At 42.7% G+C, this 143,397-nt stretch overlaps 7 protein-coding genes and 1 long non-coding RNA gene across 10 annotated transcripts in view; 6 read left to right on the forward strand and 2 right to left on the reverse strand.

The window, feature by feature from the left end:
* The first annotated feature begins 11,719 nt into the window (after nucleotides 1-11,719).
* Nucleotides 11,720-13,799, forward strand: LOC117416948 (forkhead box protein D3-like). The gene has a single exon (XM_034028457.3). It carries the CDS (start codon nucleotides 12,167-12,169, stop codon nucleotides 13,280-13,282), a length of 1,116 nt encoding a protein of 371 aa, XP_033884348.1. The 5' UTR covers nucleotides 11,720-12,166; the 3' UTR covers nucleotides 13,283-13,799.
* A 7,925-nt stretch (nucleotides 13,800-21,724) lies between these two features.
* On the forward strand, nucleotides 21,725-35,037 carry LOC117416704 (dolichyl pyrophosphate Man9GlcNAc2 alpha-1,3-glucosyltransferase). The gene is made up of 14 exons (XM_034028066.3): nucleotides 21,725-21,911; nucleotides 22,562-22,646; nucleotides 23,317-23,406; nucleotides 24,119-24,207; nucleotides 24,667-24,749; nucleotides 24,934-24,998; nucleotides 25,730-25,915; nucleotides 27,049-27,184; nucleotides 29,723-29,808; nucleotides 31,625-31,709; nucleotides 32,030-32,100; nucleotides 32,848-32,916; nucleotides 33,633-33,828; nucleotides 34,435-35,037. The coding sequence occupies exons 1-14, from the start codon at nucleotides 21,830-21,832 to the stop codon at nucleotides 34,630-34,632; spliced, it is 1,521 nt and encodes a 506-aa protein (XP_033883957.3). The 5' UTR covers nucleotides 21,725-21,829; the 3' UTR covers nucleotides 34,633-35,037.
* A 500-nt stretch (nucleotides 35,038-35,537) lies between these two features.
* LOC131740122 (uncharacterized) lies at nucleotides 35,538-42,887 on the reverse strand. Its single transcript, XR_009330773.1, has 3 exons — nucleotides 42,785-42,887; nucleotides 37,041-37,094; nucleotides 35,538-36,885 (listed from the first exon to the last, which is right to left on the reverse strand). It is a non-coding gene; the product is annotated as an uncharacterized LOC131740122 (long non-coding RNA).
* Nucleotides 42,888-45,070: 2,183 nt separating this feature from the next.
* On the forward strand, nucleotides 45,071-47,312 carry LOC117417403 (cytochrome c oxidase assembly factor 7-like). The gene is made up of 3 exons (XM_034029545.3): nucleotides 45,071-45,710; nucleotides 45,989-46,129; nucleotides 46,588-47,312. Exons 1-3 carry the CDS (start codon nucleotides 45,605-45,607, stop codon nucleotides 47,028-47,030), a joined length of 690 nt encoding a protein of 229 aa, XP_033885436.1. The 5' UTR covers nucleotides 45,071-45,604; the 3' UTR covers nucleotides 47,031-47,312.
* A 2,261-nt stretch (nucleotides 47,313-49,573) lies between these two features.
* LOC117417280 (ras-specific guanine nucleotide-releasing factor RalGPS2-like) lies at nucleotides 49,574-120,561 on the forward strand. 2 transcript variants are annotated; one of them, XM_059035210.1, is made up of 20 exons: nucleotides 49,575-49,833; nucleotides 73,866-74,001; nucleotides 74,287-74,394; nucleotides 74,582-74,632; nucleotides 81,975-82,058; nucleotides 83,972-84,061; nucleotides 84,362-84,454; nucleotides 85,733-85,859; nucleotides 105,242-105,379; nucleotides 106,529-106,619; nucleotides 107,504-107,571; nucleotides 108,025-108,169; nucleotides 108,515-108,666; nucleotides 109,199-109,253; nucleotides 109,949-110,026; nucleotides 111,364-111,469; nucleotides 112,374-112,466; nucleotides 116,084-116,189; nucleotides 116,618-116,709; nucleotides 116,835-120,561. In XM_059035210.1, exons 2-20 carry the CDS (start codon nucleotides 73,936-73,938, stop codon nucleotides 116,862-116,864), a joined length of 1,773 nt encoding a protein of 590 aa, XP_058891193.1. In that variant the 5' UTR covers nucleotides 49,575-49,833; nucleotides 73,866-73,935; the 3' UTR covers nucleotides 116,865-120,561. The 2 variants fall into 2 exon arrangements, with proteins under 2 accessions (XP_058891194.1, XP_058891193.1); XM_059035211.1 differs by lacking the exon at nucleotides 109,949-110,026 and having other exon boundaries at nucleotides 49,574-49,833.
* Nucleotides 88,732-103,721, reverse strand: LOC117417282 (angiopoietin-related protein 1-like). The gene is made up of 5 exons (XM_034029311.3): nucleotides 103,382-103,721; nucleotides 94,743-95,636; nucleotides 92,078-92,271; nucleotides 89,997-90,267; nucleotides 88,732-89,789 (listed from the first exon to the last, which is right to left on the reverse strand). Exons 2-5 carry the CDS (start codon nucleotides 95,563-95,565, stop codon nucleotides 89,602-89,604), a joined length of 1,476 nt encoding a protein of 491 aa, XP_033885202.1. The 5' UTR covers nucleotides 95,566-95,636; nucleotides 103,382-103,721; the 3' UTR covers nucleotides 88,732-89,601.
* Nucleotides 120,562-126,694: 6,133 nt separating the features above from the next.
* On the forward strand, nucleotides 126,695-136,950 carry LOC117416875 (glycosaminoglycan xylosylkinase). Of its 2 annotated transcripts, none has more exons than XM_034028326.3 (9): nucleotides 126,695-126,896; nucleotides 129,600-129,701; nucleotides 130,885-131,329; nucleotides 131,688-131,774; nucleotides 132,324-132,433; nucleotides 133,520-133,691; nucleotides 133,884-134,075; nucleotides 135,384-135,443; nucleotides 135,998-136,950. In XM_034028326.3, exons 3-9 carry the CDS (start codon nucleotides 130,953-130,955, stop codon nucleotides 136,227-136,229), a joined length of 1,230 nt encoding a protein of 409 aa, XP_033884217.2. In that variant the 5' UTR covers nucleotides 126,695-126,896; nucleotides 129,600-129,701; nucleotides 130,885-130,952; the 3' UTR covers nucleotides 136,230-136,950. The 2 variants fall into 2 exon arrangements, with proteins under 2 accessions (XP_033884217.2, XP_033884218.2); XM_034028327.3 differs by having other exon boundaries at nucleotides 129,603-129,701.
* A 1,660-nt stretch (nucleotides 136,951-138,610) lies between these two features.
* The window catches only part of LOC117416817 (transcriptional adapter 1-like), an 8,991-nt gene continuing 4,204 nt past the window's right edge, over nucleotides 138,611-143,397 (forward strand). The window contains exons 1-4 of the mRNA XM_034028216.3: nucleotides 138,611-138,793; nucleotides 140,077-140,168; nucleotides 140,930-140,995; nucleotides 143,045-143,142. Of these exons, the coding sequence (XP_033884107.3) occupies nucleotides 138,678-138,793; nucleotides 140,077-140,168; nucleotides 140,930-140,995; nucleotides 143,045-143,142 (372 nt within the window). The 5' untranslated portion in view covers nucleotides 138,611-138,677. The remainder of the gene's footprint in view (nucleotides 138,794-140,076; nucleotides 140,169-140,929; nucleotides 140,996-143,044; nucleotides 143,143-143,397) is intronic.

The following is a 143,397-nucleotide window of genomic DNA, read 5'->3' on the forward strand; positions in this document are numbered from 1 at the left end:
CGTCGATTGCACATACGCTTTATTAATTCGTTCAATTGATAACGAATATGTTTAAATGCAACCATTTTGGCCAATAATTCAGAGAGTGAAAAATGACTTTGCTCTGTTGTGTAGAGACGCACTGTGATCGGCGGGACAGCACAGGGAGGATCTTTAAAAACACACAGTTTATAACAGGTGCGAGGATCGTGCTATGTTGTTACATGGGGGGCGACACACACGTTATTTCAAATTGCTTCAAATTTCTCATCCCTGGAATATACAGTAGTGTGGCTCTTTCCTCATCTCTCATCCCTGGAATATGCAGTAGTGTAGGGCTTTCCTCATCTCTCATCCCTGGAATATACAGTAGTGTGGCGCTTTCCTCATCTCTCATCCCTGGAATATACAGTAGTGTGGCTCTTTCCTCATCTCTCATCCCTGGAATATACAGTAGTGTGGCTCTTTCCTCATCTCTCATCCCTGGAATATACAGTAGTGTGGCTCTTTCCTCATCTCTCATCCCTGGAATATACAGTAGTGTGGCGCTTTCCTCATCTCTCATCCCTGGAATATACAGTAGTGTGGCTCTTTCCTCATCTCTCATCCCTGGAATATACAGTAGTGTGGCTCTTTCCTCATCTCTCATCCCTGGAATATACAGTAGTGTGGCTCTTTCCTCATCTCTCATCCCTGGAATATACAGTAGTGTGGCTCTTTCCTCATCTCTCATCCCTGGAATATACAGTAGTGTGGCGCTTTCCTCATCTCTCATCCCTGGAATATACAGTAGCGTGGCTCTTTCCTCATCTCTCATCCCTGGAATATACAGTAGTGTGGCTCTTTCCTCATCTCTCATCCCTGGAATATACAGTAGTGTGGCTCTTTCCTCATCTCTCATCCCTGGAATATACAGTAGTGTGGCTCTTTCCTCATCTCTCATCCCTGGAATATACAGTAGTGTGGCGCTTTCCTCATCTCTCATCCCTGGAATATACAGTAGTGTGGCTCTTTCCTCATCTCTCATCCCTGGAATATACAGTAGTGTGGCGCTTTCCTCATCTCTCATCCCTGGAATATACAGTAGTGTGGCTCTTTCCTCATCTCTCATCCCTGGAATATACAGTAGTGTAGGGCTTTCCTCATCTCTCATCCCTGGAATATACAGTAGTGTGGCTCTTTCCTCATCTCTCATCCCTGGAATATACAGTAGTGTGGCTCTTTCCTCATCTCTCATCCCTGGAATATACAGTAGTGTGGCTCTTTCCTCATCTCTCATCCCTGGAATATACAGTAGTGTGGCTCTTTCCTCATCTCTCATCCCTGGAATATACAGTAGTGTGGCTCTTTCCTCATCTCTCATCCCTGGAATATACAGTAGTGTGGCTCTTTCCTCATCTCTCATCCCTGGAATATACAGTAGTGTGGCTCTTTCCTCATCTCTCATCCCTGGAATATACAGTAGTGTGGCTCTTTCCTCATCTCTCATCCCTGGAATATACAGTAGTGTGGCTCTTTCCTCATCTCTCATCCCTGGAATATACAGTAGTGTGGCGCTTTCCTCATCTCTCATCCCTGGAATATACAGTAGTGTGGCTCTTTCCTCATCTCTCATCCCTGGAATATACAGTAGTGTGGCTCTTTCCTCATCTCTCATCCCTGGAATATACAGTAGTGTAGGGCTTTCCTCATCTCTCATCCCTGGAATATACAGTAGTGTGGCTCTTTCCTCATCTCTCATCCCTGGAATATACAGTAGTGTGGCTCTTTCCTCATCTCTCATCCCTGGAATATACAGTAGTGTAGGGCTTTCCTCATCTCTCATCCCTGGAATATACAGTAGTGTGGCTCTTTCCTCATCTCTCATCCCTGGAATATACAGTAGTGTAGGGCTTTCCTCATCTCTCATCCCTGGAATATACAGTAGTGTGGCTCTTTCCTCATCTCTCATCCCTGGAATATACAGTAGTGTGGCTCTTTCCTCATCTCTCATCCCTGGAATATACAGTAGTGTGGCTCTTTCCTCATCTCTCATCCCTGGAATATACAGTAGTGTAGGGCTTTCCTCATCTCTCATCCCTGGAATATACAGTAGTGTGGCTCTTTCCTCATCTCTCATCCCTGGAATATACAGTAGTGTGGCTCTTTCCTCATCTCTCATCCCTGGAATATACAGTAGTGTAGGGCTTTCCTCATCTCTCATCCCTGGAATATACAGTAGTGTGGCGCTTTCCTCATCTCTCATCCCTGGAATATGCAGTAGTGTAGGGCTTTCCTCATCTCTCATCCCTGGAATATACAGTAGTGTGGCGCTTTCCTCATCTCTCATCCCTGGAATATACAGTAGTGTGGCTCTTTCCTCATCTCTCATCCCTGGAATATACAGTAGTGTGGCTCTTTCCTCATCTCTCATCCCTGGAATATACAGTAGTGTAGGGCTTTCCTCATCTCTCATCCCTGGAATATACAGTAGTGTGGCTCTTTCCTCATCTCTCATCCCTGGAATATACAGTAGTGTGGCTCTTTCCTCATCTCTCATCCCTGGAATATACAGTAGTGTGGCTCTTTCCTCATCTCTCATCCCTGGAATATACAGTAGTGTGGCTCTTTCCTCATCTCTCATCCCTGGAATATACAGTAGTGTGGCTCTTTCCTCATCTCTCATCCCTGGAATATACAGTAGTGTGGCTCTTTCCTCATCTCTCATCCCTGGAATATACAGTAGTGTGGCTCTTTCCTCATCTCTCATCCCTGGAATATACAGTAGTGTGGCTCTTTCCTCATCTCTCATCCCTGGAATATACAGTAGTGTGGCTCTTTCCTCATCTCTCATCCCTGGAATATACAGTAGTGTGGCTCTTTCCTCATCTCTCATCCCTGGAATATACAGTAGTGTGGCGCTTTCCTCATCTCTCATCCCTGGAATATACAGTAGTGTGGCTCTTTCCTCATCTCTCATCCCTGGAATATACAGTAGTGTGGCTCTTTCCTCATCTCTCATCCCTGGAATATACAGTAGTGTGGCTCTTTCCTCATCTCTCATCCCTGGAATATACAGTAGTGTGGCTCTTTCCTCATCTCTCATCCCTGGAATATACAGTAGTGTAGGGCTTTCCTCATCTCTCATCCCTGGAATATACAGTAGTGTGGCTCTTTCCTCATCTCTCATCCCTGGAATATACAGTAGTGTAGGGCTTTCCTCATCTCTCATCCCTGGAATATACAGTAGTGTGGCTCTTTCCTCATCTCTCATCCCTGGAATATACAGTAGTGTAGGGCTTTCCTCATCTCTCATCCCTGGAATATACAGTAGTGTGGCGCTTTCCTCATCTCTCATCCCTGGAATATGCAGTAGTGTGGCTCTTTCCTCATCTCTCATCCCTGGAATATACAGTAGTGTGGCTCTTTCCTCATCTCTCATCCCTGGAATATACAGTAGTGTGGCTCTTTCCTCATCTCTCATCCCTGGAATATACAGTAGTGTAGGGCTTTCCTCATCTCTCATCCCTGGAATATACAGTAGTGTGGCTCTTTCCTCATCTCTCATCCCTGGAATATACAGTAGTGTGGCTCTTTCCTCATCTCTCATCCCTGGAATATACAGTAGTGTAGGGCTTTCCTCATCTCTCATCCCTGGAATATACAGTAGTGTGGCTCTTTCCTCATCTCTCATCCCTGGAATATACAGTAGTGTAGGGCTTTCCTCATCTCTCATCCCTGGAATATACAGTAGTGTGGCGCTTTCCTCATCTCTCATCCCTGGAATATGCAGTAGTGTGGCTCTTTCCTCATCTCTCATCCCTGGAATATACAGTAGTGTGGCTCTTTCCTCATCTCTCATCCCTGGAATATACAGTAGTGTGGCTCTTTCCTCATCTCTCATCCCTGGAATATACAGTAGTGTGGCTCTTTCCTCATCTCTCATCCCTGGAATATACAGTAGTGTGGCTCTTTCCTCATCTCTCATCCCTGGAATATACAGTAGTGTGGCTCTTTCCTCATCTCTCATCCCTGGAATATACAGTAGTGTAGGGCTTTCCTCATCTCTCATCCCTGGAATATACAGTAGTGTGGCTCTTTCCTCATCTCTCATCCCTGGAATATACAGTAGTGTAGGGCTTTCCTCATCTCTCATCCCTGGAATATACAGTAGTGTGGCGCTTTCCTCATCTCTCATCCCTGGAATATGCAGTAGTGTGGCTCTTTCCTCATCTCTCATCCCTGGAATATACAGTAGTGTGGCTCTTTCCTCATCTCTCATCCCTGGAATATACAGTAGTGTGGCTCTTTCCTCATCTCTCATCCCTGGAATATACAGTAGTGTGGCTCTTTCCTCATCTCTCATCCCTGGAATATACAGTAGTGTGGCTCTTTCCTCATCTCTCATCCCTGGAATATACAGTAGTGTGGCTCTTTCCTCATCTCTCATCCCTGGAATATACAGTAGTGTGGCTCTTTCCTCATCTCTCATCCCTGGAATATACAGTAGTGTAGGGCTTTCCTCATCTCTCATCCCTGGAATATACAGTAGTGTGGCTCTTTCCTCATCTCTCATCCCTGGAATATACAGTAGTGTGGCTCTTTCCTCATCTCTCATCCCTGGAATATACAGTAGTGTAGGGCTTTCCTCATCTCTCATCCCTGGAATATACAGTAGTGTGGCTCTTTCCTCATCTCTCATCCCTGGAATATACAGTAGTGTGGCTCTTTCCTCATCTCTCATCCCTGGAATATACAGTAGTGTAGGGCTTTCCTCATCTCTCATCCCTGGAATATACAGTAGTGTAGGGCTTTCCTCATCTCTCATCCCTGGAATATGCAGTAGTGTGGCGCTTTCCTCATCTCTCATCCCTGGAATATACAGTAGTGTGGCGCTTTCCTACATGCATACCTGTTACTTACACATGCACACCTGACTAACTAAGATAGCTTTGTCCAGCGTGAGGATACATTCTTTACGTTTATTTTGGCAGAAGCGCTTTTATGTATACGAAGGTTACCATAAAATGTACCCATCTAGCATTCGTTTAGCGTGACAGGATTTGATTCACATCATAAATGTATATGGAATGAAAACCACACAGCATGCAGCCCGGCATCAGAACTCAGTGACCCGTCAACAGAACAGTGAGAGAGAAAGAATGGGAAAGGGTGAGCGCGAGACCTGCACTCAGTGATCACTGTGATACTGCAAAGCGCTGGAATAGTGCCTCGTCATCATCACCACCATCATCATCATTATTATGATTATTACCATCATCATCATCATTATTATTATGATTATTACCATCATCATCATTATTATTATTATTACCATTATCATCAAGTATTATTATTATTATTACCATCATCATCATCAATTATTATTATTATTATTATTATTATTATTATTATTATTATTATTATTATTATTATTATTATTATTATTATTATTATTATTATTATTATTACTACTACTACTATTATTATCACGATAATAATTTAAATTTGTATATTGCGCTGAAATGCAAGTCAATGCATCGCTTTGTTGAAATGTATGATATTGTTTTCTGAAATGCAAGTCAATGCATCGCTTTGTTGAAATGTATGATATTGTTTTCTGAAATGCAAGTCAATGCATCGCTTTGTTGAAATGTATGATATTGTTTTATGAAATGCAAGTCAATGCATCGCTTTGTTGAAATGTATGATATTGTTTTATGAAATGCAAGTCAATGCATCGCTTTGTTGAAATGTATGATATTGTTTTCTGAAATGCAAGTCAGTGCATCGCTTTGTTGAAATGTATGATATTGTTTTATGAAATGCAAGTCAATGCATCGCTTTGTTGAAATGTATGATATTGTTTTCTGAAATGCAACTCAATGCATCGCTTTGTTGAAATGTATGATATTGTTTTCTGAAATGCAAGTCAATGCATCGCTTTGTTGAAATGTATGATATTGTTTCTGAAATGTGAAGAATCATTAGCAGTCGATAGATTTTATCTTACCCATACTGCTGTTATTAGAATTATTATTATTACTACTTTTGTTAAATGTATTAATCCTATTACTACAACAGCATCAAATAATAATAATAATAATAATAATAATAATAATAATAATAATAATAATAATAATAATAATAATAACAACAACAGCTTATGAAGCTAACATGCGAAGCATAATTATGTTGTGGATTTGCAATAGCATCGAAAATGCTACATTTATTAAAATTGCTATAAGCTTGCCTAAAAATGCTAATTTTCGTGATCTTTTTTTTCTATTTTATTGTATTTTTTTTTTTTTTTTTAAGAAAAAATTCAATGCGTCAGATGGTTTATTTGCAGACACGGCGTCACAGCGTTATATACCCTAGGATTTATTCGCGTTCAATTCACACCCTGTTCTTATTAATTCATCTGGAGTACCGTATTAATGCCGCTTTAGTCACACCTGTTTTTCAGGTATAGGCAATAGGCTGTGTGTCATTCATTTCCGATTTTAAAACTCTGTCCAATGATGCTGTTATTGAAACATCCAGAATTGTGCGCGCGTGTCCCTCTCTGCTTAGCTCCTTGAGGATCTGGTGCTGCTGCGCCTCGATGCCGGCTTCTACCGGACGGGTAAAAACGAGCAGAGTCTTCCTGTTTGACAGAAAGCTGCGGGTGACAGAGTGGCTTCTTCAGGGGGTGAAAGAGGTGATTCCTAAAATAAAAAGAGCTGGAGCGGAGATCCTGCCTTCTGGAGATCAGATAGATAGCCTGAAGGGAACCGGCGGAGACAATATCATACAACATCGCATCAAACAGTGCTTTTTAAAACCCGGATACTGTATGACGAGGTGTTTTTCCATCAACGATGAAAAGAAGGACTTTCCAGAGAAAGGCGCGTTTTGATTAAATCTGACAGGCTGATAATTCCGCGCTGATGTAAAATAATTAACATAATAGCCGTAATTAAAAGCGCGCTAACAATGCCACTCATTTATCACACGGTTTTACTAGCTTCTGCCCCCAACTGCTCTCTCGTCGTTAATTAAATGAGCTGCCGATCATAAAGATGGTTGATCTCTCTAAACTATGCATGCTGTCCTCATCGTTATGATAGTGCCTCTAAAAATATTATTCTCTGCCCAGTGCCGAAAATACATCTCGATCAATAAAATGAGAATTGCATTGATTTGGACATTTCTAAACGAGTCTATAAATACCCAGATTCGTCTGGAAGTAAAATACAAGCAGTTTATTATAACCCGAGTATATCAGATGCATATTGAATACTGGAGAGAATGGGATGCCAGTTAACTGTCCCCGTGTATTAACACACGCGTTCTATATCTTATTAAAGTGATCGATCTACCTCCACACAGACAATAGAAAGGCCGATCATTAGAAAGAAGTTGATTTTAAAAACTGGCACCACAATTAAAACCAATTGACCACGGCTATACATTGCAAACACAATATAAACAAATGCTTTCTGTAACGGTAGAGGGTTATATACAAATTCTAAGTGAAACGAAGACGATGTGTTTGCCCCAGATTTCTTCTCATATCAGCTCCCCTAATCGATTCCAAGCAGCATCTCATACAGTCACTATAAATAAATACAGCAGAAAGTGATCCTGACGCAGCGCCGGCGATTCAAACAGCATTCTGCCTAATGACGAAGGGCTTTCCTAATCCAAGGCAGGTCACTTATTTACTGAAAGCAGGGAAGGGTTTAAAAAGATGAGACTGTCTGCCTCTGATTCCAGCTTTGCTCCTCTAAAGCGATTATATAAAAGCGTTTGTGGGTTTGCGGGTTCACATGCCCGGTAACACCGCGTCCCTGCTTTCTATAGAAATACAAACACACACAAACCCGTGCATGCTGCTGCATATGACAGTGTCCCCGTGTCTGCAGGTACCCTAGACCCGTCAGCTTGTTCCATCTCTACGTGCTTTATTGCATTACACCATCTCGCATGTCCTTATATCTGTATGTAGTTTATTTTTTTAGTTTACTAAAGCTTGACCCGTCGCCGTTTTGCTGCGCGCGTGCTATTCTTCCTGACCTCGCTCGCGGCCCTACAGGGTCCTCTCGTGCACCGCCGTCACCTGCTCCTGTATTAAAGGTTCAATCTGGAAAGAGTTATCTTATTATTCTAAAAGGTTCTGTCGGACTAAGCCGTGCATGTGTGCTTAAAAGTACATTTCATTACCAGCCCGCAGGCTATGAAACGCGATTATGTATGAAGCTTCCAAAGATCAATACGAGGACGGATTTTGTTTTCTTTTTGTAACCACGTGCCGATCGGATTGCAAACAGCTTTTAATTTCAAACAGAATTTAGCTCCTCAATTAATACAACACGCCGAGCAACAGCAACGAAAATGCAGCCTTTAGGATCTAATAATCCCGTGGCACTGTGTTAGTGTGCTACACATTTAAATAGTGCTGCATGCATGGGATTTGTGCTGTATATACAAAAACTGGAACAAACTAGATAGATAGATAGATAGATAGATAGATAGATAGATAGATAGATAGATAGATAGATAGATAGATAGATAGAGTATTGTAATACAACAACTAACTAAATAAGCAAGCGAAGTAAGTCTGTACCCATCTGCAGTGTAGCCGCTATTGATGTAAGGACAGGCTTGCAGATCAGATGGGGTTCTGCATGAGCACGAGATTAGCACAATACATACCTAATCGGGGGAAACGTTTCTTTTCACGCTAAGTACCATCATTAACGATATGATTGAATTAATTTGACTTTTATTGTGTCGCGGAAAAGGCGCATGAAAGCGGCCCGTGGCTTGCTTGCTTGCTCTCCCCCGCTCTCCTTAGAGAATGAAGTGATTCCTGAATAACAGAGGAGTGGGAGAGGAGGGGTGTCGTTCAGAGTGCTGTCAAAATATTATCTGAACCACGCTCTGTTATTCGTGTATAATACTACTACTAAAAATACTACCACTAAAATAATAATAATAATAATAATAATAATAATAATAATAATAATAATAATAATAATAATAATAATAATAATAATAATAATACTAAAAAAATAATACTACTAAAAAAATAATACTAAAATAATACTAATACTACTACTACTACTACTACTAATAATAATAATAATAATAATAATAATAATAATAATAATAATAATAATAATAATAATAAAATAATAATAAAATAATACTAAAATAATACTATAATAATAATAATAATAATAACACTACTAAAAAAATAATACTAAAATAATAATACTACTACTACTACTACTAATAATAATAATAATAATAATAATAATAATAATAATAAAATAATACTAAAATAATACTAAAATAATAATAATAATAATAACACTACTAAAAAAAATAATACTAAAATAATACTAATACTACTACTACTACTACTACTACTACTAATAATAATAATAATAATAATACTAAAATAATACTAATAATAATAATAATAATAACACTACTAAAAAAATAATACTCAAATAATACTAATAATAATAATACTAAAATACTACTACTACTACTAATAATAATAATAATAATAATAATAATAATAATAATAATAATAATAATAATAATAATAATAATAATAATAATAATAATATATTAAAGACTTTCTATTAGCATAAACACGGCCTTTTGCACAAACACACCTTCATACAATAATATGAAACCCTGAAACACAACGACAGGAATCCACACACGATATTAAAATATACAATCATTATTCCAGCAGTATCATTATCATAGGCCTAACCACCAGCATCCAGTCTGCAGGTTTGTTTCGCAGTGAAGCAGGAGATATTGAACGGGTACATTACAATGACACGTCGTTTATATTCATTGTGGATTACTGGCTGGTAATTAGGAGCTTCCTTTGTATATTAAAGTTATCGCATCCTTATTGCCTTGCGTTTACTTGCTGTGACACGCACTGAGTGGCTGAGTGTGGTGTTCATTATAAAATACACTCTTGCTTCGTAACCCACGTTTCTTTTTCTTTGCTTTTTGTTACAAATAAAATATTGCGTAATCCAGATGACATTTTTTTTGTAATCTGATCATTTCTGGGACATGTAGAGACGCTCCTGAAGTTCATTAGAAAGATGCGCGGAATAAACACGTCTCGGTGAACTGCAATCCGAGCTCCCGTGGTAAAGTCGTTCACACGTTTCTGTTAGTGCTAACAGAGGGGAGGAAAGAATAATTGATTCTGTTGTCAATTAAAGATATTTTCATTACCGCGGGAGAGGACTTGGCGCCCCGAATCAATAGGAAATTTACACTACTTGCATTACCAGTGGCACACACATAAAAACGAATTTAGCTATTCTTAATTTCGAAAGAAATTTTAAAAGAGTCTTTCTTTTCGTAATACAAATTGCATTTATGAGTGGTTGATACACCCACATAATTAGGCTACAGAAAAAAAGAAAGAAAGAAAGAAAGAAAGAAAGAAAGAAAAAGAAAGAAAAATCTATGCAATGTCTACGCAGCACTAAAAACACCGTCCCCGTTACACCGGTAATACCAACACAACGAGCAGAGCACGGTCTAATTCATTTAAAACCCGTTACCGATTACAAAACTACACGATATACCGGCCATATTAATATTATTATTGCGTGTCTAATCACTGGGTATATTAGCTCGTTTCTGTGCTCGGTATTATTATTATTATTATTATTATTATTATTATTATTATTATTATTATTATTGTTATTATTATTATTATTATTATTAGGCTATTATTAATATTACTATTGCGTATGTAATCACTGTGTATATTAGCTCGTTTCTGTGCTCGGTATTATTATTATTATTATTATTATTATTATTATTATTATTATATTGTTATTGCGTGTGTAATTACTGGGTAAATAGTTTTCTGTGCTCGGTATTATTATTATTATTATGAAAATGAAAAAGTGAAAGTACAGACCGTGTTTGTGTTGTGCTTTCTTGTTTGTCGTTTCTGTGGATACCTCGTACAGAAGGTGTTAGTCATTTTAAATGGAGTTCCCATACAGCGCGCAGGAAATGGGAAGCGCTCATACAGCTTTGACATCCTTTTCATGGAGCCGTCCTCGGACAGGACTTACCTTCAGTGCTGTGAATGGGTGCTTTGCATTCACCCACATGCTCGCATTTCCTACTTTTTCATATGCTAACGCGTGCAATCATTGGGTCGTTCACACCTCTGTAAATCCAGCGAGCACTTCTTATGCGCTGCCCCATGGTTTCTTCATCTCCAGTAAATCGAACACATTTATCAATAGCTGGGGTTCCCTGCGTGTAAAAGTTCCCATGCAACCGATTCAAGTATAATACTGGTTTCCAGTGTAGCAGTCACACGGCGCACCGTTTCAATATGTGTGCAGCACTAACCCATTCCAATAAGAAGTCATTGCCATAATTGCAGGACACGTTAAGCGTAAACATTACATCACCCTATAACTCTACCATTTTATTTACAGTTGTATTTTTTGAAAATATCATTGTTGGCATGGCACATTGCACATAATTGAATGCTATCGGTTTAATCAACTTAACTGTCGACGTTTTATTCGGCAGCTTTCATGGGTTTGTTTAAGCAAAGTTATATTAACGGATAAGACCCTGCTTTGTGTAATAATATTGACAGGATCGATTCTGCTAAAGCGAGCAGCCCGCTTGTCTGATTGCCCTGCGTTCACAGCGCTAGAGCTGGGACGGGTGAATAATGCCGAGTTACTGCTGTCCCTTTGTTGACAGATCCAGGAGACAAGTCCGCACTGTGCGTGGTTTAACAGCGGGGCGCCTGACGTCAGGTCCGCACGTGACGGTGCTGATAGTATATCTTTAACTGAAAAGTAATCTATCAGGCATTCTTTAACCCGGCTTTACAAAGCACTGTCATCTTTGCTCCCCGTTCCCAACTCAGTTTGTGACACTGGGAATTACACTTTTCAGGGGAGCTGCGTGAGAGAGAGAGGCAGACCGAAGCACACAGCGCGCACCCGGGCTCTTTCAACTTCAGACTCCCTGCAACTAACTACACCAGTGCGTGTATTATTTTCTGAAGTGTAAGTTTCACTGGCGGGCCGTTCTGACCTGCATTTAGAATTCGTTGTCATCTGATCTGTCGGATCCGAGCAGGACGGGCCACGCACTTACCTTTGGTTGTTCTTGAGTAAAGCAAGCTGGGATGACCCTATCTGGAAGCTGCACGGCCAACGCCATGTCTGGTCAGACGGTCCTCATAGCCGAAGATGTGGATATCGATGTGGTGGGAGAAGGTGATGACGGCATGGAAAGGGACAGCGACTGCGAGAGCCAGGGGCTCCACGACCGCGGGGAGGAGGTGGAGGAGATCGGCGTGAAAGAGATGACCGGGAACCCCTGTGAAAGCACCGCCGAGGCGCAGGACACCAAAGGGGACGGGCAGGATGGCGGGTCCGGCCCCATGCAAAACAAGCCCAAAAACAGCCTGGTGAAGCCCCCTTACTCTTACATCGCGCTCATAACCATGTCTATCCTCCAGAGCCCGCAGAAGAAGTTAACGCTCAGCGGCATCTGCGAGTTTATCAGCAACCGCTTCCCCTACTACAGAGAGAAATTCCCTGCCTGGCAGAACTCCATCCGCCACAACCTGTCCCTTAACGACTGCTTCGTGAAAATCCCGCGGGAGCCCGGGAACCCTGGCAAGGGCAACTACTGGACCCTGGACCCCCAGTCTGAAGACATGTTCGACAACGGCAGCTTCCTCCGGAGGAGAAAACGTTTCAAGAGGCACCAGAGCGAGATTCTGAGGGAGCAGACCGCGCTCATGATGCAAAGTTTTGGGGCGTACAGTCTCGGGGGTCCTTACGGCCGCCACTACGGAATTCACCCAGCCGCCTACACCCACCCGGCGGCTTTGCAGTACCCCTACATGCCCCCCATGGGTCCCATGCTTCCCCCGGCGGTCCCTCTCTTGCCCTCCACTGAACTCAACAGGAAAGCCTTCCACTCACAGCTCAGCCCCAGCCTTCAGCTGCAGCTGAGCAGCCTGAGCGCGGCGTCCATCATCAAATCGGAGCCGTCCAGCAGACCCTCGTTTAGCATAGAGAACATTATTGGGGTCTCCAGCACGTCATCCAGCACTCAGACTTTCCTGAGGCCCCCCGTCACCGTCCAGTCTGCCTTACTGAGCGCACAGCCGCTGTCCTTAACCCGCACCTCAGCTGCCGTAGCGCCCATATTCAGCGTTCCTACAAATTTAATTTCTGGACAATTCCTCCCCTCAGCGTCTGCAGCGGTATCCAAGTGGGCCGCACAGTGACACTGCCCGGGTTTGCTGTGTAAATAAACTGTATAGCCCACTGTTCGGTACGCAGCACTGGACTCTGACTGCATTAACTGTAGCCACGGTCATTAAAGCCTAAGAAGAAAAAAACACAAGGGATGCGGTTTGTACAGGTAAACATTTGTAAATATGTGTACAAAGAAACGGATCTACTTTTATGAAGTTTTGTTCATTTATTATTATTATTATTATTATTATTATTATTATTATTATTATTATTATTATTATTATTATTATTATTATTGTTTTGTTTTATTGTTTGAGCTGTATAGCAGTTCTTTCGTTATTTTCTGCTGTCGTTGCTGAAGATTCACTGATGGTAATAAATGAAATGATAAAGAATGTTTTTAACAACAGAAAGAAAGAAAACCCCTGTCAGTGTTCTGTTACGATTACAGCAGCGTGTTTATATGAATTGAAATCTGTGTATTCTATATGTATCTATATTGTGTTGTACACTGGATAACTTTGTTAATAAATCTGAAACATCGCTCGCCGTGTCTGTGTGTACTTCTATTTTCTAAGCAGGGGGCTCTTCTGGTGCAAAGGGTTAGTTACATTATTAAATACGTTGTTTATTTTTTTATTTACACAAACTGCAAAAAGAAATATGATTTTCCTCCATTGCAACGTGTATCTAGATATCTTATAATCATTGGTTTACTGTAAATATATGTATACAACGCAGCTCCAACGGAGAGTCATTTGTACAGAATAGGCCTTATACAACGATATTATTATTATTATTATTATTATTATTATTATTATTATTATTATTATTGTTATTATTACGTGCCAGGTTATTTTAATAAAATACCATTGATATGGTGTTGTGCCCTTTGCCGAATCCAGTCTCTGTTAAACCCTTTGTGAACGGGTAGTATTTGCTTTTCACGGGAGGCGCTTGATGCTCCGCAGTCTGGGTCCAACAGCCGTGTCAGAATAACAGCCAGGAAGGGTAACAGCTGCGCGCACCTGGACATGAAGAGATAGCCCATCTAATCAGAAACTCGAGAAACACACACCATGGGTTTCATGAGATTCCTATTAGGTCAATATTAACAAAACTAAACTAAATAAATACATCATTCTTGTAGTCGAGTTAAACATAAAATTATTCAGTTACCTACAGGCCTGTACCTAAATTCAAATAAGAGAAATATCAAAATTAAAATCTTTATTTCGCGTTTTAAAACGTATCAAGAATGTAAATATGAAGCGAAGAAAAAAATAAAATAAAACTTTTACATTCCGGTTTGATAAAAATGATTTAATTTCTTAAAATACTCTTTTCATGTTCCTTAAAAGCCCACCGATACAGATGAAAATACACTACAATACAATACAATACAATACAATACAATACAATACAATACAATACAATACACTACACTACAATACAATACAATACAATACAATACAATACAATACAATCATTATTTATATAGCTTATTTCATCAAAGAGCTGTGCAGAGAGCACAATAACCCGCAGTGTAGATAAATACACACGAACACAATACAAGCTTGGGTTAAATAAAAGCTCATTTATAATAATGAGTGTTTCATCTAGATTTAAATATACAATTAAAATACCCTACATGGAACAATGTCTTCTGCGATGTGAAATCCAATTTTCTAATTAATTAAAGACAATGTGAGAGACTATGAGCAGGGTGTAAGAATAAAATCCGCTTGTTTTCACAAATCATTTACCGCGTACTGGATTTATAAATGAGCATTTATAATAGAAATATATCACGCGAATAACGGAGCAATTATAAAGACTTCTTTCTGTTTCATCATTTCTGTTTTGTTCTCTAAAGTACACCGACTCTCCAGTTCTGAACGGTTTGTCCATTTGGATAATTGGGGTGACTTACATTACGCGTTGATATAATAAATAACTGTTCTTATTGCGCGGGTGTAATTAATTATCGCAGATTAATAGTAGCTATGCACGTTTCAATTCGCGGCTTGTATAACTTAATACTTTGGAATTCGTGCGTTATGTTATGCTTGTCCATATTCTGCAATGGACTGAAATGACTCGAGAGTGCGGTAAATATTATCATGTGTTGGGTAAACATTTATAATAAATAGCTTCAAATAAAATGCATGATGCTGGGGTGGGTGTCTATAATGATGATATTTAAGAAGATGAATTAACATAAAGTCAGAAGAACAACGGGCTTTCTTAACAAGGCATCTGAAAATGTTTATATAAAAGTAACACGTCGTTTCACAGTTGTGTCTGGCTAATCACTTTTACACAAACAGCAAATGGTAGATGAGGCTGCCCTCAGGGGTTAGTGGTATATTTAACCGATACTCATGGGAAAAGAGAAAGGGGCTCTTCTAGAATTCACTTGCAGGCTCAAGAAGCTGCTGAGCGCGGAGTTCTCAATGACACTGGATAACCCGGGCGAGTCTTTATCCCTTCACAAATTAGGCTTGTATTTCTATGTGCATTGCTGCAATGCCTGCTGTCACAATGTAGTTAGACTGCCTATACCACCAATGATTTACTACAGGCACGTGCCGCATTTCAATTTTTTTTTTTTACTTTAACAGGAAAAGTTTAACAAAGCAAAGCGTCTAAGGTTATTTAAAAATACCAACAACCGAACAGCAGTTAATGGGAGAGATTAGGCTGGTGTATCCTTGCAGCGTGAAGACTAGGTTTGTTTTTGTTTTTTTGTTTTACTCATACCGGTGTCTGTCTATCTATCTATCTATCTATCTATCTATCTATCTATCTATCTATCTATCTATCTATATGCGTGTGTGCGTGCGTGTGTGTGTGTGCGTGCGTGCGTATGTTAAGGCTATATCATAAAAAATACCAGGTTTACTGCGCTGTGTTTACTTTTGTTTCTACACAGCTGAAGAAGGGCTTTTCTCCAAAACGTCCTGAAATAAATATTTTTTAATCAGTTAAAACTTTTGTGTACATCCCAAAACACACACACACACACACACACACACACACACACACACACACACACACACACACACCTGCTTTTGATAGAAGCCTTCTCGAGACACTGCATCCAGAAACGGCGTCGCAGAGACATTAGGAACACGGGTTTGCAGGAATCTGTTTAAAGACATTTGCGTATTATATTTAAATCATGCAAGTATATCGACCCCTGTGTTACAAAATATTTGTAACGAAATTGCGATTATATTATTACATTTTATACTGTGGGATTTGTACACATGGCATACACAACTAAACACCGTGCAATATCAGGGCAGCAGTGTGGAGTAGTGGTTAGGGCTCTGGACTCTTGACCGGAGGGTTGTGGGTTCAATCCCCAGTGGGGGACACTGCTGTTGTACCCTTGAGCAAGGTACTTTACCTAGATTGCTCCAGTAAAAACCCAACTGTATAAATGGATAATTGTTTGTTAAAATATTGTGATATCTTGTAATAATTGTAAGTGTTCCTGGCAATAAATAATAATAATAATATAAAACACTACTTTAACTATATCTACCAGTCTATAGGTTGGTAGATATGTATCTATAGGTTAAAGCATGATCGTTACTTGTGAATGAAAGACACTGAAATCGGTTGCATATAACTTCCAGCTATGTGCTATATGTGGGCAATGCTTACCTCTTGAAGGATATAAGCAGTTTTGCAACAGCAGCTTCTGAAGACCGACACTAGATGGAGTTTGCTAACACACATCTTCCTGGTGAGCCACACTTCAAACAAGAAGACCCTTTAATAGCCTGCGACACCTGGTACATTGAGACGGGTTCGAGGGTATGGTATTGGGAACATATACAGGGCTTCCTGTGATGCCGCGTATTTATTTTGGAGAAGGGACACTGTGAAATTGTTTACATGCAAGTTGTTGTTTTTTCGTCTCTGCAGGGTCTATTTTAAGGTCGGGCGGTGGGAAAGAGTTGACTGAGCAAGTGACAAGGTTATAAGAGATCCCAGCTCTTTATATAACTGACGTCAAGTAACACCCCTCCACGGCTGGATGAGCAGTACAGCTGTAGAGGAGATCCTCCTGGGATAAGAGTCGGATATCAAGTACTGTGTCGGCACTCCAAGGTTACAGCACAGGAGGAAGGCGAAAGGGTTGCGATGACCGTGTGCCAAGGACTGTTTAAAAAAAAAAAAAAGAGGCTTCCGAAAATAATTTAGACAAGCCCATTCGAAACGAAATATTTTAGAATATGGAAATGCAGTACAGAAAGCAGTAATGCAACGTTTGAATGCAATAGCACCGTACTGCGTGTTATCATTATGGGTATTGGTAATATTTTACAGTTTATTGTACGAGTGTACAGTAGTAATGGGCTCTACACATTCCAGACTTTATTTGTAATCGTTTTTGAATATATTACACACAGATGCGTAAATACGGTGCGTTTGTATTGTAAGCAACGGTGTATATACATACCAAAGATTAGCCATTAGTCATGATTTAGCCAAACAAACATACACTCCTAGTGGCGGATACATATTGTTTTAACCGATATGAACAGGAATAAGGGAGCGGACAAAATATTTAATCAATGAAACATGGCCTTACATTACTGTACGAAGACAGCTGTATTAAACAGACTCAAATACAACATGTAAAAATGTATTATAGCAATTGATTTTGTACAATATAATGAACTAATTGATTTACTTCCTGTATAAACGTTTATTTTCAAAAACAATACAATATTGTATTCACAAAAAGTAAACAATATAGTAAGTTACATCTATTTGTTTATTTCCAAACCACAGAGAGCACTTCAGAACTGAGCAGCACTCAGAACTGAGCAGCACTCAGAACTGAGCAGCATTCAGAACTGAGCAGCATTCAGAACTGAGCAGCACTCAGAACTGAGCAGCATTCAGAACTGAGCAGCATTCAGAACTGAGCAGCATTCAGAACTGAGCAGCACTCAGAACTGAGCAGCATTCAGAACTGAGCAGCATTCAGAACTGGGCAGCACTCAGAACTGAGCAGCATTCAGAACTGAGCAGCATTCAGAAATGAGCAGCACTCAGAACTGAGCAGCACTCAGAACTGAGCAGCATTCAGAACTGAGCAGCACTCAGAACTGAGCAGCATTCAGAACTGGGCAGACAAATGGCAAATGACATTTAATAGAGAAAAGTGTAAGGTACTGAACGCAGGCAATAAAAATGTCCATTATAAATACCATATGTGAGATACTGAAATTGAAGAAGGATTCTAGAGTTTATGTAGACTCAGAAATGTCCTCTTCTAGACAATGTGGGGAAGCTATACAAAAGGCCAACAAGATGCTCAGATATATGGTGAAAAGTGTTGAATTTAAATAAAGGGAAGTAATGTTAAAACTTTACAATGCATTAGTAAGACCTCATCTAGAATATTGTGTTCCGTTCTGGTCACCTCATTACAAAAAGGATATTGCTGCTCTAGAAAGAGTGCAAAGAAGAGTGACCAGAATTATCCCGGGTTTAAAAGGCATGTCATATGCAGACAGGCTAAATGAATTGAATCTATTCAGTCCTGAACAAAGAAGACTACGCAGCGATCTGATTCAAGCATTACAAATTCTAAAAGGTATTGACAATGTCGACCCGGGGGACTTTTTTGAACTGAAAAAAGAAACAAGCACTAGGGGTCACAAGTGGAGATTAGATAAAGGGGCATTCAGAACAGAAAATAGAAGGACTTTTTTACACAGAGAATTGTGAGAGTCTGGAACCAACTCCCCAGTAATGTTGTTGAAGCTGACACCCTGGGATCCTTCAAGAAGCTGCTTGATGAGATTCTGGAATAAATAAGCTACTAACAACCAAACGAGCAAGATGGGCTGAATGGCCTCCTCTCGTTTGTAAACTTTCTTATGTTCTTATGTTCTAAATTATACAGGCCCGGAGCGCGCACTAACCCGAGTCTGTACAATGCGTCAGTATGTTGTTTTGTTTTTGTTTTTTGTTTTTTTACCATATAGCTACTGTTCTGTATTATTCAGCTGTTCTTGACCTCTTAATGCTTCCTCATCGTCATTAATAGCGTAGATAGACAGGGACTGGGCCAAACTGATATTAACATTTTTGTCATACTACAAAAAAAATTAAAAAAATTATATATATATATATATATATATATATATATATATATATATATATATATATATATATATATATATATATATATATATATATTCTTTTCAATCTCAGACCTAAAGGAAAATACAAATACCCCAAATAACCCCAAATGTACAATATCTTATACTAAGCTCAGGCGCATACATATCGCTTAGTATTTTTAAATGGCTCTGCTTAGATTCGCGGGATTCTGCTCATTCGGTTGTTAGGGTTAGAACAGGAATTCTCTTTTGCAGATCAGCTCTCGAAGACGTGGAACTGTTTCCATCACAGTATGAAGATGGAATTGGAAAACCTTTCTTTCTCTGCTTTTAAAGATTGTATTTGGGAATTGCTTCGAACCTCCTGCCAATGCTTCTCCTTCACTCCACATTAATAAGTAATATGCGTCTTATTTATACTGGTCTTAGATCTCTGCATGCTGCGGATTCAGTTTGAAAAACACGTTTTTATTGTGGTGTTCATACATTGCTATTGTCTTTTGTTATTGTTTTCCAGGACCCCCTTGTAAATGAAGCCTCAGTCTTAATGGGTAAATCTCCTAGTTAAATACATCAATACATTTTAAAATGTGCAAGGATGAGTCAGGGACAGTAAAGCAGATACCGCAGCAGCCAGCCACTGAATATTTAAAACCGGCAGAGATGTAGCAATAAAGTGACAAACTGAGGCTGGCACACTGTGCATTAATAACTAACGGGCACCTCTGGGTGACGAATAGGCTTCTTGTTATAATGAAAGTGTCACGGCAAATCAGCGGTTGTCCAAGGTTATTATTATTTATAAATATTAGATGTACTCACTACACAGATACACGTTTAATACCACAACTTTTATTCGACCTGTGAAAACTACTGAACTGAACAGGGTGGAGGAAACATCACGATGTTCTTGTAGTTTAGTGTGTTTGTTTTTCCTGTATGAAAGTTCCCAGACGTGCCAGTGAAGGTCTAATGCGTAACACGCTGCACGCTGCATTCCACAGGAGAAGAGAGGACGCAGAGCATCCTCAGCAGGTTTATGAATGCTAGACGTGCCAGTGAGTAACACGCTGCACGCTGCATTCCACAGGAGACGCGAGGACGCAGAGCATCCTCAGCAGGTTTATGAATGCTAGGCGTGCCAGTGAGTAACACGCTGCACGCTGCATTCCACAGGAGACGCGAGGACGCAGAGCATCCTCAGCAGGTTTATGAATGCTAGGCGTGCCAGTGAGTAACACGCTGCACGCTGCATTCCACAGGAGACGCGAGGACGCAGAGCATCCTCAGCAGGTTTATGAATGCTAGGCGTGCCAGTGAGTAACACGCTGCACGCTGCATTCCACAGGAGACGCGAGGACGCAGAGCATCCTCAGCGGGTTTATGAACGCCGCGATTGGAATGTGCTTCAGTTGAGTACACTTTGCTGTAATGACGGGATCGTTTTATTCATGTTTTTTTATTATTATTATTTAACATACAGGTAATATAGGGATGGGAATACGACTCCCATTGCAGAGCAGCTTGCTCCATTCCCGTTTTTACTAGGAGTTTAATAAGACACACCTGTGCTTGTTTTATACACTGGGGCTAAATTAAAACCCAAAATGGGTGAAACGGCTATGCAATAGGAGTCTTATTTCCATCCTGAAGAACCAACGTTATGTACTGAACCCCAGACATTCCAGTATAAAACAGCTCCCTTTGTTTTTATACACATTGTATGGGACCCTCCGCTGTCAAGCAAACGAGACGTGTTCTGCGCAGAACCTCAAGAGAACGCTGTGTGGGTTCTAGAACCAGCACAAATGAACCACGTGCTTTTACAAAGCAGCCAATGAAAGCATAGAGAATGAATAGAAATATTAAGTGAAATAGGGCCTGTTCTCACAACGCTCTCCTCTACAATTAGACATGAATGAATACATTAAGACACACAGCTTTGTGTAGAAAATCTGCACACGCACGCTGAGTTATTCATTTGGTGACGTCATTACCATGCAGCTTTGCAGATTGTAGGGCTCTTAATAAATAAAAGCGAGGCAGTTTGCTAACAATTTGAAATATATGGGGAGGGGATGAAGTTCAATTCCAGTCCAAAACTAGACAGTGGTTCTAATGTACAAAGCTCATTTTAAACCAATACCATATGTTTCGCATGCACACGTTGGATAACACACAAGCAGTGCAGTTATAGTTATGAGTTTGCTTGTAAAATAACCAAGGCTCTTCTATAGACCTGTTCAGGTAAAGCGAGGCTCTGGAAGTCTAGACGTCACAATGCAGCGCCGGAGGAGGAGGAGGCGGGATCTTCGGAGTCCCAGCGGTGACGTCAATGAACGAGGAAGTAGAATAATAACCTGCTAGGGGCATGCAGTGCAGCTCGACACGTCATTGATGAAATTATAAACTGTTTAAAACATGCGAGACTGGAGCCTCGTATCCTTATCCGTTTTGTTTGGGCTGACGGCGAGATGGGCAGTGTCATTGAATTCTTATTCAGGTCCGAATTTTCCAAATGTTCTTTGTAATAATAATAAAGAATACACGCGGGTCACGTTGGCATCATCAGTTTGTTTATATATATATATAGCTTGAAAAATGTTTTTGTCAATGCAAATTTCTGGTTTATATAAAACAAAAGACAGGCTCTCGTCTCTTTGTAGAGAAAGAGCCTGCATTACTATTTACGGCTGTGTGTATCTGACATATCGTACTGTGTCTTTCGTATCGTATAATTGCCAAACAGTGCATTCTGAATCAGAAAACAAACCTGCACTCCCCTTATCCGAGACATCCGCTGTTACTTATAGTGTCGTTATTTCCAATTCCAGACTGTGATCCCTTAACGCAGCTTTGAACTGAAAATGCAACCATTTAATAATTTTGTAATGCGATACTTTGTACTGTGATATTTTGTAACAATTGTAAGTCGCCCTGGATAAGGGCGACTGCAAAGAAATGCATAATAATAATAATTTAAATATATAAATGTTAAAAACAGAGAGCTTCAAATCAAAGCAGATGTGTTGTGTTTGCCGTTTGAAAGTGCGTCTCCAGTTGTCTGTATACTGTTTGTTTGCCCCTCCTCTCCGCCTCATTCTTCGGCAGGTATAACATTATTTCAATGCTCTCTTTCTTTCCCATTTTTAGGTGCTGGAAAAGCACCCATGTTTGGGGACTACGAAGCCCAGCGGCACTGGCAGGAGGTGACCTACAATTTACCGGTTGAAGAATGGTGCGTCATCTATCACTACAGGAGTCTGCTCTGAAATAACGCGCGTGTTTGTGATCTGTGGTGTGTGCGGCTCTGAAGCAGTGGAGGGGAGATTAAACCGTGTTTGTTAGTTAACTCGAATGTATAAATGATAGCTGTGAAGATGGTCCTCATTCCGTTTTGTATTGGTAGCTGCAAGGCGCGGAATGAATGACTCGCTGTGGAAATGGCCCCACGTGACGGCTTGAGGAGTTTTGGGGCTGTATTGATAACAGACCTAACAGATCAGCACAAGCCCTTAGGAGAGCGTTTCCTTCCTCGTTCTGCTAATTGTATTGTGATACATTGAAGCAGACGAGCTGCTGACACATCATACTGTGTTCAAGCAGATTACATATTTCACATAATCATTGGTGTTACAGACGTTAAAAAAAAATCCATATTTTGCAGTATTCTGCTGATTCTACTGGACTTTGACTGCTCTTATCTGTAATGTGATACTTTGTAATGTGATACTTTAACAACTGTTAGTAGCCCTGGATAAGGGCATCTGCTAATAAATAAATAGTAATTCAGTAATAATAATTAAGTCAGTGCTAGTGAACCGTAAATCATGTATTTCGATCTAATCACAAAGTATTGCGAATGGCTTGAATCTGCTTTTGAATGTATTTTCTCTATTTGTATTCAGGTATTTCAATACCAGTGACAACAATCTACTCTACTGGGGTCTTGATTATCCGCCCCTGACTGCCTATCATAGCCTCCTGTGTGCTCACATGTAAGACCGCCTCTCTCATTCTGTACTGGACGTTGTTTTACCTACAGTAGGATAGGTAGCTGGACTGTGGTTTTCATAAGTGATTGTACTTGTCCTTTCACTCTGTACTACAGGAGTTCAGTCTCTGTTAGGCTGGCGTGTTGACAGCACATTATAAGCCCTGTAGTTCACTATATTCACCCATTCCGTGCTCTCAGTGTTTCACGTCTCTGGTGTCTCAGTCAGGTAGTGAAGTAGAGAGGGAGCACTGTATTATTATTTGTGTTTTCTTGCTGGGAGAAAGAGGTATTATAGACTGGGTGATTAAGTCTTTGGGGGAGCATTATGCCTTATGTGGCTGAGCTGGTACAAGAACCCTGGATCTCATGGTTCCCATTCCTCAGCTCTAACCTCTAATAAATTTAAGATGAGTATTTGCATGTGGTGGATGATGTCACAGTATTCGCATGTGGTGGATGATGTCACAGTATTTGCATGTGGTGGATGATGTCACAGTATTCGCATGTGGTGGATGATGTCACAGTATTTGCATGTGGTGGATGATGTCACAGTATTTGCATGTGGTGGATGATGTCACAGTATTTGCATGTGGTGGATGATGTCACAGTATTTGCATGTGGTGGATGATGTCACAGTATTTGCATGTGGTGGATGATGTCACAGCTTGGTTTTGCTTGTTGCTGAATGATACTCTTATTATTTATCCCTGTAGAGCCCAGCTGATTAATCCAGACTGGATTTCACTCCACACCTCTCGGGGATATGAAAGCATCTCTCACAAACTGTACATGCGAGCCACAGGTAGGGTTCACTGCAGGGATGGGAATTAAGACTCCTATTGCACAGCAGTTTCACCCGTTCCAGGTTTTATTACAAGCTTGATCAGCCCCAGTGTATAGATAACAAGCTCAGGGGTGTCTTATTAAACTCCCAGTAAAACCAGGAATGGATCACACTGCTCTGCAATGGGAGTCTTATTCCCATCCCTGGATGGGTGGGACTGTGAAGCTGCTTTATTGTACTTTTATTTGCAGAATGGTTATCCAAGGCATTCATGATTTCCCCTGAAACAGCTAAATAAACCAAGTAATTTCTTTTAATGAAATACATTTACAAAGTCCACTCTTTCTTAAACTGCAGAGAAAAGCATTTCTAATTTGAGAGAACTCTAGAAGAAAGATTGTGCCTTCCCTTGTAAAGCATGCATACCCCTTAAACGTACGATTTGAAATCTATTTAGTAACGTTACGTTTCTTTCAGTCATGGCTGCAGATCTGATTGTGTACATCCCAGCGGTTCTTCTCTACAGCTTGTATTTCAGCGAGGGCTCTTCGAAGAAGAAGGTAAAGCATTTGGATTTCAATAAGATTAAAAGTACTTTAAATCTTACTCTTGACGTTCCTTTCTGTTTCTGTGAGGCAAGTGTTCTTAAGAACACCAAAGTAGAAGTTCGAGTCTCGTAGTTCGTTGAGTCTGAATAACTGTCCATTAAATACATGCTAACTGAATATTTTGTTTTTATCCAAGGTCTCAACAATGCTGTGCATGTTGCTGTATCCAGGACTCATTCTTATCGACTATGGTCATTTTCAGTATCCTTCACATTTCCTCACAATGCAGTAAAGTGACGCTGCTTTGCCAGCGTGTTGTTTCTGCTGCCTTCACTTGGTATCGTTTCATAATGAATGGCCGCTCCCCCTTGCATGCCCAGACGTGGTGCATGAGCCCCGTTCAGAGATACTGCTCTGATTCCAGTGCCTCAGCTCTGATAGGGTAATAGTCCTAACAAACACATTTTCATTATCAAATGAACTTCACGGTAAAGTCATTGGAATTTGATATGCATGTAAAATAAATGCCTGTCCGCAGCTACAGGGATACAATGGAGGCTTCTTTCTGTACAAACCTATATAAATATCTCTCTCAAATAACCATTCAATCCTATATAAATATCTATATCTCAAATAACCGTTCACACGAATTTGATGAAACTACATATGCTACATGTGTACAGCAGACAACACATTTTTGTTTTGATAGTCCCATTGCATATATTTCCACTGCACAGAGATGGCAATAAGACTGATTGCATAGCAGTTTGATCCATTCCTGGTTTGACAATTAGTTTAATAAGACACCCCTAAGCTTGTTCCCTATACACTGGGGCTAATCAAGGTTATATCAAAATCTGGTCTGGGTGAAACTGCTGTGCAATAGGAGTCTTATTTTAATCCGTGCCTATGTGTCATTAGGACACATGGAATTGTACTGTATATTGAAGTTTTGGATAATCGAGTGTTTGTTTTCCTCAACACTGGAACACATATAACTGTGTGAGTCTGGGTTTTGCTCTGTGGGGCGTGCTGGGGCTGGCTCTGGGGTGGGACCTCTGTGGCTCCCTGGCTTTCTGCCTGGCTCTGAACTACAAGCAGATGGAGCTGTACCACGCACTGCCCTTCTTCTGCTACCTCCTGGGGAAATGCACGAGGAAAGGGCTGACAGGCAAAGGGTAAGCTGCTAATCTCAGACTGTATTACACAGCGAGCCTCTGTGGTGCTTTCTGTTTCACAAAACAGTGAATAAACGAGACCGCTCCCCATCTCAGGACTGTATTATTACACAGCGAGCCTCTGCGGTGCTTTCTGTTAAACAAAACAGTGAATAAACGAGACCACTCCCCATCTGAGGACCGTATTATTACACAGTGAACCTCTGTGCTGCTTTCTGTTTCACAAAACAGTGAATAAACGAGACCGCCCCCCGTCTTGCATTTCAGGGCTGCTGTGACATCAGTAAATAATAACGTTTTTTTTTTTTTTTTTTTTGTTTTTTTTTTATAATTATTATTTTTTTATACAATACTTGTACACTGCGTGCTGGGTGCAATTTCTGCAAGGGCATTATTGGAAGCAGTAAAACATACGCTGTTATTAATGTCCTCACATTTGTTGATTTAGTAACGAAGTACCAAGGGCGTTTCGGTGGCAGATGTACTAGCGGATTAGATTGCTCTCTGCAGAAATGTGCAGATGACACATCAGCTATGCGCTGCTCCTTCAGCTAGTCCTGTTTGTGTGACTCTTTACTACGTGAGAACAGAACTTCACAGCCCCTTAGAACCAGGGAGCCCCCTCATTTCTGGACATTGTTATTTATCCGTCTCAATAAGGATGTGAACCCAACTGCACACCACAGCTGGTAACTTTCCCCTTGTACTCCCCATGAGACTTCAGCATTTGAGCGTTCAGGACAGTTGCTTCATACTCAATACATTGTTTTTCATATCTTTACTACTAATGACAATTTTTGGTGAGGGCGGGTTTTCACCAAGGGGGTGGTGACTGAAACAGAAAACAATACAAAGTAAATCTGAACTACAAGAAGAATAGGTTAGTTAAGATGCCACTTAATAAGATGCACTTTAAGGGGTTACAATGATGTCATTACATTATAAAAATATAATAATAATACTATCAAATGTAGTTTTACATTGTGTGCTTGGATTGTAAATAAAAGAAACGCATGGTGAATATTGAAAGAAAACTAAGCAGGACACTTTTAAGTGCCCCAAACAGCAGGATTAATAGGAGGACAGCAGTGCTGTAATGAACCTGTTCTTCTAACGATGTGTTTGTGCTCCAGGCTGACCCACCTCCTGAAGATCGCTGGGACGGTCGCAGCCTCCTTTGCGCTGTGCTGGCTGCCTTTCCTTGCAGACCCTGCGCAGGCCCTGCAGGTCCTCCGGAGGCTGTTCCCAGTTGACCGGGGTTTGTTTGAGGTGTGTTCAAGACGCCGACGAGAACTGACAGTGAGCGAATGGAAAGAATACCAGCAGTCTAGTCTGCGCTGGACAGGTTGTCTTTAAAATGCAGAATTGAAAAAAAGGACGGTGCAAATGTTTAACGTTACAAATTTAGCATTTTGATTCTTTTGCATTTGGATGTTTGAATCCATGTTTTTAGATTAACGGCTGTGATAAATCATTCAGAAGATGGGTTTCAAGTTAACTTCTTGGTACAGTGGATATAGATCTTCTTAATTTATGCTCAGACATTTCAGCACTTTGTTGGCAACTGTGGCGTTTGGTGACACAGTATGAGGGTCTGTTTAACATGGATTTAAAAACTTTGGCAGCAACACTTGTCCTTGAATAGCACTTTATATAGGTCACCAAATTAGAGGAAAAGAAAATGTAATGCTATACTTGCACAGTGTATATACAATCATTAAAAACAATGCTATACTTGCACAGTGTATACACAATCATTAAAAACAATGCTATACTTGCACAGTGTATATACAATCATTAAAAACAATGCTATACTTGCACAGTGTATATACAATCATTAAAAACAATGCTATACTTGCACAGTGTATATACAATCATTAAAAACAATGCTATACTTGCACAGTGTATATACAATCATTAAAAACAATGCTATACTTGCACAGTGTATATACAATCATTAAAAACAATGCTATACTTGCACAGTGTATATACAATCATTAAAAACAATGCTATACTTGCACAGTGTATATACACTCATTAAAAACAATGCTATACTTGCACAGTGTATATACAATCATTAAAAACAATGCTATACTTGCACAGTGTATATACAATCATTAAAAACAATGCTATACTTGCACAGTGTATACACAATCATTAAAAACAATGCTATACTTGCACAGTGTATATACAATCATTAAAAACAATGCTATACTTGCACAGTGTATATACAATCATTAAAAACAATGCTATACTTGCACAGTGTATATACACTCATTAAAAACAATGCTATACTTGCACAGTGTATATACAATCATTAAAAACAATGCTATACTTGCACAGTGTATATACAATCATTAAAAACAATGCTATACTTGCACAGTGTATATACAATCATTAAAAACAATGCTATACTTGCACAGTGTATATACAATCATTAAAAACAATGCTATACTTGCACAGTGTATATACAATCATTAAAAACAATGCTATACTTGCACAGTGTATATACAATCATTAAAAACAATGCTGTACTTGCACAGTGTATATACAATCATTAAAAACAATGCTATACTTGCACAGTGTATATACACTCATTTCAAAGCAGTTGGTGGCGATGACCTCAGTGCAAGTTGTCGGTGTCATTTTGCAATGCTACTTTGCACGATACGAAAAGGTCAGAGCGAAGCTGCTCTCCGGATTGATATGATTGAAAATGCCAAAACATTGCTGTACAGGACAGATCAAGAGTTTTAATAATCAAGGGAGGGACTAATGGCAAACTGCAGACCGAGGGTGATATTATGTGTCTGTCTGTCTTTATGAAAAGATCAAAATACTAAATGCAAAGGGCGCGAGTGACTTGTTTGGATGTCGGACTGAACTAATTGTGAAATTGCGCACGTAAGCAGGGCACAGTAAGTTTATCCTGGCACGCCTAACCCACATTCTCTGTCTCTGGTTCCCGTTTATGAAAATGGAAGCAAATGCTGATGGCTGTAGAATCCTGCGCTACAGTAGGTGGAGTGGCCAAATCCTGTCTTCATATGTTGCTCTCAGCAAATTGAAGGAGCATTCTTCATGTGTTTTTTTTTTTTTCTAGTTGGCTTGTAGAAAAGATGGCTGAGCTGCTGGTTAGTGTACAGTCTGCAGGCAGCAATGTCCACACAGCTGTGGTTTGAGCAGCTGTGTTTAAGATGAGTGTACGATGTCATGACCACCATGGCCAAGGCTGTCAGTTTAATATCAAATGTGATCCAAGCACAACTGCTGAAGTCTTGGAGCCTTTTATAAATCGCATTGAACCGCTCCATTCATCGCAACCAAAAAAGGGCTGAAATCATTTCTCGACGGGTAGGACTGGGAGGCTGCACAAAGTGACTGCCCTCCCTTTAATATTGTTTTGACAAGCGATTCGTTTCATCTGCATGTTTCCTGGGTGCTGAAATGTGGCTAATCAGATTAGTTTGGGTAACCCAGCGTCCTTTCTCGGTGCACCGACAAGTGCATACCTTGGCTGTCTTGCCAGGTTAAATAACTGCTACATGCAGCCCATGTAAAGGGTACTGATATTTTAGTTGGGTGGTTTCTCTGGAGATATATAATAATTAGTTTCCTTTTCTAAAAGAAACTGGCTTGTTTTACACTATATTATATCAGCTTATTGCTTTGTCGAAGCAGAATTGAAGGTTTCAAGGAAATCTTTTTTTGTGTTGCTTTTCTCCACGTTAAATAAAACAGCAGCATTGATTGTCATATCCTGTATGCATGTGCAAATAATCAACTGATTTGTTTTTTGTTCTGTAGGATAAAGTCGCCAACACCTGGTGCAGTTTGAGTGTTCTGGTGAAAGTAAAGAACTTGCTGCTCCCTCAGACCCAGCTCAGACTCAGGTGAGCCTCCCTGTTACTGCTGCTCCCTCAGACCCAGCTCAGACTCAGGGGAGCCTCTGTGTTACTGCTGCTCCCTCAGACCCAGCTCAGACTCAGGTGAGCCTCCCTGTTACTGCTGCTCCCTCAGACCCAGCTCAGACTCAGGTGAGCCTCTCTGTTACTGCTGCTCCCTCAGACCCAGTTCAGACTCAGGGGAGCCTCTCTGTTACTGCTGCTCCTTCAGACCCAGCTCAGACTCAGGGGAGCCTCTCTGTTACTGCTGCTCCTTCAGACCCAGCTCAGACTCAGGGGAGCCTCTCTGTTACTGCTGCTCCCTCAGACCCAGCTCAGACTCAGGGGAGCCTCCCTGTTACTGCTGCTCCCTCAGACCCAGCTCAGACTCAGGGGAGCCTCCCTGTTACTGCTGCTCCCTCAGACCCAGCTCAGACTCAGGGGAGCCTCTCTGTTACTGCTGCTCCCTCAGACCCAGCTCAGACTCAGGGGAGCCTCTCTGTTACTGCTGCTCCCTCAGACCCAGCTCAGACTCAGGGGAGCCTCCCTGTTACTGCTGCTCCCTCAGACCCAGCTCAGACTCAGGGGAGCCTCTGTGTTACTGCTGCTCCCTCAGACCCAGCTCAGACTCAGGGGAGCCTCTCTGTTAGTGCTGCTCCCTCAGACCCAGCTCAGACTCAGGGGAGCCTCTCTGTTAGTGCTGCTCCCTCAGTCACAGCTGATCAGGACTCCTGGTTCCAGACCACCAGCTGTTCTTGTTAACTTCAGTACAGGGCCTGCTTGTTTCCCAGTGTTTCACATATATGTACGTGTGCGCTGAGGCTGGAACGACCTGTGATCTGGGGGCGGAGCTGTGGCAGTTTCAAGCCTGTTTTAAGCTGTCAGCTTTCTGTGGGGCTGAAGCTTGAGGGGCTAAAACTGAACGATTACCGCCTGGGCTTCTTGCTTCATGTTTTTAAATAGACCAGCGATCTAAATTTAGACATCCTCTGGGTCTATAATGGAGCTGTTTGCTAAGTCCAGTAATGCTCAGGATTTATAGGGCTCAGTATACTTGTGCATATTAAAACTAGACATAGATATAACATTTCGCTTTTTCTCAGTAGGGATACAAGGGTAATTTGGGTAAGGTGTCATATCAAACAGTTTCATTTTAAATGATTAAAATCACAGACTGCCCGCTGCGGCTGTTTGAAGTTACTGCTGTGTGTTTGAAAGCTCTGGGCAGCTTAATTGCTTGAAGTCCAGCCTGGTTAAGAGAGAGGACTAGTCTGCAGTGCATCCCCACACTGTATGCTGTGTCTGCAGTGCATCCCCACACTGTATGCTGTGTCTGCAGTGCATCCCCACACTGTATGTTGTGTCTGCAGTGCATCCCTACACTATCTGTGTGCGGTGTCTGCAGTGCATCCCCACACTGTGTGCTGTGTCTGCAGTGCATCCCCACACTGTATGTTGTGTCTGCAGTGCATCCCCACACTGTGTGCTGTGTCTGCAGTGCATCCCCACACTGTATGTTGTGTCTGCAGTGCATCCCCACACTGTCTGTGTGCTGTGTCTGCAGTGCATCCCCACACTGTATGCTGTGTCTGCAGTGCATCCCCACACTATGTTGTGTCTGCAGTGCATCCCTACACTGTCTGTGTGCGGTGTCTGCAGTGCATCCCCACACTGTCTGTGTGCTGTGTCTGCAGTGCATCCCCACACTGTGTGCTGTGTCTGCAGTGCATCCCCACACTCCCTATGCTGTCTGGATGTGTCTGCAGGATGGCCAGGGTACTACAGTGAGAGTGTTTGACATGCTCTTTGTTTTCTCCTCTATTAGTTTTGCAGCAACACTTCTGGCTGTTTTACCTTCATGCATAAAACTGTTTGTGCACCCTAGTGTCAGAGGATTCAAGCTTGCCTTGGTAAGTGTCCCCCAATCTATTAACTGGATCACTGTTAGTATTACTGAGTAGCACACCCTGCTTATGCAGTCTCACATTAATATGTATGATCTGTACTGGATATTGTTCAAATTCAAGTTTATGTTTAGCGTGTTCGTAAATATTCTAATGGAAGAATTGCTTATAGTAAGTATAGTTTTTTTAAACAATTGTCAAGAAATGTTTATAAAAAAAGAAAGCAGTCCATTTCTTGCCCTTCTTTTCTCTGCTTGCCTGAGTCTGGTGATTATCCCCAACCCTCCACAAAATTGTTTACCTGCTTTTTCTTGTGTTAATTTCAGGTGACCTGTTCATTAGGGTTCTTTCTGTTCTCCTTTCAAGTCCATGAAAAGTCTATTCTTCTGGCTGCATTGTAAGTTTAAAGTTGTAAGTTTAAAGTTTAAACATTTGACTTTCTGTAGGCTAGGAATAAAACACAAGTTTATGAATACTCTTGTCTTGAAGAAATATATATATATATATATATATATATATATATATATATATATATATATATATATATATATAAAGCAAAGTAGAACAATATTCAAAGAGCTACAGTACCCTGCCAGTGATGACAGCTCGGATCTGCAGGGGTACGGAGGCCAGCAGATACTGGAAGCTGTTCTGTGCGCTTCTGCAAAGCATCAGTGCAGAAGATTGGGCTGAGCTGGGTTTGATTCAGTAATCGGGCTTCACCTGTGGATTGAAGGTGCCAGGTGAATTGTTTCTTAAGTGACAGGGGGAGGGTACTACCTAGATGACAATGAATGAGTTCACAGGGGTCTAGCTTCAGTTAAAGAGCACAGTGCGGAATTCACAATCGTCTGTGGAGTGAACTTGACCACCTCTGGGCTTATTTGGCAGGAGCGTGTATACGTGGTAGAGGAATTGACATTATTACATACTGGAATATGAAAGATTCTGCTGTGATTTATTATATTCATAAAAACTGTTATCTGAACTAATTGGGATCAGGGCAGAGTTGTTCAGATAAACGGATTACAAAATTGCTCAGTGTGATTATCACTCAGATAATATCTCTGTTTGTATTTGATAGATGGGATGGGCACATGTGAGATCTCCAGTGAAATTCACCTATTTGTGTTTCTCATTGCAGGCCGGTTTGCTTGCTGATCAGTGAAATTCCATTCATATCTACGTGGTTTTTACAGGTGACAACATTCAGGTAAGCAAATAACTGCAGAGAGAGGGAGAGGGAGAGAGAGAGGGAAGGAGAGGGAGAGAGAGAGGGAAGGAGAGGGAGAGGGAGAGAGGGAGGGAGAGGGAGAGGGAGAGAGGGAAGGACGGGGGGGGGGAGAACAAACACAATATAGAATTTATTATTTTCCCAGCGAGATTGCTACTAATACTTTTGCAAGGATTTTTGGCTTCGTTATTTAAAATGGCCTCTTGGCTTCCATGTCTTTTGCATATTTCTCCTGATTGCTTGCTCAGATCAAATGGGCTATTGTCAGCTGTTTGTACATTCTTTCTACACTTTTAATTGCTCAGTGCGTGGTTAGTGTAGGGATCATTGTGGGATTATATGCCATAGTTAGCATAACTCACAGCAGGGCCCGAAGCGCTGCAGCAGATTCAAGCAGGTTAACCCTTCACTGGTTTTCAGAGAGCAGCGAGCATGTCATTGAAATGAAGCACAGCAGCAGCACTTCTGAAGAGCTGGTTAGGGCCATTCGAACAGCACAGCTGCATAATGCCTTTAGAGAGTTCGAGTTGCAGGGATAGTACCACAAGAAAGAGGTTTTACGGTTATGATTTACTGTCTCAAGACTCTAAAATGAAGAGATCAACACCAATGCAGGGCTGCTTGTTGTTGGGGGGGGTAGTTTTGGTTTGCTTTTTCCTTTTCGTAACTGTGTTATATTTTCTGTGCATTCCCAGTATGCTGCCTCTGCTGCTGAAGGACGGGCTGCTGCTGCCCTATATCGTTACATCCCTGGCTTTCCTTCTGATAAGCATCACTCTGCTATCTGCGCTGGAACAGACTTCTGAAGAGGACCTGAAACTGAAGCAGCTCTTCACTTGCAGAAGAAAACACATGCCTTGGTTTAATGCCCCTTTGCTTGCTAAATCTGGAGTAAGTAACCATGAATTACTGAACGAGGGACAAATGCAGTCCTTGTATTTCTTACTGTTCAGGGAGGTGCATTAGACAAGGTCATTAATAATATAGAAAGAGCGTGTGCCAACCGCAGAGAAGCGCTGAGATTTACTGAACCACGCAGAGCCCCTGAGCTGCCTTGTGGAATCCTGACCAGATCTGGCTTTTGCTGCAAACGCGGTTCACACTGTGAAGGTTGAGTAGCTTCAGAAGTCATCTGATTTGCTTTTTCTTCCCTTTCCCGTACCATTTCTATATTTACAGACTCAATAAATGTAACCCCCTTTTAATTTTCATGTACGTTATGAAATCTTGAATCGGAGTTTGCACTTTTTTTTTTTTTTTTTTTTTACACAAGTAACAGCGGAGAAAGTCCTTTTTAAAATATCACATTCTGATTGATGTTTCGCACATTGACCTTACACCTGAATTCATTTTCCTTTAAGATTATGGTGTTGGCAGTGGTGAATATTCAAACCAAGCCAGATAATAATGCTGTGAATGCAAACGACTGCTGTTAAAACGCTGTGTCTTGTGATGTTGCAGTTGTAAAGCACACTCTCTCCCTCCCCTGTTTTGCAGTACATTCTGTCTGTTCTCTGCATGGCTGTGCTGAGTTTCCTGAGCGCAGCACTGAGCCCTCCAGCCAGACTGCCAGACCTGTTTCCCGTTGCCATCTCTCTCTTCTCCTACGTGCACTTTGTGGGGTTTCTGATCTATTTCAATACCATTCACCTGACAGAGCTTCCAAGTAAAAAGACCCAGAAGAAAACAAACTAGGTGCCTCTGCAACAACTGGGCTGCTGTCAACCAAACAGCACCACTTGATTCCTGCTCGGGTGAAACGTCATGGACCAGTAAAGCACCATGGTTCTGTCGAGATCTGCAGGTGGATTTGAGAGAGCAGTTATGACTGTACAGCCAGTTCAGAGTTTTGCAGGGTACATTGTATATCTCTGTATTTGTATTACACCATTGCAACAGCGTCACAGGTACATCTTTATTTACAAACACTGTTGGCATGCTGTATCCATTCCACATGCACAAGGTTCACAAAGATTACTCGCGTATGCCTTGCTTCTAAAGGGTTCACTTTATTCAAATATACTGTTTTTTGGTTGTTTTTTTTTACCAGGACAATAATGAAAAATATATATTATTGTTCTAATAAAATAGTATACATTACGTCTGACTTGTGGTTTTTTTAAAAAAGAAAGATCTCATTCATTTTGTGTCAATTATAAAAATAATTCCTAGGCCTGGATTTGTACAAAAAGAAAAGACATTTCTGCCCTTCCAGTCAGTCTCACAGGTGGAAGATACAAGAACCCCAGCCATCGCTTTGTACCCTCTCCACACAGCTCGTGTTGTGTGAACACTCGAGACTTCAGTCAGAACCCAAGCCTAAGGTACTGACAGAACTCGTTTGTTCAGAACCTAATTCTCAACATATTAGAAGGGTGAAGAGGAGTCATTATACTGTGGCTAGCAACTGCTTACACTATGATATAGTATATACACTGTAAACCCTGATCAGTTAAGTTTACTCCAAAAAAATGAGTAAACGCATTGCCTTAATATAATTAAGTTTAGCTGCTCATTTAGTTTTTGTTACAACAACTTTCTCTGGGGCTGACTAAACTCATAACATGTATATTCATGTAACTGAATCCATTTGAGTTCATTTACTTTTTAATAGTCAAGTTAGATTGAACATTTTTTATTTCATTTAAACAACAGAATGTGCAATCAACAATCTATTTTATTGGCTGCCAGTGCAGATGCAGAAATGTATACAGAAGGAGAAGGGAGGGAGATCGCATCCGCAGACTGACCACCGAACGGGGTGGGGGGCACACACAACACAAGGAGAACACATGTAAGGGAGCAGGCGGGGGCACAAGAGACAAGCAAACACAACACACGTGTGCAACCGCACATACACAAAACAACAGCACAATTAACAAACAAGTCCAAAAATAAATTGTACAAGTCCTGCAAGGGCTGATGGGAATCGAGTCCCCTAATTCTACCTAAACCATTTCCGTTTGAACAACTAAAGTAAATTTGAATGTTCAACTAACTTAAAATGGCTACAGTGTTATGAAAAATTTGAATTTTTAATTGAATTTAACTTGATTTAATTTTTTTTAGAATGACTTTGGGGTTACAGTGTAACAGATACAGAAAAAAAAACAAGTGTCAAATGAAAGAAATAATAAGACCGCTAGACTTTTTAATGTCAAACGCACTCAAATAAAATAACCCATTCCAACCAGGGTCGGGTCGGAGGAGGCTGTGCACTGCTCTGACCTCCAGTTGTTCTGTTAACTGGGTTTTATTACGAAAGATCACAGGCAGAGCGGGATTCAGTGTCCTGAGCTGCTTCGGAAAACGGCATACGTGGGATTGTGAGTGAATGACAAAACCCGCGACTGCAGTGACAGAGACGATGCCAGCCACGGCCCGGCAGAGGGAACTCTCCTTGTGATTCTGGACGGGTGGAGTAGGGTTACTGCTGCCCTCAATGCCACTGACAGGACAATCGTTTCCAGTCTCTGCTTGTCGTCCCCTTGTCACGTTCACAGGGGATGCCTTTGCGAAGTTGTTTTCCCTTCTGCCCACTATATAAAAACATTAGTTGTGTTTACGGGTTGTATCTGCTTTGTCCTTCAGATGGCCTCTAAGGGTGATAAAGTGAGAGTCATACGATCCTCCTTGGGCAGAAATAGGAAATGTTTCTGTGCAGGAGCAGCTGTTGCACCGGTCGTCTGCTGCTCCCACCAGCTTGCCAGCAGCCGCCCTTACAGTTTGCCTTGAGCCTGCATTTTACTGATTTATGTTATTACTATTGTCACAATGTTTGTGTCAAACACCACCATTATTATTTTAACTGTGAAACAAAGGTCTATAGCAATTTTATGTGAAACTATATTTTATCCATCTAGGTTTTTACACTTTCTTCTTGTATTTTACTCAATGCATGTATCCAGTCTTCAAGGCTTGCATCGAAGCTCATCCTACACCTTGGATCTTAAAAGCACAAACAGGAAAACATAGTAAGCAGGTGCAATAACATTTCTTTAATACAGTCACAATGTAACGCAATTGATTACAATGGCAATGGGAGGGCTTTTTTGGTTGCAATTTGTACTTTAAATAAACAATACAAATAAAATGTATTTTACCTTAATTGAGGATGGATTTCAGGAATTCATAACTGCTTCCAAATGGAATCATGGCTGTGGAGATATTACGGAGATGCTATTTACAAACAGATCTCTGTGAAACTAAAATGTGCAAATTAGCATCACAGTCAGGCGCAGTAAATTAAGTGGTATCTACAATGAATACAATATTCCTCCTAATGCAAGAGTCATTTCTGCTTAATGAAAACCATGCAGAACAGATCAAAACTGTGCATCAGCACTGCCGATAACATGGCACGCTTGCTAAATGCTTTAACCAGTTGAAAAGAAGTTCTAACACTTGGGAACTGCGATTCTCACAGCAAAACTGATGCTCTGTGTATCAGATCTGCTGCGTAACCTCAGTGAAAAAAGAAATCACATTTCTTTTATTAGATTCTTAAGGAATCTTTCTTTAATATAACCTATTAAAGCTGCCATACAAATCTCATACTCCATGGTCTTATCTATTAACTGATCAATTTTTATACTGCTGATGTGTCCCCTTTCCCCTCATTTTATCATCCAAAAATTCATATTATATAGGATTTTCCCTATGGAGAAAGCACTATAAAATTTGTTACAGCTGGCAAATGTGAATGAGTCAGTATCAGCGCACAGCTAAATGCTTCAGAGAGAATCAAATTTGTTTCTGCAGTAAGCAGAACTGTTTAAATGTTATTTATTTTTATGCTCCAAAGAAAATATATTGTGAAGTGCAACATTGATTCAGCACATAACAATGTCACTGTACATGCTGTAGGTGGAAAATTTATGAAATCTTTGCACAGCTCCTTTAATTGAATTTTCCAAATCTCTCACCACACACAAATAATCAATACTTTCTTCAGAGAAGCTTGCTCAGAATTATTACAGTCTTTTTTTTCCATTCTGTTGTCATCAGCACATAGCGAGCACCTGGGTCTCAGTAACGCCTGCACAGCCCTGTCATTTACAGCCACCAGAACCCTAACTGCTCACCAGAGAGACGGCGCGAGAATGCTTTCCAAACTTCTGTTAACACAAAGAATGGCTTCCAGTATGATCGGTTTACTGAATAAATACCAAGATCCTGGTTTAACTATTATTACATGAGTTCATTACGGTTAGAAAAAGAACACACCTGAAAGCACTTCAGCTTCAACTCAGTTACCCTCAATGATCATCCGTGTCTAAAGGCCATATTCATTAAACATTAGACCACAGATCATGCTGCTGCTTTTGGACAACAGCCCTGAAGGGGTCTGACTTGTGTAACTCATGATTCTAGTGGGAAAAAATTAAAGTACATCTAGTAACTGAATCAGTCACATTCGAATTTATGAAAAAAATAAAACAAACATGTTGTTTTTCAAAATGCGACGTACAGGATTTAATAAATTTTTTATTTAATGTGGCAAAACATAATGGAGACTTCTTTAACATATAATAGGTAATCTGACCATATTAAGGCAGGACTGGCATCGGATTATCATGCGATAGCCAGCACCCTGGGGCATCATGAAACAGGAGACGCAAGCAAGCGCCTGGCACTGGCATTCTCTCATGATAACCCATCTCCTGGAGCTGCCTCGTTGCTGCCATGGAATGCCCTTTCTGTTTGACATGATCGGGCTCTAGGTGAATACCTGAAGAGATCAGGAGGGAGCATTGCTGCTGAATCACTTAAATACCTGAAGAGATCAGGAGGGAGCATTGCTGCTGAATCACTTAAATACCTGAAGAGATCAGGAGAGAGCATTGCTGCTGCATCACTTAAATACCTGAAGAGATCAGGAGGGAGCATTGCTGCTGAATCACTTAAATACCTGAAGAGATCAGGAGGGAGCATTGCTGCTGAATCACTTAAATACCTGAAGAGATCAGGAGAGAGCATTGCTGCTGAATCACTTAAATACCTGAAGAGATCAGGAGAGAGCATTGCTGCTGAATCACTTAAATACCTGAAGAGATCAGGAGAGAGCATTGCTGCTGAATCACTTAAATACCTGAAGAGATCAGGCGGGAGCATTGCTGCTGCATCACTTAAATACCTGAAGAGATCAGGAGAGAGCATTGCTGCTGAATCACTTAAATACCTGAAGAGATCAGGAGGGAGCATTGCTGCTGAATCACTTAAATACCTGAAGAGATCAGGAGAGAGCATTGCTGCTGAATCACTTAAATACCAGAAGAGATCAGGAGAGAGCATTGCTGCTGCATCACTTAAATACCTGAAGAGATCAGGAGAGAGCATTGCTGCTGCATCACTTAAATACCTGAAGAGATCAGGAGAGAGCATTGCTGCTGAATCACTTAAATACCTGAAGAGATCAGGAGGGAGAATTGCTGCTGCTTAACAAAAGAACTAAAAACAAACAAGAAAAAAAAAAACTTGCAACGTTTATCCTTACTGGAACTCAAACCTGATTGCTTTCTGTATATTAATTTATTTAAAAGTAGGGCTGTATTAGATGTTTTGTTCGCTAGCCAGGAATTCGAAGATTGTTTAAAATCTTCGAAGGTTCGTCAGGCCCAATTCACCCTCTGTTTTTTTTTTTTTTTTTCTCCTGTTAACAGAAATCGTTTGACAATGTGTGAATAAATCACACATTAAATGTCACTCACATGCAAAATTAGATTTTTTTATTTGTATAATGCATTTTACTTAAACAAAAACTGTTGTATTAAAATCCAACCAAATCTCTATACGTAGCACCTGTACATGCGCCGCTGCCGTGTATGGAGCAGGGTATATTATCCAAGGTGGTTATAGTGCTTCAGTAAAATATGTACTGAATACCTCGTGTACAAGACAGTGTAACAGGAGTGCTATGGTAGCATATGTTTGAAACATACAAAAATATACGCTAACACTCATAATTTTAATTTAAACAAAACGAGCACCGTCCGTCCCTCCCGCTCCAGCCCGTGTTCACCAGAGGCAAATTTATTTTTGGGATTTATTTTGTTAAATGCCCAGACGATCAAAAAAAAAAAAAAAAAAAAAAGTTGAATGCAAAGTGTGCAAGACACTGTTGATCAGGGAGGCACGTCCAATCTCTGCGATCACTTTACAATTGTGAGATCATATTCATATGATGATGATGATGATGATGATGATGATGATGATGATGATGATGATTTGTAGATGATTTGTGACGGATATCCTGCTCGGATTGGAAGGGTAACTGTTCAATTAACTTTGTTTTGCCTCAATCCGCTACAGTTAGTACTGCTGCAATACAAGCTTACGCGCAAGCAGCGTCAATCACATGTAAATAAACAACGTGTATTTTAATTTAAATTATAAAAACATGATTACTGTTCTACATAATGTATTTTTTATATATATACGAATGTTTTATTCTATTTATATGGCTTACCTGTAAAATAATAGGATTTTCAATCAAATGTAAACAAGCGGCTATGGTGACGTCCCAGTGAATTATGCAAATGAGTACCAGCGAAGGTTCGAACCTTGCTTCGGTCATGTGTTCCGAACCTTCGAAGGTCAGAAGGTGCCCTTGTTTGCAGCCCTATTTAAAAGACAGATTGGGGTGGAAGTAGGAAACCGAATCATTTCACAGCTGAAAGAAGCTTATCACAACTTGAAAACGCTACGATTCACAATTGTTTTCTTGCAAACGAAGATCAGGCTGTACACGAGAACTTTAAACAAACATTTCAGCCTGTGTAAGTGAATGTCTTGCAGACATGATAGGATCTGGATTGCGACTATCTGTCCAGATTTCACGCTTTAACAAATACTGCACTGTTTCCTTACACAGTCTCAAAAAACTATTTGTTTACTGTAAATACAAGTCTCAGGGCTACAATGGCTCTATTTTGCATCCAAGTAATGGGGAAATGATAAACGGGTCCTCAAATAATGCAGGCCATTGAGTGAAAAATGTGCTGCCTTGTGTTGCTTTAAGTAGAGGTTGTTTATGTTGACTAGATACATTTCATGCCTAGCCATGTGATAGAAATGTGACATTCCACTGGAACTAGCCGCAAACATAGCAGATTTTAAGACTCTTGAGTGTAACGAATTAAAACAATTTTGAGAAGACCATATCTAAAAAAAAAAAAAAAAAGCTTACAAAACCAAACTCACAATCATCCCTTCATACATTTTTTTGTTTGTTTTTTAATCCAAATGATGTGGTTGAATCACAAGTATAATTTGGCTATAGTCATAGTCTGCCTAAAATATTTCAATGAAATCAATCAACCTATAGATAGCTAGCCATGCTTACAGAAACATGTGCACATACAGCACTTGTTTATTTGAACTGATTTCATTTCAAGGTTAACATGTTTCGTATAAACCTTTAACCCAATGTAGGAATGCTTCTAAAATGAGGGCGAGTGAACACACACACTGCGGTGTGAGGAGACTGTTCTCCAGTATAAAAAGCACAGCAGCTCAGGTAGAGCTCATCGCGTCGTTACCTTTTGGTGGTCCAGTCCCAGTCTGTTTGAGCCCTTTCTCAACTTGTGCCACTAAAAAATAAATAATTTTATTTCCTGGGGAAGCACTGCTGTACAGCGTTGGTTATTTAAGTGACTATAAACTACCTTCTGGATGATTTGCAAACTTCCTACATCAGTCCCAAACGGTTTCCCCCTTGCATGGTTTACAGATCTTTGATCGCTCGCTGCATGCATCATTTGAATCCAAAGTAGCTGCAGTTTTTGTTACTTCTTTAAGTGAGTAACAGGCGTGGAACTTTACCCAGCTCTGTTTTTGAGGAGCTCGGCCTCTAAGTCAACAGACCCTCTTTTGAAGAAATTCCCCAGCTCGCTGCTGCCCTCCAGTGCCTTCCAAAGAAAATTACAGGCTTAAAGCATACTTTTTTTTTTTTTTTTTAAACTTAGGTTTGCACTTTGCAGGTGGAATGCATGTTGTAATAATAGTCTGGATGCTGTTTTCTCCTTTGACTGCACTTTTTCTATGAGTGTTTCCATCGGTTATTTTGTACATCAGCAGCTGCTGAATGGAGAAGTTCTCACTTCATCCCTGGAAGGACACACGCATTGTCAAGGTATCATTTTGTGCATTTGAACAGTTACAGGAAAACCATACAGTAATACTAACTGGTTAACACTTTTTAAATACCAGAAAATGTTATTATATACAACAATTACTGTACTCACAAGAGTACTTTTAAACCCTAAACAGAATCTGCACTGAGCACGACTCAGACGTTATGGATGTAAGCATGCGAACAATGGAGATGTAAAACAAAACCACGGAATGGATCCGCCCAAGCTGGAGAACATGCAAAGCCTTTTATTTCTTTGGACAACGTTTTGAACCTTGCAGGTCAGCTATGTCCTGTGTCATGCAAACCATCTGAGGCACACGGCCTCTCAGAAAGACTTCAGTCAGCTCTGAGCTGCACTGACCACTGTAGATCCAGAAACTATGCACCACTGTGATTTGCTGACATCCGTGTCCTGACGTCATGGCCATGTCCCATTTGCATTTGTCTAACCATATTAAACGCAAATGTTGGATAGACAGTTGAATCTGCCAGCGTATACACTCATAAACTCAAATAACCCTTTAGTGGCCGGACCTTATGCTATTAGATGTTTTGTTGACGGCTCTTTCCCATCACCATAATAGCGTTGGAAGAATTCCAGGTTCTGTGCATTTTTAAACACTGTTCCTTTACGACTGTAATGTACAATTTAATGAGTGAATGGACGAGCTTGTTAACCCTTAATACTTTCTAAGATAAATAATGCCTTACCGATGTGAGTTTAGTGTTGCTGTTCCACATTTCACCCAGTCCTTCCGCAGCTCGAAGCGGGAGGGCATCAGTATCGGGTGCCGTCCCTGTGGAGGGAGCCAGTCTGCTCAGCATATATCTGCAAGAGGAACCCTTGCGTTATTATTCCTCCACTGGTGCCTTACCAGAGGACACGTGTCACTGTGCTTAAGATATATCCGCGTGACCGCTTTGGCTTTATTTGGTTAGGAAACACGGTTAGGATTATATAATGTAAAGGAGCTGCCAGGCCATCTCTGTGTAAGCTGGTACCTGTAGCAATTAGCAAGCTTAGATTTTTACATAGAGATTTTACAAGTCTCTACAGAACCACTTGGCCAAATTATTTTGCACACAAGTTATCAAGAGTGTATTCTGTATATATGCATGTGTGTACGTATGTATGTATGTATGTATGTATGTATTTCACACTTGCTTGGGAATATAATTCACTTAGGACTGTACTGAGCTGAGCTGGTCTTGCAATACCTTGAGTGATTGATTGATCAATAACATCAAACACTAAATTCAGAGTTTAAAACTGGAAGAAGTCAAGTAAGCAGACAGCTTAAATGCGTGTCTGCTTGACTGGTTGGAAGGGCATGCCATCTGCCTGTGTAAATCCATTCTTTGTATAGTCAATTAGCAGGAGGCAGTTGATTGGTGGGAATGAGTGACTGTTCTTTTCAATACACAGTTGCTGTGTTACAAATCCACTATGAAAGTGTGAGCCAGTGAATGCTGCTTACTGTCAAACATACACTGATCACACGCAATTTAATTATTAAAATGTAATGTGGATTCAGAATGGTGTGAAGAATTAGGTAGTATCGGGGGGGCTGACATCACTTCAATCACCCATAATGGTGCCCATTATAAAAAGTAAATGAAATGAGATCTTTTCAAATTCTAATTTTAACCGCCTCTTAATATGAACTGTTGACCTAACTATTGAAACCTCTTTTTTTTTTTTTTAATGATGAATGCGGTTCATGCAAGCTTGCTTTCACCTGAGAGAGATGTGAGATTCCTGAGTGTAGAATGATAGTGTGTAACATCGCAGTCACTTTGCAAAGTCAGGACCTGCGTTCAGCGTCACTATTGATCTTTTTCTCTTTGTTTTCTCTTTTCTCTACTGGTTTTCTTACAACCTGGAATAATAGCCATAAATGTCAGAACAGAAATGAGAGAAGGGCCTGAATTCAGCTATCGAATGTGAGCTTGGAGACCAGCGTGTGTATACTGCTGCCTGGCTGCCCCGTTACAGCCTCCAAACCTAATTCTATTTTCACTCCCGTGCTTTTTGTTTTTAAGAAGCAGAGCCCCCTGACTCAAAGGCACTGTAAATCTGTGAAGCTCTGGGGCAGCGTGACATGGTTCTGTATAGAAGTCGAGGCCAGCACTATCTCGGAGGTACCGTTCATCAGTCCTTAAGCAGACTCCCGCCTCGGGCAGGTTACTTCATTTCATATTCGGTGTACCAAACACTGAAGTGTTAGGATGTGATCCTCTGTGTATTTCACAAGCTGTCATAAATACTCCGGGCAAATAGCCTTTTAAAAAAAAATGCCATTCTGATGTTAGAAGGCCTAGTTTAATTTGGGGATGTATTGGTCGCTTGGTCAATCCCCCTTTCAGAGAGAGTGAGAGATAGAGGGGGGGGGGGGGGGGGGGGGAGAGAGAGAGAGAGACAGATATTTCATGTTGTTGTCACTGAACGGGGGTTGAACAAAGACCAGGCCAAGTTTACACACCCCTGTCCTAATGCATTATGACTTAACATGTTATGTGACTGCAGTGACCCCTTGTGGCGTTGCTGTGCATGTGCGAGTGAATTTATTTCTGCTTTATACCTACTGGCAGGCAGAATAATTGCACTTTTTTTTTTTTTAATTGCCACAAAGGTTAATATAATCAGCCCTGACTCGCGTGCTTGGTGTGTTGCGTTTGCTTGCTAAGGTCAGGTTTGCATGCTGTGGTGTTTGAGGGACTGGACTGGACTGGACTGCCCGTTGCAGTTCCCACTCTCGCCAAACCCCTTATTATTAACAGACAGCAGCCAGACACCGCACTGCTGTATCGGAGGGGTCCCCAACATGTCTCCACTCTTTAGTGAACCCTTGGTTAGTGGGTGTTTGATGACCCCCTACGATGATCCGCGGGTTTGCTTCTATGTAATAGATGTCTCCTGCCTCTGCTCATTTGATTAGGCTTGTAAATACAGACTAGCGTCAACACCACGTGGTGTTCAGAACTACATGCGCTTCCTGTATCGGCGGAAGCCGTGTGTTGTCTTCTTCCGTCCGAGCACAAGCTACGGAGACCCGGAGGTACCTCGTCGGATGTACGTGATACGTGTGTGTGGAGGGCAGATTAGGTCAGGTTGCATTCTGTTGTTTAAGGTTACCATTGCAGCGACTGCTGAGTGTGCTTTGTAGCTGGCGTCCCTCTCATTGATTTAAACAGCACACGGACGTCTTACTGGCTGTCAGTGTCAGCGCTCCAATTGGTACAAACCCGAAAACCACCCCGAGTCTGCAGTGCCCTTGGAAAGATTCAACACGTGGGTTATCAGTCGCGGACGAGACCGGCAAGGTCATCGTTTACCTGCACACGAGTGGGCTTGCACGCAGACAGAGCGCGCTGTGCTTCTGTAGTCATTTAGATTCGCATCCTCCTCAGTGTGCGAGGTGCAGGGCTGCCCTCTGATCTGTCAGTATCAGAAGAGAAAGATATCGCGGTTTTGCGTTGTTTCATTAAAGCGTGTTTCATAGTAATCGATAATAGGAAGGTACCAAAGTCATGGCAGGACTGATCGATTTCCAAAACGAGGCAGAGGTGAAGCAGTACTTGGATAATCTCGGGATCGAGTACAGCTTCCAGTGCCACAAGGAGAAGGATCCGGAAGGTGAATTATTCAGGGATTTATTTATGCAAATAGCTGAACGTTCCGTTTGTGATGATAATTGAATTAATAGTGCTTTAATGTTGTGTGTCTGTATATTAATGTTAACAAACAGCTGTCCAGAAAATATCCAAGTCAGGTGTGTATTGAGACGGGAGCACTTTAATTTGGACTGTGTTTGAATCTCAGTAATCCTGAATAGCATGAGCCCCTTTCTGGCAGGACCTGTGTCTGTCTTGTTGCTCAGCCGTTCCTGAGTGATCGGGTGTGACTCTTCACAGGCTGCCAGCGGCTGGCCGACTATCTGGAGGGCGTGAAGAAGAACTACGAGGCGACGGCGCAGGTGCTGAAGATGAACTGTGAGCAGAATGAGCACCCAGAGAGCTGCTACAAACTGGGAGCCTATTATACCACGGGCAAGGGTGCGAGCCAAGCGACAAGCAGCACCCACAGCACACTGCCTCAGCTCTGCAAACTGCAACCTACCACAGCACACTGCCTCAGCTCTGCTAACTGCAGCCTACCACAGCACACTGTCTCAGCTCTGCAAACTGCAACCTACCACAGCACACTGCCTCAGCTCTGCAAACTGCAACCTACCACAGCACACTGCCTCAGCTCTGCAAACTGCAGCCTACCACAGCACACTGCCTCAGCTCTGCAAACTGCAGCCTACCACAGCACACTGCCTCAGCTCTGCAAACTGCAGCCTACCACAGCACACTGCCTCAGCTCTGCAAACTGCAGCCTACCACAGCACACTGCCTCAGCTCTGCAAACTGCAGCCTACCACACCACACCACACCACACCCCCTCCCAGTCTCTCAGCTCTAACCCCCCTTGCCTCCCACTCTGACTTGCCCTCCTCTCCCCTCTGCAGGAGGGCTGCCTCAGTGCCTGAAGACGGCGTACTCCTGCTTCCTCAAGTCCTGTGAGAAGGGCGGGAAGAAGTCTGTGGATGCGTGCCACAACGTGGGGCTGCTGGCACACGACGGGCGGGCACTGGGGGGCAAGGTGGATCCCGTGGCGGCGCGGGATTACTACACGCGGGCGTGTGAGGGCGGCTTCGCGGCCAGCTGCTTCAACCTGAGCGCTCTGTTTATCCAGGGAGCACCGGGGCTGGGCAGGGACATGGGGCTGGCGCTACGGTACGCACTGCGGGCCTGCGACCTGGGCCACGTGTGGGGCTGCGCCAACGCCAGCCGCATGTTCAAGCTGGGCGAGGGGGCGCCGCAGGACGACGCCAAGGCCGAGGCGCTCAAGAACCGCGCCAGGGAGCTCCACGGGCAGCAGCAGGAGGCGCAGCTGGCTTTCGGGGTGTAGAGGGGGCGTTCCGCACCCCGATCTCACCCCAGGGGGCTGACAGCAGAGCCACCACACAGTCCGCTCCAGCACATTCACCCCTCAAACTGCCAGGGGCGCCAGCTGCACTGGCCTGTATGAGAGAGGGGCTTTCCAACAGCAGGCCGTCCAGCCCGGAGTTGTCTGTGGTTGCTGGTGTGTGTGTCTCAGTGACCAGAGTGATTGTAACTGTGGCAGGGGGGAAGCCCTGCTGGTGTAATTAGTGTTTTGTATCTTTGTAGAAATAAAGATTAATTAAAAACAGTTGGCTCCAGTTAACCAGATTCCAGGGTGTGCCCTGTATCCTCCACTCTTCTGTGCTCCTCTACATGATTGAATTCATTGACAGCCATGTGCGCACTGCATTCAACACCTTGCTAAGTACAACACAGAGCCATGTGCACACTGCATTCAACACCTTGCTAACAATAACACAGAGCCATGTGCACACTGCATTCAACACCTTGCTAAGTATAACACAGAGCCATGTGCACACTGCATTCAACACCTTGCTAACGATAACACAGAGCCATGTGCACACTGCATTCAACACCTTGCTAAGTACAACACAGAGCCATGTGCACACTGCATTCAACACCTTGCTAAGTATAACACAGAGCCATGTGCACACTGCATTCAACACCTTGCTAAGTATAACACAGAGCCATGTGCACACTGCATTCAACACCTTGCTAAGTACAACACAGCCATGTGCACACTGCATTCAACACCTTGCTAAGTACAACACAGAGCCATGTGCACACTGCATTCAACACCTTGCTAAGTACAACACAGAGCCATGTGCACACTGCATTCAACACCTTGCTAAGTACAACACAGAGCCATGTGCACACTGCATTCAACACCTTGCTAAGTACAACACAGAGCCATGTGCACACTGCATTCAACACCTTGCTAACAATAACACAGAGCCATGTGCACACTGCATTCAACACCTTGCTAAGTACAACACAGAGCCATGTGCACACTGCATTCAACACCTTGCTAACGATAACACAGCCATGTGCACACTGCATTCAACACCTTGCTAAGTACAACACAGCCATGTGCACACTGCATTCAACACCTTGCTAACGATAACACAGCCATGTGCACACTGCATTCAACACCTTGCTAACGATAACACAGAGCCATGTGCACACTGCATTCAACACCTTGCTAAGTACAACACAGAGCCATGTGCACACTGCATTCAACACCTTGCTAAGTATAACACAGAGCCATGTGCACACTGCATTCAACACCTTGCTAAGTACAACACAGAGCCATGTGCACACTGCATTCAACACCTTGCTAACGATAACACAGCCATGTGCACACTGCATTCAACACCTTGCTAAGTACAACACAGCCATGTGCACACTGCATTCAACACCTTGCTAAGTACAACACAGAGCCATGTGCACACTGCATTCAACACCTTGCTAAGTACAACACAGCCATGTGCACACTGCATTCAACACCTTGCTAAGTACAACACAGAGCCATGTGCACACTGCATTCAACACCTTGCTAAGTACAACACAGCCATGTGCACACTGCATTCAACACCTTGCTAACGATAACACAGAGCCATGTGCACACTGCATTCAACACCTTGCTAAGTATAACACAGAGCCATGTGCACACTGCATTCAACACCTTGCTAAGTACAACACAGAGCCATGTGCACACTGCATTCAACACCTTGCTAAGTACAACACAGAGCCATGTGCACACTGCATTCAACACCTTGCTAACAATAACACAGAGCCATGTGCACACTGCATTCAACACCTTGCTAAATTCTAGTTATAATATCTATCTATCTGTCTATCTATAGTTAGACAGATAGATAAATAAGTTAAATAAGCCTGGTGGTAATTGTGACTATACCCATAGGTTGCTAAATACACAAACTACTGTACAATAACGTACAATACCCTAGACTGGCCACAAGATGGAGCCAGAGGCTATAAAACAGCAGCATGGAGACCCACTCGCCTGCCAGCACCCCTTTACCAATACTATTATTATTATTTATTTATTTATTTATTTATTTATTTATTTATTTATTTATTTATTAGCAGACGCCCTGCGACTTACAATTATTACAGGATATCACATTATCACATACTAAAAGAGCATTTTAAAGGATTGCTAAACAAGTTTACATTTTCTTCCATATTGTTAGACGAGCACACAAATAACCCTGCTTCCCTCGTTTATTGTTGAATATATTTTGGTTCCTCGTTGAGTATAGTGTACAGTACCTACACATGTACGCAGATGTTTCTAAAGACAGCTCTCTGGAATGAAAGCTCCCTTGTGAAAATGACCCGCAGTAAAAGCATCGCAAAGTGTAATAAGTCCCAGTGAAAGCGCTCGTAATAATTTGACCTGCCGTTATGAATTTGATGTAGCTCGTGCCGGGGGGGTGCACGCGGCGAGCTGCCCGTTTTCAAACCGCCGCGTCACGCGCGCAGGGGGGGGGGGGCGGAGCTGCGCGCTCCCGCTCTCGCTCGCTCTCCCGCTCTCGCTCGCTCTCCAGCTCGCTCTCCTGCTCGCGCTCCAGGGCGGGCGGTATTTCGGTGTCGAGCAGCTCCTCCCTCTCTCCCCGGACTGAGTTGAGGGGAAACGGCGGACTCGGGACGCGCAAGCTGACAGTGGATTTAAATAACCGTACCGTTAAGAAGAGAACAATTATAACAGTAATAACACTAACAGCATCCGTTTGAAACAAGTGAACAGACAGAACAGCTGCGCGTATCACCAGTTTGGACAGGTCAGTGTTTTTTTTTTACCTCAGGCTTGCTGCTGCGTTGCTGGAGAGATAGGCTTACTGACTGATGCTTATAATCGGGAGATGTGTGTGTGTGTTTCTCATAGATAGGTTCAGTAACAGCGGTGGTTTTATGTGTGTTTGTACTTGCTGGTTTCTTCTCTGGGGTGTAGTAGTGATTAGCCCCTAGGTGGTCGTTACTTCTGTCACCATGTGGTGTTATCGTTTATTTGCTTTGTCATTTTTATTTCAATGCGTGTGTCGAATCCCCACCTGGCCTCGGTACTCGGGCTGTGGATATGCCCCGGTTTGGAGTCGCCGAGTCCCGCCCAGATCCGGGGAGTGTCTCGGGAAGGGGTGGGGGATTAGAGCTATTTCGCTGCGATAGGTACTGTTTAAAATATGGAAAACAGCAATACGTGTTAAAACGTAAACAAAATTGGGTAACCACAGCATTCCCCTTGTGTAATTTAAATACACTGGTTATGTAACAAAAAAAAAAAACAGCGTCCGACTGAATTAAGCAAGGCAGAGTTCGGCAAAATGAAATGTGTTAATCTCTTAATAAAAATGTTACGCACCAGGATTTTAATTGTAAACAGCGTGTCACATTAATGTTCAATTACTGGCTATAGTATTTATGTAAATCAAGCAGATTCTTTACAGTCGGTTTGCGAGTCTAGGTGTTTTTTTGTTTGTTTTTTTGTTTGTTTTTTTTGAGCGTTTGCTTCTGTCCGCTTTAGGTGGGAAGACACGGTCACTTTTTGAAAAGACAGGTATGGGATGGCCTGTAGCGGCAGGATATACTTGGGTGCACTGCACAGAGAATACTAGCGATCGGTTTGTTTGCTTGTATTGTAAGTTAAATTGTTTGTTTTTTCATTGTTTGTTATTTACTTATAACACGGTATACTGCGCTGCGCTTTGGGAGATTTGTATTTGCTATTTTGAGCTACAGTGACCCCTAACCCAGTTCAATTCGACACTAAGGTAATTAGTTTAAGTTCACGGTCAGGCCTGTGTGCATTATTTATTTATTTCTGTATTTATTTTCAAATAGCACTCCTTAATCAATTTGCATACCATAGCAAAATGTAGTTGAACACTGTATATAAAAGTCAATTGGACAGGACATGTTTACTGTAACAGGACAGGACATCCATCTACAAACTATCTCTTGTAATTTGGTGCTTCAGATATTCCCTCAAGTGGCATGATGTTGGACCTCAGACCCTGAGCTCATACTGTAACAGTGCTGGGAATGGCAGCATTGAGCTCATACTGTAACAGTGCTGGGAATGGCAGCGTTGAGCTCATACTGTAACAGTGCTGGGAATGGCAGCGTTGAGCTCATACTGTAACAGTGCTGGGAATGGCAGGGTTGAGCTCATACTGTAACAGAGCTGGGAATGGCAGCGTTGAGCTCATACTGTAACAGTGCTGGGAATGGCAGCGTTGAGCTCATACTGTAACAGAGCTGGGAATGGCAGGGTTGAGCTCATACTGTAACAGTGCTGGGAATGGCAGCGTTGAGCTCATACTTTAACAGTGCTGGCAATGGCAGGGTTGAGCTCATACTGTAACAGTGCTGGGAATGGCAGCGTTGAGCTCATACTGTAACAGTGCTGGGAATGGCAGCGTTGAGCTCATACTGTAACAGTGCTGGGAATGGCAGCGTTGAGCTCATACTGTAACAGTGCTGGGAATGGCAGCGTTGAGCTCATACTGTAACAGAGCTGGGAATGGCAGGGTTGAGCTCATACTGTAACACTGCTGGGAATGGCAGCGTTGAGCTCATACTGTAACACTGCTGGGAATGGCAGCGTTGAGCTCATACTGTAACAGTGCTGGGAATGGCAGCGTTGAGCTCATACTGTAACAGTGCTGGGAATGGCAGGGTTGAGCTCATACTGTAACAGTGCTGGGAATGGCAGCGTTGAGCTCATACTGTAACAGAGCTGGGAATGGCAGGGTTGAGCTCATACTGTAACAGTGCTGGGAATGGCAGGGTTGAGCTCATACTGTAACAGTGCTGGGAATGGCAGGGTTGAGCTCATACTGTAACAGTGCTGGGAATGGCAGCGTTGAGCTCATACTGTAACAGAGCTGGGAATGGCAGGGTTGAGCTCATACTGTAACACTGCTGGGAATGGCAGCGTTGAGCTCATACTGTAACAGTGCTGGGAATGGCAGCGTTGAGCTCATACTGTAACAGTGCTGGGAATGGCAGCGTTGAGCTCATACTGTAACAGTGCTGGGAATGGCAGGGTTGAGCTCATACTGTAACAGAGCTGGGAATGGCAGGGTTGAGCTCATACTGTAACAGTGCTGGGAATGGCAGCGTTGAGCTCATACTGTAACAGTGCTGGGAATGGCAGGGTTGAGCTCATACTGTAACAGTGCTGGGAATGGCAGCGTTGAGCTCATACTGTAACAGTGCTGTGAATGGCAGGGTTGAGCTCATACTGTAACAGTGCTGGGAATGGCAGGGTTGAGCTCATACTGTAACAGTGCTGGGAATGGCAGGGTTGAGCTCATACTGTAACAGTGCTGGGAATGGCAGGGTTGAGCTTATACTGTAACAGTGCTGGGAATGGCAGCGTTGTTTCCTAAAGCATTTTTGGAAGTATGTTTAGGTTGTTGTTGGCTCCATACAGTAGCTGAAGAGCAGCAGAGCTCCTGATTGGAAGCATAGCTCCTCAGTTTGCTATAGCAGGAATGGGAAGTGGTGCGTACAAGTGGATAATGCATGGTGGTGATGATGATAAAATAATATATAATAAACTGGTTTCAATGGAGCACATGTGCAGTATTGTAATTGGTTTGTATCCCTTCTTTTTCTTTTTAGAGAGTGATCGACATGGTTGGTTAGAATCATGTTCTGTTTCAGAGATAGATGTTGATTGTTAAATTGAGCTTTATAAGTGAAGTTTGAATGAATTGCATTAAAAACTAAAAGCATTGTGCACATGCATTTCTAATTTCCCAGAAGTCTGCAGCTGTGAATAATGTCTGATATACACTGTGTAGTTCAGTGTTCCACCGACAGAGCGAAGACTGAATAGATTTTTACCCCGCAGTGCAGACCTGGGTATAGAGACAGCTGCAGGGCTATTGGCATCCCCACTCTTGGCAGCTGTGAATACAGAGTATGATGTGATTGGATAAATATCCAGAAGAGGGGGATGGATTGAGACATCCTCAACAACTTTTCCAGCCTTTAGAAGCAACCATGAACGTGTTTGTGAATTCTCTACCTGTGAAAGTCTGCAGTGTGATTTCAGATGGTGGTGTCACGTTCTAAAAATAACAGCTGCAAAGAGATTCTTTTAGGTGGACATACAAAAGCCTTAACCAAAAATGAAACGGTTCATTGACAAAAAGGAATTTAAACTTTGTAAGCAGAACATGTATTTCACAGTAAAAGCTATCCTGCAATATATATATATATATATATATATATATATATATAATATTGGTTGTGATCTACTGACATTTTGTCATTTTGATGATCAAAAAATGTAGATAAATATGAAAGTAAAGATAGTCTCCATCCTTGCCCATACCTGTGCTCTTGTTGTAGCCTGAACGGAGAACCCCCTTTGACAGTTCATTTTAGCTGGATAGTGTTGGCTTGCTGTGGGTCTGACCTGTGAAGGGTTGAGAGGCAGTACACAGAGCACAGTGGGTGCAAGGTAGATTGGTCTGTTGACAATATGTCATATCAACTGATAAATGCATAGCAGACCTTTCTCATTGCTTTAGTATTAGTCTTTGAAGTGCAGATTTGCCAGTGAAAAAGCCAGCTTTGTTAATATTTTACCGACTGAACTATTGTAGTTCTGATCTCTTGCTTGAGCTAGGTCATTGATCACGGCTTTGCTTTGCTGGCCAACTGATATTGGTACACAGTTTTAATGAGATATACCTGTTCTTGTAATCCGTCCTTCATCTTAATAGCTTAACTACAGTACAGCAGATTGTGAATACTTTCTATTTACATTACTTACCTCCTACCAACATTCTGCTTTTAAAATGTTAGGGAGAGTGTGAATTGAGAATAACTAACAAGATTTCTCTGCATGTTGTTTTTTAGCCAAGTGCTGCATGAACCAGTTAAAAGCCGTGCGCAGGTTTTCACTCAAATATTACAGACATGATCCTATTATCTGCAGCAGCCAGGTGTTCTGAATGTCCTCTGGAGCTGCTGATTTGTTATTCTAATAATGTTTTAGGAAAGGACTTTTAGAAAAAACCCATCCGGGGTACTGCATCTTTAAACAAGTCCAAAGTAGCTGACCTGTTGGGAGATATACCTGATAAATAACCTAAATCCCCCTTTGAATGCTTGTTTACTTTTGAGCTTCAAAGTGGGTGCTGCATTAGCTTAGTTTGCCAGCTGTGTAAGGATCTGCCAGGCACGGAGTTTAAAAGTAAATTAATTAAAAAAATATAGCGTTTGATTGTTTTCCCCCAATCCATTGGCTGTCCATATACATGACAGTGGAACTATGTGAAACAGTGAGCATTGCACAGCTTTATACTTTGTTTGTATACTCAAATAATCTTTGTCAACATCCTTGTAGCTATTCTGAGTTTCAGTTCAGGGGTTAGAACAGGGTTTCTCAACCCTGGTCCTGGGACCCCTGTGTCTGCTGGTTTTCAGCAGGAATGAAAGCCAGCAGACAGATGGGGTCCCCAGGACCAGGGCTGGGAAGCGCTGGGTTAGAAGGTAGCTACATTCACACGCCCCCCTTCACCCACCCACTGTTCTCTGATTCAGTTAAGTGAGTTTGCTACAGTATGGTTGTCTGCCCACATAAAATGTTTTCATCCGTTAAACCGCAGACGAGATTCAGGGACTGATTCCGCACGCTCTGTTGTAAGGCTGTCCAGTCATTTCTTTGTTTATATGAATACAGTGGTTCTCCAGGGCATTGTAGCTGTGTTAGTAGTGATGGGGTGTGTATGCTGCTAGAGCCTCACACAGGAATATTGTTACATTACACTCTGTATTGTAAACATAATACTTCTCTTGTACCTGCGTGTGTAGAACAGTTGCCCTCTTGCATAAAAAACAGTGTCAGAGAAACCAGTCGTTTTTTTTGTTTTGTTTTGTTTGATAAAATTCATCCACTTTATATGCCAGCCAAATATTTCTATTTAATCAGTGAAACAGTCGACTTTTGTAATTGCTAAAAAGTTTCTGATGTGTCTCACAGGAGTAGAAAAGAACAATGTCTATCAGATCCAATGAAGCAGCTTGTACTTGTAATCTGTTGGCTTTGCATTCTGTTGCTTCTCCATGAGTGAAACTTGGCAGGTGAAGGCTGTTGATGAGCAGCTTGATGCTAGGATTACCAGCTTGGATCATAAAGGAGTCCGTAGTGACGTCTGTGTGTTATTGCGCTTACTGCTTAACATGGGTGCTGTTTGTCTACAGGATTGCTTCTATCACAGCGTCGTCACTCAATAACAATGGATGCTGCAGACGGAGGTAGGTTTCTTTATCCACAGCCGCCGTTTAGTTAGTGAACCCTGATCTGAGCCAAAACTGCAGCAGACTGATGGTGTTCCAGGGGGGATTTGTTGCTGTCCCTGATCTGAAGTTTTATAAAAAATATGAATTCAACCAGATGCATTACTGTACAGTAGACTGCTGAGAGACAGAGCTGCTAACCTTCCATTTCAAAGATGGGGGAAGGCCCTTTGCACTACATTATATTAACCCAAAAGAGGCCCCTGTAAAGAGGGGCGGTTCGCACCTCTGTTTAGAGTGTGTGGGGCTGAGCAGATGAGCTCTGTGGTTTCTCTGTGCCACATACAGTAATGCTGAGCCGTTTGTGGTTAAGGGTGTGATACTTTCATTGTGGGTTTGTGAGTAACATTACACAACATCCTGCTCATTTGCAGAGACTGGAATGCAGGCCTGAAGCAAGTAGCAACCTGTGTGTGTGGGAATATTAATAAAGAACAAGCCTATTATTAAAGCAGAGTCGAGGGATTGCTGTGCTGTGATGTGCTGCAGTACTTCTCTGAGGCAAAGAGATCTACTCTGTTATCAGATTGTTTACAAAGATTAGACAGCTCTGCCTCAGAGATGGAACAGTGCCAGAATCCCTGTATGTGTTTCAGTGGGGGGAGGAAAAATACAGTATTTCATTGTATCTTTTGGGCTTGTTCGCCCATCCAGCGCTCTCTCTCTCTCTCTCTCTCTCTCTCTCTCTCTCTCTCTCTCTCTCTCTCTCTCTCTCTCTCTCTCTCTCTCTCTCTCTCTCTCTCTCTCTCTCTCTCTCTCTCTCTCTCTCTCTCTCTCTCTCTCTCTCTCTCTCTCTCTCTCTCTCTCTCTCTCTCTCTCTCTCTCCCTTCTATTGAAGGGCCCTTCGTGTTCTTTGACTCTGTATGGTATATGTGGGTATTGAAGGGCCCTTCGTGTTTTTTGACTCTGTATGGTATATGGGGGTGTTGAAGGGCCCTTTGTGTTCTTTGACTCTGTATGGTATATGGGGGTATTGAAGGGCCCTTTGTGTTCTTTGACTCTGTATGGTATATGGGGGTGTTGAAGGGCCGTTCGTGTTCTTTGACTCTGTATGGTATATGGGGGTGTTGAAGGGCCGTTCGTGTTCTTTGACTCTGTATGGTATATGGGGGTATTATGTGTAGATATTGAAGTGTTGTAGTGGAGACCTGGGTGACAGCAGGCAGGGTTGTTGTTCTGTCTCAGTGTGTCCCAGGCATGTCAGTGCTTGTATTTGTATTCATGCTTACAAAAACCCTATTGAAGCTTTCAGGGCAGCTGTTTTACATGCTGCTTCTTTTTCTACTAAGCCCAGAGACCTGACAGTATCCTGTGCACGAAGGCAGCCTTTCTTTTACAAAGAAGAACCATTCAAGAATTGTAACAATAAGTCTGCAGTCTATTCCAGGGATACAAATAAGACTCCTTGACGAGTGTGTGTAGGAGTCTGACTGTTCAGTAGGGGTGTCAGGTTAACCCAAAAACTGAAATCGATAATTGAACCCACAATATCAAATCGATCGATAAAAAAATCGATATTTAGAGTTATTTTTGTTTTACCTACAATACAAAATAAGACACCTCTATATTATACTCTTACAATGTTTTAGTATCTCGCAACCCTCTGTTTAGAAAAACATCTAATGGCAACACCGGATGACGGTCAAATGTCAAACTAAAATAAAAATGTGTTATAAAAGTGTGTATATATTATTATTACCCAGGTACACAAAATATAAACTTTCAAATGAAAAAAATATATGTTAATGTACAGTCAGTTACTTACTGTGTGTTGTCCTTAAGAAATATCCAACTAGATCACAGAATTGTAACAGTCCAAAAAGAAACAAAAACTATGTATATCCAATCTGTCCATTCAAACGTGTGTATTTTAAATGTTGTTTGCAAGGAACAGAAGCCTGTCGACTTGCTCTGGATCCAGGGCTGCTCACTTTTTATTTACAATGTTTCCTGCTGTCGAAAAGACACGTTCTGAGCGAACAGATGTGCCTGGCACACACAGGTATTTTTTGGCCAGTTGAGCAAGGTGTGGATATTTCAGGCCTGATTTTTTCCACCATTCCAGTGGATTGCTATCTGCTGAGAGTGGTGTCTCCTTGACATAGCACGCCATCTCCTGCATCAGTTGTATTTCGCAATTCTTTGTTTCTTTTTGCCCACAGGTGTATGTGTCCCCAAACAGGTCACCCATTGCAGACAGCGCAGTTTTTCTGCTAGCTTCTTTATTTTCATAACTGCCATGTTCATTTACCAAATCAGTTTCATTTACAAAACGCTGTATCACTTCTGTTTGAATTTCTTCCTGTACCTGACGCTTTTCTTGTTCAGATAAATGTATCAGTCGGTGAAAGCGTGGGTCAAAGAATGACGTTTTGTTCAAAAGCATGAATGTTGATTGTCGTTCTTCTTTGTCGTACCTCAAACTCAGATCACTGTAGATTTTGTTTTTCATCTCCTTTATTACAGGAATTTCAGATGCTGCAAAATTTAACTTGATTGATCAGGATATGCTGAAGAGGTAAAACAGCTGAAGCTGTGGGGTATTTGTCTGTTGATAATGCAGCGGTTGCCGTTTTGAATGGTTTCAGAGTTTCACGGATATTTTCAACAACCATCCATTCGTTAGTTGTTAACTACAGATGCGATAGCTTTTTTTCAAAGATTACAGCGGCCACTGCAGCCTGTTCGGATGCTCGGCAAATCATGTCGTAGGTGCTGTTCCAGCGTGTAACAGTCATTGATTAAATTGTCATTTTTTAATCCGAGCAACTTTTGCTTATCCTCCATAAGACATTTGTCAGTTGGTGACCTATTGAAATGTGCAGCCGAACTTTTAAGTCGGTTAAGTGTTCTTTCGATCGGTCCAGTATTCAGTCCCTTCCGTACAGCAAGGTTAATTGTGTGAGCCACACACGGGATGTTGATCAAATTGAGATATCTTTCTACTGCATTGACGTAGTTCAGTGCATTATCAGTAGTGACAGCAATTACTGACTCGTGTATATTAAAATCATCCAGAATTTCTGAAATACACTCTGCAACATTTTCTGCTGTGTGACTTCCTCGAAGCTCTTTGGTTTGCAGAACAAAATCTTGCAGTTCCCAAGAATCAGTAATGCAATGCGCTGTTACGGTAACATAAGCATCGGTGGCTAAGGAGGTCCAACCATCTGTAGTTAAAGCAATGTCCTTATAATCATGCAGTATTTGTTTTACATTTGCACAAGTGGTATCATACAGTTTAATTATGTTCTTTGAAATTGTTGTGCGACTCTGAATTTTGTAGCTCGACTCCATTTCACTGCAAAATTCCCTGAAACCATCACCCTCGACAATGCTGATGGGTCTCATATCTTTGCAGATGAATTTTACAAGAGATTTTGTAATTGGTTCACTTCGTTGACCGGGTAATGCAGCAGCAGAAGTTTGTTGAAAAAACGCTGTCATTCGTGGCTGTTTAGGACATGAAGGCCCAGCCGTTTCTGATCCCTCCTCCTTACCGTGTATTTCGAATTAATCAGTTTCGCACTGCACTTGAGGAGATACATTTGAACCTTAGTGCCGGGTATTTGTGTCGGTATTTCAAGTAGACATATTGGTGGCATCCTGTAATTTAAATGCCAATATAGGAAGTTTGGTGCAACATTTAGTTTATAAATTCCAGAAATTTAATAAACTTTGCCATTATCAATGATCCAGTTTTATTATCGATGATCGTAATAAGGAGGAAAATCGCTAAAAATATCGATTTTCGATTTTATCGTTGCAGCCCTACTGTTCAGTGTATGAGCTCAGCTTTACATTGTTTAGACTTTACCTTGTATGGATCTCTTTGTTTGAAGTGCTGTAAATGGTGGTTTGCCGAGCTCTTTATTGTTTTGCATTGTTATGGCTGTGTTAGTGGTGAACTCACACATGTGGAGATGTGCTTTTCTGCTGTGTGTTAAGCATTTTGTTTAAATAGTCACAGCAGGCAGTTGGAGGGACTGCTTGAACCTGTGCTGCGCTGTCAAGCCCTTTATTTTTCAATTTTTACCAATTGTTTTATAAAAAAAATAGCAAAAACACAAAAAGAAAAACGTTACTGATACTTAATGATTTATTTATTTTTTTCGCCCACTCAAGCATGTGAAAATTCAGACTACACCAAAAGAATTCATGCCTTTATATATATATATATATATATATATATATATATATATATATATATATATATATATATATAATTATTATTATTATTATTATTATTATTATTATTATTTGTTTATTTACTAGACGCCTTTATCCAAGGCGACTTAGAGACTAGGGTGTGTGAACTATGCATCAGCTGCAGAGTCACTTACAACAACGTCTCACCCGAAAGACGGCGCACAAGGAGGTTAAGTGACTTGCTCAGGGTCACACAATGAGTCAGTGGCTGAGGTGGGATTTGAACCGGGGACCTCCTATAGTAGTAGATTGAGATAGTTTCTACATGTCTCTGTTTCACTGCAGTGTAGCACTGATACAGATTACCTTCTTCACCAGCTTCACATGTGGTGTTATTCACTGGGACCAGAACTGTGCTCATATTCCACTCATGCCACTGTGTTATTTACCTGGAGAAATGTGGAATTCATTATCTGAAGCAATTGTCATCCACAGAGGCTGTGTGTGTGTTATTTGGAATGCAAATGTTCTGGTTTTTGGTATTGCTTTAACTTCAACATGGAAATTATCATTGACCTTCATGCTGTGATTCGAGCGAGTTGTATTGCAGTGGAGTAGCTCCCTGTGGATGGAAGTTGCCTTACTTTTATAGTGAACCAATCTCCTATCAAGAGGCTCATTTTATAGTCTTCAATCTGCTTGTTTTGTATGCCCTTGAACTGGACCAAACTTTAGTTTGATAACCCTTCTTGATTACACAGAATGTGAGTGGTGACAAAATGGTGATAATGTCCTCTGCTCTTTCTTTCATTCCACTCACCGCTCATAATGTCCTCTGCTCTTTCTTTCATTCCACTCACCGCTCATAATGTCCTCTGCTCTTTCTTTCATTCCACTCACCGCTCATAATGTCCTCTGCTCTTTCTTTCATTCCACTCACCGCTCATAATGTCCTCTGCTCTTTCTTTCATTCCACTCACCGCTCATAATGTCCTCTGTTCTTTCTTTCTTTCATTCCACTCACCGCTCATAATATCCTCTGCTCTTTCTTTCTTTCATTGCATTCACCGCTCATAATTAGGGACCTACCTAATTCGCAATTTCGCGGATTTTGCGGAAATCGTGAAATTGAGGGGTCACAGCGAAATTCACCTCTTAGGGGCCAATGCATACAAACAAGTACGGAGAGGAAAAAAAAAAAACGTGTTTAAATGAACTACTGCACAACGCAAGTGACGCAAACTACGTATCTTCCTTCTGTAGATATCCCATTTTTATTCCTTCGCTGTCCCCTGTGCACTCCACTTAAGCAAAAAACGAACAAAAAATGTCCACAAGTAACATTTACAAAATAAATTTTCCAAAGCAGTTAACGTTCTTGTTTACTATTCCAATGACAACGTTTTAATCAGCCTATCAGTGCGTCTTTACTGCTTTTATGTGACCTGTACTGTGCAGGAGGGGGCGGGACAAAGTTGGTGCTGCATTGTTTTCATTTAGGTTGCTAAAATCTAGTTTTCAGCATTGGAGGTAAAATAGTAGAAATGGACGACAAAGAAAGCAAACTATATTTCAGCTGATGATCGTTTCAAGATATTTCCCAAATAAACTACATGCAGACTGAGGTAATTGTTTTCCATATCTTAATGTGTATTTGGAGAAAATACGATCGATTGCTATTTAGCTTCAGAATTACACATTAAACAAAAGGCTACTACAGAGGCTACTGAACAGAATGTAAAATAAACAGCTTTCAGAAACCAAACTGGAAAGTCAGCGCAGACAAGAAGTATTCCTGTCTGCAAGTTAAATCAGTACGATCCAGCAGAGCCACCTCGCTTCAACCTGCTGTTTACAGTTGGAATTTTAGACCCGAATAGCCACTTCTTCTTTGTTTTGACTCGGTACTAATAAAATGAATTATTGGGTGGGACAAATAACATGACAACGAACGTGCTGCATACATTGACTTCATTAAAGTATGCCAGATGCCCTTGTGTAACCGAGTTTTTGGGCTGTTTCTAATCAATTTCCACATCTGTATAACTTGGCAAAGCTTTGCCTTAACTTCCAACCAATTCAGTGGATGCAGAACGTGCAGTCTCAATGTATGGGCAAGTCAACTGCAAGGGGATGCTGCATACTTGCCTTTAACAAATGCCAGCACTCTGTTTTAGTAAGGAAGCAAGTACCACTATTTTTAGGCTTTATAGTGTTCTGAAATACTGTCTACTTAGGTTTATTTAATGTTTAAACATGTCCGCGAAATCCTAATTTTATTCCGCAACATACCCGTGAAAAATACGTAAATTTACCGCGATTTAAGTAGACCCCTACTCATAATGTCCTCCGCTCTTTCTTTCATTCCACTCGCCACTCATAATGTCCTCCGCTCTTTCTTTCACACTGCGCTGATTCCCTCCAGACAAAATTCAAGTCTGCAAAACATAAAAGTGCCTCATTTTGGTTTGAAACTGGAAAACGAATGGCTACCATGCACAGGCATGATGGAAAATACTGTAACGTAACTGCATCTGTATTTGTCACCACCTTCTTTTATAACTCTTTTGTGCAAACTCATTGGCTGAACATGTATTTAGAAAAATAAATAAAACCGGTCTCGGTTCTTCTCAGCGCTGTGAAAGAGCAGGCTGGAAATGTCTGCTCCACTCCAGCATCTACCCGGCTCCGCTCCCCAGTCATATTGAAAAGGTGGTTGACCCTGTTTTTCTGCCATTTCTACACAGTTAAACACTTCCCCTGCTATCATGGCATAGTCTTTTAGTGTGTGTCTTAAAAGCCCTGGAAACAGCACAGGTTAATGAAACTGACATTACTGGGATAGATCGACTCTCTCTCTTTCTCTCTGTGTCTCTTTCTGATCCTTTGGCAGTAGGGAGCTAGTCTGGCACATATTGTCAGTCTGTACATCAAATAGGTACACTACGACCAAAGAAAATACAAACTGTCTGAGGGCAGTCTTCAGGTGACTCAGTTGGTGTGAGTGGGTGTGCCCTGGACAATGTGCTGTTGTGTTTTCCATCTGTATGCTATTTTAAATAACAAACTAGGCAAACTGCAGAAAAATGGCACGTGTCAAGTCTTGCTCTTTTTCAATAACTAATTATTGAACATATTGTTGGGATTTGATCCTGGTGCCATTCAGAGGCCTGTGCAGTAGAAGTTGAAGCCTCATTCTATAGCACTGTTAAGACAGAATGCATAACAAAGCTGATCTTGTTTTTAAAGACACTCCTAGTCTGAATCACTCACATCATAATCCACTTTTCCTAAATCTTCAGTGCTAGTAATCGTGCAATGAAATGCCTAGCATGATTAATAGAATTGAAGATTGGTCTGGTCCCTTAATACCTGTGGCTCAGTTCATAGTCGGCCCCTCAGTTTTGACCATTGCTAAAGAAAGTAAATGCATGTTTTCTGTTGCTAGCTGTTTATATTGGCTGTAGTATCCTGTTTACTGTGTTTGTAAAATACTGAGTAGCTGCCAGTAATTGCACCTTTGTTATTTCCACTGTGAATGTATGATGAAGTTTTGATCTGGTTTGCTTACTAAGAGCGTTTACAGTACCACCAAACAAACTATAAATGACACATTCCAAGTATATCTTTGGATGAGACATTTGCTTCCATGGGGGGATTTTGGAAACACGGAAACACACAGCAGATCAGACAGAAGGAAGGAGGTCTGCATGGTGTCAAACTGACTCTCCGTCTTTAAAGAACTGCTTGCTGTGATAGCTGTAGGGCTGAGGAAACCAAACTAAACTTTCACTTTTACCACCCATGTGTTACACACAACTACTTCATTGTACAATATAGGCTAGCCTATTTGTTTATATGTGATACATTTTAAATCAGTGTGAATATTTGTCAAACAGGTTTGAACAACTGATGTCCTGCCTGGATAAACCACAGCTTATATTTAGAGCATTTTACTGCACCAGGGAATCCCCCTGGATTACAGAAGTGGTTGATGCATTACAGGATGATTCCCCAGTTCTTCAAAATCCAGCTGTAGTTTTGATCTGGCAGTTTTATAGGTTGATTAAATCAACCCGCTAGGAGCCTAATAAGATAACTTGTAATAAAGCCACAAGAGCCAGGGCAGGGCTCCCTTGTTATAAGGTACTGTAGCACTACTGTAAACAGACACAGGACAACAAGGAAGGTGAGTATACACTTTTTAGGAGTAACAGAGATAATGGTGTCTGAAACATGGAAATCCATCTCTTATGCACTAAAAAATGGGCAGCTCTTTCCACTCCCACAGAATTGTTTACCTTTTGTGTACAGGGGCCTTTAACCTCCACCGAATCCATCTCTCTGCCGGCTCCCTGGCACTGCCTGATAGCGGCTTGCTTTCTGACCTCTGATGCAGATGAAGCAATCCCACTGGTTGCTGTGTGGAGAAATCAATAGAGGCACAAGCTTTCGTTTTCATCAAGGCCTGATAGTTGCCAAACAGACGATGGTCATGTTTGTGTTTCTGTGTATCAAATAACTCAATGTCCAGATACCAAAAATAAATTATTTGAAATTCTAAGCAAAGTAAACGTACACAGATCCCACGTGATGTAAATATTGACCTGTATGAATTTCCTGTCATTGCCTTCAAGTAGTGCGATACAGGAAGGCTCGTCTTACATTTGGTCTGGTACAGCTGTCTACGCATTGTGCAACAAAACGTGCCCTGCAAACGAAGAACAGCCAAGTTCCTTATTAATGTATTGCACATCTATAGTGTACAGGGAGGCACATTTCCTAGTACTTGTCTTTTGCAATGCACCTGCAATCTAATAAAAAACCTGATTCTCTAAATGATCCCAACAAGTTTGCTGCCGCTCCTAATGAAAGCATTTTCAGTACAGCCTTGATGATCCAGGACGCCTAATTATGAAAATACAAAACTTGTGTTGAGTTGAGGAGTGTACTGTAGCAATGTGTTTTTGTTTATGGCAAGAAGTCTCAAACTAGTACACTGCTAAATTCCACTGCATGTTGCCACTCTGATTACTGTGTTTACAATCGGACTGTGTGTTTACTTTGCCACCTAGGTACACTGCAGATCAACTCCATTCATCTGGAGTATACAGTCCTCTCGCACAGGGCTTTTATTAAATAACTTTCAAATAGTCATACATGCTCTTTACCCATCAAAAAAACTCCCTCCTCATATGCAATCACACTAATATATATATACTGTGTGTGTGTGTATATATATATATATATATATATAGATAAACCCTGGATTCTATTTGTTAGTCTTAATTTTTGTAACAAATTCTATTGTATATTGCTCAAATATTTATTAACCGTGACCTGAACCAGCAATACTAGCATTTTTAGAGATGCAACAAAATCCTGTGCTTTTATTACGCATATTTAGTGTTTTGCTGAACCAGTATCTGTTTGCTGAAACAATCTCTGCTATCTAAGACTTGTGTTATTTAAACTGCTTACACTGAGCTCCACTGTATCTCTGACAAAATGTCAGTTACATACAGAGCCAGCTGTACCATAACTGTCAGCTCCTCTGCCTCCAGTTACATTCCTAACCATCTCCAGACACACAAGCCCATTTCATTCCCAGCATTTCTCTGTCCATGCAGAGCCACTCGGTCAGGTCAAGAATCCCATCACAGAGCTCTGTGACTGTAGCGTTTCTTTTCTGCCAGAAGCTCAAAGTACTGGTGTAGTCTCTGAGGTGTAAAGCTAGGCTGAGGATGAAGAATCCTGTTTCTGGCTCTTGAGACACAGCAGATGATGGTGATGGGAACGCCTTGCTATAGCAGGAGCTTGCTGGGCTAATTAGTTAACTGTTCTGTTTCTATTTCTCTTCTCTCAATAGAGACATGTGATTAGGCATTGCTGTAAAGGAAACCAATCTTTCAGCCACCCAAGAAATCCCAAAAGATACTGCATACAGACCTAGACAGAAAAGTGGTAAATGTCAGTCTCAAAAATGTAGGATCCAAATAACAAATGGTGGGAATAGAACTGGAATAGACTCCACGCTGTCAGCAACCAGACACTATGGGGAAGCAAACAGAATGCTCGGGTATATAGTCAAAAGTGTAGAGTACAAAACCAAGGAGGTTATGATGAGGTTGTGTAAAGCACTGGTGAGACCGCTGTGTGTCCAATTCTGGGCACCAAGGAACCAAAGGGACTTGTGGCCCAGGAGAGAGTCCAACAAAGAGCAATCAAACTGATTCCAGGGCTTCAAGGAATGAGCTACCAAGAGGCTGAAAGAAATGAATGCATTTTGTCGAGATCAAAGAAGATTCAGGGGTGATATGATTGAAATGCTTTGCAGTGCCTCAGACTATCCCGTCTGTAATGATAAAGTGTCATCTGCTGATGAACCACTTTGCATGTAGGTGACAACAGCCTGACTGTGGCAGTCAGCAGGGCAGAGCTGGGTTTGCAGGGGAGCTGTAGAAGGTTTTTAGGGCTGCCGTTTCACAGACAATGATGACAAATACAGTGGGAATGTGGATGTGGGTGTGCCTATGACTGTGTAGTACTGTAACTATGTTTTTATATCAAAGAAAAAAAACGTAAAACAGAAATAAGTGATTAGGCAAGACAAACTATTGAAAGTGTGCAGTGTACTAGCCTAAAGCTGTTGTAGCTAACAAAGCAATTGCACCTGTAATGCACTTCCTTTTACTATCTGTCTGAGTTTTGAGTGAAACACACTTTTTTTCAAATATGATCATTTACAAAAAATAAAAAAAATACTGCAGTTGCGTAAAATCTGAGAATTTAAAGTTTGATTTAGAATCTGATTGAGCACCTTGACTGACTAGAAGAAAAAAATCTAACCTGAAAAAAGAAACGTGTTTGTTGTGGGCTGGGCAGATGCAATTGTATCCAGAATGTCTGGTACTGTACTGTAAATGGTGAAGATGTACACTATCAATGAGGAAAGACATGAATGGCTAGGATTAGGATGGGATTGATAGTGGTTGTTTTGTTGTGGGTTGTTGCTATAGCCATTATCCAGGACAGTTCTGTGTTTTTGTTTTTTGGCTGAATCATCAGTGAGCAAAACAAACCCTCTGAGTCACCCACGTGTCGGAGTAGAAATGTCAGGGATTTCCTCTGTGTTTCCTCTTTCAGAAACATAAGCATAAGCATTTCTTATCTACCTCTGTAAATGTGCATGAAGAGGTAATCTCTTACTAATACCATTGTTTGCATTGTTTGCAGTTCGCTTTCCGCTGTGATAAATGAAGCCAAAAAATGTATTCGGGGAAGGAAAAAGGTAGCATGTTCAGAAATGTAAAAGCTATTTTTTTCATTTCAGAATTGCAATATTTTGACATATTGCATGTTTTCCAGAGGAAATTACCAACCTTCAGCCCTTCCGCATGGACTCAGAAGCTAAGAACAGATTTTGTCAGCGGGATACTTGCAAGTACTCCACAGTCCCAGTGCAGTGATTGGAGAGAACGGACACTTTGCTTAAAGGAAGAAACATTACCTCATTTTCCATTTCACCTGCTCCTTGACTGTACAGAGCTGACTTGGCAGACATGCTGTGTGTGACACTGAGACATAGAGGAAAATGCTTCCTGACTAGTGGAGTATAGGCTGAGGATGAAGGGCTTCATGGATTTAGTACTCATTCTGCTGAGACACTAGTCATGCTGTTTTACTGTGAGATCATTTATTACAAGGTCATGAATGTTTTTCATTTTTAATTGGACCAGGGACAATAACTCCCATCTATTACTCATAAGAACATAAGAAAGTTTACAAATGAGAGGAGGCTATTCGGCCCATCTTGTTTGTTTGGTTGTTAGTAGCTTACTGATCCCAGAATCTCAGTGTCAGCTTCAACAACATTACTGGGGAGTTGGTTCCAGACTCCGGCAAATCTCTGTAAAAAAGTACCTCCTATTTTCTGTTGTAAATGCCCCTTTATCTCATCTCCATTTGTGACCCCATGTCCTTGTTTCTTTTTTCAGGTTGAAAAAGTCCCTTGGGTTGACATTGTCAATACATTTTAGAATTTTGAATGCTTGAATCAGATCGCCGCGTAGTTGTCTTTGTTCAAGACTGAACAGATTCAATTCATTTAGCCTGTCTGCATATGACATGCCTTTTAAACCCGGAATAATTCTGGTCGCTTTTCTTTGCACTCTTTCTAGAGCAGCAATATCCTTTTTGTATCAAGTGACCAGAACTGAACACAATATTCTAGACAAGGTCTTACTAATGCATTCTAAAGTTTTAACATTACTTCCCTTGATTTAAATTCAGCACTTTCCACTATATATCCGAGCATCTTGTTGGCCTTTTTTATAGCTTCCTCACATTGCCTATATGAAGACATTTCTGAGTCAACATAAACTCCTAGATCTTTTTTGTAGATTCCTTCTTCAATTTCAGTATCTCCCATATGGTATTTATAATGCACATTTTTATGTGGCAGTATAGCCATGTTGTTCGATTTTGGATCGGGCCAAGCATTAGTTTGTTCAGGACCCAGTCTAAATTCACAGTGAAACATTCAACCCTTTTATACCAAAACAAAACCCTTGCGATACTGCAGGCTTCACAGACTCCAAGTAGACCAAGATTATTGCTAATCGGTTGAAGTTATTTCTGTACATTATACCTGCAAATAAGATGTCATGCTGCACAACAAGCCAGCACTGTGACGGAGTTTCAGATGGGAAACGTGTTCATATGTGGAGTTGCTATTGTTTAGCTTCTTAATTGTAAGCCCTGCTTCGTTATTTAAGGAAGGCTGTTCGAAGTGATTCACAGAGGTTGTGTTTTGTGGGCTAAGCTGCAGAGCTGTTGCTTTTATTTCTGTGGTGTTTGGAGGATTTCCTCAGTTGTCAGCAGATGAGTCTGTGGAGGGTGTTTCCTGAAGGGAATGAAGTCATTTCAGGCAGCTAGCCTGCTGCCCTGTTCCAGTTACTCTGATCTGACAGGTGCAGCGGGCGGGGTGTGTAGAGGTGTATCTGGTGTGGTCTGGCTGTAGTCACTGAAGCTATCGGTGTACAGTAGGAGCAACATGCATATAGGTTTCAGGAAGCTCGTGGACTTTAGTGTAATAAACAGATAGCTTTAATGTCTGCCTCCCTACAGCTTCCCACTCCATTAAATGTCATTTAGATTACATGTTGTAGGATTAATGCATCATTTCAGGGACATTTAGCGACATGTACTGTACCACCCCCCCTTTTTGCATGCCATTCATTTGAGCTAATTCTGTAATATATCCGTTTTTAAAATTGCTCCATATGTTAAGCCTGTTTACTGTTTTGTCTTTCAGAATGTATGGCATCTAATTTTGAGATTACAAGCCCCTCTGTGCTGGTAATCCCTTGATTTACCTGTCTGCACTGGAGCTGTGCACTGCACTGCAGCAAAGACTTCTCACGCTGAAATCCTCACAGCTTTTGCCTATCGATATCCATCCCCCTTTCAGCACTTGGTGTCTGGCTGTAGGGCTCTGATGGGCACTGACTAGATGTTTTTAAGCTTGCTATTAGAAGGTTGTTGTCTTTTGTTCTTTAATGCCTGGAAAAGCCTCATGTTCGTCATCTTTTACCACTGCCAAAGTAAATGGCTCCTCCCAGTGGTTGCTTTGTGTATTGTACATATTCTTTTCCTTTTGCATTGCTTTAAACATTACAAAAAAAAAGTCCCCTTAAAATAACTTACTTATTTTTAAATACACACACGACTATGTATTGCTGTTAAGTTCAGTTTTTATTTGAAAGTAAGAAGTAATTTCTAAAGCACTTCAGTTCCGTATTAAGAAGTACTGCTTGTGAGATGCTATTAGATACATAGACACAATTTTCTCTTTTGGACAAGGACGTTTATTATTATTATAATTTGTATTTATTCTTTCTTAATAGAAGTGCTTTTCTGCATATATTCAGGAGTTTGACAGGCTGAATGTGAAAAGCCCACAGAGCAGCAGTAAAATGCCTGTGGTATGCTTTCCGATGTGCACCAGTGTAATGTGTGTGTGTGTGTGTGTGTGTGTGTGTGTGTGTGTGTGTGTGTGTGTGTGTGTGTGTGATTCCCTTCTGTAAACAGACCGTGTGAAGCCCCTGCAGCAGAGAAAGCACAGGACACATCTGGAGGCAGCGCACATGCTGATTTGACAGCCTGCTGGCAAGGGACCCAAGTTTATATTGAGTGCTTGTCATTACAGTGACTGCTACAAGGAATACACGTTCCACAGGGAGCTGCTTGATAACCCTCTGTTCCCCCAGTGTTCTTTTTAAAGCAGTACAATATACCCGTAAAACTTGCGGTCTGCAAATGACACTATCTGACCATTGACGAAACCCTTTCATCAACACTGCACAAAGCTGTAGTGTCTGACTCAACAACGTATCTCAGCTGCTGACTCATTGTTCCATTGGAAATACAATCTGAAAGGGGTGGTGGAACAAAAACTATTGCCAGTGTCATGTAGACCTTAAAACTTGTTCCTACAGTAGGTAATTCATCATGATTACTTTACCATTTTATCTTACTGCAGATGTACCTGGAAGGTATCCTGTTGCTGCTTCAAGCATTTCAACTGTGCTTTGATTTATTAGAGAATTTCAGTGCTGTGTTATGTGCGTGTCCCTGAAGTATGTTTGAGGCTGATGAATCAGCTCACTGTTAGAGGCAGGGGAAGCACAGCTGACCCTTCAGTGACTGGTGATCGAGAGATAGGTGGTGTGCATTCTGTAACAGACACTAGAATTGCAGGCATGAAAGACATTGAAGAGAGACACCCAGGCACGTGTTTCAGAAGGGACTGCATGGTCAGCTGCGTGACATTCTTTGTTCGTTTTGAAGTGATGTGAAGTTTCATCTGACAGTGAAATCACTGGCAGCTTCTCAAGATGAAGTTAACAGCAATACCATGTTACAAAGTAGCTGCAAGGATTGTTCCCTTTGACATATTTTGATTCATTGCAGTTTACCATACATAGCATTGCTTTACTGTGACAGCCCTTGTTGTGGATTAGATCAGGGGTTCCCAAACTGGGGTCCGTGGTGCAGCTTTAGTGGGTCCGCAGCAAATATGTCAAATTATTTAACACAAGAAAATTACGTGTGAAATATTTAAAAGCAAATCTTAAAAGTTAAATAAACAAATCTTAAAAATCGTGCCCTCGCGTCCCCTGCCCTGCATATGTACTTTGAGTGTCCCCGGTTGCTTGTTTCATGCTTAAAGTATGCACTGTTATCACAAAAGCGGGGTGAATTGTAATTACAATTTAAATAAACAACTATAGCCGTGACCCTCACCAGGAGAAGCGGATCGATAAGATAAACAGCTATATTAATGCAATTTACATAGTGAGACTACAATTAAATATAAAGCAGAAGTATATATTTTTTTCGTTCAACTTCTAGATATATTTTCTCCCCCCGCTGTTGATAAAATAAAACATTCCACTTCTACACATGTACAGAGAGAACTCGACAGAGTATAACAGTTAAAATGGAGCGGTTTCTGAAACGCCAACGAAAGGAGCCTGAGGAAGAAAACGAATGCAGTGATGCTTCCACGAGTACCAGTGCCACAAGAATCACCTGTACAAATGAGCAGCTATCCTCCGTGAAGGCTTCAAAATCAAAATCTCGAAAATATGATGCGGAGTACATTCATTTCGGGTTTTCTTGCATTACGAAGAAAGACGGCCTTGATTACCCACAATGTGTGATGTGCTTCGAAATCCTATCTAATGAATACCTCAAGCCGTCAAAGTTGAAACGGCATTTACAACAAAAACACCCAAATGAAGCTGGGAAATCTAGATTTTTTTAAAAGAAAGGAATCCCACATTTTTTAGCAGCACATTACTGTTCCAGAGAGAGCCTTAAAGGCATCTTTTCTAGCCTCTTACCACATTGCTCGCACAAAAAAAAAACGCATACAAAAAAATGTGGGAAGAGTTCATTTTGCCAGCGACTGTGGATATTGTTCGTGAAATACTGGGTTAGGAAGCAGCCAAAAAAATGGAAGTGGTGCCGTTGTCAAACAACACTGCCGAAGGATATGTGACATGGCAGAAGATGTTTCTGCTCAAGTTTTGGATAGGTTATGTGCCAGTGCGTACTTTGCCTTGCAGTTAGATGAAAGTACAGGCGTTGCAAATGCTGCACAGCTACTCGTATATGTTTAGGTTTATAGAAGGGGGGGTAGGGGGGGGGGGGGGATTTGTTGAATTCCTTTTCTGTAAAGAATTACCAGGGAGAACAACTGGTGAGGAAATATTCAGAGTGCTAGATGGATATATTCAAGTAAATTAATAGACTGGTCTATATGTGTGGAAGTGTGCACTGACAAGTGCGGCTGCTATGACCGGCAAACGTAATGGTGTTGTAGCATTTATAAAGGCAAAATCTCCAAATGCCGTCGCAAGTCATTGCATGCTTCACTGTGAAGCACTTGTTGCCAAATGTATGGATGATGAGTTTAAGCACCGGCTGCAAGCAGTGATAAAAATTGTGAATATGATAAAAGCTAGGCCCTGAAATCCAGAATGTTTGCTGCGCTTTGTAGTGAAATGGGTGCGAGCCACGAGCACTTACTGCTTCACTCTGAAGAACGCTGGCTGTCAAGGGGGGTAGTCATACAACAAGTGTGTGAACTTCAACATGAGCTGAAGCAGTTCTTATCAACAGAGAATAGCCAACTCGCTGTTTTGAGTTGTTTTGAAAATCCTACATGGATTCTGAAACTAGCATACTTGTTGGAAATATTTGGACAGTTAAATGCTCTGAATCAAAGCATCCAAGACTGATGTAACCGTATTAAATATGCAAGACAAAATTAGAGCATTCACTAAAAAAACTGCTCTCTGGGAAAATTAACTTAATGAAGGAGTGACAGAAATGTTTCCACTTTTACATGAAGAACTTCATGTAAAAGTGGAAACATGAGCATGAGTACATCCTGCCACTCATCGTGTCTCATTTAATCTGCAACAGTATTTCAGTGAATACTTTCCAGAGCTCGAAAACAAACATTTGAATTGGATCCAAAATCCCTTTGATTCTGAAATCGATACAAACCTGGACCTGAAGAGAAGTTGATTGAACTGTCAAACGATGGGACTTCAAAGATTAAATTATCTGCTGTTCCATTACCGCGGTTCTGGATACACATTATGGATGAGTACCCTGTTAGCGAAAAAGCTCTAAAAACTATTTTACCCTTTGCTACAACATATATGTGTGAGACTGGGTTTTCCTCACGGACAGCACTGAAGACAAAGCACAGAGCACGTCTGCATGTGGAGAGGGACATGTGGATATCATTGACTGGAATGAAACAGCGATTTAATGACCTTTGCAGGAATTACCAAGCGCACCCATCCCATTAGGCATGCTGAACCCAGAGTACTTTAAGTAGTATTATTTACTTACATTTCTTTTTTTAACCTCGTACCGTTTTGTTTTATCATTGAATTTGTTGTTTGCAATAAGAGTAAGGTGATCTGCTCTGTGTCTACAAGAAAAAACGTTGGCATTACTACTGGTCTGCCTTTATGCTACCATATGTCTCTTTCTCACACAGTGAGACATAATGTGTGACTAAGTGTATTTTTTGTAGTGATGTTGTTACCCTTGTAATGTATATGTAGTACATTATATGTAAGTTTAAAAATTAATTACTTCATAATAATAATGATAAAGATGTCTGCTAATGACTAAATAATTCATTGGGTGGGGGGCCTCGGCCAGCATTTGGAATGTTCCGGGGGGCCTTGAGCTGAGAAAGTTTGGGAACCCCTGGATTAGATTGTACAATGAGCAGGAGCTAGGATGAGTTCAATTTAATGTCCAAATAAATTGCGGTCAGCAGGTGACGCTAATACATGCATTACAAAGCTGCCACCTGAAAATAGGATAACAGCAGTACTAGACAGTACCAGTATCCTCCCTAACAAGGAGATGCTACGCTGAACAGTTCCATCATATTAGGAGAGTGCCTTCTACATTTACTGTATTGTGCAGGTTACTGTAGAGTGTAACCATCTTTCATGTAGATACATCGATCATATCCCTCTTGTAAAAAATACATTTACTCTGTTACTCTTTAAACACACTTTGAGTAAACCAATTGTCGTATTAAAGTGCAGTGCAAACTTTAAAAACAAGCTGGTGCCTTCAGAATCTCCACCTGGTGCAATGCTTACAGAGACCTGTGCATGAGGCATCGGACAGCGCCCTCTAATATTACGTGGTTTACTCTTGGTTGAATCTGTGCATATGAGCAAGAAGAAAGTTTATTTGAGACTAAAGTGTTCTTAATTACTGAATTGCTTTTACTCTGCAGGACAAGTGGATATGCTGCCCTGACAATGTTAAGTGGTGCCCTCTTGCTGTGATACAAGGACACTGATGGTATGGGAATTATGGACCAAGCCAATGGGCAGTCGAGCGTTGTCCACTTCAATGCTACTACTTCAGAGGTAAGTGACAGCTTTTAACAGGTGTGCCGCTCCCAGCTCAGTAGAAAGAAAAGCCGCTGAGCTGATTTATTTCAGAATTTAGAAAAAAAGGTAGAACTGTAATTGTTTTTAATCCTGTAAAACATTTTGTAATTTTTGTATTTGTCTCGCCTCCTTGTGTTTTAATCCTTTTTGTCCTTTATCGGAGACTTTGGAGATCTGCAATTGCAACATGACCACTGTGCTGTGTGGTAATTTTAGATTAGAAAATGATGAATGAAACTGAAATCCTTTGGGACTTTGCAGAGAAGCAGCAGCTCCGAGTCCCTGAGTGATAAAGGCTCCTCTGAGCTGAAGAAGAGTTTCGATGCAGTGGTGTTTGACATCCTCAAGGTGACGCCAGAGGAATATGCTGTAAGATTTCATTTTGTATTATTTCTACTATAAACCAAGCTACCTAATGTGTAGGGGTTAGAGGGTTTCTATCATTCTTCTTTCGTGTCTATATTTTCCTTACTCCGTCCTCAATCCTAACTGGCTTCCCGCACTCCCTTCATGGAATGGCGATTGATACACTGTTTTTGTGTTTTTTCTCTTCTAGAGTCAAATAACTCTAATGGACGCTGCAGTTTTCAAAGCTATTCAGCCTGAGGTGAGTGGCCGCAGACTGGGCTCATCTTTTTCTCGCATTAGTTCCCCGAGGCTGCCTGCTGAGCAGTACCGCAGTGCTTAGGCTTCTGCAATCTGCACAACTGTTCAACATGCTGATGTTATTCCCAGGTCCTGTAGAAGTCAAATAAACCAAGGCCACAGAATGGCTTGCCTGGCTTTTATAAACTACCTGGCTTTTATAAACATGACTTGACCTGAGACATGTAGTGATTTGTGACTAGTCTTGATAGTTTAAAATCCAAATGCTCATGTATAAACCTTCCAGCCTCATTCACTATGAATTCAACCTAATTGTTTTGTAAACCGCATCTAGTAACCCAGTGTACTAGACCCTGCCTGACTGTTTTTAATGGCTGGTGTTGTTCTTGGATGTAACCACTAGAGGGAAGTACACTTCAAGACTTGATGCACAGCTTATAAAAGGCTTTCTGCTGCTGTATGAGAGCACCAGCAGCAGTGTTTCTCAGCTGGACTGGGATAGTGTAGCAGTTAGCCCTACGGCTTTAAAGAATAGCTGTGCTTTGTACATACTGAAACCAAACTAATTAGTGGACTAACCAGTCTGTTGATTGCCATTGTTTAATTAGGCTGAAGTCGCAATGTGTGACATTGTGTATACTTCAGCATACAAGGTATATGTTTAAGTAGAGTTGCATTAGCGTCTGCTTGCAATGTTACTTCTGAAATGGCTGCTGCGCAAATATTTCCTTGGATACGGGATGCTGTTCAGGTTCTTAAAGGACAGTCCATCCTGTATTCTGTTTATGTCATCCAGGTTTTGTATTCTTCAGTGTTAATTAGGGGTAGCTATAGGCACTGGAAAGTATACAAGACAATAGCTTGATTTACAAGCCGATAAGAACAGAGACAAATGCTAAGGTTATTATCTCATCAGGAGACTGGTTATTGCTGAGTGTTCTTCCTGGGCCCCTGTGGTTATACTGCAAGCGACCGAAAAACTTTGACTGTTGTTTTTTATTTTAGTTTTCAGTTTAGCTTGCTTCAGAGGATGTCTGGTTGTGGTTTGTTTTAATAGTCTCTTCTATTACTGTAACTTTACAAGACGTCTGTGTTTCCTTCCCAGATACATCACAATATTGCCCTGTTTTTAGTGCTCGCACAGATTTGACCCAAACTTTTGGAACTCAACCTTTTTATCTCCGATTAAATACTCTTCTATAAACATATTAAACCCTAGAACTAATAATTGCATACTTTGTATGTTTTTTTTTTGTTTTTGTGTATGCGCACAGTTTTCAAATTAAACAAAGTAGACTATATGATTTAAACTAGGACTTACTGGTACAGACTGCAATCCCCTATTTTGCTGAAGGTCACACACATGGTCTTGTTGCCGCTAGGCTGGAGTAAGACTGCCCTACAGGACATGGAGGGAAAAGGTACCAGGAATCAGCAGTTCAAAGCATCTGCATATCTGAATTAGTGAGAAAAGGAGGATCAGTGATGTTTCTAAATTGAATAATGAGTATGAAAATGGTCCTGGTCAGCACTCCTTGCAAATGCAACTTTGGGTAGGAAACTAAATAATAAGAGATTTTAATGGAATTAAAAAATATTGTTATCTTGAGTTTTTTTTTATATACAAGTTGTTTTATCCTGTAGCAATATGATAAACCAAAAATAAGATTGTAATATTACAGTAGAATTAGTGGTTTGAGAAATCATTACAGTAGGCCAAACTAACCACGTAATCGACCTGTCTATGTTACTGCGATCTACAGTTACTATTCTAAGCTTGATTTGACTATAGGCAATACAGCCCATAGTTAAGCTACCCAAAGTAGTGCCTAAATTAACAGGTCTTTACTAAGCCAGATATGTGGTTTAAAATGAGTTGATTTCTGCATGGATATCCTTGGCCTGAACCAGCGCTGTAGAGAAAACAAGACGACTTCAGCAGAAATGTGAGATTCCTTGTAGCCTTCTGGAACATCGAGAGTATTTTGTGTGGTTTGAGGCACATATTCTTTTGGGTAAGAAGGTCTGCTTTACTACCCTAGCACTGGTAGAAGTATGCCTTTTTTCTTTTATCATCTAGCTGCCAATGAATGCTATGTGGAACTTCTTTGCACGACATGTACTGCTCCTCAGAGCAGGTATATAGAGCTCCAGCTTATTGTGACAGTGTGTTCAGCTGCACATATCCATTTGTCTGTTACTAAATTCCTTTGGGAGACCAATGTGTGTATTCAAGCACACAACTGCTATAGGGGGGTTCTGTTTATTTCTTTTTTTAGATCTTGATTCTATTCATTCACTTTACTATAGCACATATTTTGAGACCTATTATTTAGTCTTCTTACATATTCGAGAGAGCAGTTTATTATTTATTTTTATTTTTAATAAAGAGCTCCCTAGTTTATGGTCTCTGCATTCTTCATGGATAAGTAGTATAGTATGTTACATCTGTGGACTTGGCTTGAGTCCCTTTCTTTCGGTCTAAAAAAAGAAATGCAGTCTATGGGAGCATCCATGCAGCAACAAAGACTAGTTCCATGAATCCCAGATTGCTGACAGCAGCCAGTGAGTGTGCCAGGGCGTCTCAACAGTGCAGTATAATCCTTCCCTAGAGATTAGAACAAAATCAACTTCTTTTTATAATGATGTGTAGATCGGAAAGCTGACATCAGTGGATCATGGGGGCATTTGTAATTAACATGCATGACCGGGACCAGGGAGAACTAATCAAATAATAATAATTCTAATAACCCATGGCAAATTGAGTAGTACAATTTGTAAGAACCATGTGGAATTCCAGTGCAGCCGAGGTAATCTTGCAGAACAACAGTTACAGATGCACAGTCCCTTTTTTATTTTTCCTCCACTTTAGCTGCAAGCTCTGCACATGATGTTTTTGTTAGGGAATGTTAAAAGCTTTCCCCCGCTTTCTCATGGTGGATCTTGCACTGTTTCTGGCTAAAGTTTCCAATCCTGCTGCTCTCTGGTTCAGATTTATAATGGAAAATGCACATATGTATTAAAGTACTGTGATATTACTCAGTGTCACAACATCAAATAGTAAATAATAAGAACGCTGTGTGCTTTTCCCAGGTCTGCAGTTACCATTACACACAGTGCATTCCATATTGTTAAATATATAGGCGCTCTGTTACCACTCTGGAGACAAACCACTACAGCTAGCCTTGAATACCAACAGCCTCTTTGTGCTGTTAATCTCTAACATTGTCCTTAGGTTGAACTGATGTTCAGCCAACAAAATGATTGATGGCCAATGACTATATTGCTGTATGTGATGACAAAATTAGAGTCTTTAGGTTCCAAGCCAGATTTCTCTTCCATGTTGTCATATTTTGGGCTGTGTTCTGTCTTGTGAGTGGGGACCTTTCAAAGGAGGATTGTTCCTCCAGGATGGATCCTCAGCAAACAGCCATACCCTGAAGACTTGACTATTTTCAATAAAATGCATTTTTTCCAAACTCTGCAGGCTCCTAACTGTCTCATAGATCTTTTATTAGAGATACCTTTAACCAAGATACAGAGACATATATGTTGGTTGTCATCTTTTTCATTTTGATGAAAAAAAGAATTGTAAAGATTTTTTTTTTTTTTGTCTGTGTTTTATCATTTGAAATCTCATAGAAGTGTTTGTGGATAAGTGGTGTGTTTTTAGTTGTTAACTGTAGCAGAATCACAGCCGCTGGGCACAGGATGCTGTAGCCACTCGTGAATATCTCCAATCCAAGTGGTGTCTGATTCTTTTAATAAACTCACTGCGGTATCAGGATTTTTCATCGGTACAAAGTTTGAAAAGAGAACACCACTTAATCTCATAAATCAGTGAATGCAGTCATTTTGTATTTTTTTTGTGTTAGGCAGTCACAGCACAAAGGAGCTCTTCCATTTAAGATTACACAAACACATGTAATAATGTTTGTTACAAAGGATTTAAATGCACTACCTGCTTCTAAAGTATACAGTAATGCATAATAACGCATACATGGAATTTGCCCACCCCTGTCTCCAGTGGACGGTCCGTTTTTAGGCATGCGTTCGGAGTAGAGTGTACAGAAAAAAGTATGGACAGTATTCCCATTTGATTTTTGAAATCTAAACTTGAAGTGCCAGTTGCCCTTTTTAATCTCAGTCTTTGACAACAAGTTAGTCCTGAAGGCTGAGTTAACCCATAAGCCCTCACTTTAATTCTGTACTTATGCCGAGAGTTTTCGTCATACATAGAAAAAAAAAAGAAAATTGTCTGGCACGTGGAGAGTCATTTTTATTGCTGGAGAATGGAACATATTTCCAGCTCTAAAACTAAAGACAAAGCGTTACAGTTCTGTCTTGCATGTTGATCTTATTTAATAAAACAGAGATCATTTTATCACGACACCACAGTCTGGCGTTCTTTATTATTGGGAATCGTCAATTTTGGCAATGGTGCAGAACAGCATTTGTTTGCAGTTTCACGGTATAACCAATGAAACATGCTGTAAACAAACATCACTGTCTTGTCTCTGCATGTTCTGGGAGCTCTGGGAAACAGATTGTCTGCTTCCATGGAATTAAAGGTGTCTGCCAGATGCCTCCTTCTAGCATAGGCACTAAAATAGGAAAAAGCTGATTTACAGTAATCTCATCAAACTAGTTTTATAACAGAATACGTTAGTCTGGAATTGAATCCTGGTGCACTTGTGTTTGTAAGATTTAAAGATTGGCGCATAGGAGCCAGCGATGGCTCATGAGGTTATGCGGCACATTGAACTGTCGGACATGGGTGAAAGGGGTGAAACAAACTGCTTCTGTCCTTTTACAATCCTGTCTCGAGTTGAATGTGGGTCTGTCATGATCAGCAGATTTACAGAAACTGCCGTCTGTCCTTCCCAGATGTAATCCTGTACTTCAGAATACTGTAATCTGCCAAGTGTTTAACCTGTAGTATTTTGTATTTAATCATATCGTGATGTAACTATCACTATTTTCTGCTGTATTATTGAATTGTGGTTTGTCACATTTGTACTTTGCTTGAACAAAAGTTATTGTATTTCTTGCTCTTATTGTATTACTTGTATTGTGACACTTATGTATTTGCTTACGATTGTAAGTCGCCCTGGATAAGGGCGTCTGCTAAGAAATAAATAATAATAATAATAATAGTTAGCCCAGCTCCTGTGCACAGCCCGCGCACCATGGAGCCCCGAGTCAGTGTGATTTGCATGATGTTCTTCAGCAGTCTTTTACTATTCTTTATACTAGTTACAAATTGCCTGCCTTTTCACTTGTGGTTCATGAAATGGAAAAGTTCTCTACCTTTAAAACCCAATAACAACATTTTTAAAAAATCACAGGAAAATGTAACTAATTGGCTCAATAAAGGAAATGTCAATTGCATGGTTTCCTTTTTGTTAATAATATAAGCAAATGGATTTGCCTTGGTTATGCAGAACATCATCCCCTGGAATGCATTCAAGAAGTAAAGTGAATGATTGTGAAATTGCAGTTCAGATTTTGTTATATTCTGCAAAAGCAAACTAAACTTACTTTCGGTATTGGAACTGGACAGCTAACTGATGATCCCTCAGAACCTGCATTCTTTTCCTGCTTCCAATATTCCCATTCCCTGTGTTGACATTGGAATGCTTGCTCCTCTGTCTGAAAGGTGACAGCACTAACTTTTCATCCGAGTCCAGATCACTTTTCCTTGCAGAACTTGAGGCCACAGTAGTTTGTGCTGGAGAAATTGTAGTAGTGTTAAGACATTTGCAAGACACCTTTTTAAGTCTGTGAAGTGGGCACCCAGTATTCAGCAAATCTTCATTAATGTTTGGTTAAGGTGTAGAACACAGCCCGCTAAAAAAGAAAGGGAATCTACCTACACAAAAGCTCCAAGGCTCACAGTTTTGTATTTTTGCAGCAGGTACAAGGAGCTTGTACTGGGAAAACTTCTCAATCATGGGGTTTATAACTACAGTAAGAAGCACAGTCACATTTTTGTATTAACTACATCTTTACATTTACTCTGAATTAATTCAGCTGTCAACTCTCTAAACCTTTTAGATCGAAGGAATGTTTTGCACGCAGCATCACTTTGGAAATATTATATGCCACCTTTTTAAAAAAATAAAAATTAAAAAATTAAAAAATTAGGCGCCGTAAATATTAAGCGGTGAACTGGAAGTTTTTTTTTGTGTACTCGTACTTTTTTTTACCCGTATTTTGAAAATCACTCAACCAAATGTCATATCTAAATGATTTTACAGTTACTATAGCCGATGTAATATAGGCTACAGTATGTTGACTTTTTCACAGTTACTAAAACTGATTGTCTGACCAGTTTAAAGTCAGCCAGTCTAACTCTGAAAACTGGTTTTGAAGACTGTTTTGGAAACCAGCCTTTCCAAATTCAGTTTAACAATGTGTTCGTAAGTTAAGAGGAGTTGGCTGGGCCGAACTAAAACAAAACAGGGCCTTTGGCGTACAATTCATCAGTCGCCTCCGCTGTGTGCCAGTGGACAGCAGGTCCAACACTTCCCCTTCCAAGCTGCTGGGGCTCTGGGGACGAGCATGGCTGAAGATGATGAATTTGCCGAGATTTTCCTACAATTACATCACTGCTGTGTCCTTGGACGTTTGGCCCTTTTCCCTGACAGGATTGCAGGCAGATGTTCGCCCTCGGCACAGTGAAGCTGGCCACTGCAGCTGTCCTTTGTAATATAACGTGACTTCGTAACCTGCTACTCTGGGGCTGGTTATTGCATTGAAAATGTATTTCAACACTCTGGGAAACTCCAACCTGAAAGTTTCCTGGAGCAATTGGGTATTCTGCCAGGCTCCACATATTTGATGTATATATCATTTTAGGATTTCTATTTTTAAAACAAGCCTAGCTACACATATTGAGATATTAAGTGCAATTCAGTGTTGTAAACGTTATTCCTGTTGAAACTGGGCTGACATGTGTTTGAGTGCTTTATTAATGCAACATAAACATTTAAGGAGATTCATGCTCCTGTGGAGTAAACCCTATTGATTAAATGAATAAAACCAATCTCCCCACACTTAATTCTCCTACCTCAATAAAGTACAGGCCCTCTTTCAACCACGACATTGCATCTCAATGGGTCTGTGCCCATGCGCTGATCCCTTTGAGATGTGTGTGCGTGTTCAAAGGGTTAGCTTGCAGAACAGTTGTAATAATACTTCCAAGCTAAGGATGTACAGTAACAGCAGCACAATTTGCTGTCAGCATATTAACAGTGAGTTATCGAATCCTGAAATAACGAGGGAGAACAATAGTAAACTGGCTTTGTTTTTAATATAAATGTAATATCTATCTTTTTCAGGAGCTGGCGAGTTGTGGCTGGAATAAAAAAGAAAAGTACAGTTCTGCACCAAATGCTGTAGCCTTTACAAGGAGGTTTAACCACGTAAGTGAAAGCTTTCATTTGCTTTTGTTTTTTTTGTATATTCCTGGCTTTAATTCCCTTGGACTCCTGAAGTGTGTTTGTGTGTGACATTGTATATCTATATTTCATTGCACATTCTTTTTAATGGCAAGTGACTCGTGCCAGTTTTGAATAATGTGCTTTGGGAAAAAATATACAGGCTGTTAATGAGATCAATATACATTTTGTTTTCTTTAGCAAACAGCCTTTTGCCTTTTGTGCGTGGTCTCCAAGGTAAACATGACATGGCGATGAAAGCTACAGTATGTAAGAGCTGCATGACTTCTTTCGCCAGCTTTTTAAGTCTACACTGGCACACTGCCACCCGGAGCTCTAAAACCTTTACAAGGGCCATGGCTGTGTGGAAGGCTTCAGACTATTATTTATTTGCTCAATAGCTGTATTATAGGTGCCAGCTCTGGAACCCTTTTTGCAGCTGGTCACATTACTGCTGCCCAATAAGAATGGTGAAAAGGGGGCGAACAGGTACTTTACAGTGCCCTGTTGTTTATTTTACAACATATGCTTACATTTGAAACCTTACCTTGTATTACTAGAAAGAATGTGTTTTTTTTTTTGTTTTTTTTTAATGGAACCAATATATCATTTAATATGCTTGTTTTTATAAGTCTATAAACATGTTTAATACAACTTTGAAGGCTCTCTGTGGCCAATATAGCATTTTTTCTTTCACATTAAATTTTATTAATAAAGCATGTGGAACCAAAACCAGACTGCATCAGCCAGTCATTGCTTTAGAATTAGCAAGAAACAGCTTAATTTGCCTCTGCCTTGCTCTCTCGTTCTTTCTTCCTTCCTTAACGTTTTCTTTGGATACTTGAGAAACTGAATCCAACATGGTTCTCTTATTATAGTAGTTTGGAAAAAGAAATCTTCCCAGTCCAGCTGCCTTTTATAGAGCAGGGGGACAGCCCTTGTAAGACTGGGCTGTATACAGTATGTTGGTTGAAACTGTTGCCCAAGTGTGGCTGTGTGCTGCCTCCCCCCTCTCTCACCACAGGCTGTCCTCTGTTATATTCCTCTAATTATTACAAGTGGCTCTGAAAAGCTGATCTCATCTTCACTCGGCCAGAACTCTTCCTCATCCATCATATCCATCACACATAAATCTGCTGAGATTAACATCTCTCGCCCCCTCCATCAGCTCCTGCCAGCTGTTCCACATTACTCACATCTGTTTTCCTTTTTCAAAGTATTCGCACAGCATTTCTGCGTTCTGAGCAGTTATAACATATTTTTCCTCCCCCTCACATTGCCACATCAGGAGACATGTTCCTTAGCGACAAGAGCCCGATGTTGAATTTAAGCTTGGAATGTACCTGTTGCAGAATTGATTCAGTTGGCGAAAGTAAAGTGTCAATAACTTCTAGAAAGTGCATAACAGTAGAGTTTGACAACCTTTGAGTGATATCAGCTGTTTGAAAATGCTGGGAGTTTTCCTACTTGGCTTTTTACTGATGAATTATCTGTCTGTAAACTATTTTAACATGTGGCTCCTTAAAAAACACTTTGTGCTGACATCTGTATAAAAACCCAGGGGTGCTCATAGTGGCGTATTATTTAAGACTCTGGCATTCATGTAGTTACGTGCAGTTTTTAGACAGTCAAAACTGTGGAAGGCCTTTATAAAAGTTACCCCTGGTACAGTAATACAGGTGTTAATGGAAGCAGTTCCCTCAGTACACAGGGAGTGTGAAACCCCTGAAAAGGTTCTCTTGCTGTAGCGCCGGATTAACAACGAGCAGCACACAGTGTCAGTGACCTGGGCAGTATAATGAAGTGGCTGGCTGGTAAACCGATAATCTGAGGTCATCCTGCCCTAGGAGGTTTTCATTAGCGCACGAAGTTTACCACTGTGTGTTTTTATCCTGCAGGTCACCTTCTGGGTGGTTCGAGAAATTCTTCATGCACAAACACTGAAAATAAGAGCAGAAGTGTTGAGTCATTATATTAAAACGGGAAAGGTAACGCTTTTTTTTTTTTTTTTTTTTTAATTGCTAAATTCATTAAAATGAGGTGATATTGACTATCCTATGCAGTGAGCATTTTCTGCATTGCTTTCATGAGAAAGCTTTAAAACAGTGTTTTTTTAATGTTGTTTACTTGACCTAAACCTTTAAACCTATTGGGCTATGGTTTGTAATTGTACTTGCAAAGTTTTTAAGTTGTTAAAATTGGTGTTCCTATCAAATGACCGATATGTACTGTATCCCTAATAAGCAGAATGCCAGTACATCTCATTGTGATCTTTTTGTATCTTTCAGAAACTCTGTGAGCTCAATAATCTCCATGCACTGATGTCTGTAGTATCTGGTTTACAAAGCGCACCGATCTTCAGACTAACCAAAACATGGGCGGTGAGTACCAGCATCCTATTTCATTCCCAGTCTAATATAGTGCTCTGTTTCCTGATTGTAATGTGTACGGACCGGGGCATGTTCAAATAGTGCATGCCTTAATTCCAAGCCTGTAAGTGCTTTGATTCCAACTGCCACATGAGCGCACTCCCCTGCCCCTATGTTACTGCCCCTCTCCTCGGAGCTCACTGTGGATCATCTTCACTCCCCTGCCCCTGTGTTACTGCCCCTCTCCTCGGAGCTCACTGTGGATCAGCTTCACTCCCCTGCCCCTGTGTTACTGCCCCTCTCCTCGGAGCTCACTGTGGATCAGCTTCACTCCCCTGCCCCTTTGGTACTGCCCCTCTCTTCAGAGCTCACTGTGGATCAGCTTCACTCCCCTGCCCCTGTGTTACTGGCCCTGTCCTCGGAGCTCACTGTGGATCAGCTTCACTCCCCTGCCCCTGTGTTACTGCCCCTCTCCTCGGAGCTCACTGTGGATCAGCTTCACTCCCCTGCCCCTGTGTTACTGGCCCTGTCCTCGGAGCTCACTGTGGATCAGCTTCACTCCCCTGCCCCTGTGTTACTGCCCCTCTCTTCAGAGCTCACTGTGGATCAGCTTCACTCCCCTGCCCCTGTGTTACTGCCCCTCTCCTCGGAGCTCACTGTGGATCAGCTTCACTCCCCTGCCCCTGTGTTACTGCCCCTCTCCTCGGAGCTCACTGTGGATCAGCTTCACTCCCCTGCCCCTGTGTTACTGCCCCTCTCCTCGGAGCTCACTGTGGATCATCTTCACTCCCCTGCCCCTGTGTTACTGCCCCTCTCCTCGGAGCTCACTGTGGATCAGCTTCACTCCCCTGCCCCTTTGGTACTGCCCCTCTCTTCAGAGCTCACTGTGGATCAGCTTCACTCCCCTGCCGCTGTGTTACTGCCCCTCTCCTCAGAGCTCACTGTGGATACTCTGCCTGATGAGCTCACTGTGGATGCAGCTGTTTCTGATGCATTATAAACAGCACTGCTACCTGCTAGAGTGCTGTCACTGGATAGCAATGTAACTCTTGGTGCACACCAGCAGCACACTGTTTTTGTTCCTGGTCCTTTCCAAGAACACAAACAGATACCTAATTCATAACTTTTGCCAGGAATTACATAAAAAAAAAAGTCTAATTTTTCTAATTAATATTTTAAAGCAAAGCTTGTGCAATATTTATCTTAAACGTTTTAAGGGCTATATTTGTTACTAGTTTTATACTGTCATTTTATTCAAATGTTTTCTCCTGTATTCTTTTTCGTTTTCAGCTCCTAAGTCGGAAAGATAAAACTACCTTTGAAAAATTAGAGTACCTGATGGCTAAGGAAGATAATTACAAACGGCTCCGAGAATACATCAGCACCTTGAGCATGACTCCCTGTATCCCTTATTTGGGTAAGATCAATGAAGCAATAGAACGTTTCAAATTATATTTCCACATTATCCTTAGGGATCAGCTGTACCAGCTGTGCTCAGAGCTGTGCTGTCTCTGCTTATGGGGAAGCTTTAACCTTGGGCTCCAGCAGGCTTAACCAGTCCTCCTGCTCTTATAAACAGTAGAATATGTGTAACATCAGCAATTACCAGAACTGTACCCGGCTTGTAAATACCATCTCAAATCACACGTGCACATAATGAGTGCAAGCTGTCATTCCACTGGCTGGTAAGTGTCATGTTAACTTAGTGTGAGGAGGCAATATACTGAGGAAGGGCTTGCTGGAGCTTTAGTGTTCTGGGTCCCTCCTGGAGATGTTGTTTCCAGCTGCTCCTATCTGAAATTGCTTTGCTGTATGGAGTGCTAAATAAATACATGATTCATGGAGAAGTAGTTAGCAGGTTCTTTTTCTAGGTACTGGCAGCACAGCCTGTGTCCAAGAGAAATGCATAGAAAAGCACAGAAAATAAAATAACAAAGACATTAATCCCAGGTAGTTTTTTTTTTTTCTTTGTGTGTGATAGATGTAGATAGACCGATATTAGATAGATATTCTTAAAATGCATATACATTCTTGCACTTATTTGTTTTCTGCTACATTCATAACTCCTGCATCTGCATAGAGCAGGGATTTCTCTGAAGGCTGTTTGGGAGGGCTTAGTCAGTCTGGCATTCAGGAGGGGAAAAAGCTGCTCTCCCTGTCGTGCACCATCTCTGATATGCATTAAAATCGCTGATTTATTCTTGTCATAAATTTGTTATAATCCTATAGAGAAAATTATAACATGGGGAGAGCCGTATGTTTCTTATTCTGACAGGACAGCTGAGTTTTAACTGAGGGACGTGGTTTTAACAGGTAAAGTACAATTGTGTGCCGGGTGACTCTCACTGGCAGACAGCTAGTAATCCAGTAGGTAACCCTTCTCATGCAATGTAAGCCATCGCAGATGCACATGTACATGTGGTTCTTACCTTTTACACTTGCACAAGAGATTGATGTCAGCTCACTTATCACAGTGACCACATTTGTGCATCCATAAACTAAGGGGATAAACTGGATAGCTAAATAAACAATATGTATTTAAATAAATGTGTACCATAAGTTAATATTCATATAAAAAAAACTATAAGGCATTACCTATTGGTCTTGTGCAGGTTGCTCTAGATACATTTGTTTAGTCAGATTAATTAACAAAAGTAACTGAGCAGTTAAGCACCTCCGCTGAGGAGGGGCTGTGCTTGCTCCATGCAGCAGCTCATTGGTTTGCATCTCTTTTTTGAAAGCTGTGAAAAATGCAGCAGCAGCAACGCAACCAGTTGTTGGAAAGTCATGCAGCTGGGCACACACTATGGTTGGCACAGCTTTTCTGGTATGTAGATCAGCGATGCAGGGACGCGCTCAAGGATTCGGATTCGGTAGCGGGTGAACTGTCGCAAAAAGTCCCTGGAATCTTCTAGTCTCTGTTGTGACAGACCTCTCTTAGTTTAAAGAAGTTCCCTGGCTCTTGGTGTGGACTTGCGCTCCTCTTCCAAACCCCTACTGTGCACTGCATCTGGAAAGCTCGTTCCGAATGGAAATACTGCTGTAACTTCAAATGATGTTGATTGCAGCATCCAAGGTTACACCAGGGGAAAAATATTAAAAGGCAGAAGTTTAGATATTAGAGTCGTAACTGAAGAATAAAAGCCAATATTTATGGTTTGCAGGCAGGTTGATTTGATATTGATTAGAAACACTTGTATCTGGAAGCAGTTCTGAGCACAAATCCTTTGCAGCCACAAGACATCGTTAAGGTTAAAATAAGCAAGTGCCTCCTAGGCATGACAAGATTTTTGCAACTTCTAAAATACATTGTCCAGATTTGACAAATTAAGCTAATGTTACATTCCCTGTAGTAACTCATGGGAGAAGTAGGAGATTCACTAGAGCTCTGTTTTTATTGGATGAATTAAACCCCATACCTAACTGAGGTATTTGTATTTCCTGTCGCTCATTCTCTCTAAAATAGTAGCACAATGTCAAGACCTTAATTGGAATCTGCTGTTTCTTTGGAACACTGTGCACATGCCTCCTAAAATCTGTCGTTCTCCCTTCGTAGTCTTCATGGAATTTATTGGACTTTTTATTTTTATTATCATCCGTAACTTCTAAGCACTCACTAGTGCTGGATGTAGAAATGCTAACAGAAACACATTTTAGTTTCTTTTAGTATTTTTATATAAAAAAAGTAGTTCAGATGTTTGCAATAGAATAAATGTTACTTGATTTATTTCCATTTAGATAAACCTGTCAGTACTTGTACTCTAAATCCATTTGAAGTGGTTTTGGTTTCCACCTGTGCCCCTCTGGATTAAGTCAATGTGTTGCTTGCTGGTTGTCTGCTGCACAGTGGTACTTTGGCTGTACAGCATATTCCTCCTAGTATTACTGCATTGCATAATTCCAAAAACAAGTATGTGTGACCTGATCCTGTTGGTATGGAATGATTGCTTCCTGTTGTTGAGTGCAGTCAGATACTAAAATGCAAAGTGTTCAACAGTGTACACTTAATTCAGTTTGCACAGTCTTTTCAGTACTTTGGCTGTAGCTGCATAATTAACTTTTTTATTTGAGTAAGGCTTCGTGTACTTGTTTGCTGGCCATGTCCTTTTCTGTGGTGCAGAGACAATGGCTTTAAGGTAAAGGGTCAATTGACTAACACCAGGGGGGTCACTTTGGTATCTTTAATACTGTGTGTTGCTGTTTACATTGAATCATTTCTATAGGAGGCACACATTGATTTGAGGTCTCATACATATTGTTTTTACAAAGAGAAGAAAGTAATGCCAAACTGTATCATGCAAAGGTTTAATTTCATAGCACCCCCAAAAGAATAGAATGAAGAAATGGGATTTTCGTCATTTAAAAATCTTTTATTTTGTGATTGTATGTGGAGGCAGAGTTGGCATTTCCGTCCATCTCCTGTCTGTGGGGTCTCTGGCTTGCTTGTGATGCGGGAGGCGACTGGGGGTGCTGTGACTGGGTTGGAAAGTACGATTTGCTGTAAACAACATTTACACAATTTACAACATCACCGGAACAGTACAAACACAATCAAGCATGACTGATAAATAACTCAATAGGGACAACTGCAAGCATTACAAATCAGGCCAAATATATTTACATACCAAGGCTAGCATAGTATAGTTGAAAGTGCAGAACATTGTTTGGGATAAAACTTGTAGTATTTAAATATTAGACATGTTTGTGGTTTTAAGATACTTGAATATAAAAACAACAAACATCAAATGCACATTTTTTCCCCCAATCTATTTCATTCCTAGGATGAATTACAGGTGTTTTAATCTTTTTGAAAAGCATGTCACAAGCATGAAGGAATCTCTGTGTGTGTGTTTGTCATTTCCTCTAGCAGAACGCTGGTCCTCACGGAGGCTCCACAGTACCCAGCCCTGGGTGGGAGTATGGAAGTTAGTGTGATAATGAGCAAAGGCCAGTTTCTTTGCTTCCAGCAGAATAGCTTGTAGCCTGAATGAAGTTCTCTCTCTGGAACAGTAATCCAAATGTATAACATTTCCATCAGGAGGATCCTTTTAATGAATATTTTTTTGAAGAGGGTGTGCTTATATAAAATATGTATAGAGGAAGGAAGGGAAGGGGGGTATTATTTTGGCAATCTGATGCTGTTGGATAGTCTCCACTCTTCAGTCAATGGGTCGGAGCATCATTTGAACCTCCCTGAGGGAGTAGGACCCCCCTCGGTACTCTGCCCAGTAGATCCCGTCCTGGAACTTGCTGCGGTAGTGCCCCCCGCGGTACCACACCCCGTTTAGATTGGACTGCGCACACGAGTTGTACCACCAGCCGCCCTTGTGGAAATGGGCACAGTTACCTAGAGACAAGGAAACCAGAGAAACGTTAGGGGTGTGGTATTAAATGAGCAAACCCGAATACATAGAGGTTACTTACAACATAGTCTTCTACAGCATGATTCCAGAAGGAGCCAAAAGGGTTTTAGTTTATTTGTGTGTCACACATGTTTAGCATGGGGACTGATTCATCCTGGATATTAGGCTAACAGGGGCTGATGTGTTTTTACCTGAGAAAGCGTCCTTGTCTCTGTCCAGCGTGGTGAACTGCTTGCCGTTGTGCCACATGAGCGAGTCCCCGGCGTTCCCTTGGTACGTGCCCAGTCGCAGCCGATAGAAATCGCTCTCGGGCTCCAGGTGGAAGCTGCTGTACTCGGCGTACACCTTCTTGTCTGTCCAGTCCTCCAGCTCGATCAGCAGCCTGTAGCTCCCCTGCTTCGCCAGGTTGTAGATATTCTCCAGACCCAGCCAGTATTCATTGTCGATGTTACCAAACCCTTTCTAAAAGGAAATAAATGCTTAGTAGTACTGTACAATATCTGGAAGTTAAACTTGTTGTGAAATGATTCATTTATCTTACATATTTAGTATTGGGTATATAATGTGGTCTTCAGTGTAACACACAGGCACCCAATTATCACTTTAGTATATTTTGGTTCTGCAGTAGGGCTAACGCTCCCAATTGTGATCTGCAGTGACTGGTATGTAGAGGGTTAGATCATACTGTTCCCGAGCCAACATGACCTCTTTCTTGTAGCCTTTTAAAGTTTTTTGGTAATGTTTTCAATAGGTGGTCCCCTTTGTTTAGAAACTTTGAGTGTTGAAAGAAATGTTTCAGTGATCAGCACATGCTGTTTTTAATTTTCACAATTATGGTTTGGCATATTCCTGTCCGTGTTCTGTTCTAAACCACTCCTGAAATTATTCACAAAAGGAAGGTCACAGACTTTTGAGAAGCTATGGAAACTTTAAGTAATCTGTGTACATGACAAATCTGTACTGGCTACTATTTAACGTGTTACCGTTCCGGAATGTATTTATTTGACATGTTACAAAGTGAAAATTAGAGTTGTTTCTTTTAATGGTCTCATAAAAATGTGGTCCAGTAAAGACTGTTAAATGTCCTTCACAGTATATTATTATTATTATTATTATTATTTATTTATTTATTTATTTATTTATTTATTAGCAGTATATCGATAGTCTCTTAACTCTGATCCAGTAAAGACTTCTACAGGAGGCACACATTGATTTGAGGTCTCATACATATTGTTTTTACAAAGCGAAGAAAGTAATACCAAACTGTATCGTGCAAAGGTTTAATTTCATAGCACCCCCAAAAGAACAGAATGAAGAAATGGGATTTTCATCATTTAAAAATCTTTTATTTTGTGATTGTATGTGGAGGCAGAGTTGGCATTTCCGTCCATCTCCTGTCTGTGTGGTCTCTGGCTTGCTATTGAAGACTACTAAATGTCCTTCACAGTATATCGTGAGTCTCTTAACTCTGATCCAGTAAAGACTGCTAAATGTCCACCACAGTATATCGTGAGTCTCTTAACTCTGATCCAGGGTCAGAGAATAAAACAGATTGTCTGCTAATTTTCTCATTTATATACATTAGAGGCTCACTGTGACTTCAAGGTCAGGGAATCAGGAGGATTTAACACTGCAGAAGGCGAGCAGGAAATGTGCAAATGATCCCACCCTCATGCTGTGGCTTTACTGGTCAGTGCTTAGTCCTTGTTCCCTTAACAAACCCCCAGAAACAATCCCCACTTTGGAAATAATTGTACATACCAAACAGTTATTTGAATCTCAGTAGTAGAATGTATTTAACTTGCTAAAATGGTGATTTTTGAATTTGTTTGTCTTCTTGTTTTCGCACATTTGATATGGCTTACTCCCTGAAACACTAAGCACAGTGCTTTTGACAGGTTGATTGCAGGGCAGACCGTCTGTTTAGGCTAAATAGTCGTATTGTATTTACTTTTGGTATTTTGTCCAGGCTAGATTATTATTAGTAGTAGTAGTAGTCGTAGTAGTAGTAGTAATTTTTTTTAATTTATTTTTTTGCTTTTTAAAAAATGTAATTTGCCATTGCTAGTCTTTCGCTTTACACTGCACACATGGGAAGTTGTGTGGGTGTTATGAATCCTGTGTAGTTTTCTGACTTGAAGTAGGTGGTTCGTACTGATGTAACGCTGTGGGTTTTTCTGGTATCATAATGTCTGTGTAGTATTGTTAGTTGACTCTTTTCATGACAGTATAGAGCAGTGTTACACATGACAGGGAGGAGGTATACATTTACCTTGTAATTGTCCCAGTTCCTGAAGAAGTTGACTGAGCCGTCCATCCTGCGCTGGATGACTGTCCAGCCCCCATTGTCCAGTCCGTGCTCACACCACACCTGCATCACACCATCACTGTTGTCAGGTTTGATCAGGTAGATCCCACTGGTTGTATAGCCAGCCTTACGGACATGGTAACAGTCTTTAAAAGGTCCTGCAGGACATGGAGAAAGGGCTTCAGAAAGACAAGCACCACAGCCACCAGTAATTAAATAAGCAATACTTCAGAAAAAAGTGTCCATGCTATAAAGAAAACAGTAATATTTGTTAGCCCTTTGTTTTGAGAAGAATGGAGAATTGTTGATACTGGTTCTCGCTGTGTGCTCTTTTCATTTGTATTTTCTTTGGGAAATGCTCAGCTTCCCTCTGGAATACTAACACAAAAGGCAGGAACTAGAGCTCAGTGCCAGCACTTGTTCATAGTTGACTGAATATGATGTGCTCTCAGCTTGTATGTCGGCTCGTATCTGCAGGGGGAGTACTTTCACAAGCAATCTCATTGAATTAATACTACCTTTGGTAAGTAAGAGATGGTGGGGTGATTTACTCTTTTGCTTTAGAGGTTATTTCTCTTCATGCTATCCTGCTTGTGATTTTGTGTTTGAAAGCCACGGCCCCTCCTGAACTCCTGACTCGTGGAAGGAAGCGGTCCGGGAGGTTCTGGCTGCTGAGTGCAATGTACTCGGCCACAAGGAGTTTACTAATCCTTCTCTTCTCGTATTACTTAGCTGAGTCTCTCTTAATTTATGGCCTTTCCCTGTGTTTTTTAGGAACAAGAGAAATTTTTTTCAATATCTCTTCCCATTCAAAGATATTGAAAGTGAGCCAAAGGAAGTGTAGAAGAAACACGGTCAGTCTGCACTTGAGCCCCCTGGATGGAGTAGATATGTGGAGTACACAAACTCTGCACCCCTCTTTGCAATCAGTAGATATGTGGAGTACACAAACTCTGCACCCCTCTTTGCAATCAGTAGATATGTGGAGTACACAAACTCTGCACCCCTCTTTGCAATCAGTAGATATGTGGAGTACACAAACTCTGCACCCCTCTTTCCAATCAGTAGATATGTGGAGTACACAAACTCTGCACCCCTCTTTCCAATCAGTAGATATGTGGAGTACACAAACTCTGCACCCCTCTTTCCAATTAGTAGATATGTGGAGTATACAAACACTGCACCCCTCTTTCCAATCAGTAGATATGTGGAGTACACAAACTCTGCACCCCTCTTTGCAATCAGTAGATATGTGGAGTACACAAACTCTGCACCCCTCTTTCCAATCAGTAGATATGTGGAGTACACAAACTCTGCACCCCTCTTTCCAATCAGTAGATATGTGGAGTACACAAACTCTGCACCCCTCTTTCCAATCAGTAGATATGTGGAGTATACAAACACTGCACCCCTCTTTCCAATCAGTAGATATGTGGAGTACACAAACTCTGCACCCCTCTTTGCAATCAGTAGATATGTGGAGTACACAAACTCTGCACCCCTCTTTCCAATCAGTAGATATGTGGAGTACACAAACTCTGCACCCCTCTTTTCAGTCAGCTTGGCTTGTTACTAAGGTGCTGCACTGTACCATTCATTCACAACTCTTGTGATTCATTCACAACTCTTGGACATACTGTTCACTGTGATTGGCTTTGAAAGTACATACAGTTGGCTGTTTGGGGGTGTAAACAGACAGGAACACATATACACTGTAATGTGCTTGATTGGAGAATGGCTTTCATATGATCCTGGTGGGATCAAGTGGTTGCAGACTGGAGGGATTAGGCTGCTTGTGTGCAGAGTAACCGAGAGGGTGTTCAGCACATTTTACAGTATGTATGTGTCAGACGAATCCCATTCTCTACAGTTTAATTCACAGCAGATTAAGGTACTTGATGTAATAAGTGATTAATGCAATACAAAATTAATCTTTTTTTTCTGCCCTGTTACAAAAAGTTCAGACATAACAGAAGTCTAGACTTGGAACACATTTCTGCCTTTTGGCATTGCAATAGTAGAAGAGATTCAATGACTTTGACTTTTCCAATCAGTTTTATAATTAAAATGTTTCAAAGAAATTTGGAATTTCCTTCTGATTGAATTCTAGTGAGGTTAAAGGTTTTACATTTTTAAAAGAACATACACATCTCTGTAGTTTATCTTTTTAGATGTGGCTTTTCATATATTCACGATGACCAGTTTTTTTTTTTCCTTGAGTACCTTTCCAGATGTGTTAATCTGAAGATCGGTGAATAGAGCTGGGCATCGGCCCAAAATAGTTTTCTTTGGAGCTGCGTTTCAGAGCCTAACACAAGGAAATGCTTGGCTTATTGAGGCTAATGATTAACTAAAGGGTTTTTCCAGCTTGTACAGTCTCCTAATGTGCGATAGAGACATTGCACAGCAGTCGCTGCTGGCTTTGGAGCCAGCACTGAGGCACAGACTGTGAGACAGCCCACAGTTACACCCAGCCTCTCCCAGCAAGCTGTTGGGCTTGTGAATCTAATGATAATGGTATTAAAATGAACCAGAAGGATTTATTTGCATGTTTAAAGAGCTTCAGGATTGATCGAAACATCTCATTGTGTTTCAAATAACAGAAAGGGCATGTGTGGTATGAGCTTACCGTCGGAGATGGCCGTACCCTGTGCAGGGGGGATCCCCAGAGCCACAGAGGTTGGGGATGGGTCCATTCGGATCCCCCTGTCCCTGGAGTAAGCCTGGTTCTGGTCCCTCTGGATCTCGTTGCCGCCGTACAGGCTGCTGCTGTAGCGATTGTTTGGGGAGATGTGCTCGGGCACCACCTGCACCAGAGGAGGCATGGCAGGGAGGTCCTTCCTGGTGTAGGTGCGCATGCACTGCTCCTCCAGCATGGTGATGATTACTGACTGGTTATTGACCAGCCCGGCCAGCTCCGCATAGCGCTGCTGCAGCTCCTTGTAGCGGCTGCCCATCTTGAGCATCTCGGAGGTGACGTTGAGGATCTTGTTCTCCAGCTGGGAGATCTCCAAGGAGTTGTCCCTCTTGCGGATGATCTCGTGCAGGAGCTGCATGTAGAGCTGGGTGACCCTGGAGTTCATGTTGCGGCTCTCCTTCCTCAGCAGCTTCATCTCGTTCACAATGTTTCCATCCACGTCCACCACCAGCTGCAGCGTCTCAATCTCCCTCTTCTGCTTGGACAGGATCTCCTTCAGGTCCTCCAGCTCCATGCGGGTCACACGCTCCTTGTCAGGCACTGGCCCCTTGGCGTTCGCGCAGATTGGCCCTGTGATCTTCTGCTGTGGGATCAGGAAGGTGTACGAGCATTTCTTATTGCTCTCCTCCTCGTCTGTCGACCTGGGGTTCCTCCTATGTGGTGATGCACCACTAGTTTGTAAATGCAGTTTTCTGCATTCTACCCAGGCTGACAGATAAAATATTGCAAAGAAAGTCCATGTCAGTGGCTTCATTGTTTGTTTTTATTTTTTTATTTTTTTTTTGTTTTTACTAATTTATATACTGTAGTTGGGGAATGATAAATCTGAAATGGAGAAATAAATACAAGTCAGCAGATGTATTTGCTAGCCAAAGAACATGCATATTTTTATTTTCTTTTTGTAAGTCTACATGTGCTATTTAAAAGACAATTGTACTAAAAGATCAAGTAAGAAGCCCGAGTAAAACCAGGTGTAATCAAGACAAGCTGGAGGCATTTATCTGTGTGATGTGGGTCACCAAAAAACAACTTGTAATGACCTGAATCAAAACAAAAATGTGTCTACCAAATGCAGTCAATACACTTGTGAAAGTCTCTGTACTTTGCTTTCACTCATGTGCACCCACTGCCCCCCCCCCCCCCCCCCCCAGATGTGCCTCTGTCTTGGTGTCGCTGTGTGAGAATTCCCCTCAGTATGAGCTGGAAAGCCACAGACAGGCTGTTATGATGTGCTCGTTTCAGCACCAGTCTGACTCTCTCAATGTGGGCCAGTGGTCTTCCTCCCCGAACAAATTATTTAACAGCTCAGACCACACTGCGGTGGGAAGATCTGCCATGCAGCAAAACCCAAATAAATGTGAAGCACGTCCAGCTCCGGGCCTAAGACCTCAGGATAATTCATATTTTTACACTATAAACAATGCAGAGGTGAATGCCTCCACATTGCACATGTTTTGAGAAGTACTGATTCATTGTTTATTTAGAGTGGAAGGCTCCTCTCAGGGTAAATATTTCTTGTAATTGGCTGCATAGTCCATAGTTTATTTGATACTTATTTTATTTATCCAGAGTACATTCTTGGGATCTTGGCAGAGGAAGCCATACAGCATAAAAACAACCTAACATGAACCCTCCGTTGAGCCCAGGTAGTAGCCAGCAATGGCAGGCTGGGCCAGTGAAGCTGCGCTGTTCCCTGCTTCTGTCAAGCTTGGATTACAGCTAATTTCTATTAACACATAAACTCAATTGATGGTTGGTTCTGCTGTTGTTTTCCCAGTGAAATAGATAGAGTAGAGATTTTTATATATAGCTCAGATCTTTTGAAAATATGAATTGTACTACTTGACGTTTTGAGTAAGAACATACAGATCTAAAAAGTAGAATTTTCTGCTAAAGACAAGAAACAAGGACAATTTTTCACTTTACTGCTTAGTTTCAAGTTTGGTTGTCTTGATTTGGTGAATAAGACTTTTTTTTCTTGTAAAATCCTCTGGGAGTTCCCTATGGGATGCATGGTTTCATTGGAGCTGACAACATACTGAATGTAAAGGGAGTGTAGAGTCAGAACTCTGATGGGGTTTTAAAACCCTTTGGCACTGGCATTTCAGCAGGAACACAGTGTGAATTCCTAACAGATGTTGCAAATTCAGTGCTAGCCAAGTGGGGGTTACTTTGAATTCCCCTTTCTGAAGCCCCCACATTCGCATGTACTTTTTGAAACTCACTAGTCCTTATGTAAAGTTCCTGAGTTGGAATCATCAACAGCTGCTGGGGTCCTTTAAGTAATAGGCTTACATTTTATTTTCCTAAAAATGGAACACTTACACATTTTTTTTTTTTTTTTTTTTTTTTTTTTTAATCCAAAAAACAGAAGATGAATAAAGATGAATGCTCATTCCCAGATCCATGGATTGTGTTTCTGCTTCTGCCTTCCCCACATTCCGAACCCTAATAAAGTCTGTGTGGACAACACCATTGACAGCTTACTTCACGTAGCATATCACTGCCTCATTAATAGAACTATCTGTAAAACCGGTCGAGGTAACAGACACATATTTACCAGTTGCCATTCTGGGTCCTCGCAATAGCATATATACAGTCCTGTGCCTGTTTAAAATTTCTATAGGGTTTTCCCCACATTTAATCCTTTTGCCTCATCCAGGTCACACCTCCTTAAATCAGAATACGGTCGTGCTGCTTTGCAAGGGCGTGAGCTGTTCTAAAAAACACTTTCCACTTTAAAATCACAGAGGTGTTTATGGTGTGTAGTAATTGTTGCTCAAGTGCTTTAAAATGGACTCTATCTTAAAGGTAAACGACCCAGTCGCAAGTGTGCCACTCTGGTTTTTGTCATACTGGACACAAACCTTGCAGCACATCTTATTTTCTGAAGGCGTAGACTTACTGCAGCCAGTCAAATTGTGAATGCCGAAAACTGTGCTGCCTCTTCTATGTCCCTATTCCTTGTGTTTGCAAATCATCTTTCTTTTTTTTTTTTTTTTTTCTTTTGTGGGGGGGGAGGGGGGCGGTACACAGCCCGGTGTAAATCTCCACATTTTTGTAAAAGTACTTTTACGCTTATTTTTACACTTGCAATACGCTGTTAATTTATTCATTGCCATGGTTTAAATGTAAACTTTTGGTATTATAAACTACTTTTTAGACATCAAACAGTATAAAAACGTCAAAACACAAAATAGCTCCAGTGAATAGCCATTTCCTCACCTTTCTAAGTTGTTGTGTTCAAGCAATTGGGCTTTTTCAAAAAAGAAATCCATAATTGAAAAGTGAAACAATGAGAGGAAATGGCCGTTTTTATATTATTTAAAAAGTACATTTTGTTTATACCAAAAGTTTACAGTTAAACCACAAATTAATAACATAAGTAATCACACAGACAAAATTCAATGAAACACTGACGTATTTGCATATGTCAAAATAATGCAAAATTCAGCATGATATGGGGAGATGAAAGGAGGTTTCAGTTCTGATTTGACTGTTTTGTGAGCATTGTGAGTGTTTGTTCACCACTGCTACACCCCTACATTTTTTGAAACGCAAGCCTGTAAACTTGAGTAGATCTGTGCACTTTTTTTAAGCACTCGCCCACAGCACTACTGAGACACAGACATCATCTAGTCCTCATCCGTTCGAATTCACCTTGGGCAAATGGGCAAGCGTTAGTTTCTAACCCTGTACTTTAATATGACAGAGAGCAGCATTAATCCTGCGTGAAAACAGAGTTTTGAACACTTTTTTTTTTTGTTTTTGTCTGTCTCCCGAGAGCAAAATCTCAATGTAAGAAAACAGATTTAGGTTTCTTCTGTCTCCCCATGTGCTAGAGTCCGGATGCCATGCTGTACAGTCTGTACTGCTGAAACTGTGCTGTGAGGGATGGGAAAGAAGCCAAGTCTGTCGTGTTGTATGCAATAGGAGTCTGATTGCCTGGTGCTTTCAGCTCCAATCCTACCAGGTAGCAGTTCATAATAAAGACTAAGTTGTGAATCAATAACATGAATTGAAGACAAGCATTGAATTGACATTCCAAACAGTTCAACATTCAACAGTCCAAAGCACCTTTGACCATTTCCAATTTATGTGTTCTTGTGTATATTTTAGCCTTTTAGTTTTGTTCCCCTTTCTAACAGAATTATTCTTACTGCAATACATCCTTTTACATCCTGATTTCAAGAGTGACTTTTGTACCATTGTTTTGATGGACAACGACACCTGTGCCTTCTGCCAGTTCTGTTGTCAATTCAAGGCTTGTCTTTCTATTCCTTAAGGATATTATCTTCAAGTATTGCTCATCCTTGTTAGACAGCTTTTTTGGGTCTTCCAGTCCTGGGTTTGTCAATTACAGATGATGTTTCTCTGTACTTGTTGATTTATATAAACAAGAAAATTACGTGAGCAAGTAATGTTTACTAATTTTGCATTTTTTCAAAATCCATAAAATGAATGTGCCATAAAATATATTATTCATATATGTGCCGTACATTAAAAGAAAAAGAAGCGCAAACATTTACTGCAGCAAAAATTGACCTTGAAGGCCATTAGTGAAATTAAGTTGCCACAGAAAAATCCTGTTTTACAGTGTGTGTGTGTGTGTCTATATATATATATATATATATATATATATATATATATATATATATATATATATAATATATATATATATATATATATATATATATATATATTTATATTACACCAGTACCTGTAAAGAGTTAATACATTCACAATTAAAGAGTTCTGTTCTTTATGCATACTGTATGCCTCCGGATATTTGCAACATTCCCCTCGGAACACTGTCGCCTTGGTCAGGAAGCTTCCATTAAACCTGTTACTAGGATAGCTGACCGCAGACGTGCCAAACCCATATTGAGTCCTGTTTCCTGCAGCCAAAGATCACATTTCCCAACAGCATGACTTCATAATGTCTTTTTTACGTTCAGCCATATGCAACACTGTTTGTTGTAATTAGTATGACGTGTGGTTGACTATATGTTACAGTTATTAGTATTAAATTTTTTTTTTGGAGGTGAAATCTAGTAAGCGTTTACATTTGTAGAGTTCCAACTTGTAATTTACTGAGCTCCGCTTCAAACAAGTTGAATACAAGCAGCAGATTGGGAGCTTTATGTAAATGAGAACAAGAGGAACTTTAGGCAGGTGTGATGAGTTCACAAAAGGAAAAAGGGTTAAAAAGGATGCTTGACTGTTTACTGCATTACTCTCAGCCAGCCCGGATGATGCTTGACTGTTTACTGCATTGCTCTCAGCCAGCCCGGATGATGCTTGACTGTTTATTACATTGCTCTCAGCCAGCCCGGATGATGCTTGACTGTTTATTGCATTGCTCTCAGCCAGCCCGGATGATGCTTGACTGTTTACTGCATTGCTCTCAGCCAGCCCGGATGATGCAAACTGCTTTGAAGAGCTTTAATACAGTCCAGATGAAAGGAGCCACAGAATACCACAGGAACGATGGCAGCACAGGCACATGGCAGATTACAGAGAAACAAACAAGACTCAAAACCATCCAAATAACTGACAAACACAAAACTAAAATAACATTTAAAAAACAAGCAAACTGCATCTAAAAAAACATTTACTGGATAGCTGGTGGTGTTCATAAATGTTACCAAACTAAACTTATTTTTGGGAGAGGGGTGACACACCCCTTCATTCCATTCCAAGCTGGCAGTATTTAAGTTTGGTTCACCCCCTTTGTTACCCTAAATATAATATTATCCACATCTGTTGCGTCCAAACATCCTGGATTAAAAACTCCATTCATCACATTGTAAAACGCTTTCAAACTCACACACACCTGCTATCCACACATGTGACAATGTGTTATTGTTGAAACGTTATCCTCACAAAAAGATGCATTTCATTTGCATTTACTTTTTTTTTTTTTTTTTTAAGCTTAGAAACAAAAATATACTGATACGGGCCACTGTGGGCTGTAAAGAGTATGTTTGTGACCAAAGTAATAGAAGAATATGGATTTCCAAGTTAATTGGCATGTCTCCTTTTTTCAGAGAATGTTTTAAATATATGCTCATAATGTCTTCGTTGTTATATTAACATAGCATGGAGATTAAATCCACATTTATTTCATGCACATATGATGTATCTCGTGGCAAAGTTTGATGTGATAATCTGTTGTAGAAATCTGTGCGCTATCCATTATAAAAGGAGCTACTGTAGTCTTTCTGGCAAACGCTAGCATACACCAATTAGAAAATCTAAGTAAATCCGAGCTGCACTTCGGAAGCTAAGCAGTATTTGTACGTAAATATTTGTATTAATTTGAATGTTTAACTAATGGCGTTCCTGGGTTTGTGGAAACATCTGGAGCAGTGACATCGGATATAACAGAAGAACAGAGCTCCATGTTTGTGTTTTTGAAGTCTACACACATTCAGTTCATGAGCGTATGCTGAGCACAAGTATTTTCTTTCTCTGGTTAGAACTCAATTAAAAGCATAGTTAATTGAATGTTTCTTAAAATGGAAACTGTCCTTTAAATGTCATTCTGCACATGAGTGGCTGCTCCTGAGGAGTGGAGAGCTCTGCAGTGTTATCCTTTAATATTGCACTAAAACCAGGTAGCATTGGAAGCATTTACAATTACCAGTGAAGTGTAATAAGGCATGATAACCTGTAATCTCCAGATACATGGACGCCAACAAGTCTTGTCAGTTTACTCGTAATCTGAAATTAGTAAATAAAATAACCTGTTTTATTGAGGTTGTTTATGCTTGGCAAGACTCCCAGAGCCTGACAGTGGTCTTTTAGTTTGGTAATGAAAAGTACAAAAGTAACAGAAATATCTGCGGTTCATGTATTCAGCCAAGTCTTCCTTAATGACACGAGTCGCTTGTGTTCTCTGTTATACACAGAGAGGGCCATTTACACAGCATTTGGACCTCATTTGTGTTTGTACTTCGCACTTCAGCCAATTCTAGGTAAACCAATAGAACCAAATTTATTAGTTAACATTTTCTAAACACAAAAGGCTGTTCATGCCCAGCGGGACGACCATGATTTTTACAGCTTGGTTTTTAGACCAGCACAGTAACTACAATGAGTGTTAACCAGACTTACTATAAGGAGAACATGCAGCACCTCCCCAAACCAGTTTCCAAGCTTTCCAGCATGTGAAGAGAGCTCACCAGACTGATGGAACTGGAGTGCCGTCGTATTTAAACAGTGTCAAATGAATAATTCATAACTGGATAAATGTCAGGGTGCTTGGATAGAACAGAAGGAACTGAATCCTGAGATATATTTCAGCTGCTGTCTGGTTTGTGAATAGGACATAATATATGTATGGAGATGAATGGGTGACTAGTTCTGAAACTATAAAGAGTACCTGTACAATTTAAATCTTTGAGCCGTGAAACAGAGACACAGTTGGCACAGTAAGCTCTGGTATCCATTTTGTGCTTCTATTTCTGAGCGTCGTTGTTGGGTTGCACATTTTAAGTACCCTAACAGGACATATTCAAGGTGAAAACACAAAGCATGCGGTGTTAGTAAAATCAGAAGAAAATTGTACCCAACAGGTTCAATTATTGGTAATTAAATAGTTTAAAACCAAGCTTTTTATATCGTGTTTATAAAGCTGTTTAGAGTTTCTTATTTCAATTTAAAGTATAAATATTGAAAGATGAGAATCCTCAAACAACAACATAATGAGGGATGAAGAAAATGAAACTGTGTAACTGCGTGCGGGTCCTGGTTATCTTAACAAATAAATGAAACTACAAACAAAACGCAGACCATACGTTGTGTTTAGAGTTCTAGAGAGTTCCGTTCTCAACAAAGCTGCACAGCTGCTCCTGCCTGAGAGGGGAAATCCAGGCCGCAATGCCTTCTGTATCTTTACCAGTCACTGGAGATACAATTTCTCAGGGGCCTCTGTCCCCCAGTCAGCAAACCATCGACTCCTACTGACAGGATAGACCCACTGAGCCATGACACCAGATAGTGCTGGTTGGCTGCTTGTGAGCAAACTTTTTGCATGTTACCCATGCAATTGTTTTGGATATATATAGATATAGATATAGATATATAATGATAGATAGCTAGATTTATACAGTATTGTGTAGAAGCTTGCAATATTACATTTAAAAACACACTCTTCAGTATTCTGTGCCACTAGTAGTTTAGAAAGGAAAATAATTATTTATAGAAGTGTGGGCTGTCGGAAAGTGAATGCGCCGGCGGCATTTAAAAGATGTGTCTGGGAATCTGCACTGGCCATTGCTGTAGAACTAGTCCCTAAATATCCAGCACTCAGGGTTTATTTTATTTTGAAAGCAAAACTACAAAGATACGATCAATCGCACTAAGACATGGGAGTAAGCAGTTCATTTTTTTTTTTTATATGCAGACTGTTATAAACAGGACTGTTCAGCACTGCAGGTCAGAAATGAGAATGGGTGTTTATTATTTGACCCGGCATACATATTTCAACCAAATAATAAATGCTCTTTTTGTGTAAAACAAGCACTTTTAATATGAATAGAAAATCAAAGCAAATTGATACAAACCTGTCCGTTCGGCCAATTTATTTCTCTTCTGTTTTGATTTCACAATGCAGACTGCTCCTGTGATGTGTATTTGCTAGTCCCATACTGTCACAATCCAGTAAAGCGCAGTGTTTCAGGGTTGCATAGCGTTTATCCGTACAAAGTGGAGAGCTCTAATCCACCACAAACCAACGGCACTGGGCTGCCTTCCCCCGGCACTGCAGAGATCCAGACGTGGCTCTGGGCATTCACTCAGTTATGCTGACATTGTTCTCTACAGGCGCCTTACTCTGTGCAGGACAGGAGCCGCTACTGAAGGTCTGAGCAGGGTTTCTTGGTAACAGTGTTTTGTTTTTTTTTCTCTCCTTTTAAAAAGCTAAAGCACAGGAGGGGGGTGGGGGGGGTTGAGATTTTGGTCCGCCTCTGATGTCATTACTGCTTAAACTGATCCTGGAGGAGACAAAAACAAACTCCTCCTCGAGTTCCTGAAAAAGAACCCGACTCTGAAACAAGGGATGATTGTATACACGTCGGAAAGGGTATTGAATGGGCAGGGGACTTCCTCTTCTGCTGTTTTAATGGAATGCCTCTTGCAGGTCTGAACTGGAAACTCATGTCGTGCTCCCACACTCCCTAATTTATTTCTTCGTTCTTATCTTTCACCCTGTCAAGTTTCTGTTTTTTGTTTTTACTGCACAGATTTTTTTTTTATACTCCTAAAAAAAGGGTAGAGACAGTAATTCTTCACAAATAATAATAATAATAATAATAATAATAATAATAATAATAATAATAATAATAATAATTGAGCATTGCGAGAGAGACCTCTGGTTGTGCATTAGCAGTGTGTTTCTGTATGGGTAAAGAAGAAACCGGTGGAACAGTTGCATGAGTTTGTTTTCTAGTAGCCTAATCCAAAATACCTTTGTCCTATAATGCAAGCATGCTTGGCAGACTTTAATATTGTATCATTTTTATGGTTGCATTTGTACATACTTTGTTTCAGGTTAAACTGATTTTTGTCCTTTTGAAACTAGTGGTTAAATAACGCTGGCTGTGCTTGACCAAAATATTTCTGCTGTATAAAGAAAACAAAAAGCAAGGGGAAATTCATTTACAACTAATTTCCACCAGAGTTAAATCATGGTCAGACTTGTTATGCTTTCTGCATACAAGGTTATAAGAAAGCCTTTATTAATGACATTACCAGCCCAACAGTGCAGCTGTTGTCAGCTTGAATACATTTCATTACACCCTCTAAGTACCTCTGCAGGTAACTGTGAACTGACGGCTTAGACCGTATTTTTTCAATAAAATTGGGGCTGTATGCTGGGGTTTTTTTGAGCTGCAACTGACAGGTCTGTGACTCTGGACTAGATGTGTTTTACTGTGACAGCCCCGAGTCAGATAGGGTCAGCCCTTTGGCTTAAACAGCAATCGTTCACACCACAACCCAGCAACCACTGAACAACTCAAACCCCTCCTGCCTCCCATGCTGGTCCAGGACTCCGAGCTTCTCAAACCCACAGTCTGCACAAAATGCAATGAAGTTGTTTCTCAACGAGACCTCTGTTACGCTTTCAGTAAATCCTGGTTAGCGTGTACCGTAGGCGCTGCCAATCTGGGGAGACGAGGCTTTGAGACGGAGCCCACGGGACAGGACAAGTTTATTTTGAAACCAGCCTGTGGGGAAAATGAGCTATTCACAGGGAGCCCTCAACACATGATTGACAGCTTTAACAAAACATTCACTTTCTTTTTTTTTTCCTAAAGGTATGCTGTACTGCCTTCAGCACTGTGTGGATGCCCAGCAGAAATCTACAGCTTGGAATGCATCCTTGGACGTGGCCAGCATGCTGATATTGCCTTTGTCTGTTGCAGGAATGTATCTGTCGGACCTGACGTACATCGACTCTGCCTACCCCTCCACAGGCAGCATCCTGGAGAACGAGCAGAGATCGACTTTAATGAACAACATCCTGAGAATCATCTCAGATCTGCAGCGATCCTGCGAGTATGGTAGGTAGAAAAGGGAAAGACCAGTCCTAAAGATGGAGACAGACTAGGCAGCACCAACGGGTCCCTACTCAAACTGGGCCGCACCAACGGGTCCCTACTCAAACTGGGCCGCACCAACGGGTCCCTACTCAAACTGGGCCGCACCAACGGGTCCCTACTCAAACTGGGCCGCACCAACGGGTCCCTACTCAAACTGGGCCACACCAACGGGTCCCTATTCAAACTGGGCAGCACTAACGGGTCCCATTTTGTCCTGCCACGTTGATTAGCCACGTCTGGTTTGTTTTCAGCTTAAGAAAATTTAAAATTATTTCAGAACCAGTTTTCATAATATTTGACTGATCATATAAAAAGTCTTTTTTATTGCCATGTAAAATAAATAATTCAAGAGTAACATAATTTCTTTGGACTGAAACCAGTATCCAGCTGGTGAGTTTGTTTTCGTTTCTTCTCCCTATATTATTTATTATTTATTTGTTTATTTAGCAGACGCCTTTATCCAAGGCGACTTACAAAGATTAGGATGTGTGAACTATGCATCAGCTGCAGAGTCACTTACAACTACGTCTCACCCAAAAGACGGAGCACAAGGAGGTTCAGTGACTTGCTCAGGGTCACACAATGAGTCAGTGGCTGAGGTGGGATTTGAACCGGGGACCTCCTGGTTAAAAGCCCTTTTCTTTAACCACTGGACCACACAGCCTCCCATATCCCTGGGCCTGGCAGCCTTCCTGATCTGCACACATCTACTCTGCTGTAGATACTCCCCCTGAACGGGTACACTTCCTGTCTGTTTCAATGAGCTTGTGGGTGGCAGGCTGGGATCTGGAAGTCCTCCTCTTCATTTCTTGGCTCTGGTGGGATCCCAGCCTGACCAGCGGAGTCAAGATTCTGACACAAGCCTCCATTTTTGTTCCACGATCACCAATGTAGGTCAAGAGGATATATTGGGCTTTGGCCAGGGTTACTGGAGTTAAAACAGAGCCCCAGTAATCCTGGCCTGTTCCTGAGCATAATTTATTTATTTGTTTTCTTCTTAGAACATGTATCCATGCTGCTACACAGTGCCCTTTCCTTAATGTAGCCATGCTTCAAGGAATTCTTATTTAGGAATGAAATCGGTGTCTCTCTGTTTCATCTTTCATCTAGATATACCAGTATTGCCTCATGTTCAAAAGTACTTCAACTCTGTCCAGTACATTGAAGAACTCCAGAAATTCGTAGAGGATGACAACTACAAGTAAGTAATTATTAGGTAACTCCTCTGGGGAGAGCAGTATGCACAGTTGATGGTCCACCACCATCTACAGCTGAAAACTATATATTCACATGTGTGTCCATAAAAAACCTCGAACCTGGAATTGTATAGAAATGTAAAACGTCATTCCTCATGGGGGGCGGGGGTGGGGGGGCTTGTTTAGTTTTCCTCAAAGCTTTTTGCAGCCACTCATCAGTCACTGTTGATTTCAAATCACCTGGTGTTTTTGAGGCATTGTTAATTCAGTATGTCTCTATTCCTGTCGCACTGCTGTGTTATTTGAATTGAAAGTGAAGTGAAGTGAGGTGAGGCTGAATGGCCCCCAGGAATATAGCAATCCCACTGCACACCTCTGAACGGCACCAGTTTCTACCGACCTTGCTGGTGACCCTGGCTCAGTAGACCGGTGTGCCTGGGTGAGGGGAGCTTTCCCTCCTCCCTGCGGGGTGCCCTGCTCATGGGCAGCAGGACCCACATCTATGGGAGCGGAGAGAATACCTGTCATCACTTCCACAGATCTGTGGCAAGACAGAGTGGGACTCCCTTGTGCAAGTAAATAGTGCCTTTCACTCTTGAATTGGACATCCTGTCAGCACAAAGAAACCTCATCACTCTTTCCCTCTGCTGCGGCCTCCAAGTGCAGTAGTGTCTTAGTTTAAATCCATACTGACTATAATTAAATGGATACTTTCAAAGCCTTGTCTGTGCTGCTACTGCTGAGGACAAGTTACCCCTGACAGTCGAGCACTGATAAGAGAGGACTGTATCTGTTCGTTTGTCACTCTGTTTTTCCTGTAGTACCTAGATATCTGCTTATCAAATTGTGTGGAAACGTTCTTTACCACTCTTCTTCCTCCTCCTTGCAGGCTGTCACTGAAGATCGAGCCAGCCACAAGCACTCCTCGTTCCACAGCATCTCGGGAGGATTTAGTAGGTAAGGGATCGGACATTTTAACACACAGGTTTATTTAACTTGGTGTAAGGAATAGAAATGAATCATCTGAGAACTGGGAAAGCTATATAGCAAATCTTGCAATAAGGTTAATGAGGAGTTGAAAACCATGAGTCTTGGTGTAGTGGTTACAGATGAGGACTGGTGAAGCAGAAGCAGGGGTGCTCTGTACTGTAGGTCAAGCTGCAGGTTGGAGTGTAACGGTTACAGATGAGGACTGGCTGTGTTAGACTGGCTGTGTTAGACTGGCTGTGTTAGACTGGCTGTGTTAGAGGTGAGGACTGGGAGGTGGGATTTGCATTGTGGATGGAGCAGCTTTGAGGCTGTTTGGCCCAAGAGTTGTAGACTGGATCATTGCAGGGCTTTTTTTGTTTTCTTGGTTTTTTTATGAGGATGTTTTTGACTGGCCGTCCTCTGCTCTCTGCTCTCCCCCAGGTCCCGACTCAGTGGCCTCCCCCCAGAGTGGCCGGCGGAATGTAGCGGGAGAGGGGGGTGCGTTATCCAAAGTGCCCCCTACGCCCCCATCACCCCGAAACCTCATACCCTACGGACACAGGAAGTGCCACAGCTTGGGATACAAGTCAGTACAATCTCTTTGTCTGTCCATCCAGGCGACGGGCTTTTAAATATTGAACATTTTGCTTGTGCCAGAATCTCTTGCTTGTCCTCTTTTCCTGCTTGTAATATGGTTCTAATTGATGATTAATAAAATACTCTGGTGCAATGCTGTTGGTCAGAGTCACCCCGTTTGCAATTTGATTTATTTGACATACTTTTTTTTTTTATCAAACCTGTTTTTTCATGGCTTGGCCAGCGTCCTGGTGTTACGGCTTGATGACCAAGTGATTTGTGGTGTTTGTTACTTTGCCCCCTGTTGATGATTTCGTGCTGACTCAGGTTGCTTTGTGTGTGTTTTGTCTCCCAGCTTCATTCACAAGATGAACACAGCAGAGTTTAAGAGCGCCACCTTCCCCAACGCAGGCTCTCGACACCTGCTGGACGACAGCGTGATGGAGAGCCACACCTCCTCACGGGGGCAGGCTGAGAGCTCCACCCTCTCCAGCGGCATCTCGCTAGGTAACGGGAGAGTGGCGTGGGGTTGGAGGGGCAGAGGGTTCCACTTGTCTCGTAAACGCTTACAGAAATGTATAAATGATGATGGTTGCATACTATCAGGAACCAGCTAAATACTGTGCTTGTTGCTACTACAGGAAAGAGGTTTTAGGGTTATATGAACTGCAGTGAATCAATAACACTGCTCCCTAACACTAGATTAGCAGCCGCTGTTTAATAATATCAAGAGACCCCTATGGTGTTAGCTTACGAGGAGCATTAAAGTTAAAAAAATAATAATAATAATTTAAAAGTGTACTTTCCTTTTAAACTTACTTTCCCATGTATTCTTGTTCTTTAAATTCCCTTGAAATTTTTCTGGAAAGCAAATTTTTTTAGTGTCAAAATTTACATTCTGTTTTTATTCAAGCAGTAGGCACTTGAACAGGGTTCATTACTGTAGGTGCATTTTATGGCCTTCATAAAGCAGAAGATTGACGGCCTTCTTGTATGTGAATGCTTCTGACTGGCGTTATCATCTCTTTTGTGTGTGCAGGGAGCAGTGAAGGATCAGAGCTCAGTGAAGAGACTTCTTGGCCTGCTTTTGAGAGGTAAGAATAACAGCAGCCTGCATTGTATCACCCATACACAATACTGACGGGCTCAGTCAAAGAGAAAATAAACAGAAAACTGGCATCTCAATACTAGAGATCATGGAGCCTGCAAAGTCAATGCAAAGCACATAAGAGCCAGCGGAAATCAAATACAGGAGACGTCAGTAATAGGCACCTTTCAGCCAGCAATGGAATAGACTGGAACAGTCATGTCCTATTCCAAAAGAGCAGAGTTTATAGTTTCACATATTGTGTTGGTTTGAAATGGGCAGGATTTTATGTTTTGTAATCTGGAGGTAAAAAACAAATTGATTAGATTCTTAATAATATATATATATATATATATATATATATATATATATATATATATATATATATATATATATATTTTTTTTTTAATTTCTTAGCAGACGCCCTTATGTTACAAGATATCCAAAGTCCAGAGCCCTAACCACTACTCCACACTGCTGCCCCTAATTGCCTGTATTTTGAGAAATACATGAAAATTCCATAGTTCACTCCATTAAATGTTTTATTTTATTTTTTTTAATCAACGCTTTGGAATGTCGCCATATGCTGTATTTCCTATCTCAAGGACGTACGAGCAAGTGCATATGACTACGTATGCATTTTAATAACCTTCAATTCTACATGTATTTGTTCCCTTCAAAACATATCCTGAAATCCAACAGGCACCGTTTCTATCACTCCCTCGGCCCTGTAACAAGGGTGGCAAGAAACCCCCACCGAGGACACCAGAAAGCCAGCAGGTACAGTCCCCCCCCCCAGCCTGGTGGGGTCATTAGTAGGGTGCTGGTTTGTTTGGGATGCAATGAGGTGGTGGACTTTCTCCTGTGTGATTTCTGTTCCTTGTCCCTCCCATTAGTATCCTGCTAATAGCGGTGGAGGGCTCCGTGCAGTGTCGTCACTTTCCTTTCCAAACGTGTGATGTTGCCTCCTTTCCTCTCCTGGCTGATTCTTGCTGCTTTTGCTTTTCAGTTTCAGACTGACCCCCCCACTCCATTTAATAAATGACTTGCATCACTGAGACCAGGTTACAAGACTAGAGCAGAAAATGTATACTCTTTCTTGTAGGACTCCCAGCAGCCTTGAATTAAGCACAAAGGATCGGCAGCATGCAGTCACTCACACTCACTCACTCACGCTCACACACACAAGCTTGACATGAATGCTCTATGCTTATTGGGTGCTGGGCTCAGATTAACCCAATATGTGCAAAGTGAGGACCGAATGAAACCAGCAGCACAGCGAGGGCATGTTAATGATGAGAAAGCAGCTTGAGTTGAATCCCTTTGTAAACAAAAACCAGCAGGCAGGTAGGTACAGTGTAACAGATTTAATGCACAGCTCCTCGTTCTGATAGCAGGAGCACCCAGTGTTTTGGAGAACGTGATTCCCCCACGCAGCTGTAGAAATGGGGTTTAGAAGTGTGCTAGTGTGGGGCAGGGAATCCCTTCTTAGCAATCCACTGTGCTTTAATACCGTTCCGTGCTGTGGAAGGTTTGAAATCTTAAATAATGATTCATTCATTCACTGCTGAAAATGTGTCTGTGTTTTGTTTGATTTTTCAATTAGTGGCCCAGGCTAAACAGCCCCCTGAGATGTATGGTAGCTGTGTGATAAGGGTCTGCTGCACAGCCAGATGGCAAAGTGCCACCACACTTCTAAACAGTTCGGCGTGACTGGCAGTGGAGTGACATCAGCGTTACTTGATTTTTCTGTGTCAAGTCTGCTCAGAGATATAATTTCTTGGCAAGCCTAGCCTAGCGAAAGTAATTGTGATTTCTCCGCTGGAACACGGAGTCTGATTCAATCAATTACATTATTTTATGGTGTTATGCACAGGCTGCTTTCTTTTTCATTTGTTTTCTTTTTCATGTGTTTTTTGTTGTTTTTTACCAATCAATTCTGGTAGCAAAGTAGTGTTTGACTAGGTCTTAACTTCAACCTGGAAATGAAGCACACAGCACAACCACATGGGTGAATGAGGGTGGGGGGGGAAGAGTCCATAGGGTAGAGAGAACCACAGAGCTGTGCCTGTAGAGCTGCTCTGTTCCCTGTCATTAAGTGAGCCCCGTCTCTCCAGCTCTGCAGAGTCCGAGGACCTGGCAGTGCACCTGTACCCGGGGGCCGTGACCGTGCAGGGGGTCCTGCGAAGGAAGACCCTCCTCAAAGAGGGGAAGAAGCCAACGGTAGGACATCCCATTGAGTCACAATACCCCATTGTTTCACAGACTCTGAGTAGCTGCTGCGCTAATCTCAGACTACCTTGCCTAAGTTAAGATAAAGTAGTCAAGATTAGCTAGACCAGCAGAGAGAAATACCCGACACATAAAATAAGCTTGAGCAATCCATTGAATGAGTGAGTCATTGTAAAAATGGAAAAGAAAGAAAAGTACTGCCCTGACCCAAACACACCTTAGCATTATTAACACAGTCCAAATTCAGTGTATTTTTTTATAGAGACCGATGGTAGTATATCCCATCCGAAAGTACACCATGAAACAACATTTTCCTAAAACACGTGTACAATTACACTTAGTAAAATGAATGAAACCAGCTCTGACGTTCATGGCTGTTGAAGCATGGCCAGTTCTGGAGTGCAGGACCTGGTGCACCTCTTTGAATTATGAGTACCATGCCATGCAAACTTGGCTTTGATTTGCATTTCTAATTGCTCTGTGAAACGGGGATACTGCCTCAGCCCTGCAGTTAGTTGAAAGGTGTACCGTAAGACAGGCTGAGCTTTTCAGTACGACTATTTCTTATTTTTACTAGTCCCCATGCAGTTGTGCAGGAAAGGGTATTTTATGGTTAATATATTTTTATAGAACATGCTATCCAAACACTGCACATTTTCCAACTGGGAATGTGTTTTACACAGTATTTTCTGCTACTAATAAATACAAACCAGATCAGGCAAAAAGCACTGATGGAAAATTGAAACAGTTCTGTTGAAGACTAATGATTTACACCTGCTTTCATTTCTTAACGAACATCTCACGTGATCCTCTCTATAATCATGTATTCTTTGTCATGGGCTTGAAGAATAATACAAATAGGATTTATTTCTTCTATTGAAATGTGACATTGCAGGTCGCCTCCTGGACAAAATACTGGGTAGCTCTGTGTGGGACTCAGCTCTTCTACTACCCTGCCAAGTCCCTGAAAGCCACGGAGAGAAAGCATGTAAGTGTTTCCCTGCTGCGCTCCACAACCGAAGACACAGACTTATCAGATCAACATTCGTTCCAATAAAAGCAACCCACTTGCAGCATGTAGATTTATCTTCGTGTTCTACTTGAGGTACAGTTAATGGAAAAAGCATGCAGCCCTCGCTAGGGAGAACATCTACTTTATACATTACTGTATCAAAGTATTGCAGGCCACACAAGGGGCTTGTCCTCCTAGGTGGTTTCTTTTACCTAGTTAGTGTTCAGAAATGACAATGTTTACAGAGCAAGCAGCTTCAAATGAAAAAAAAAATATATATATATATATATATTCAGACCCCTGACCAATTCTCTCATATTACTGAATTACAAATGGTACATTTGAAATTTCGTTCTGTTTGATATTTTATTTTAAAACACTGAAACTCAAAATCAATTATTGTAAGGTGACATTGGTTTTATGTTGGGAAATATTTTTAAGAAAAATAAAAAACTGAAATATCTTGCTTGCATAAGTATTCAACCCCTGTGCTGTGGAAGCTCCCAGTTTACACCGATGAAAGAAATTGCCCTAACGAGGACAATTACCTTACCATTGGCCTCCACCTGTGAACCATTAAAGTTGCTGTCACATTTTCTGGATAAAAAACCCACTGTTGAAGGATAATTGGTCAGGCTGTGAATCTGAAGGAAAATGAAGACCAAAGAGCATTCTACAGAAGTTAGACATAAAGTAATACAAATGCATAGATTAGGAAAAGGGTACAAAATAATATCCAAGTGTTTGGATATCCCAGTGAGCACAGTTGGATCAATAATCAGGAAGTGGAAGCTGCATCACACCACCCAGGCACTGCCAAGAAAAGGCCGTCCCTCAGAACTCAGCGCTCAAACAAGGAGGAGACTTGTGAGAGAAGCCACAGAGAGGCCAATAATAACTTTGAAGGAGCTACAGAGTTCAGTGGCTGGGAGTGGAGTAATGGTACACAAGTCAACCATATCGAGAGCTGTGCATAACACTGGCCTGTATGGGAGGGTGGCAAGAAAGAAGCCATTACTCAAAAAGTACCATTTGAAAGCACGTCTGGAGTTTGTCAGAAAGCATGAGAATGACCCAGCTGCGATGTGGGAAAAGGTTTTGTGGTCAGATGAGACCAAGATAGAGCTTTTTGGCCAAAACTCAAAGCGCTATGTGTGGCGCAAACCTAACACTGCCCCTTGCCTCAAGACACACCATCCCTACAGTGAAGTATGGTGGTGGCAGCATCATGCTGTGGGGATGCTTCTCATCAGCAGGGACTGGGCATCTTGTTAAAATTGAAGGAAGAATGGATGGAGCAAAATGCAGGGAAATACTGCAAGAGAACCTGCTTCAGTCCGCCAAAAAACTGAAGCTTGGGAGGAAATTCAACTTTCAGCAGGACAGTGATCCCAAGCACAAGGCCAAAGCAACATTGGAGTGGCTCAAGAACAAAAAGGTGAATGTCCTACAGTGGCCCAGTCAAAGTCCTGATCTCAATCCCATTGAGAATCTGTGGCACTATTTGAAAATTGCGGTCCACAAGCGTCATCCAACCAACCTGAACAACCGGAGCAAATCTGCCAAGAAGAATGGGCCAAAATCACTCCGACACTGTGTGCAAAGCTGGTACATACTTACCCCAAAAGACTTAAAGCTGTTATTGCAGCGAAAGGTGGCTCTACCAAATATTAATGTGTGTGGGTTGAATACTTATGCAAGCAAGATATTTCAGTTTTTTATTTTTCTTAAAAATATTTCCCAACATAAAACCAATGTCACCTTACAATAATTGATTTTGAGTTTCAGTGTTTTAAAATAACATATCAAACAGAACGAAATTTCAATGTACCATTTGTAATTCAGTAATATGAGAGAATTGCTTCAGGGGTCTGAATACTTCTGCAAGGCACTGTGTGTGTGTGTGTACACCTTACTGTACCTCTGAACATTTGCAAATATAATAAAAAGGGGCAGTTAAAACAGATATATAAATAAAACAAAAAATGTAATTTGCTACAGTGGTTCTTTAGGACAGAAATTAGCAATTAGTGAACTTTTCAAAAAAAAAAAGTGCTCCATTTAGCAGGAGTTAAAACACAACTGGCATGGAAACGGTACAGTGTATTACAGGAGCCTCTAGGGAGCAAACAAGGCAATTAATAGAGTGGTGCAGTAATCCACTCACCCGGATATCAGAGTCCTCGAACAGATGTCTTTGCTTATGCTGAATAAAGACCCTTACACCATCATCATCATCATCATCATAGTCATAGTCAACAATGTGCCAGTTTCCATTCCCTCGTCGCTGTGGGGTAGATTACCAAGCCTTGCGTGATCACAATAAGCCCGGCACCCAGCTCTCTGACGGGGGCTGCTTCGCAGTACAGCCCTTTCTCCTCACAACTGGATGATTGAGTTTCCATGTAATTCAGAATGGGGCACAAATGAGCTCTTATTAATGCACAGTCACTAAAGCATTCCCTGCTTCCTGTTTTACTTGTGCTGGAGAATAGCAATATTTATAACCTCCAAACACACTGTATATTATCACAGCTGCCAGCACGACACTAGCCAATTCACTGTCCTGTTATAAATTAACCATGTCAGCCAGCGGGCTGTATACAGTGTGTGTGTGTGTGTGTGTGTGTGTGTGTGTGTGTGTTGTGTTTCCAAAACTGTTTATTTCACATAAGCCATTACTGTTTCTGTAAGTTTATTGCTGTTTAATTGCTGTCGGTCTAGAATAAAACATACCTTGAATGGATCTTAATCGGCAGAGTTATCCCACAGGTCTGCACTTGAAAAGGCAGAAATATCACTGTATGTAATGAGTGTTGAAATACTGAATGTACACACTGTATAATGGCTGTGGTTGTGCTAGTGCCTGCACCACTGCTTTGTTACACAATACAATACAGTTTCTGTATGCTGCTCGGCTGCCTGCGCCATGTGCCTCTTATCCCATTGGATACGCTCAACAGGACCTTCCCACAAAACCCACAGCAACGCTCCCCACAGCTAAGCTCTCTTTATATTTAGAATTATATGCTGCATTTTGTCCATCAATCCGGGCGTGCTTTAGTTTTCAACCACTTCAGCATTGCCACCATAGCTATACTTAGTCACATAAACTGCCCATGTGCGTGGTGTATTTGATCAACAATAATGAACAATGGTTCAGTTTGTTAGTGGCATGGTAGTGAATGGAGTGTTGGACTTGCTTCCCACCTCCCAAGATGATGATGTGGGCATTTAACTAACTTTCCAGTAATGGACTGGACCGTTTTACCTGTACCCTACCATTCTCTGTAAAGTAGTATTTGCTAACGAGGATCAGTTTCACTCTAGACACGGTTCTCAGACTGAAGCAACTTGGGTCTGCCGCACAGAAATACAGGTATAGTACTTGTAGATTTGTTTTTTTAACTGAAGAATTGTACTAATCTTAACCGGATGGTCTTTTATAGCACTCTCTACAACATATTCACTGCAGTTGATTGAGCGGGTGGTTTCAAAATGTTAATAATCGACTGAGATGGTGTGCTCTAGTGCTGATCCACTGAGCTTTCAGTAGGTCATTTTCTTTTAATTTTGTTGTGTTTTTTCCCCAGTTCAAGTCGACCTCCAGTAAGAGCACGTCGGTACTGGGCTGGATGGCGATGATGGCAGATGACCCTGAGCACCCGGACGTGTTCCTGCTCACAGACTCTGAGCACGGTGAGTCACAGTGTGGAGCCAGGGGACGAGACTCTGTACATGGGACTGCATACCAATCACTGGGCAAATACCATGCAGGACCTGGAGAACTGTGCAGACGCTTAGAAAATCTGTCACACCCCTGCCACGCCTCATACACTTAAATACAGCAGCTAACTATATGAACGGCCTCTGCTAACAGTGCGTGCAGGCCTCAGGAGCTCCTGCATTGAAGAAGCTGATTCTGTGAATGAAGATATAGGATTACCTCCTTCATACCGCGGCCTATTTGAGATTTACCTTAGGAGGGTAACCCTGAGGCAGCTCCGTTGATAGTGATGAACCCCTCTTTTAAAGCATCTGTGATTTTGATTTATTTTCCATGTGTTTTAAATTGCATTAAAAGAATTGTGAAGTGAAACACTGTTGTCTTGAATGTGCCCTCTCAGGAAACTCCTACAAGTACCAGGCAGGGAACAGGATGAATGCCTTGCTGTGGTTTAAACACCTGAGTGCTGCCTGCCAAAGCAACAGACAGCAGGTAACCAGGCCCTGCCTTCTCATGCTCAGCCTTATCAAAACAACATGTTCTAATGGATTGGTGCAGATGTCAGAATTGCAGCAGAGTAATGCTTTTGACCTGTGTTCTTGTTTCCCCTTCTGAAGGTTCCGACAAATTTAATGTCTTTTGAGTAGCTGCTGTGAACGAAAGACCAGGTGAACTGCTGTACAGAAAAGACTGTAAGGATATTGGGAGAGACTGAGCCTGCAATCACTAACCCAGTGCCACAGCAGAGCCCAGCCTCGCTGAACAAGGCAACTAAAAGCACTAACATATGAAGGGGAGCTGAGCCCTGCAGCTTCAGAGGGGAGACACTGAAGACTGTATCAGAACTGCCATGGACTGTGTGCCCACTTTGCACTGAACGTGACCTGTGGAACCACTGCCTTAAGGAATGAGAGGGAAACAGAACCATTAAAGAGGCTTGACACCAAGTAGTGTGCGTGTCTGTTCCAGCAGCGCAGGTCACGGTGTGAATCTGGAGGACCTTCTCTTCAGCTCCCCCTCCCTTTTTAAACACCTGGGTGTTTTGTGTTTTAACAAAGGGGGGGTGTCTTGATCAGACTTCTTTTTTTTTTTTTTTTCTTTCCATCTCTGATCATTTGGTTGTAATCCCCATTATGCTATATTCTCCTGTGTGAATTTAGTTTCAAGCAATAGGAATGCTGTGTTACATTTCATTTGCATTTGTCACGACCGCATAGCAGACCTTATTGAGCTGTTCTGGTAAGCTGCCAGTCGACCCACATTCAAGTTTCAGATGGGTTCACAATTAGGGTTTGTTAGTTTACATGGTTAAAACCAAGAAGTGTAGAGCCAGCACATGGTGCAAAAATGTGGTCTGTGTTTTACCCTGACTGCCCTGTTTTTTTTTATTTTTATGGAAAGGTTATAGGATGGGGGGCTGGTATTTGATATTCAAAAGGGTTTGAATCTTACAGGATTTTATAACAACTATTTAAATAGTTTTCAGTTTTTGAAAACTTTTTTGTGAGCACAGTTTCTAATCACTAATGTTAGTAATAAACTAGTAATCACTCACGCTGATTCACCCTCTCAGTGCAAAGAAGCATCAGGAGCTTTACCTCAGTGGGTGTTTGTTTGTGAACCTCGCTGTACTGCAGAGACACTAGACTGCTGCAGGTTCACTAGCGGCACAGCACTTCCACTTCTCATTGTTAACCAGCAAAGCGGATACAGGTTGGGGCTTCACTTTCCCTTTGTCTACTCGGTCCATAACTCCTCTTATAGGTCAAACTGAAAACACTTTCGGGAGTAGAAGTAGCTTGCACATGTCGAGGTTCTTTTTGTTACAATTGATTTCCCAAGCGTTTGTTTTGACGCGTTTTGTACCCTTTGTTTTTTCTTCTGATTGTTTGATCTTTGTGCAGATGTTCCTGTTGAGTTCTTTTTGGGCCACGCTGCTGCAGCTAGTTTGGATTTCCAAGCTGTATTGATACGTGTTGGCAGGATGCTGGGTTATGACTTTGCAAAGCTTCATTCGTAGAATTACTAACGCTTCCCAGCCATTCCAGCAGTGCAGTGCAGTGCAGTAGTAGGGCCTGTTACGTTTCCATCACTTCATCTGCTTACACATTGACCCGTCAAAGCTCAATCTATTAGCAGACATAGGTCATGTTACGCTGGTATTCTTCACATCCAAATCAAACTGGCTGCAATAGAAACGATTTTCACCCCCTGGATACCAGTGCAGTAATAGTTATCAAAGATACAAGCAACAGCTTGCTTCTAAACTCTCTTGTTGTTGTTGTTGTTGTTGTTGTTGTTGTTGTTGTTGTTGTTGTTGTTGTTGTTGTGTGTGCGATTCACAATGTCTGGAATCCAAAAGAACTGGATTAAAGATAGAAAAGCAACTGCAATGATAGTGGTATCCAGGGTTACAAAAAGAACAAGGTGGTCCTCGTCGCTCTGGTAATATGTACTTTGTCTTTGTGCCCCAGGGGGCTTCGGATGCCCGACATTAACTCTACGGTTCAGCAGCTTTGCAGCGGCACTCTGCCTCTGCCCTGGAAGCACCCAGCTTCAGCTTTGACTTGTGTTAATATACTTTCAACTCTCACACTGACGAGCTGTTGAGACCCTGAAGAACTGAAGGACCCAGTATTGACAAGGATACCGTGAAATGAATTCACCTTTTTGGTTTTGTTAATTGCGACCTCTGTTGGGATTGATGACATGAATATTTATCAGGTTAGGAGTCTAGGTAAATAGGAGGGACTGGAAGGTGGTGTGGTTTGTACATGAGAATAGTTCAGATAAGGAGAGATTATACAGTGTTTCATGTATAGAGTGGTACCATCCATGCCAAAGTCGAGGCGCATTTAATGAGACTTTGACTTTTGAGTAAGACAAGAACAATGTGAACCTGGTGGCTCTGTATTCTGAATAGGCAGGTTAGAGGCAGAGGGTGAGGGAGAGAGGTGACACATTAAGCACAAGGAGGAAGCTGCAAGAACAGTTTACAGAGCAGTGAAGTCATATGCTGGTCAGCCTGTCGTCAGGGTTTGTGTGTATGCTAGTGTGTAAATAAATGTGTTTTTGTTTTGTTTTATTAGGAGTAACAAGCACATCTGTAATAGCTAGCTAGCTTTGCTATACATGGGACATGTGCTAACCCATGAGGGTTGTTTAAACCCCACTGGTTTAAGTATTTGGTTTTTAGTTTTTAGTTTTTTTTTTTAATCTGAAATGATTTCATTGCATTCAAAAGTGGCTTGAGTGTAAACTTGCTATGGAGAACATCTGCAAACCTGACTTGTGCAGTTTTAAAATAAGTGTGCGTGTGTAAATACAAATCTTATCCTAGATTTGAGTTTTAAAACCAGTAATTTGTGTCGGAAGACATCCGCATTCAACAGCTTGGCAAACCCCCCTTGTTGATGTGACGGGGGTGGATTGCCAGTTCAGCTTTGGCCACGCTAATGTAGATCACATGGGAATCCTGTGCAGTTAAACAGGCCTCTGAGACAGCTCTGCTCTCCGTCTGCTCTGCCAGAAGATTAGTGTCGAGACACAGGGATCATTCTCACGGTTTCAATTGCAATCTTGAAGTAGCTTGCGGCCCCATTGCTGCAATGAGGATATTTCCCTCCTTACCCCCTGACGGGTGGATGGCTCAGAGCACACTGCGTTACCCACTCTCTGCTATCCAGTGTAGGGTCTTGAACTTGGGCCACTGGTCCATGTATAGTAATGCTTTACCAAGAACTGGCCTGACGCAAGCCCCCTTTTAGGCACTCCTCCAGGAACTCCTAATCTGAGCCAGACTGAGTTTACATTTTATTTATTGGGCTTCGTCAAGTGTCATAAAAGAGCTTGTTTAACTTTGGGGGGGAAAAAACTAGCTTAAGCACTGGCATAAATCAGACCCTGCTGGATTAATCTTCCTAAGATCCAGTATCTCGTGTGATCTTTAATATCAGTCATTTTTAATAGAACACACGTTGCTAAGAAGACTAAACCCTGTTCCCCCAGACTAAGAGCGTCCATGTGTCTCAGTCATTGAGCCACGCTGTGAAGTCACACTACAAGCCCTTTCTGTGCTTTGGGATTGGCAGGTGCGAATGATGATGATGCTGTACTGAGTACAGAGCTGCACTATGACCTCTGTTGTAGAGTGATGTGCTGTTTTTTGGGGCTTTGCTTTTTGTATTGATTGTTTTGTTTTCACATATATATAAGAAGTTGGAAAGCCTGTTTGTGTGCGTTTGTGATTTTACTGTGTGTGTTTGCACATAAGCTGTTGTTGGAACACTTTAGGTACTGATTTAAACTAATCTTTCCTACTGAAATAAACTACTTGAATTGTTACCCGTCTCTGTGTTTATTTTGGTATAATTGTAGCATTTCTTTTTTCCAAATCTGACCGCAGACCCCGTGTGTGTGTGTGTGTAACCTGCAGTGATTGAAGGCCATTGTAGTTTACTGTCCGCATCCACACACAGGAATCCCTTTGGATTTATTAATGCTAGCATATCCAGAAAACACTGAAGAAATTAACATTTAGACAGAAGTATTAATTACTCTTTCAAGTAGATTATCCTGAAAGCTGTCTCTCCACCCCCCTCCCTGGCCCCCCATTTCAAATGGAATTCCTCGCAATCCCAACGGACAAGCATTTGATCCCGGCCTGACAAGCTGGAGCCATAAATTTCGGACCTCCCTGTACATCCAGAGTATATTTTTCCACAGGTCTGGCCTCGCAACCAGGATCATGCCTGCGGTTACGTAACTTCAGAGGGAAACTGTGATTTGATTGAATTGTTTTTCTTCTCACAGATTGCACTCTCCTGTTTATTCTCGAGCAGGCTGTGTAGGATGTGTACTTCCCTTACAGTACGAGTGGCTGTATTCATGGGCTTGGTCCACACAAACTCCAGGGGCCGTGGCTCCATAGTGCCAAACACAGAGCTCTAACCTGTGTGGCTTTACAAGAGATGGTCATAGAAAGTCTTGCATGTGAGCTACAGTCCTCCATAATCCAGTCTCCTGTGCATTCCTCAGAAAGCATATTGTGATGGTTCACTGATGTTTATTTTAACTCTCTCTAAGGTAGTTTAGCTGTTCAGCTGTCCTCGCCTTTTTAAGACACTTTGTCACAATATGTGAGCATCCACTTGCTGCAGAGGGAGGTTATTATAATTGACATCTTGACTCCAGTCACTCAAGAAGCAATATAGGAAATCATCACTTTTTCTTCAAATGGTGTTTTTGGCACCATGTACTGAACAAGACGCTTTGTATTTTCTACTTGGCTTTCATGTGTGTGTTTATTGGACCACTGGCTGTGGAAATGCTGTCTTAGCGTGACAGCAAAGGGTTAGAAGGTATGACAACATCCATAGTGAGTGAAACACACTTGTCTAATTGACGCAGAAGATAGATGATAATTGTACACTCTGCTTAAGACAGGAGCAGAGAAACAAAAAACTAATCCGAAGCTGATTTTCCATTGAGAACAGCTGAGAGGAGACCGCTGGGATTCTGTCCTCCTGAGCTGAGGTAATAAAAGACGAGGTTATGAACTAAGCAAATGTATTGTTCTTTTCCTTTTTCATGAGAAATGTAGCTGAATGGCTTTATTTCTGTGAGGTACTTGCACCCTTGGGGGACTAAAGCCCTCTGCCTGTTTATCTGCTCAATCGGGAGATGAAGCAAAGGAATAAACCAAGAGGCTATGAGAGGAGACCGAGACCTGCTAGTACAGTAATACCACCCCCTGCCCTCAACGGAGCCACACTGCCTCCCTGCCAGTCCCCCTGCCCTCAACGGAGCCACACTGCCTCCCTGCCAGTCCCCCTGCCCTCAACTGAGCCACACTGCCTCCCTGCCAGTCCCTCTGCCCTCAACGGAGCCACACTGCCTCCCTGCCAGTCCCTCTGCCCTCAACTGAGCCACACTGCCTCCCTGCCAGTCCCTCTGCCCTCAACTAAGCCACACTGCCTCCCTACCAGTCCTTCTGCCCTCAACGGAGCCACACTGCCTCCCTACCAGTACCTCTGCTCTAACCACTAGTCCAAACTGCCTCCCTGTCTCCCAGTCCCTCAGCTCTAACCACTAGATCACACTGCCTTCCTGTCTCCCAGTCCCTCCGCTCTAACCACTAGACCACACTGCCCCCAAGTCTCTCGGCTCTAACCACTAGACTACACTGCCTCCCTCTCTCCTAGTCCCTCAGCTCTAACCACTAGCCCACACCGCCCTCAAGTCCCTCAGCTCTAACCACTAGACTACACTGCCTGCCTCTCTGCCAGTCCCTGGGCTGAGATGAGATGTCTTGTTTCCGCTGTGTGATTGTGCTGCACAGGGTCTCTCCCCTGCTCGGTTGCTATGCTCTTGTTGTTGATGTTGTAACCTCGGCAGCTGCACACTCTGCACCAGTCCGCTTCATATTTATTTTCCTTTTTTCTTCGTTAACCTTGAGATGATGCCCTGCAGGGACTTCGTGAAACATATGGAAAGACCTTTTAAGGTTTTTTCTTTTGTGTTTTCTTTTTTTCCCCCCTTGACAAGTTTGAGCATTTTCATGTACTAGTAATTATGATCTGTATTGCAGAGGCAAATAGAGGAAACCCTGTCCTAGTAATCCAGGTTAACATCTTCCCCTTCCGCGCACGGAGGCAGCGAGGTCTAGTGGTTAGAGCTGAGCGACGGGGAGGGAGGCAGTGTGGCACAGTGGTTAGAGCTGAGAGACTGGGAGGGAGGCAGCGAGGTCTAGTGGTTAGAGCTGAGGGACTGGGAGGGAGGCAGCGAGGTCAAGTGGTTAGAGCTGAGGGACTGGAAGTGAACGGACAGCAGTCATCACAATGAGGTTTGTTTTATTTCTTGTTTTGTTGCTGGCGTTCTGAAGTTGTTCAGTTTGTTTTGTTTTTGTTTTTTTTTCCTTTTTATATTAATAAAGAATGTAATTTTATATTAAATAATTTATTTTTGAATTCCAGTGTCTTTTTTTCTTTGTTTGTCTGCAGACATTTCCCTGCCCAGGTACACAGAGCTTGAGCATCAGGAGAAATGGCAGCTTGTTCTCTCAATACAAACCCTTGACTCCTTCCTCTGCTGAGCTCCTGCTTTCTGTGAGCCACTGGTATCCCTGTAATGAATGAAAACAGCTCCCCTGCCTTGCTCGACACCTGTAGCTGCAACACCAAACTCTGCCCTTCCTGTAGAGAGAGAGAGAGAGAGCTCCACCTTTTTGTTTGTTTTTTCTCCCGAGAGGAGACAGCTTGCTGAACACAGCCAGGCTGTTTATCAGTACACCTGTGCTTTCTGAGGTCGCTGTGCCTCCTCCTCAGTCCCTCAGCTCAGACCACTGGACCACACTGCCTGCCTCCCTCCCTCCCTCTCTCAGCTCAGACCACTAGACCACAATGCCTCCCTCCCAGTCTCTCAGCTCTTGTAGTGGCACAGTGATCTAATACTGCAGTATTCTATTTATCTGATTTCATTGGGGGGAAAAAAAAATCCCCCTGTATAAAACATATTGGTGAGTGTGCTTCTTTCTGGTGGATCAGTTCAATAATCAAATGAGGATTGTAATGCAGCAATGCCCCCTGCTGGTAGAGAGAGGTGAGGACAGTGAGCAGCTTCTTGGATTGTCTAGACCAGTCCCTCCTCGTCCCTCACTGCTCTGGTACCCCACACCAGAGCTGGGTGTTGATTCTACCAGGAACTATAAATCAGCCATGTGTCCCGTGTTCATTACACTGCACTGACAGACACCAGTGCACGGTTGAAGCAGGCGCATGCAGAGTAGACCTAGCTGGATGGCTGATATGGTTGCGGCCATCAGACCCAACAGTTTCTGGCACGATCTTGGAGTCACCTGCGACACCTTTTGAAACGGGGAGAGATGCCCTTGGATAGCTGCTACTTTGTCGTCCGACAGGTACACACGCATCGTCTTGGAGTCTAGCCGGAGACCCAAGTACATGATGCACTGCAACGGTGTAAGCCGACTCTTTGCATCGTTGATGGTGAGGCCCAGCCTCGCCAGATGTTCTGTCACGACCGCCGTGTGGCCCACTGCTCCTTCCCGCGACTGGGAACAGATCAACCAGTCGTCGAGAGTTTATTACTCTGATCCCCTGCAGGCGCAAGAGGGCCAGGATAGCATCTATGCACTTTGAGAACGTACAAGGAGCTAGGGAGAGGCCGAATGGCAGCACAGTGAAGTGAACATATTTTCTGTGCTGTGGACTAATGGGAACGTGGAAATACGCATCCCATAAGTCCACAGTGGTGAACCAGTCGTCCGGCCGAACAGACTGGAGAATGCAACGGTGAGTCAACATGTGGAACCGCCTTTCTTTTAAGAACCCGTTGAGACGCCCTGCATTCCCTGTGCCTGTTTGCTGGTGTCGCTACTGTGGCCTGTAGGTGGTGCCTTAGGTCACCCAGTGGAGCCGTGGGGACCGGAACTGTCCGTGTTTGAGGAGCTCGCCAGCAGTTCGATCTACCCCACGCGGGAGCGCAGGGAGGGAGCAGCGTGGCTACCTGCCAGGACCCCTCATGTTCCCGTTGGGATCTCTGTAGAATCTCCTCCATGGCTGGCCCGTAGGTGTGCCCCAGGGACATCGGCGCGTCCAGTAGGGCTGCCTTATCTGCGTCAGGGGAATCTGGCTTGCGACAGCCACAGCTCACCACTAAACTAGCCAGGCTCCGGCCAAGAGCTTGCCCTTGAGGGCTGGAGTTCTGGGAGCGGGGCCTCACGCAGTACACCGTCCAAAAGGCTGTCGGCACGTGTTTGCCAGGCAGATTGCCTGTGCCTCCGTTGCATACGCCTTCTTGAGGTGCGTTTCCGTGACCCTGCACGCAGGTTCGGACACGCCGGGTCCCTGGCCAATCCCCCTACAAGCGGAGCCTTAATTAAGGCCGCGATGGTGGAGTTCACGGGGGAAACCCCACTAGGCCCAGTTTGTCTGTGCTTTCTAGGGAGGCAAGCAGTGCAGCCTCATCAATGCCAATGTTGAGTCTGACAGCTGAGGAGCACAAGTTTCCAAGGCTGCCTCAAAACTAGGTTCCTCCTCGGCGGGGGGCTCGGGTTCCTTTCCAATCTCCATATATGAGGAGAAGGAGGACCTGTCCCAGGAGGCCGCTATGGAGAGCGTGTCCTCCTGTGCCAGCTGGGATATGCCTTCCTGCGCAACCTGATCTCCCCTAGGGCAGGGAAGGTGGGGCGGCATTGGGGCTGGGGCCAACCTGGGCCATCTGGGCTTTGAGGTCCATGATGTCCCTGGCCTGCCTAGAGCGTTTTGCCCATCTTGCCTGCGGGGATGGGGAGCCTGTGCGCTGGGAATATCCAGCAGGGGTTCTTGGGACAGGTCCTCGGGAGGGGGTTGTGGGGCTCCGAGAGCGTTCCTCTCAGAAATGTATTTTTGCACGGTAGCATCTTTTCTTGAATTTTGTAATGAGGTTGCATCTGAGGTGGCGGCAGCAGCATTTTCAGGACTTGTTTTTAAATCCTCTAACGTTTCAGAAACATTAGCGCTATGCATGGAAGAGACTGACCTGCTTCATTACAGTCATTCGCTTTTCGAGGTTCACAAGTTTTCCACTTATGTTACCTTCTGGATAACATTTACATTAAAATAAAACTAGATAATTAAGGAAACTTTAACCTAACTTTAAAAAAAATGAGATTGCATAGGCTCTTCACGGAGTAACGTTTTCATTTGAAATAATCACATGATCACGCTACCCACGAGTTGATGGCATCGCTGTGTTTATATAACTGTTAGTACAGTAGCATGTGTTCCATGTAAAGGCTTTACTTTGGGGGTCCGCTAACTCGGCGCTTATGGTCTTTCCTCAAAGTGGGAATCGGATTCACCTGAGCATTTTTCACATTGGTTTCCAACATTGTCAGGTCCGGTTCACAAAAATAAGGATGGCGAATAGGTGGTCATTGAATAAAACTGTGTGTCAAATGAAAATGCCATTTTTTATCTTAAGATGTATTGTTATATAAATGCATACCTTGCACAGCTGATAACTAACTAACTAACTAACTAACTAACTAAATTAATGCAGTTAAGTAATTTTAAAATGCTGACTGTGTTCCCACTTTTGGCACCAAGTATTGGAGACTGACCCATATCTTAGACCTACTTCACAGTGTGTAAACTAGACTAGGGCAGCAGTGTGGAGTAGTGGTTAGGGCTCTGGACTCTTGACCAGAGGGTTGTGGGTTCAATCCCAGGTGGGGGACACTGCTGCTGTACCCTTGAGCAAGATACTTTACCTAGATTGCTCCAGTAAAAACCCAACTGTATAAATGGGTAATTGTATGTAAAAATAATGTGATATCTTGTAACAATTGTACGTCGCCCTGGATAAGGGCGTCTGCTAAGAAATAAATAATAATAATAATAGACTCGAGGCACGTCTCTGTAAGCATTGAGCGCTGTCGTTGTGAGAACACGGGCGTGCACGTCTCTCCGGGCGGGGGTGTGTCTTTAAGAGAAGAAGGGGCGGGTTCACTGTCGGCTGGAGGAGAGAGTGTCGGAAATACACGACAGCAACTCGAAAAACAAAACAGTGTCCTTCGTAAATATAATCTGTTACACGAGAAAATAAATAAATAAATAAATAAATAAGCAAACCAAACGGGAAAATCTGCAGCCAGGCGCGTGACTGACTGAGGCGAGGTAAGCGTTATCAACACAAACCCGGGTGCATGAAAAATAACCACACAGTGATGATAATAATAATAATAATAATAATAATAATAATAATAATGTGAATAAATAACATGACTGTGCGTGGCAACCGTTACTACCTGAACTGCTTATGAAGAGATGAGTAGCGCTGGAGACCATGCCTGTGTTGGCAATACACAAATATATCAATATAATTAATTATGAGGAGCAGCTCGCCCGCGACTCCCTGCACTGCTGCTTATCCGTGTAAACGTGTAGTTAGTCTTAAAACGTTATCGCAGGAAATTAAAGGACAGACACACAAAAAACTAATAACCGAGATAGTGTTTCTGTGGCAGTATATCGATTCGCGGTGTATGGTTATTGATCCTATTTATTTGTTGTGCGTCTGTCCTGGTTTAATAACTGTGTAGATACTCGGTCGCTTTATATAAGATAACATTGCACTGCAAACACGTAACAAGCACAGATTTGACATTAAATCTACACGAAGCCGAGATGTAATAACGTTAACGGCCGTGTGACCGGAGGGATTGATCTGGGGTTCAGAAAGAGACGCGATAGGAAAGGCCGAGGTTGCGGAGGACTGTAGGCCTCTCTCTTGGTCCGCACGGTTCTGAGTGACGGGTCGTGTTGGCTGTAATTTCAACAAACACGGCGTCTCTGAAATGATCAATGAATGAATGAATGAATGAATGAATGAATGGATGGGTGTTCTGTGTGGTGTTAGAAACAACATGCCAGCGTGGCTGCCTTACAGGCGGTGTGGGGAGACGGGTCTTCTTAAAGGGACAGGCTTACATATTAGAAATATAACGGCAAAACCAATATTGTCCTCATTAACTTACGGCAAAAAAATAAATAAATTAATAAGATGTCATCCATACTTTAAAACATATTGTCATTTGCACTGCCCTGTGACAAATCCGTGCCACCCCATAATAATATACTGCAGAGACGTCTGGAAAGCTGGTTTATTGTGAGGCGCTGTCTCTGAACCCAGCACTCTGCTGTGCTCCTCACTGCGTTTGACCCCTCTAATCTGTCTGGTAATTGGGTTGTGGGATCTAGCCCAGTATATGCCACTTCCTTTAACTATCCCAGCCCATGATGATGCGAGAGCAGTTGGAGAATGAAGGCGCTTCTAACTCGTGAGAGCTGGGGTGTGTGAGGACCTGCTGAGACTGCAGCACACCACTGCTAGTGAAACGGAGTAACACAGCTAGCATTGGGTTCGTTTCCGTTGCCGGAGGTGGGCTAGGCTCCAGCATCAGTGCTGGTTTGGATCTGTGAGACAGCAGCTCTGCTAGGGTTAGGGTTACGTTTACATGCACAAGGAATCAATCTATTTTTTAATTTATTTTTTTAATTGATTGTTTCTAATAACAGATGTGTAGAGTTTGCATGCCAAGCTCAGTGGGGTTCGGAGGACTCGATGCCTCTGCACCAGTGCGCTTGCGGTCTGCTGGGAAACCAGACTCCAGTCCCTATTGAACCCACAATTTCATGAAGAGTGTGAGAAAGCAGAAGAGCTGTACAATACATACGCAGCTTGGAAGTACAGAACATCACGCAGCTCCAGTATCCCCTCCTCCTACCCTCTCTGTCTCTCTCGCTGACCTTCCCTGGAGATGGTTCTGATTCTCAGCATCACAGCTGGTCGCCATGGCAACCTCTCCTCACTCCGGGCCCTGCATTCCAAAGCAGTGCAGTTTCCCCCTTCCACAGAGACAGAGAGACTGTGAAGAACCTGCACACTCCCAGCTACACACACACACACACAGCGACTGAGTGACAGAACCTGCACACTCCCAGCTACACACACACAGCGACTGAGTGACAGAACCTGCACACTCCCAGCTACACACACACACACACAGCGACTGAGTGACAGAACCTGCACACTCCCAGCTACACACACACACAGCGACTGAGTGACAGAACCTGCACACTCCCAGCTACACACACACACACACACACACACACACAGCGACTGAGTGACAGAACCTGCACACTCCAAGCTACACACACACAGCGACTGAGTGACAGAACCTGCACACTCCCAGCTACACACACACACACACACAGCGACTGAGTGACAGAACCTGCACACTCCCAGCTACACACACACACACACAGCGACTGAGTGACAGAACCTGCACACTCCCAGCTACACACACACACAGCGACTGAGTGACAGAACCTGCACACTCCCAGCTACACACACACACACACACACACACACACACACACACAGACTGAGTGACAGAACCTGCACACTCCCAGCTACACACACACAGCGACTGAGTGACAGAACCTGCACACTCCCAGCTACACACACACACACACACAGCGACTGAGTGACAGAACCTGCACACTCCCAGCTACACACACACACACACACAGCGACTGAGTGACAGAACCTGCACACTCCCAGCTACACACACACACACACACACACACAGACTGAGTGACAGAACCTGCACACTCCCAGCTACACACAGACACACACACACAGAGACTGTGTATATGCGCACTCTGAACTGGGCCAGGCTGGAGTCTGGGTTCACACAGCGAGCATTGTCAGTGTGTCTGAGGGGTGAGAAGACAGAGAGAGAGGTTCTGTCTGTTAGTTATTTATGATGGGCCTCCTGTTCTCACCTGCCTGTGATCTATATCTCCTGTCCCTAGCAGAGAGAGAGAGACCACAGCGCCACGTCAGAACTGACACGCCCTGACCTCGCCTCGCCATTCCTGATCTCCGCAGGCCGACGGACTGCCTTTCTCACTGAGGTAGGAGAGCGACAGACAGACAGACTGATGCACAGAGCAGTTACAGTGCAGTCCAGTCTCCAGTGCTTGCTGTCTATTCACAGAGCAGTTACAGTGCAGTCCAGTCTCCAGTGCTTGCTGTCTATTCACAGAGCAGTTACAGTGCAGTCCAGTCTCCAGTGCTTGCTGTCTATTCACAGAGCAGTTACAGTGCAGTCCAGTCTCCAGTGCTTGCTGTCTATTCACAGAGCAGTTACAGTGCAGTCCAGTCTTACTGTCTAGTGAGAGAGGTTTAGAGCAGGGGTTAGCAGCCTTTCTGCTCCTGAGCTGCCTGTCCCTGTGTGAGTGCCAGTCAGCCTCTCTGCTCCTGAGCTGCCTGTCCCTGTGTGAGTGCCGGTCAGCCTCTGCTCCTGAGCTGCCTGTCCCTGTGTGAGTGCCGGTCAGCCTCTCTGCTCCTGAGCTGCCTGTCTCTGTGTGAGTGCCGGTCAGCCTCTCTGCTCCTGAGCTGCCTGTCCCTGTGTGAGTGCCGGTCAGCCTCTCTGCTCCTGAGCTGCCTGTCTCTGTGTGAGTGCCGGTCAGCCTCTCTGCTCCTGAGCTGCCTGTCCCTGTGTGAGTGCCGGTCAGAGCCTCTCTGCTCCTGAGCTGCCTGTCCCTGTGTGAGTGCCGGTCAGCCTCTCTGCTCCTGAGCTGGCTGACTCTGTGTGAGTGCCGGTCAGCCTCTCTGCTCCTGAGCTGCCTGTCTCTGTGTAAGTGCCGGTCAGCCTCTCTGCTCCTGAGCTGCCTGTCTCTGTGTGAGTGCTGGTCAGCCTCTCTGCTCCTGAGCTGCCTGTCTCTGTGTGAGTGCTGGTCAGCCTCTCTGCTCCTGAGCTGCCTGTCTCTGTGTGAGTGCTGGTCAGCCTCTCTGCTCCTGAGCTGGCTGTCTCTGTGTGAGTGCCGGTCAGCCTCTCTGCTCCTGAGCTGGCTGTCTCTGTGTGAGTGCTGGTCAGCCTCTCTGCTCCTGAGCTGCCTGTCTCTGTGTGAGTGCTGGTCAGCCTCTCTGCTCCTGAGCTGCCTGTTACTGTGTGAGTGCCGGTCAGCCTCTCTGCTCCTGAGCTGCATGAGAAGCACTCCTTTAGGCTGAGGTGTGATTGCCAGTTTGCACGAAGACTTTTTTTCATTTATAATTTGCATTGAACCGTTATTACTGTGTCTGTGTCTGTGGCAGGCAGGCGACATGCTCACGCACCAGGGTTAGACCGCGGAGAGGAGGAGGAGGAGGAGGAGGAGGAGGAGATGAAGCTGAAGCAGAGGGTGGTCCTGCTGGCCGCACTGCTGGTGGTCCTCATCCTGGCCAAGGTGTTCCTGCTGGACGGGGGCGAGGGGTCGGCTGCGAGCCGGCAGGACCAGCGCGCCTTCCAGCGCATGGAGGCGGGTCTGCGGCTGCGGAGGGGGGCGCAGCTCGACCACACCCTGCAGTCCCCCTGGGAGGTGGCGGCGCAGTGGGTGGGGCCGCGCGAGGTGTACCCTGACGAGACCCCTGAGCTGGGGGCCGTGCTCAGCGCCATGGCGACGGGCCGCGTGGAGCGCGCTGACGTCGGCTACAAGGGCACACAGCTCAAAGCCCTGCTGGTGCTGGAGGGGGGACAGAAGGTGGTCTTCAAACCCAGGAGGTAAGAGACACGGAGTGGGAGCACCTCCGCTCACTTCTGTTATGGGTTAGTGCCACAGCAACTGATTATTTGGTTATTCAGATGGAGCGCTCCACAGAAAGCAGGGGCTGACAGTCATGGGAGGGTCGCTGGGGTCGATCGGGCTGATTTACCATTCAGAGTGAAGAAACAGCTGCTTGGGTTTGTGATGATCGCTGCTTTTCTTAGACTGCAGAGCAGCAATCCACACAAAACCAAGCAGCTGTTTGTTTGCTCGTTTCACTCTTAAAGGTAAGCTAGCCTGATCAACACCATTGACCCTCCCCTGATTTCTGTGCAGTGATTAAAGTGAAGGGATGTCTGTCTGCCCCTGTCTCAGGTACAGCCGGGACCACATGGTGGAGGGAGAACCCTATGCCGGGTACGACAGACACAACGCTGAGGTGGCCGCCTTTCACCTGGACAGGTACCCCTAACGGAGGAGGAGTGTTTTATACCAGGCACACTGTTTAACCAGACCACCCTTTCTTCATCACATCATCACACAGGAACGTGTGGACAGTCTGCACTGGCTGACAGTACACTGTGCTCTCTCACGGGACTCTTTGAGGAGTCTTTTCATTTTACATCATCTCTGTTTAAACAGGGCTTTGCATTTTTTTAAATAAACTGATAAACCCTCAAAAACAAAAGCTGTGGAAGGTTTCATCATGAGCCGCAAATTCAATTTGAATAATCAAAATGGGCTTTAAAAAAACAAACTAAAACAAACAGTCCTTACCAAAAGCATTCTTCAAAGCAGTCCTTAAGCATTCAGAGTAATGCCCACTGTCATGTTATAAATGTCTACGCTTTCCAGACAGTGAGGTTGCCTGTGCTGCTAACTAGCTCTTGAGTCGCTGGGATCCTTTCAGACCCGACCTGACAAAGGTTTTGAGATCAGCCAGCTACTTTGAACCGGTGCGAATGGCCCCCTCTCGTTTGTAACTGTTCTTCTGCTCTGTGTCTCCTGCAGGATCCTGGGTTTCCGCAGGGCACCCCTAGTGGTGGGGAGGTTCATGAACCTGCGGACAGAGATCAAGCCCGTTGCTACCGATCAGCTCTTGAGCACCTTCCTGATGCAGGGTGAGGGGGCAGCATGCTTCTCTGTGGTGCTCGGGGTCTCTGTGGAGAATGGGGATCCCTGCTTCTCTGTGGTGCTCGGGGTCTCTGTGGAGAATGGGGATCCCTGCTTCTCTGTGGTGCTCGGGGTCTCTGTGGAGAATGGGGATCCCTGCTTCTCTGCTTCTCCGTGTCTCTGTAGAGAATGGGGATCCGTGCTTCTCCGTGGTGCTCCGTGTCTCTGGAGAATGGGGATCCCTGCTTCTCTGTGGTGCTCAGGGTCTCTGTGGAGAATGGGGATCCCTGCTTCTCTGTGGTGCTCGGGGTCTCTGTGGAGAATGGGGATCCCTGCTTCTCTGTGGTGCTCGGGGTCTCTGTGGAGAATGGGGATCCCTCCTTCTCTGTGGTGCTCCGTGTCTCTGTGGAGAATGGGGATCCCTCCTTCTCCGTGGTGCTCCGTGTCTCTGTGGAGAATGGGGATCCCTCCTTCTCCGTGGTGCTCCGTGTCTCTGTGGAGAATGGGGATCCCTGCTTCTCTGAGGTGCTCCGTGTCTGTGTGGAGAATGGGGATTCCCTGCCGCGCTCCACGGGACCTCTCAGTCTTTTACTCATCAGTCAGTTAAAAAATGAAATGGTATAAAATCAAAATAAAGGAAATGGAAAAATGAAAGTGAGTAGTGAGATAGAGGGAGGATTTGGGAATGTTCCCTTCATTCCAGATGGTCTTTCTCTCAATAAAGGGTCTGCGGACGTTTTGTCTTCCTCCCTCTCTTGTTGAAGTCAGTTTGTAGAACTGGGTTTGAAGACTCTTCTTGGCGCTTTCCCTGCGTTTCTATCTTCTCCAGAGTGTGGTGCAGACGCAGGGATGGAAATAAGACTCCCATTGCATAGCAGTTTGATCCATTCCTGGTTTTACTATGAGATTATTAAGACACGTGCTTGTTATCTGTACACCCTGGGGCTAATCAAGCTTGTAGTAAAACCTAGAATGGGTGCAAATGCTTTGCAATAGGAGTCTTATTTCCATCCCTGAACACACAAGACATTAAACTCAACTTAAAATAACACAAAAGGTCACACAGCAACTTTGAGTTTCTTCCTGTCTCCCAGGTAACAACACCTGTTTCTACGGGAAGTGCTATTACTGCCGGGAGAGCGAGCCGGCCTGCGCGGAGGGGGAGGTGATGGAGGGCTCGGTGACGCTCTGGCTGCCTGACGTGTGGCCCCTGCAGAAACACAGGCACCCCTGGGGCCGCACCTACCGAGAGGGCAAGCTAGCCAGGTGAGCTGGGGGTAAAGATTCCAGGTCTTTAGCCATTCATTAAAAGAGGATTACTTCTCTGGACTGGGAGCGAGTATGAAGTGTGTGTGTGATGGATATGCTGAGTGAGGGGTCTTGGCTGTGTGTGTCAGGTGGGAGTGATGAGTTACATGAAGCTGAGTGAGGGGTCTTGGCTGTGTCTCTGCGTGTCAGGTGGGAGTATGATGAGAGTTACTGCGACGCTGTGATGAAGACGGCTCCGTACGACTCTGGCCCGCGGCTCCTGGACGTCATCGACACGGCCATCTTCGATTACCTCATCGGCAACGCAGACCGCCATCACTACGAGAGCTTCCAGGACGACGGTGGAGCCAGCATGCTCATCCTGCTGGACAATGCCAAGAGGTACCAGCCCAGGGGTGGCAACGAGACTCCTATTGCACAGCAGTGTCACCCATTCCAGCTTTATTACCAGCTTCATTAGCCCCAGTGTATAAAACAAGCTCAGGTGCGTCTTATCAAACTCACTGACACTAGGAATGGATCAAAATGCTGTACAACTGGAGCCTTATTTCCATCTCTGCAGTCTCCTAGGACCCCAGCCCAGTCTTTCCAGTGTCTAAACTGGGAGACTCCTAGGGTGCCTGTCTAAAAACTAAGAGTGACTCCTGGGTATGTCTTAGAGGAAACTGATGGCAACAGCTGAATACTTTGTCTGTTTCCTTAGTCATTAAAGGTTTTCTTACATTTGATTGGTTGTTTTGAAGTTATCGAGACTCTGAGGGTACCGGCAAGATTTTCCAAATTCTTCTTGTATTTCTTCTGGGTACCTCGCAAAGATTAGAGGGCTGAGGAATTCCTCCCTGTTCATGAGGACATCACTGCTTTGCATCCTTAACATAAGAGTGAGACGATTGCAATTCTATACACCCTTTGATATCAGTGGCAAATAAGCTTTAGAAATACAGTCCCCGTGTGTCACGGAGCTGAAGACACAGTGTTTAGAAATACAGTCCCCGTGTGTCACGGAGCTGAAGACACAGTGTTTAGAAATACAGTCCCCGTGTGTCACGGAGCTGAAGACACAGTGTTTAGAAATACAGTCCCCGTGTGTCACGGAGCTGAAGACACAGTGTTTAGAAATACAGTCCCCGTGTGTCACGGAGCTGAAGACACAGTGTTTAGAAATACAGTCCCCGTGTGTCACGGAGCTGAAGACACAGTGTTTAGAAATACAGTCCCCGTGTGTCACGGAGCTGAAGACACAGTGTTTAGAAATACAGTCCCCGTGTGTCACGGAGCTGAAGACACAGTGTTTAGAAATACAGTCCCCGTGTGTCACGGAGCTGAAGACACAGTGTTTAGAAATACAGTCCCCGTGTGTCACGGAGCTGAAGACACAGTGTTTAGAAATACAGTCCCCGTGTGTCACGGAGCTGAAGACACAGTGTTTAGAAATACAGTCCCCGTGTGTCACGGAGCTGAAGACACAGTGTTTAGAAATACAGTCCCCGTGTGTCACGGAGCTGAAGACACAGTGTTTAGAAATACAGTCCCCGTGTGTCACGGAGCTGAAGACACAGTGTTTAGAAATACAGTCCCCGTGTGTCACGGAGCTGAAGACACAGTGTTTGTATTATTACTGCACTGGTGCTAAATGCAGGTTTTATTGTTATGGTTTATTGATGTCTGTTATGTTTGTATTTATTACAGTTTTGGCAACCCTACCCAGGATGAGAGGAGTATCCTGGCCCCAGTGTACCAGTGCTGTATGTGAGTATCGCTCTTCTGCCCAGTGCACAAAACCTGAGACAGTGTCACCCTGTCCCCCTCACTCTCCCTGTCCCCCAGTCTCTACACTGACCCCCTTGCTCTCCCGGTCCCCCGTCTCTCCACTGACCCCCCCCTCTCCCTCCCGGTCCCTCAGTCTCTCCACTGACCCCCCTCGCTCTCCCTGTCCCCCAGTCTCTACACTGACCCCCCTCGCTCTCCCTGTCCCTCAGTCTCTACACTGACCCCCTCGCTCTTCCTGTCCCCCAGTCTCTACACTGACCCCCTCGCTCTCCCTGTCCTTCAGTCTCTACACTGACCCCCTCGCTCTCCCTGTCCCGCAGTCTCTACACTGACCCCCTCGCTCTCCCTGTCCCGCAGTCTACACTGACCCCCTCGCTCTCCCTGTCCCGCAGTCTCTACACTGACCCCCTCGCTCTCCCTGTCCCGCAGTCTCTACACTGACCCCCTCGCTCTCCCTGTCCCGCAGTCTCTACACTGACCCCCTCACTCTCCCTGTCCCTCAGTCTCCACACTGACCCCCTCTCTCCCCTCAGGGTGCGCGTGTCCACGTGGAACCGGTTGACCCTGCTGCGGAACGGCGCCCTAAGCGCGGCAATGCGGGCGGCCACAGCGCACGACCCCCTGCACCCCGTCCTGTCGGAGCCGCACCTGTCTGCGCTGGACCGGCGGCTGGAGAGTGTGTTGACCACCGTGCGGCAGTGTGTGGAGACGCAGGGAGCCGAGAGCGTGCTGACCGAGGATCGCATGAAGCTCTCTCACTCCTAACCAGCAGGGGGAGACGCACCGACCACAACACTGGGGACTGCTTGTTGTGTTTAGATCCCCCCCACCGACATCCCCCTAAAACACTCTGAGAAGGGGGGGTTGGAGGGGTTGGGAAGGGTCGACCTGCTGTAGCATTAATAGACTCACTTTTATTTTGAAAATGTGGGAAAGTAAAAAACACTGAAGACCAGTGCTGTTGAATTCACAAGAGAGGAGAGGAGAACTCTGTGCAAAGACTAAAACTCGAGCCTGACGATGGGGGTGTATGGGTCGACTTTTAAATGCATTTGCAAGAAAAGCCACAGCATGATCCACACTGCAGCCAGAGGAGCTGGGAGGGGCCGGTCGGTCTGTGTGCTCACATAGCTAGAGATGCACCTGAAACACAGCACAGGATCACAATGGAATAAAGAGAGGGGGCAGGGTCACTACGGTACAGTGTGGACAGCAGGGTCACTACGGTACAGTGTGGACAGCAGGGTCACTACGGTACAGTGTGGACAGCAGGGTCACTACGGTACAGTGTGGACAGCAGGGTCCTTGCTGAAGTTGGGGGGTGCAGTGTGCTGCTGTTGGGAGATGATGAGGGGGGTGTTAAATCAAGGGCTGGATCTGGGATAGTAATATAGAATGGGTCGGGATTCTTACTGGGACAGAGCTGGATTTTTCTTTAATAAATTGCTGTGTGACCTTTCGAGTTTAATCTGTCTTGTGTGTTTTAGGGATGGGAATAAGACTCCTATTGCGTGGCAGTGTCACCCATTCCTGGTTTTAATATGTGCTTGATTAGCCCCAGTGTGTACAGGTAGCAAGCTCAGGTGTGTCTTACTAATTAAAGTCATAGTAAAACCAGGAATGGATCATACGGCTGTACAGCAGGAGTTTTATTTCCAGCCCTGGTGTTTGTCACAAGTGTTCTTTTGTTTGTATTTTGATTGGCTGGGGGAGGGGCAGGGTTGGTAAGCCCCATACTCGCTATATAGTTCTTGCTCATAATGCAGCCCCCCTGTGCTGCTGGACCTGATTAAGGAACGGGCTGTGTTCACAAAGTCTCCACTCCTCTACGTTACTTCAAGTCTGGGAATGAAAACCAGGCTGATCCTAATCAAGCTGTTCGGGTCTGTCTTTTAAAAACAAAGCCAAAGGCCGACGAGAGCACTTCCATGAACATCGAAGCGGAAGGTATTACAGTGGCACTCGGTAGCAACCTGCTGTCAAGCGGTAGGCCGTCTACGTGCGGTGGCTGCTTCCTGGTACCTGCGCTCTCGGTCACATGGTCTTATTGCAGCTAGACCAGACGTGTCCAGTCGGTCCTGGAGGACCGTGGCATAACGGCTAAAGTGAGATCATGATCTACTGTGGGGTCTGGATGGAGGCAAGTTAAATCATTTACAACAGGGTTGGAACAAAGTCCAAGAGTGGATGGACTGCCTCTAAGCTAGACCACAATATCCCAGTGTTGGAACAGCTGCATTTTGCAAATGGAAGAGTAAAGCACAAGCTGGGAACTAGAAGGTCTGTAGAATAAGGCGAGTGGAGGCTGTGTGGTCCTGTGGTTAAAGAAAAGGGCTTGTAACCAGGAGGGCCCTGGTTCAAATCCCACCTCAGCCACTGACTCATTGTGTGACCCTGAGCAAGTCCTTTAATCTCCTTGTGCTCTGTCTTTTAGGTGTTGCATAGCTCACACACCCTAGACTCTGTCACCTTGGAGAAAGGGGTCTGCTAAATAAACAAATAATAAGACGACTTGTTTTGGTGATGTCTTGTAATGGATTCTGCTGGCGGTGTAAACGTATCCTCCACTTTTACACGTTGCTAGACAGTTGCTAATGAACATTAACACTGAAATGCACTCCACATTGCCAGCAAGTACTCTAGATCAGAACAAACACACCCTGCAAATGACTGAAATGCAAAATGAAGCAGAATATCTTTGTGTAGTTGTAATACTTAACAGACCAACAAAAAACATGTTTGCACAGCAGGGCGTTGCGAGGAATGTCAACAGAGAAACAGTGACTCGGCGAGCTCTGATTGGTTAGGAGCGCAGTAAGAAGGGAGATCCCCAAACAGTAACGAACACAGGGAGGAAGAAAGATTAGCAAGAACCACACTTTTGCTGTCCGGTGACCCGGTCAGTTGTTCCGACCGGACACTACAGATTCCCATAAAACATAAACCAGGATGCCCAGGCAGTTGGCCTTATCCTGGACTTCCCTGCGGTTTCAATGTGATTTCTGACAGCTTGTGTAACATAATATAAACCTTGAGGTCCCGCCAGGACTGAAAGGGTTAAATTGGAATGGTGCCCAGGCGCAGGAATGCAGTGTAACTATGGAAACAGCATCAAAACGATTAATCAATAAGAATTACAAAGCGGAGGTTGTCGCATAGCAACTGTGTGACGCCATAGCGACCTGTCGTAAAGCGGTAGGCAGGCCTCTTACGATGACTGCAGTGCAGCGACGGAGCGGGGAGCCGGGAGACGTGATGGCTTCCAATATTAGCGAGCTAGAAGCGGCCAAGAAAAACCTTAGCGAGGCGCTGGGAGAGAACATAAAGCAGTAAGTACAGAAACAGTACTGAGTATTCAGAAATTAATATCGGCCACCATTCAGGAAGGGCAAATTAGGCTGAAACAGGAACAGAATCGACGAAGGCCGAGCGAGCACCGACATTTCCTAGCAGGGACAGCCGGGTTATAGCGCTGATGAATTTAGAGTCAAGACTTGGGCAAAGGTTTTGGTCCCCATTTACTTGGAGTTAGCACAGTACTTAATCAGTTGTATTCATTTGCAGGTGTTTAATGTTGTTGTTGTGTGTGGTTTTGTTGAAAATGTTCATGTTTACATAAACGAGACGAGAGAATACTCTTGCGTTGATATTAGAAGTATTTGCTGTTCTCATTGAAAGTATGGTAAAGCTGTGAACAGGGATTATGTCTTTAAAGAATGTGTGTGTATAATATATATATATATATATATATATATATATATATATATATATAACTTGCTCTGGTGTGTTGTCCGTTTCTTGCACAGCGCTCGGGTGTGTTGTGCGTTTCTTGCACAGCCCTCGGGTGTGTTGTGCGTTTCTTGCACAGCCCTCGGGTGTGTTGTGCGTTTCTTGCACAGCCCTCGGGTGTGTTGTGCGTTTCTTGCACAGCGCTCGGGTGTGTTGTGCGTTTCTTGCACAGCGCTCGGGTGTGTTGTGCGTTTCTTGCACAGCCCTCGGGTGTGTTGTGCGTTTCTTGCACAGCCCTCGGGTGTGTTGTCCGTTTCTTGCACAGCCCTCGGGTGTGTTGTGCGTTTCTTGCACAGCCCTCGGGTGTGTTGTGCGTTTCTTGCACAGCCCTCGGGTGTGTTGTGCGTTTCTTGCACAGCGCTCGGGTGTGTTGTGCGTTTCTTGCACAGCCCTCGGGTGTGTTGTGCGTTTCTTGCACAGCCCTCGGGTGTGTTGTGCGTTTCTTGCACAGCCCTCGGCTGTGTTGTGCGTTTCTTGCACAGCCCTCGGCTGTGTTGTGCGTTTCTTGCACAGCCCTCGGCTGTGTTGTGCGTTTCTTGCACAGAGCTCTGGTGTGTTCTGGTGGCAGTTCCTCTGTTAGCACTAGCTGGATCCACATCATTGTAACTGCTGTAACTTCCTTTCACGCTCACAGCTGCTTAAATGTTGCTTTCTATACATCCTCATATGAGGACCTGTGCATGAAAGGGTTACAGTGTGTGCTTTTGTCATGCAAACATAGCGTGCTCTCTCTTTTTATGTAATTAGTGCAGCATATTCACTGAAAACGTATTGCTCTTGGAAGACAAGGTAGCAATTAACCTTCATCTGTTTTATGTTCAAGTTATTGGGCTAACCTGAAGCTTTGGTTTAAACAGAAGATCAGTAAAGAAGAGTTTGATACAGAGGCCAGGAGACTCCTCTCACAAGACAACGGTAAGGGTTTGCACAGTAGCTGCTACAGCCAGCCTTTACTTGAGTTCTGCACTGGGGGAGTTGCATCCCGAATCTTCCTGCAAACTCCTCTCCATGCAGATAACCTGTCCGCTATTTAACGTGTGTGTTCCAAGCAGACTAGTCGGTATTTTACTCCAGTACAGACTGCGTTTGCTTTCCCACAGTGTTCTAATGACAGCAGGGGTTTCTGCAGTATTGTCTGTGGTTTAGAGTGCAGTGAAGCCCCTGTTTGCCACAGATGAAGTCTAATAAAGTTTCACACTAGAAAGCTGCCTCGAGAGGGGTGTGCTGTAAGTGAGAATCGTATGCAACTTCTCCAGGTAACTCTCTTAAATGGAGAAGCTGTGTAAGATTCTCATTTACAGCAGACTCCTCTTGTTGCAGTTTTTGTTGTGTCCAGTATGTTGGCAAGTATCATCTGTAACTATTAAACCCTCCCAATAGTGCTGACATTTAAATAGTAAAAAAAAACCCTTCCTACACTCAGTGACAGACAGAGGCACTGAAGACACTGTGAGAGACTCACTGCCGAAACGTTCTGTCAGCACTATTGGAGTGTTTAATGGGGGGTTGTGGGGTTCATTTATTAGTGACACTTATTCTTGTTATTTAAGCATGGCTTGTGTGTCTCTCTTTATTTTGAAAATGTTTTCTGTATAGCCCTACCAGATCTTGTAAACACTGTACTGCTGTTGCATACTGTGCTGTGTGTGGTGACATCCTTTCCCTTCTCTCTGCAGTGCACTTCCACAATGACTTCCTGCTGGCCATCCTCACACGCTGTCAGATCATGGTGTCTGTGCCAGGTAGGTACCCGCAGCCATGCCACAATGTGAGAGAGAGAGGGGCACAAAGAAAAACATTTCACAGTCCCCGCTTGTCTTGGAGTGCAAACATCTAACAAGCCATCGTGAGACCTTTAGCACGCTGTGGTCAAAACTAAACATTTATTTATATTCAGTTAACAGGTGGGGACTGAAAACAAATGCTGTAAATACAGCATCCCTCAAGTCTAGTGACTAGTGTATCCACTGTATGATAATAAACACCAAACTCAATCCCTTTTCAGATTTACATTTTTTCTTTTCCTCTGTCTGTTACAAAAAAAACACAAGAAATTGTATGAAGTGTAAAACCCTAAATGGCTGGAGCATGACATGACAAAACTGTTCCATGCTGAAATGTGTTCTGAAATCCCAATACTCAAAAGAATACTAAAGGTTTTGGATGCTGTCATTTGATTTAATGACGGACAGAGTTTAGTTTATTTTATCAGTGTGTTTATTTATTTAACTAGGAGAGTGGCCTGTTTTGATAGACTGAGCCCTCATTAACAAGTGAGGCGCTGGCCAGACAGCACAGTTACAGAGGCAGCAGCAGTGGGATTCAGCGCAGTACAAGACTAGATACAACTACGATAGAGCAACAAAGCAGCACAAACCACACGCACACTAGAGTATTCTCATTGTTTCAAACCACACGCACACTAGAGTATTCTCATTGTTTCAAACCACACGCACACTAGAGTATTCTCATTGTTTCAAACCACACGCACACTAGAGTATTCTCATTGTTTCAAACCACACGCACACTAGAGTATTCTCATTGTTTCAAACCACACGCACACTAGAGTATTCTCATTGTTTCAAACCACACGCACACTAGAGTATTCTCATTGTTTCAAACCACACGCACACTAGAGTATTCTCATTGTTTCAAACCACACGCACACTAGAGTATTCTCATTGTTTCAAACCACACGCACACTAGAGTATTCTCATTGTTTCAAACCACACGCACACTAGAGTATTCTCATTGTTTCAAACCACACGCACACTAGAGTATTCTCATTGTTTCAAACCACACGCACACTAGAGTATTCTCATTGTTTCAAACCACACGCACACTAGAGTATCCTCATTGTTTCAAACCAAGTATTCTGTAAAGAGGTTGGTTCATGTCAGTAGCAAGAGTTGAGCAAGAACAGGAAAACGTCTGTATATTTCACATTCACCAGCGAGCGTAGCACGTTGTACCAAGTTATCTGTTTTGTGAATTTAAGGCATGCACTTGTCAAACCCAGATTGAAATATTCAGTCAGCTGCAAGCCAATACAAATGTTGGAATGCAGCCTTTAGTAAACGTGATGTGGAAGTAAATTCCTTATATTGAGTAAAAGTGAAGTGAAACACATAGTTGAATAGTGTGGAGTTCAGGGTTGGTTTGGTTTGGTTTCCACATCAGTACCTGAGGTTGATCATCCTTCATCTCAATGCTGGCTGTACCCTGAATATCCCCTGCACTGACCCTAACCCTGAATATCCTCTGCACTGAATATCCTCTTCACCACACCCAGGTAATGCACTGATAATTGTATTTGTTCCTGAAACTTTGCAAAAAAGAGCTGGACAGACGAAGCTGTTGGAATACTCTGAACACCTTGTCTAATGTTCAGGCTGTAGTAAGAAAATGCACAGTGATGCTGTGGGTAAGTGCAGTGCCTAATGTCTACTGTGCTTGTCAAGTGGGTGAAATGCCTGTTATTTTTTTGCCTTTTTACTGTTCAATGCTTAATACAGTACCTCTGACACAGTGTTCTGTATTGAATAAACTGCTCTGCCTTGTGGAGGACTAGCGCAGTGCAGGTGGTAATTGTAATAAATTGATTTCATTCAGTGTTTGTGAATAAGGTCTCGGATATGGCAGATCACTGTGCTGTTTGAGAGAAACAAGACGATCAGCCAACACAGGGCCTTCATCAGCCTAGCCAGTGTTGTTTGAGGAGCGAAATCCTTTCTGAATTGCGTGGGGTTCCTGGAATGGTTTCAGCAGCCGGTTCCCTCTTGTTCCCACAGAGGGTGCTGGCTCCTTGCCCTGGGCAGGCGGGTCTGCCTGCAAACCTGGGAAACCCAAAGGGAAGAAGAAGTTCTCCTCCGTGCGACAGAAATTTGACGTAAGTGTGCCTGTGGTTGGTGGAGGGGGTGTATATTGTCTGTGAAGGACACTGCAGCAGTAGTACTGTCAATCAATCAATCTATTTTATATAGCGCCTTTCATAGTGGACCACCATCACAAAGCGCTTTACAAGATACAGTAACAACAAGAACATCCATAATACTTTAAATACAGAGAAGTGCATGATATACAGTAAAAAAAAAAAAAGAAAAGAAGCATAATTCATTAAGTACAGTGGAAAGTGCATAATACA

Source organism: Acipenser ruthenus, chromosome 12 (genome assembly GCF_902713425.1).
Source record: "Acipenser ruthenus chromosome 12, fAciRut3.2 maternal haplotype, whole genome shotgun sequence".
In the NCBI taxonomy this organism is placed as follows: Eukaryota; Metazoa; Chordata; class Actinopteri; order Acipenseriformes; family Acipenseridae; genus Acipenser; species Acipenser ruthenus.

Excerpts from the sequence above, each read along its gene's own strand:
- LOC117416704 (XM_034028066.3), top strand. The coding sequence starts at position 21,830 with ATGCGAGACTGGAGCCTCGTATCCTTATCCGTTTTGTTTGGGCTGACG. Across the intron at positions 29,809-31,624 it reads CAGACCCAGCTCAGACTCAG|TTTTGCAGCAACACTTCTGG; the intron begins GTGAGCCTCCCT and ends CTCCTCTATTAG. Across the intron at positions 32,101-32,847 it reads TCTATTCTTCTGGCTGCATT|GCCGGTTTGCTTGCTGATCA; the intron begins GTAAGTTTAAAG and ends TTCTCATTGCAG.
- LOC117417282 (XM_034029311.3), bottom strand. The coding sequence starts at position 95,565 with ATGAAGCCACTGACATGGACTTTCTTTGCAATATTTTATCTGTCAGCC. Across the intron at positions 90,268-92,077 it reads GGAACTGGGACAATTACAAG|AAAGGGTTTGGTAACATCGA; the intron begins GTAAATGTATAC and ends ATTTCCTTTTAG. Across the intron at positions 89,790-89,996 it reads AGACAAGGACGCTTTCTCAG|GTAACTGTGCCCATTTCCAC; the intron begins GTAAAAACACAT and ends CCTTGTCTCTAG.
- LOC117416875 (XM_034028326.3), top strand. The coding sequence starts at position 130,953 with ATGAAGCTGAAGCAGAGGGTGGTCCTGCTGGCCGCACTGCTGGTGGTC. Across the intron at positions 134,076-135,383 it reads CTGCTGGACAATGCCAAGAG|TTTTGGCAACCCTACCCAGG; the intron begins GTACCAGCCCAG and ends TATTTATTACAG. Across the intron at positions 135,444-135,997 it reads CCAGTGTACCAGTGCTGTAT|GGTGCGCGTGTCCACGTGGA; the intron begins GTGAGTATCGCT and ends CTCTCCCCTCAG.
- LOC117416948 (XM_034028457.3), top strand. The coding sequence starts at position 12,167 with ATGACCCTATCTGGAAGCTGCACGGCCAACGCCATGTCTGGTCAGACG.
- LOC117417280 (XM_059035210.1), top strand. The coding sequence starts at position 73,936 with ATGGGAATTATGGACCAAGCCAATGGGCAGTCGAGCGTTGTCCACTTC. Across the intron at positions 84,062-84,361 it reads ATTATATTAAAACGGGAAAG|AAACTCTGTGAGCTCAATAA; the intron begins GTAACGCTTTTT and ends TGTATCTTTCAG. Across the intron at positions 85,860-105,241 it reads TCCCTGTATCCCTTATTTGG|GAATGTATCTGTCGGACCTG; the intron begins GTAAGATCAATG and ends TGTCTGTTGCAG.
- LOC117417403 (XM_034029545.3), top strand. The coding sequence starts at position 45,605 with ATGGCAGGACTGATCGATTTCCAAAACGAGGCAGAGGTGAAGCAGTAC. Across the intron at positions 45,711-45,988 it reads CAAGGAGAAGGATCCGGAAG|GCTGCCAGCGGCTGGCCGAC; the intron begins GTGAATTATTCA and ends GACTCTTCACAG. Across the intron at positions 46,130-46,587 it reads CTATTATACCACGGGCAAGG|GAGGGCTGCCTCAGTGCCTG; the intron begins GTGCGAGCCAAG and ends TCCCCTCTGCAG.